The sequence below is a fragment of the Erithacus rubecula genome (genome assembly GCF_903797595.1).
Source record: "Erithacus rubecula genome assembly, chromosome: 21".
Taxonomy (NCBI): Eukaryota; Metazoa; Chordata; class Aves; order Passeriformes; family Muscicapidae; genus Erithacus; species Erithacus rubecula.
The window spans coordinates 2,379,601-2,521,552 of NC_136673.1; the positions used below are offsets into that span (position 1 = coordinate 2,379,601).

General features: G+C 45.5%; 4 protein-coding genes and 1 long non-coding RNA gene across 7 annotated transcripts in view; 1 reads left to right on the forward strand and 4 right to left on the reverse strand.

Annotated features, from left to right (window-relative positions):
- Positions 1-8,432: 8,432 nt before the first annotated feature.
- Positions 8,433-31,879, reverse strand: LOC306811049. The gene is made up of 4 exons (XR_013776593.1): positions 31,823-31,879; positions 9,833-9,963; positions 8,828-8,864; positions 8,433-8,527 (listed from the first exon to the last, which is right to left on the reverse strand). It is a non-coding gene; the product is annotated as an uncharacterized lncRNA (long non-coding RNA).
- A 3,801-nt stretch (positions 31,880-35,680) lies between these two features.
- Positions 35,681-42,564, reverse strand: LHX3 (LIM homeobox 3). The gene is made up of 6 exons (XM_079323879.1): positions 42,280-42,564; positions 39,632-39,803; positions 39,251-39,453; positions 38,950-39,101; positions 38,697-38,868; positions 35,681-37,172 (listed from the first exon to the last, which is right to left on the reverse strand). Exons 1-6 carry the CDS (start codon positions 42,347-42,349, stop codon positions 36,754-36,756), a joined length of 1,188 nt encoding a protein of 395 aa, XP_079180005.1. The 5' UTR covers positions 42,350-42,564; the 3' UTR covers positions 35,681-36,753.
- Positions 42,565-44,128: 1,564 nt separating this feature from the next.
- On the reverse strand, positions 44,129-68,582 carry QSOX2 (quiescin sulfhydryl oxidase 2). 2 transcript variants are annotated; one of them, XM_079323937.1, is made up of 12 exons: positions 68,231-68,582; positions 63,234-63,334; positions 62,036-62,084; positions 60,833-60,938; positions 60,541-60,631; positions 59,004-59,149; positions 58,337-58,480; positions 56,516-56,645; positions 54,541-54,663; positions 53,402-53,552; positions 49,736-49,924; positions 44,129-47,658 (listed from the first exon to the last, which is right to left on the reverse strand). In XM_079323937.1, exons 1-12 carry the CDS (start codon positions 68,565-68,567, stop codon positions 47,108-47,110), a joined length of 2,118 nt encoding a protein of 705 aa, XP_079180063.1. In that variant the 5' UTR covers positions 68,568-68,582; the 3' UTR covers positions 44,129-47,107. The 2 variants fall into 2 exon arrangements, with proteins under 2 accessions (XP_079180063.1, XP_079180062.1); XM_079323936.1 differs by having other exon boundaries at positions 60,833-60,941.
- A 2,671-nt stretch (positions 68,583-71,253) lies between these two features.
- CCDC187 (coiled-coil domain containing 187) lies at positions 71,254-104,481 on the reverse strand. Its single transcript, XM_079324570.1, has 27 exons — positions 104,225-104,481; positions 103,002-103,045; positions 102,147-102,240; positions 101,460-101,529; positions 100,423-101,012; positions 98,560-98,658; positions 96,439-96,567; positions 95,433-96,100; positions 94,977-95,068; positions 94,211-94,893; positions 93,683-93,782; positions 89,032-89,207; positions 83,458-83,555; positions 82,973-83,083; positions 82,587-82,690; positions 81,953-82,086; positions 81,362-81,486; positions 80,925-81,238; positions 80,110-80,197; positions 79,140-79,354; positions 77,814-77,997; positions 77,465-77,627; positions 74,411-76,749; positions 73,439-73,780; positions 72,971-73,114; positions 72,435-72,560; positions 71,254-72,161 (listed from the first exon to the last, which is right to left on the reverse strand). The coding sequence occupies exons 1-27, from the start codon at positions 104,241-104,243 to the stop codon at positions 72,006-72,008; spliced, it is 7,407 nt and encodes a 2,468-aa protein (XP_079180696.1). The 5' UTR covers positions 104,244-104,481; the 3' UTR covers positions 71,254-72,005.
- A 13,651-nt stretch (positions 104,482-118,132) lies between these two features.
- The window catches only part of GPSM1 (G protein signaling modulator 1), a 61,304-nt gene continuing 37,484 nt past the window's right edge, over positions 118,133-141,952 (forward strand). For both annotated transcript variants that reach the window (XM_079324536.1, XM_079324537.1), the window contains exons 1-7: positions 118,133-118,289; positions 138,324-138,545; positions 138,982-139,117; positions 139,454-139,596; positions 140,689-140,812; positions 141,482-141,597; positions 141,749-141,904. In XM_079324536.1, coding sequence (XP_079180662.1) covers positions 118,231-118,289; positions 138,324-138,545; positions 138,982-139,117; positions 139,454-139,596; positions 140,689-140,812; positions 141,482-141,597; positions 141,749-141,904 — 956 coding nt within the window. In that variant the 5' untranslated portion in view covers positions 118,133-118,230. The remainder of the gene's footprint in view (positions 118,290-138,323; positions 138,546-138,981; positions 139,118-139,453; positions 139,597-140,688; positions 140,813-141,481; positions 141,598-141,748; positions 141,905-141,952) is intronic.

Here is a 141,952-nt window from a genome sequence, read left to right on the forward strand (position 1 = left end):
CTGGTAAGTGGCCCCAGAATGTTCTGTCTCTATTTTAGTCTTGTTTTGCACACAATATGCCCAAAACATGCTTTATTTCTTAAGGAGATAAGGATCTTTATGTAACCCATTTTTCCTTAACGCTAAGTCCTTTGTCAGGATTAAAGAATCCTAAAACATCTGTACAGGCTTGGGTGGCAGATGTATAGAACAAACAGCCTAAAATAACATGGAATATTAACCTACTAAATGAAGTATTAAAAAAAATAAAATAAAAGGACCCTCATGCATTCTTAGTTACAGCCAATTGCTGAGCCTGGCTACAGTGCAGGTGGATACCAAGTGGGAAATGGGAATTTTCATCTGAGGAAGAGAGGGGGGATCTTTGCTCACTGTGTATCTGCACAGGGAAAAAGGCAAACCTGACTCCAGGGGCTGCCCCTGCACTGCTGTGCTGCTGGGGACCAGGATCCTGGTGCTGTTCCTGGACAGATGTGCACAGCTGGACTCAGAGCCTGGCTGAGGGGCTGCCAGGGAGCCCCTCTGCAGTGCTGCTGGTCCTTGATTGCCAGGGCAGTGTCTGAGAAAGGCTGGGAGCTGTGCAGAGCACAGGAACTGCCCCCTGCCAGCTCCAGGGGTGCTCCTTAGCTTTGGCAGCTCAGCAGGGATGGATGGATGGCTCAGAGCACTCAGTGACTGCTCTGTCAATACCCAAGATCAAACCTGATGCAGTTCAAAGTCTCCAGAGCAGGTCAGAAATCCCCTGCAGTGCCTTGGCCAGTTAGAGCCCAGCTTTAGCAGCCTCTGCCAGCCTCATCTCCAACGATCCATACAGGTCCCATCAGTCCTGGCCACAGCCAGCTCCCTCCCAGGCAGCCAGCTAAGGCCATTAGTGTGATTACTGGAGGTCATGAAGTTCAAACCAAAATGTCAATTTTCATTTGGAAGAATGGTCCCATTTTAGGAGCAAGGGGAATTTTTTTCCTCTCTCAAAGAGACCCCGACTGTGGAATCATTGCTCCCCAAAGACTTGCAAATTTCTGGCCAGCCAAAGGTGCCAATAGTTGCTGGAGCCAGTGAAAAGATTAACAAGGGTCACCAGTGCTTTCCTCTTTGCCTGCACTCAAAGGCTCTGGGGCCTATTTGGAAGATATTAACCATTGCCTTTACCTTCTGCACGTTCATCACTGGGTTTGGGGTCTTTATGGATTTATTGACAAGACAGTGCCCATTAATCTTCCCTGCAGAATGCCAGCCTGGGAGTCACTCAGGTTACATCACCCTGCAGACAGCAGCCTTTAGCCAGAGTTTTAAAAGGAAGATGGAAATGAGGTGAAGTAGGTGGTGGGTGAAGCCAAGTGCTGCTCTGAGAGGCCCTGAGGCAGGGGGAGCACCCACCCAGCAGCCTCTGCCAGTGTGTGGAGGCAAAGCCTGACCTTGGGGAGGCTGCTGGGCTCTGCTCATTGATTCAGCAGGGTCAGGACGACCCCTCTGTGGTCTGGGGTTAATGATCCACATTTGGGATGATTCAGGAGAGCTGAGAGATGGCAAGAAGATGGGTGCTGACCTCACTCAGAGTGCCCCGGGCAGGCTGGTGATGACATTGGAAGTTTTAGATGTTCTGGAGAAACTCCAAACAGCTCTAAAAGGCCTTTCTCACAGCAGGCTGCTGCTGGGAGCACTGGCTGGGCCACTGGCACTGCAGGGTGGCACGTGGCAGAGCAAGGTGGCACACAGCAGGGCAGGGTGGGCTCCTGCCCACCTAGGAGATGTCACGCTGTTAAAGTGGGTTTTTTATTCTGTGTCATTGTGCTAAATAATTAAGTCTGTTCCATCTTTACCTACTGACAATGTGGCACTTAATTAAGTAGTTTAATTAGAAGCTGGCAGCTTTAATTAAGTTTAGGACTGTAGAGGTGATTGGGAGCCTCCAGCCGAGTCGCAGAGCCTTTCCCTGGGGAGGAAACGTGGTGGGGGAGAAACCTTTGCTCCCTTGTCCATTGTCCTTGGACACACCAGAGAGGGAACCAGCACCTTGCTGCAGCCCCCCAGCATCTCTCAGATGCTGAGGGAGGGTTTGAGGACCATTTGGGAGAGCTGAGGTCACCATGAAGCAGGAGGGGCTGGCCAGGAGGATGGGTAGGACAGCAGGAGGGTGTCCAGAGCCACAGGCTCTGCCCAAACTTCCTCACCCTGGTTAAACCTGAACACCTGGGAAAGGTGACTCTGAGCAGTATCACAGGGTGAAGCCTGTGGTGGGTTCAGAACAGCATCTGCAATTCTACACCATGCCCAGGGCTGTCTAAAAGATGTATTGCTTTTTAATAATGTAAATATGTAAATATTACCGAGGTGCCATTAATCCTCATTGCCTCAACATGATACCACTCTTAAGAACAAATGTAATAAGAGATTATTAATATGCAAAGGAATAGTGCATTAACCTGACTAACACCAATAAATTCCCAGCTTAGCACAAAGCCAGAGGTTGCTCATGGAGCAGCCTGAGCCCTGCTGGTGGCCTTGGGCCACCTCCAGCATCATCCCAGAGGAATCCCAGTTATCCCAGTAGGATCCCTTGCCTGGGAATCTCAAACAACTGGGAAGGAGGAAGGAGGCCCTGAGGGAGGAGGTGAGTAGGAGCAGGGTGGGCTAGGCAGACCCTGCTCCTTTTTTTGGAGTCCAAACTGCTGAGGGTCCTTTCCAAAGCCTCACATTTCCCCAAGGGATTTCTTGACCCCTTCTCACAGCAGATTCCTTTTAAATTCTGAACATCTATTAGCAAGGAGAGTCTTGTTGGTCCCAGAACCACAAAGTTAACCCCAAATTCCTGGACTTGCTAAGATGTGACCAAAGCTTCCATCTCCTTGGTGGCTGGAATTTTCTCCCAAGAAGCTGCACCTCTATTCACAGCCCTAAACTCCAGCTCTGGTAAAGGTTTCCACCTCCAAGCTGGGTTGAATTCAACTCCTTTCTCACTGTCTACCTTTGCTGGTGTGATTCCTCTTGGAATACAAGCACATCCAGGGATTACACATTGGAGCAAGTGTCCCAATTTGCAGGTTGCTGTCACCTCTCCTTGGCCCTGGCAGGGCAGCCTCTGCCTTGAGCTGTGTGAACGACAAGTGGGATCAGAGGGAGGGCACAGAGCAGACCAAAAGGAGCAGGGGAAGCCATAAAGTCTGAATTTAGGGCTTGAAAAGGAAATTATTCTGTGCAAATGGCTGCTTCGGTTCAAATCAGCCCTGCCTTGTAAATCCTGCTCATGGCTCTCAGGAGGGACAGCAGTGAAACTGCCAATATTTCAGGAGCACACACTCCCAGAGACCTTCACCTCTCAGTGTCCCCGAGCCCCACAGCCAGGCACGGGCCTGGAGAGCAATTCAGGCACGAACACAGTCATGGTTTATGCAGAAATTAACCTGTTGCCCTTACTTGGGTCAAAGTAATTCTGTTTAATTTGGTAATCTGGACCCTTTATCATTAATGAGTCCTTGGGGGGTGGGGGTCAGAGCATCTCTTTTTTGGCTGAAGAGAGCAGCAGAGATTACTGTTAATATTCAGGCTGTTCAATAGAGCAGAAAGACCTTTTGCTATTGACAGTGCTGCTGGTTTTCACCTCATCGGTGAAAGGAAATTGCCAAATTAATCTCTCACTGGATCTGAAATTAATCCTCTATTTGGTGGTTAATGAACCTCAGAACCACAGATTTACCTGGGTAGAGTATATTGAGAAATTGTACACAGTAGTTGTCTGCAAATAATCAAGGTAATATACAAGAAAAAGAACAAAACATAGTTTCCTTTCTGTGGAAGACTTAAGTGGAACACAGTAAAATCATCAGGCTGATTATTTTTTCCCCCAGAGCATTACAGGACGATGAAACTTACTGCTGGAGGATCTGAATAAGTTTTCCCTATCAAGGACCTAAAAAAGACTATGCAAATTCATGCATTATATGAGCATCTACTGCTTTTAACCCTGGAGCCTCTCATCAGCGTGTTGCTGCAGGCTGCTATATCAATTAAACCACTCCAAGCTCACATAAATAAAGGTTTAGGCTGACCAGAAGAGCTCCAGTTTATCTGCCTGAGCTGTTTTTGTCTCTGTTCCTCACCAGTGCCCTCCTTGCTTGCTCAGCCAGAGCCCCTGGTGCTCCTTTCTCCCCTTCCTCAGCTCACATTGAGTTGACTGTGCTCAACTTCATTTCCCTTTCCACAACGTGAACCTTCCTCTTCCTTCCAGGGTTTCTTTCATGCATCATCATTTTAAGCAGCCCCTTTTGTACTGGAAATCTGTTTGCCACATGTTAGCTGGAGCTCATCTGCTAAGATCCTCAGTTAAATATTCATGGGGAGGGAGCAGTTGAACTCAGGTTACACAGCAGAGATGAGAAGGGTGTTCTGGCAGAGGAGACTGACTCCATATCAAGTTAAAAACCCTGTGGAAATGGTTTACCCCACATAAGGCCTGGGCATGGAGAGGTAGGAAAACATCCCAGTCACACTGTGCTGCTGAAGTGTCACCCATGAAGTGGCACCCTGGAGCCCTAAAGCACAGCTCTGGTGGCAGTGAAACACTGAGTGAGCTTGTGGCTGTTAGAGGAGCCAGAAGGAACTTCCAAAAAGGTTGAGTTTTTAATGGCAGAAGAAAAACGAAGTGTCCTTGTGTTGCACGTGCCCATGCCCAACCACACGGGGAAAGGAGATGGGTTGGACAGGGAGTAGCATCAAAGCTGCTGAGGAGTGACTCACAAAGGTGATGCTTTAGCAGGGCAAGGTGGAGAGAGCACAGGACCCTGTGCCTTTGGACAAGACTGGGGGCAGGCCAGTGGCCTCAGCCTCTGGAGGAATGGCCAGGACAGTGCCCTGTGCCTGAGGAGGAGGAGGAGGATGGGGACAGACCACCCTGCCAGCTCCTCTCCACTGGCTCTTAACTCCCACAGCCTGGGGACAGGAACAAAAAGGGCAAAAGGACAAGAGAGCAGAAGTCAGTCTGGGGTGTCGGGTAACCGGTTACCTGAGCTCTGCCTAAAGGTAACTTCCTCATGAATAGCTGTCCCGGCAGCGACATGCGAGGCTGGTGAATTATGCAGGGCGGGGCGCTGAGCAGATGGCACCGCTGCTGCAACCTGAGCGGCGCACGGCACGGCACGCAAAGCCCAGCAATTAACCTTTTCCCAGCTTTCCTCTTGTCTCGGGGATTAAACCTCCTTCAACCCCCCTGCGCTCCACTCCTGCCCGAGAGAAATGAGTAATCCCCCAAATAAATAAGGGAAATAGATTTCGATAGCTCCGGCGGCGCTGGGAGATTGTCACAATGAATTGTCCAATGAATAGCGGCGGGACTGGGAGGGTCCGTGCTGCCTGTGGCACTTGCAGCTCGGGAAGCGTCCCACCTAAAGACAGCAAAAAAAGTGAATTCCATTCCCTGTCGCTCCACCTTGGCACACGGTGACCACACAGCGTGGCAAGGAAGAGAAACAGGAACGTGGGCAATGATTTACTAGTTAGATGAAAAAAATATTTGCCAAATGCGGGGCGTTCACCTTGGTGCATGACAAAAGCTATTATTTTAACTATGATACTTGATCCTCTTTGTAATTAAACTGATTAATTCACAACAATAGAGTCTATATCGCCTAATACTTTTAATTAACAAAGTGTTGTACATATACTGGCAGAGCATTACTGGCATGCTTCCTAGGCAATACACTTAATTCTGTAATAAATTATTAGGACAAAGTGACTAAGATGCATTGCACCCTGGAAGAGACTGTCAAGAGAGAAGGACTTCAGACTCTTGGGCACTGGTTGGACCATCATGGAGCAAAGAGAGCCTGGGGAAGGTAAATTTGTGCAAGTGCAACCCTGACAGCTACAGCACCTCCAGAGTGAGCTGACTGCAGAGCCAGCCCTGGTGAGTCAAGAATGGGGTCACCAGCCAATGTAGGGACACCCTAGGAAGGAAAAGAGTGGAGTTACCAGGGCAAGAAAGCACCAGAATGGAACTAACCAGCAAGACTTGTCCCTTGGCACATGCTGGACTTCAGATCTTAGAGGTGACCAAAGTTTTAATGAACAGTTGTTCAGGTATGAGAAGGAAACTATGTCTTGTAAGGTAAGAATTTGGAGGTTAGGGAAAGGGTTCTATGTTTTTCCAGGTTTATTATGAATCAGTTAAGAGACAAATACCCTGCCACATGCAAAGCAAAATTCATTCCTGCAACTTTTATTGCATCACAGTTGAAGAACCTCATGGTCATAGGTCATCTGTGTTACTTTAAGACACAATCCCTGGGGTCAAACTAATTAGCTCCAGGGATCACATCACAGACTTTTCCCTTTCCTCTTTCTGAGTCCTCTCTGACCTCTGGTCAGAGCCTCCCAGTCACCACTTGCCCTCCAGTTTTCTGGCTGACAAACCTGTGGCTTGGCTCATCCAAGTTTCTTCCTCTTTCAGTTCAGTTTGGAACCAGACAAGAGACTACCCATGGCAAGCACAACTTTATCCCTTTCTCCAAATTATGGGAGGTGTTTGCTGGAGAGACCTACCCATAACTGATTCTGGTTGTGAGAGCCCCACAGCAATCCCAGCTGAAGGGTTTTCAGCAGCATCCAGCTGGTGCTGAGCACATCCCTCACTGTCCCTTCTCCTCTGACTGGCAGATCCCAGCCCGTTGTGCTTGGTCAGCACATCACAAAGATGAGTTTCATGCAAAAGCTGAGCCTAGCCCCAGTCTCATAAATTTGTTATGCATTACATCCAATTAATGTAAATTATTACAGTGACTAAATAATGGCTCTGCATCAGATAAGGGAATAATTGTAAGTGAGCCTGAAAAGTCCCAAGGTCCAACTGTGTTAACCCTTTCCCCTGACTCCACTGGACATGGTGTGAGGATTGGGAACGAGCCAAATTCCTTTGCCTTTGAAAAAGGGGGCATGGACAGGCAGTCCTGTCTCTGAGGCAGATTTAGTGTGGACTTTGGGGGGTCTGTGGTCAGAGTGCCCCAGGCTGGGAGCTCATGTTCATCAGAAATGCCTCCAAGTGTCTGTGCTGCTGAGACCTAGAGGGACCCTGGTGTGTTTTTCAAGGCAGAAGTGGTCACCAGTGTTTGCAATAATTCCTGGGCTCAGATTAAATGGGATAAAGGCATGAGTTCTGAGCAATAAATAAATAGTTCTCTCCCTGCCTCAACGTGCTTCTCATGGATTCATTTGCACGCTTTCCTGCCTCTTCCTCCTTGCCTTGCTTGTGCCCAGCTCCTCATGGTACCTGTTTTACCTTGGCAGAGCAGCCCACAAATCATAGTGACACACCAATCAAGAGATCTGGAAATTTTTACACCACTCTGCCTCTTGAAAGATGAGTCACCTCCTGCACCACATTCCTGGGCATCCAGATAAATCTGTCACAAACTTCTCCTTCCCTCAAGGTGCAAAATTCTTTCTCTCTTTCAGTAGAGCTGTATTTCCTCCTTTTAAGCTCCTCTTTCTTGCCCCAACACACATTCTCACCCCTCAGCCATCTCAGTATATTTCTCCCTTTGTTCCTGTTTCACTGACAACTTCATCCTAATAGTCTCCTCAAAGGAATGATGAATGCATAAGCTGCATATTGATCACTGCAGTGATTGATTACTGGATCTCTTTGACAGATGAGCCTACTAAGGTAGTTGCCAATATGGAGGTATGGATGGCAGGGCCCCCTTGTACAACAGTCTAATGGTATCTGACCTGATAGGGCAGAAAGGCAACTCCCTCATTTCAGCAGGAAAAAAGGCCTCTTTATACTCTTTATAAAATAATTCATAGGAAACTTAAAACACTCAGACACAGAGAGATTGCAAATGGGGAAATATGATGGATTATGGGTTGAAAGGAGCCGACTTCTGGAAGCTAAATTGATCCCCAGGAAAATGTTTTTGTCTGCTGTGAAAAATGGGCAATATCTCAGCAGCTCTGGAGGGCTATAATCTGGAAAATAATTTGCTTTTGATTTCCTTTAGTTTCATGCAGTTTTTGGGTTTTTTTTTTTAAGTTGGTTCCTTGCAGGCTTTGTTGCTCAGCTGGGAGAATCAGTGATGAAACAGGCGAGGGATTAGCCATGGACAAATACAAGCTGATCCTTACTTATGCTTATAAAGCCCTCAACCCACCCAGTGTCACTTATTCCACAGGAGATGCTACACCCCCTGCAAACTCTGCCTACCAAAAAAAGCAAAGCCAAGCACAGAGTTGGGCATGAGTGTATCTGAAATAAATTAGAAAATCTGTGTCCATGATCCTGCAACCAAATGTGATGAGCACACTCCTTTTCTGAATGTCTCCAGCTTGCTGTGTACCTCACTAACAAGGAGGAGTAGATTGCACAAGGCTTGCTCAGTCTCCTTACTCAGTGAGAAAGCCTCTGCCTGTGATCCTGTGAAATGGGAGGCACAGTTTTGGGAGTACTACAGCACCAGGCAGGCAGATAGAAAATTCTTATTTACCTATTTACTGCTTCTGCCCCTCACCAGAGTGTCCTGGCTCCCTAATTTAGGAGCTGGAAAGAGAGAGAACATAGGGGTGGTCAGTAAAGCACATTTAGAAACTCTTCAGCAGAGGAGTTTCTTTTGCTTCCATTTTTTATTCAGCTTCCCGCTTCTACTGCTAATAACGAGAAATGTTTTGGCAACAACTAGAAGAGTTTTGTCCGAGTTCAAAGTGCTAAGAATAAAATTTATAGGAATAGTTACAGCCCCTCAGTGCCTGGAAATTCCTTGGCAGTAGGCTTTTGCTCCAGAGAAATATTGAATCAATGGTGTGCTAACAGCTCAGGAGCCCATTACAATAACACGCATACCTTGAGTCCAGACAATCAATAACTCAGCGGGATGCAGCTACCAGAAAACAACAACAAATTAGTTAGATTTCCATAGACTATACATTTGGTGAGTAATAATCTGTAAGTGGAAATGAACCCAGCCTGGAGAGACCAGTGAGCCAAATGGAGATCTTTTATTCATGGCTTCAACTATTTACTGAGCAGGATGTTTGGGGAGGGCTTCAACCTTCTAAATATACATGTGCATGTTTGGCTTTACACACATTCCTACTGAGCCCAGCCTCTTTATTGCTGCACTGGAGATCTGTTTGCACAGGTTTTCAGGATAAACCAGGATAAAGGTCCAGCAGTGAAAGACTGGCAGGCTTAAATTTAATGTATCTTATTATTTGCATGTTCCCACTTTGAGGTATGGCCAAAAATCCCTAAATACAGTCCAGAGGTCAAATCTTGCTCAGGTTACATATTATAGCTGCTGACTTATAGTCTTCTAAGTCAGCCAGGATTGACCTCTGGCTGTATAAAGCACTTGAAGCATAAGAGCTCTCAGAACATCAAAACCACAAATCACCAGGTCTAAGTACCACAAACAGTTTCGAGGCCATTTCCATGGTTCCTCTACAGGCAAACTCCTGTTTCCTCTGAGATATCCAAGTTCATTTTTCTCCCTCTGGAATAATGAACATTTGAATTAATTTTTAATCATAGGTGCCTATCAAAAGTTGATTAGTCCTTTATTGCTAGAGCTTCTGTTAAATAAAGCTAAATGATAAAAGTGTAAAAAGCACAATGATATCCACACCTCCCCTACTGATTTATTCAGCCCATGGCTGTGCCTGTCCTGTCCCTCACAGATCTGGATCCCAGCTTTTGCCCAACACCTGTACAGAAGAGAAGGGGCCACAAAAAATTATTTCAATTACTTGCCTAAATTCAAAGCAGCTCAACTTGCTCATCTGAGTGGAAAATTAGATCAGAAAGTAGCCATGGAGCATCAAAACATGAAATGTTTCTCACGCTCACCTGGTGGGCACTTTCTGAGGAGGCAGATTTCACAGCCTGGGAGCTGATTTTATCTGCTCAGGCATTAAATTCTCCTGTTCTTGATAGATGTTAAGGAGCTCTTTTCTGAATGCCAGGTTTTATTTTGCCAGCTGAAACACAAATACCAAAGAGGATGTGTTACAGAGATATATTTACTTATTGCTTTTAGTAAAGTCTAAATGTCTCTCTGGGGAATGCACATCTGCATTAGAAGTGGCCTTTCCAACAGGACAGACCCTTCATAGCTGCTGTTATTAATCATAAAAGCTTTTAATTACATAGTTCTGACTGAATTTAGTAGTGGCTACATCTGCAGATAACACCAACCACTTGTCTCTGTATTTCTTTTTATTTTACGATCATTACGTAGGTATTGTTTGTTTACAAGAAACACAAATTTTCAAAGGGAATAAGAATCCTTATAATAATTCTGAACTTCTGGATATTTCCAAGCCTGCACCACACTCAGATCCAAGCTGAGAACAGACAGGATAGAATCTCTTAAATGAAGATATAAAGATAAGGCTGTGCCTATCACAAGAACATACATTAAATGCTCCAGGAACATATGTACCTGTGGGGGTGTCAGAGAGGGCCCAAAATTGTGAATTCCATTTTCAGGGAGACATTTTCATATGGATGTGGGGAAGCATTCAGCAGTGTCATGGAGTGATCTATGGCTATTGCCAGCACAGGCCAGGCACAAGCACTGCAGTGAACTTCCACACTCGTGCACGTGCAACTATTTTTCATGGATCTGATGAATTCTGCAGCGACGTTCATCGCAGCAGGACACATTATTGCTGCAATATATGACTATCAGTAACACCTACAAGCCTTTAATATTCTGCAGCTGAACTGTGGAAACAGAAGAAAGTCACTTGTAAATGCCTAATTCACAGTGTAAGTGGGTTGTCTGTCAAAATAATGCTCCCATGTGAAACTTCAAGTAGGAAGCCTAAAAAATCAGAAAAATGCAAGGAACCTCTTGATGAATGTTAAAAGCAGTTTAGAGAAGGAGAAAACGACCAGAATGCTTTTCTGCTTTCGTCCTCATCACAGAGTTGTAATTAGTTCTGTCTGTACAGGTGTCTAATCAGAGGAACTTCTGCAGTCTTAGCAAACATCATCTAAAGAGTAAAAAGAGTTGTTTCAAGTGACGGGGCTTTGTGGGCAAAATATGGAAAAACAAGAGGGAAAGTGAAGGGCAAAATGGATTCTGCCCTTCATTTTCCCACTACATGAAATGTCTCCTGCTTATTTCTAACTCACAGTTCATTTGTTTCAGTAGAAATGCTGGTGAAGTGTGCTGTGCTCCAGGATTTGCAGCTGCACTCCCTGTTCCTCCACAGATGGAGCTGGTCACCATCAGAGCACCCAGTCACTCATGGGTACAGATCCTCAAATCTACCCCTCCAAGGACATGAGAGTTAGGAGGTGGCAGGAGAATTCAGACTCAGAGGAAATATGAATTAAACACAAAAAACCACTATAAAATGGGCATTTTGTGTTACATGATGGGATTGTCCACTCCTGCCTCACTCCAGTGCCAAACCTGCTGCCTGTGAGTCCATCAGACTTTACCTGTTTGTGCTGCACCTATATAACCATGGTGGTGTTTTGTACCATTTAATTGGGGGTTTGTCTGGAGTCTCTTCTGTCTTCACTCAGAGCCAGGATTAAAAAACACATGAAGGAAACTGATTTTCTCATGTTCGGGTTTGGTTGTTTAATAAATCTTCTCAAAAGTACAGAAAGTTCAGCAACACTTCTAGCCAGAAGAGAGCAAAATGGAGATGAATTCAGTTAGCTACAAGGTCTCTTAAAGCTAAATAGTCCAATAGAGAAATAACACCTATATTATTTATACTTTTAACCCAATAATCAAATTCTCATGACCTTCAGTGTGGTACTAAGTGTCCAACCAGAAACTACTGCTTGAAACATCAAGAAGGAAGAGGAGCACCTAAAGAGACACCACCCAAAATCCTCCATCTTGTCCCATACCCAAACCTCCAATTTAAAATCCTTCACCGTGTGAAGGCACACACTTCTATTTAACTACACACCTGTGATTTTATCTCTATTACTCAAATTTGGAAGCTTCTCCAAGGCCTCAGGTCAAAAGCAGCGTTCTCCAGGGGGTCAATGCCTGAAAGCACAGAAAGCTGAAAAAACCCCAAATTTCTGGGATCCAGCACAACCCCACGGTGCTGGCACAGGACAAACAAGGAGCAGCAGCTGTGGGAGCTGCAGCACAAAGTGAGGGGAGCTGCCCTGTTGTGATCCAGCAGGACACATCCTCGTTGGCATTCCTGTCATTGGAACCTCCCGACAGCTCTTTGCACGAAACCTCGGCCAAGGCTTTGGCAGGAAGTTGTGCTTAACCACACACTCTCATAGGAGGCACTTGATTATATTAGACAGATAATTATTGATCCAGCTATAGTTTATCCTTGCTGCCTAATTTCAATAAACAACAGCTTGGGGGAATTAGCAAGGGATTCTGTTCCCCCTCCCCCTGCTGCTTCAGGATTTGTCAGAAACAAGATGATTTATGTGTATTCCAGTAAGATTCTCGTTTGTTGGCAGGCTGTAGGGATTGTTTGGGGTTGGAAGTACTAAGCTTTTATATTTAAATGCTTCCATGAGAGTATTCATGGGTCTCACTGCCTTGCATTGTAATATCTGAATAATAACTGTGACTTATGCAAACCAGTTTTCAGCTGTTCATCGGGATCAATTTTTCATTTTAAGCAACTCCCTGCCATCCCAGGGAAAAAAAAAATAATAATCTGATAGGCATGAAGAGTGAGACCCAAGGAAGGCAGAAATACTCTTCCCTTTTTAAATAATGCACAACTCATTTCTGGAGCACTTTCAAATGTGTTGCTTTCTATTAAGCACAGATAATATTCTGAGGATGTTCCTCCCTTCCTTTCAGGTGAGGCTTTTAGAATAGCAAAGGTCCACAAAGCACAGGCAGGATGGCCAAATAACTTCCATTCCTTCAAGGAACACCTCAGTGTCATTTCTCTTTTTAAATAAAAATCTCTCATTTGGACAGTGAAAGGAAATTCTTACTGCTAATAATTAGATGTCTGCCGGTAAATAAGTTTTTAAAAACCACCCTGGTTTTATTTCTGCTTCCTGGCTCATTTGGGAGTCCCAGTTGTTAGAAGACTGCTCAGGATTTAGTTGTCTCCTACTGGCACGATTTGGAAGCTTGCTGTATAATAAACACTTCATTAAGCACCAGACTGATGAGTTCCAACATGATTTACAGATGAGCACTTGGGAATGATCTGCTCACTTCCAGGCTTCCCAACGGGAACCAGATCCCAGCTGGTGGTTTTCTCAAGGCCAGTTAGATTGATGCTCTGGTATTTCAGCTCTGTGCAAGAGTCAGGCTGGTCAAAATTCTTTCATTAGCTACCAGACACAAAGGTCACATAGGAAATGGCTGGAGTGGGTATCCGTGAAAAATCCCTGATTTGGCAATATCTGTGTGCTCACAGTCTGTGCTCTTAGGAGTTTTTGCAGGCATCAGCAAGGAATCTTTTTGTCCAGGAAAACAGAAAGTAAACAGATTCTATATAGGGCACACAGTATTTCATACTGTCACTTGATTACTTACTTTACTTTTAAGAAAGGTTTCAGGATAACCTTTTAAAACTGAAAACTAAGAATAAAAGCCTAAAAGAAACTAAAAAACCCCAACGCTCTTCCCATCTTAGTTCCAAGACCTTCATACTCCTGAGTCACAGTCCTTACTATAAATTGTAAATTTTGCTCAGAAAAAGGCAAGATAAGGACCTGTTGTAGCTGGGAATCCCAAAATAAACTGTAAATCCGAGATGGCACAGCTTCCCCATTTCTTTTGGCCTCCCATGAAAGGAATAAAACCCTTTTCCAGAAGGTCTTGCAGTAGTGGGGCAAGAGAACAACTTTCCAACAGACACCTGGCCTGGTTTGGGGAACATCCCCACAGCCCATGGGAAAAGATCCCAGCAGGGAATCACTGAGCTGAAAAAAACTGAAGATTCAGTCAAGAATTATTGGAGTGAGACAGCTTTCACAAAATATTCTTTCAGAAGAGACCCTGTGCTATTTTTCACTCTTTTGCAGCGCAAGCATCCAGGATCTCCTTTGCTGCATATTTAGTGAACAGCATCTGCAGCATCTTAATTACAGTAGCTGTTCTCATCTTAATCTCTTGCTTCAGAATAAGGTTAAGTGTAATCTGTCCTAGATTCTTATACAGATGGTTCGTTTCTTAAATACTTGAGAAGAGTTTAGTCGATCTTTAATTCCTTAATCTGGGAACCAAGACCAACCAACCTGATTCTGACTGATATTTTAGCAGATTTTACAAGAAAAATGTAGCACACGCACTCTCTAACATGAGTTGATTAATTTTCAAATTTTTTTTTGTTCTAATGAAAGTTGCTGGGAGTGAGAAGATTCACATGACTCTGCCTTCCTCCCATTTAACCCAAATAATTGCACAGCATTATGGATAAAGAGCACCTGAATGTCAGAAAAAGCCAGCAAATATAAATTTCTTTAGCTGAAATATAGGAATTTCTAAACAGTTCAATAATATAATCAGTAGATTTTTTTTTTTTAAATCTATAACTAGATTTCTGCCATTGCCAAAAAACACAAATCCTGACAGGACATAGATTTCCTTTCTGCAAAGAAACCTGTGCCTACCCAATTATGATCCTGGCAAGGAACAAACCGAAACACACAATGACAGTTTTCAGTTAGGTTAATATTGAAACACAGCAGCGAAAATTGATGTAAAATTTTAAACCAGAATTTTGGTTTTTAGTTATTTATCTGAGTCTTAAACCAAACTTCTTGACCTTCACACAACCATGAAGAAAAGAAAAGGGGAGATTTTTCACTCTGACTAAAGGAATGAAAACCTCAGGGGTTCACTACACTTTTTCTTGTCTGCTTCAATTTCCCTTTCCGAGCTGAGTTCCTCTTTTATTCCCAGTATTGCAGCAAGGGAACCCAGCTGATGAGAGCACAGTTTCATCTCTCCACACGCCCAGTGAGAAGCAATGACAGCTCCCAAAAGCAGCCAGAGGAAGCTTTTTTAGCTTCAGTAATTAAATAAGCAATCATCACCCCAAAATCCTGTGCCAGTGTCAGCCCAGGATGAGTTACAGGCTGCTGTCCAGCACAGCCCATCTTTTCCAGAGGAAATAACTCTTCACCTCTTTAAGCTAATAATCACTTCCCCATTTTAATTCCCCAGCTCTTGGCTTGTGCTTATGATTTCAAGCTTTGTATTCAGTAAGACCCTAAAGAAAGATCAAGAAATGAGCTCCCCAATAGTCACTTCTCTTGGTGGGCTCTTCCAGAACAGGCTTTGCCCACGCTGATCTTTGGCAAAACTCCAGGGAAAGCTTTTTGACACCATTTCCAGCAATCCTGGCAGCTCCACATAAGAATAATTGAGATGCTTTATTTCCCCTCAAATACGGAGTGAGGAATTTTAAAAAAATAGCCGTGATGGGTATAGAATTGTGGAATTACTAAGGTTGGAAAAGACCTCTGATATCATCGAGTCCAAATGTACATGAAGAAAGACCACAAGGAAGATGAAGAGGGACTTTTTATAAGAGTATGTAGTGATGGGAGAAGAGGGAATGGCTTCAAACTGAAAGGGAATGGGTTTAGATGAAATTTTAGGAATAAATTCTTCCTTGTGAGGGTGCTGATGCCCTGGCACAGGGTGCCCAGAGAAGCTGTGCCAGCCTGGTGACACTCCCAGGAATGGTGACTCCACTGCTTCCCTGTGCTTGGCAATCCTTTCTGAGGAGAACTTTATCCAAATATCCAACCTCAACCTCCCCTGGCACAACCTGAGGCTTTTTCCTCTGCTCCTTTCACTTGTTACTTTGAGATTCGCAGGACTGGAGGCAAAAGTAGGATTTCTGCAGGGTGAACGAGCCATTTCCCCCCAAGCCTCAACCCTGCACGTATTAAGGCATTGATCCGAGTGAACAATAATCTTTATTTATGTCCTTGATAAATCAGCGGTTCCTCAGGCCCAGGACCCCTCCAGAGCCAGGTCTCCCTACACAATCTCTTTGTCACAGCCCTTTCCCCCCTGCCCACACTCAACTTCCCCAAGTTCCTAATGTGCCTCTTGGCAAGACGCAATTTTTCTCCGGGATTATAAATTTCCGCGGTGGCTCAGCTCCGGCAGCTGCCGGGCTGCCAGCGCGTCGCGATTGCTCCCCGATGACACGAGCAGATCGATTTCTCGCCTCGCAGCGCGCGGGCGGATTAACACAGTGATAAATGGCCGGGGATTGATTTGCACTTAATTGACAATTTGGTGAACCTGCTCTAAAAACGCCGAGGTTTGGCCCCGGGTGATGGAGCGGGATCGATCCGTGAGGGGAGCGCGGCGCGGGCCGATAGGGGGCGCCAGAGGCTGCGGGACTGTGGGCGCGAAGCCCTGAGGGGAGCTGGGGGGGAAGCGGCGCCTTCCCGCCACTGCCGCCTGTGGAAACACATCCCTGAGGGGTTAAAAATACATGGATACGGCACCTGGGGACACGGGGTAGCGGTGATCGTGTGGTGGGGCTGGGTGATCGTACAGGCGAGGAATGGTTTGGGTTGGAAGGACTTTACAGCTCATCCTCTGCCCTTGGCCTGGTCTGTGGGAAACCCGTGCCAGGGCCTCACCACACTCACAGAAAATCTTTTCTTTGTAGATCCAATCTCAGCCTACTCTCACTTTGAAGCTATTCCTCCTTGTCCCATCACTCCAGATAAAAATAAAACAATCTCTCTCCATCTTTCTTGCAGGCTCCTTTCACATATTGTAAAGACACAATTAGCTCACTCCAAGCCTTCTCTTCTCCAGGCTGAACTATCCCAATTCTCTCAATCTTCTCTTACCCAACTGCTCCGGGAGTGGTTCCAAACTCATTACCTCTGGTTTTACCTGGGGCATTATGTTTATCTTAAATGTAACATAAACTCCCCCCAGGATCAGTCACCTGTGACTACGGGGCTTTATGGACAAAGCAGGAATGGGTTTGTGGCAAGAGTGAAAGTAAAGGCCAGGAAGGAAGTTAATTAACAAAAACTGTAAGCTTCATTTGCCTTTTCTGTCATCTTTTGTTCTTTCCTTCTGTTGTGCCAAATCCCACAGCTTTTACCCAATAGTCCCACAACACAGCCTGCATTATATGATAAAAGCTCTGTGCAATTCACGACAGCACAGCAACATTATCCTCCAGTATTTATCTATTATTTATCCCAAAGAACTTTAGAGTTGACAAGAGAAGCGCTATGGAGTCAACCTGTTGAACTGCTCTTTTCAGCCCCACCTTGTGTTGGAGGTTTCTGGAGGGCTGTGTGAGCACCACTCAGGCATGCCCTGAACATAAAGGATGTCTGAATTGGGAGTTTTTCCAGTAACTTTTTAAATTCCAACTAACCTGAGCTTCAATTCCAACAACAGCATCCACAACCACCTCTGCATTTCAGCCTCTAGGTTAAAATTGCTGCATCTGGTAAAATCATTTGCAAACGAAGCTGAATCATTCATATTGAAGAATTACTTTAGGTTTTACATGTTCTCTTCCTGCTCACCCCCATGCCTTCTCCTCCTGGGATGTTGGCACAAACTGATAATGAGTTTCAGCTTGTGAAACAAATGCAGGATTCCAGAAAGGATGAGTCAATAGTTTGACAGAGCAAATCCTGATTCCCACAGCCATGTGTGCACACATGTAGAACCCTTCTCCCTGAATTGCAGAGCTCCTCCAAGTAGTGGAAGCTCTGAAAACAATCCCAAGAACTGCAGCACACACTGTTCAGAGTTTTCCCCAACTCCAGGACTTGTCTCCAGCTCTGTTTCAAGCAAGGATGAACAATACCACCAAAAAACTCAATCCACCTTGCCTACAAGGCAGCCTTCTAGAATATTTTGTTACACTGGTTATATAATGGAAAGGAGATAGAGAAGCAAATTAATCACATGGGATAAAGAAAAGATCTTTTGAACGTCACCTGTAGCTCTGTGGCATCTTTGCACTGATTACAGCAAAGGGAAAATAGATGAGAAGCCAAGTCAGAATGCACTGTCAATACATTGCATTGGAAATGAAAGGACAGGTTTACTCATTAATTAAGAACCATATCAAAAGGCAGCTAAAATTACATGGAAAGAAAAACTTGAAATTTCTCTGGCCCCAGAATGACCTCCTTTCCTGCCTGCAGCTCTCTTTGTATGTGGTTTAGCCAAACCTCTGTGTGCTCCTTACCTGGAGAAACTGGAACAGAGCTGAGGGTGCCAGGGAGCAAAATAACAGTGGTTGGCATAATAAATGAATGCAGAGTTATAACTCCTGGCATGGGGAGAGTTTAAATAATTGTATGTTCAATTATTTTATATCCTTGTGCAAGAATCGGGAGGCAAAATAAAACCTGATACTGCTAGAATGAAATAGCACCTGACAACTCCAGTGTGGTAAAAACTGGTGACTGCTGAGCATTCGTGTTTTAATTATTGGACACACATAAATCATTTATTACACATTGATTTGTTTTTTAAGAATGTTTTGGTAGTGTGAAAATAGCTGGTAATTAACTTGTGATCAGATAGATTTAGCCCTTTAGCAACACAGGGAGAACATCTGAAGCCTTATGTTTATCAACCAACTCCAAACCTCACAGATTCATGCTAAAGACATGGAAATTATCTTGTGAAAAGACATTAAAAAATCATCAGAATCCTCCCTGTCTGGAAGAACCAAAGGTAAAGATTTCAGATTCATAAGAATTTGGATTGTGCCCGTGATTTTTATTCAATTCCTGAGCTGTATCCAGAGGAACAGCTAATTGGATACTAGGAGTTAATGAGTTGTTCAGAGAAGCTTTGGTAGAAATAGCTGAGTCCTTGCTGCAGCAGAAGTCTGGTCCTTGTCTCAGTGTCCCTCTGGCTCCCGTGGGTCAGGGTTTCACCCAAACAATTGAAAGCTTTTCAACAGAGAAATTGTTATACTTACTGCACTTCTACAATGAAACTCTTAATAAAGTGACTTTCCTCTGAAAACAAGCAAGGAGGAACGGAAATGAGTTACTTTGTAATCAGCCAAGTCAAAGCAGCAAATGAACCCGGCTGGTTTGGGTTTCTCATTCGGGTGCTATTCAATGCCACTGTTATTTCTGAGCAGGATGGTGCAGCCAAGTCTGGAAATGGAGGGATTTGGAAAACAACAGGAAGAAATTCCATATCCCCTACCTGTCCTGTGAAATGCTACAGGAGACCCGTGGATAATTATTGCCCATGGCAATCTGCATCAGGGGACAGAGGGTTAAGCCCAAGTTATTTTGAACAATAGATTTCACTTTATTTTCCTGTTTCCTACTTTGCAGACTTACATTCTGAGGCTTTACTACTTAATCCCCACTGTAGTAATAAAAATTTTTAATCCTGTGTTTAAAATATGAGATTTACATGTCAAAATCTGGATATACAGCATGGAATTATAATCGCTGTGCAGCAAAAGCAATTCCCCTCAAGTTCAGGCTGCTGTTTGGGAGAGCCTGTCAGGTGCTTTGTGTCAGCACTGGAGGAATGTGCAGACTGCAGAGGTCACAACAGCTTTCTCTGCATGCTGGGGACATAAATTCATATGTATTTCATAGCTACCAACTCAGATTTCCCATTTTTCTCTGATTTTGTGTTTTAATCCCCTTATTCTTGCTGGGGTGTTATTAACAAGTTTGGGTCCCTCAGCCAACACCTGCCAGGCAATTAATGGGTAAAGCATTCATCCAGCACAGAAATGAAGAGCAGGTTTGTCACAGACAATGTCACAACCACAGCTGGGCACTGCTCAGCTTTGCACAGACTCGAGTCAGGGAATTTTTGGCACCAGGAAATAATAAAGTGATCCCTCAGCAGGGATCACTCCCCTGCACTGGGCACCCTTAGCAGGCCCAGGACTCCCAGACCATCCAGGCACTGCCCAAAGGGTCAAGGTTAAACTGAATTAAAGTTGAGATGATGATAAGGAGCAGATGTGGGATCTAACCCAGATTAACATCCAATTGCCAGCACTGCCTCTCTGGGAGAGGGAATTCCAGGCTGACCTCACCACTTTATTATTAAACTTGAAATATATTCCTCACTGGAACAACATTTTTTTTCCTCACCCAATAGTTATTCAGAGCAGATTTGGAATGTGCCACACTTTCCCATCTTGTTTTGCAATAATATAAAAAAATAATTAAACTCATTAGGTTTTAGTGGGGTAAAATTAATGCAAATATACCTGAGCTTTTTACTGGATTCTTAAACACCTCTAAGCTCTCACACTGATATACAGGCATCAGAAAAATTCTGTTTCCAACAGAATTATCTCCATGAAAATGTTAGATGCCAATTTATCAAGGATTTTCTTCTGTTTGGTTAGTTTTGAGACAATAAGCTGGGAATGTTGTATTTATCCCAGTGCCACCTCCCTCAGTGTTAATCTTGTCCCAGCTGGAGAAAAAAAGAAGTTACTTCTTGCATTTTTTTTCCTTTAAATTGCACCATTTCCTTATTAATAAAAAAGAAATAAATAAAATTCAGCCCTAGGAAAGGAACATACAAGGAGACAACTTGTGGCAAGGAAGGGTCATTACTCTGGGGTGTTTTCAGGGTACCTGGTTATTTCAGAATTGCTTTGACATTGTTTCTAACCAACAGCTCTTTATCTTTTTCTATGGCAAGAACACTTTCCTTCCTGGCTAAAAGAAGGTTTAAATCTCAGTGAGGAAAAGGAAACCCAGGAATAGTGATTATTTTTTCTTAATGGAAAATTATAACTATCAACTAAATCATCCTTCATGCTAGACACGACAGACTTAAGCACTTTGAAGTGATTGATTTTTAAATGATATTATGATTTCATGGTTGAAGTAGTAATACTCTTTGCTTTTGCAGACACTGTGTATCATCCTATTCCTTACCCAGTGGAGACACCATTAAGTAGCAATTTGGAGCATTTATTACTAGAGATGGAGATAAAATTACATTGTTTTACTTGGACAATGCCCACGTGTCTCTGCCATGCCAGGTCAGTGCACTACCCAGAGCTGGTTTCACCCAGGATTTGGGGCTGCCCTGCTCTTTGCTGTTTTCCTCACAACTGCCCCAGTGTTGTTCTGGCCAGGAGATGAGGATTCAGCTGCTGGGTGGACCAGCAAATCTCACCTGCACCAGCCCTGCCTTTCACCCTCTTGGTTAAACTACTTTGCTCAGGGAAAGCAAATATTCAGGGAACACATCAAAAGCATTTAAAATGCAATCAGCCCTCAGCCAAATATCTCACTTTGGTATCCTGACTCGAAAACCTGCTGCAGAATCAGAGCTGGGTTCCAGCTGCAGCTCTGAATAAAATAAAGATATTCTCTCTGCCTCATTGGACCCAGCACAGACTCCCTTCCCAGCACATCTTTGTCCAAACACTGTGACCTAAACTGGAGCCAACCTTTCCATCAGGAGAGCCTTAATTTATGGTGAGCAAAGAACAACAAATCACAGCCCCTCAGATTTATGGCCCCCAGGATCTGAATTGACCATACAGCACAACAACCTTTCCAGCACTCTAGTCATTTCTTTAATAAAGTTGAAAATATCAAATCTGCATGCATGCAGAGCCACCCCATCAGAATTTTATGTAAAGTGCACAATAAGTTTATGGATGGTAGTAACGTATTACTCCTTGTAATTTCATTATGTAAAAAGACACAGTTGGGATCTCTTAGGCCCCTATTTCAACATTTATGAATTAAATAACAGAATGTATGCAAGGCTGGAATTGGAGAACAACGTTTTCCAACAGGCAGAATTGATGAGGAAGGGTTCTCAGTATTTTATGGCTGTAACAAACTCTTTGCTGCCTAATTAGAGAGAATCTGACAGAGAATGAGGGAGAAAGAATCAACAAAGGAAAGCAGAAATCTGTCAAGATGGGGACAAAACAAGATTAGGTGCAAATTTAGAACCTTGAAACAAACCTACCCTGAACTGCAGATAATTCTAGTATCAGACCTGGGTGTAAATTTTAAGGCTTGTGTCTGTCAGCAGCAGAACTGGAAATCCATTGGGTCAATCCAGAAGCCCTGATGGTTCCTCCAGCAGCTGCATGGATAAAACTTTGCTGTATCTTGTCAAACTGCAAAATGTGTTTATGTCCTGGGTCTGTTCCTCCTCTCACCCCCATTCCAGAAACCTCAAGTTGAATTTCATTAAAAGTTCAATAGTTTGGTCACTGTGGCTGTACAACGAAGGAAGGAAAAGCCTGCAGTAGATTCAGGGTTTATGATGTTATGTGTGGGACATCTCATGGCCTGAGTTAAGTAAACTCTAACCTGTTTGGGCACTACCTTTTGGTCCATAGAAATGCCATTATTTAGGCTATCACAATCAATAAATTGGATTTTGCTTTTGCAAGTGAAAGGGCTGTTATTTTTCATACAGTTTGTCAATAGGCTCCAGGTTGGGAGATATATGAAAGATATTCTACACAGGCTAGAGAGTTATGAGCTCTCAGGCATGAATTATTTAAGTTCTTTTCACTTCTATAAAAAAAATAAATACAGAGATGGCCAAAACAGATGCCATAAATTGTGGGTTTGATGTAGGATTTCCATCTTTCCTTGTCTGCTCTAAAAGCGAGGTTTCTTTGTGCTGAAAATCCTTTTACCATTTGCATCTGTGCAGTGAAAGCCATTATTACCCACTGAAATAGTGTCCTGTGAACTGGACTTACAGGTGAAGACTTACTGCACTCACAGCTGTTGGGTCACCCTGGGAACTGAAGCAGCCAAGGGCATTTCATCCCCTCCTGCCCATTCCCTCCCTGGTCTAGACCCCAGGAAAAGTCAAGAGGCTGCTGCACCTTCTGTTTGTTCTGACATCCCTGTAATTCCTGCCTTTCTGCCAGTCTAGCAATTACCTGCCCCCATGAGCTACTGTGAAGAAATCTCAAAGGAAAAAAATTAATTTAAAAAAAAATATTTGAAAATACAACAAACTCTGTGTGATCTGGACAGAGAGTTCCCATGTTCCAGTAGTTTCAAATCTGTCTTCCAAGCTGCCCCTTCTCTTTGCCCTCTCACCCCAACTCAGCAGAATTTCTGCCCTACCATGATCCATTATTTCATCCTGATGTGCTCTATGTACACCTCATCAGCATGTTCAATACATATATTTTCATTTACAAGTGTGCTCTCAAGAGCCAGGACAGAGAACAGGGCTGCCAGATGCTGCAGGGATGTTTAAGCAGAAGGGGAATTCTTACATCCAATCTCATGTATTAGGATATTGGTTCCTTTTCCCCAGCAGCACATGCTTGGAGCACTCTGAGCCAGCCAGCTCTGCCCTTGCTGTTTCCTTTCCCAATCCACTCTAGTTAAATACCTTTTTCATAAGGAGTTTTAAATTATAAGTCTAAATGAGGCCTATAATAAATTATACTTCATAAAATCCTGTGCACATCATTTCCTCACAGAAGAGGCTCCAAAGAAATATTTTCCATGCCACCACCTATGTTCCCATCCCTTTGCAATATAACATTTATTCTAATATTAAAATGGCAGCTGCTCTATAAATTGTGAATCATTAGCACTCTTCATTGATTTTTCCCTTGCAGCCTGCAACCCTGGGCAGTGACTGTGTGTGAATATCAGTCTATTGGATTGAGATTCATATCCTATTTGAGGGTCAAAGACCGAGACCTCGTGAGCTTGAACTTCTATCAGCCTAAAGCTGATCAATACCTGGAGATGTATTTGATCCTGGCTGCTAGCACAGATTAAGTGGCCATAAATACAATCAAAAAATGTGAGGCTGCTGGGGGAGCAGGAGCCCAGCCAAGGAGATGCCAGCTCCAGTGGGATTTCTGGGAGCAGGGGAAAAATCTGCAGAGCTGGGTCCTGTAATTTTGGAGAGGCTCAGCCCAGCATGCAGCTGGTGGAGGGAGAAAGGAGGATTTTCAGCTTTGTTTTCCATGATATTCCTGCTGGACATGGGACCACTTCAAATTCCCACAGCCCAGATATCCCAGCTCCTGACATGGATTAGAGCCAGCTGCACAACCACTGCTCAGCTGGGCATGGAAACCACGGCTGGAAACACCAGGAGGATTAATTGAAAAACATTAAACAGATCAAATAAGTCCCTTTTCTTCCTGTGAACCCTCTTCCTCCCTATCTCCAAGTGAAACTTTAAATATATGATTAAAATGACCTATTAAAGAGAAGAGACTCATTCCATTTGAGTATATTAATGCTGATTCTCTGCTGGCTGAGGAAGAAAAAAAATCCATAATCATAAGCTTATTAAAGAACAATATCCTTCGAGGGCTTATTGTTTTCCCCTTTAGAGAGTGTGATGCCTTGAAAAATAGGCATGGAAACAGAGAAATAAAGACACTGTTGCACTGCTCCAGACACCAGGGCACTCAGGGAAATTGCCTCCCTATTTTTAGGCATGTTTACAACAGGCCTATTTACACTATTACCTTTGATCCTAAACTCTAATTTAAATTATTCTTTTAAATGCTTGGGAGATCCAGAGGGGAAATAATTAGAAGTGGCAGGAGGTCTGAAAAAGCAAGAGGAACTATGCTGTGAGATGGAGTGGAGGATGCAACTCTGGACAAGCAGCAAAGGACTCAAAGCATCCTCTGCTCTGTGGAGGGACCAGTGGCACCACCAGGGCAGGATGCAGCTCCCTCAGTGCTGATTTTAGCAGAGAAGTCTCTGCCTGGCTATAATCAAATACAAGCTGGTGTTTTTATTTACATGCTTTCATGTCCTTGCAGTGTCCTTGGGGGGAAGAGACTTCATTATCATAAAGAATATGTTTTTATTCCGCTACATAAGTACTACTTATTATAGTCTCATATATTTTCTGACACTACCAAGGGGTCTTTATTGTTGTACATCAAGGTCACTGACAAGTAATATATTCAATCTATTAAGTTATTAGGGAGATAAATAATTTGGATGCAAGCTGAACTCTGAACTTTTACCTTTTCCCCTGACAGCCGGGTAGTTTCTTGGCATTCATACTAATCTCAGCTCTGCTTGAATAGTAATTCCATTAGGGTTATGGCTGCAGCTATACATATGCAATGACCTCAAACACAATTTCTTTATGGACATGGGCAATAGGAATATTAAAATTTTAAGCCAAAGAGGATGTAATGTAACTTTACATTATTTATTGTAGACACAAATCCTTTATAATATTAAAGGATAAAGAATTAATAAAAGAAAGATCCCATAAACAATCCATAAAGTCAAATGTAGTTCTTGATTTAATGCAATTGCTTTTTAGTGTCTTCTGGTTACAGACTTGCACTTCATTAAAAAAAATCTAGTCAAGAGTCAGGAGCATCCTGGTAGCTCAGTGGTCCCTGGGTGGTTTGGAAAGCAGCTTTAACCCTCTGGTTCTGCTTGTGACAATCTACCCAGAGATGGTCACAGGCCAAGGAGTGGGGAAGCTTAATCCAGAGTTATTACAGTTATTTGAGTCCCTGAAACCAGGACTAACTGGTTATTTCAGTCCCTGAATCTGGGATCAGTTTGCTAAGCAAACTTTCACTCTCTGTGAGACCACACAAGCTCTTCCTGCTGTCAGGACACTTTGGGATTGGCTTTAGCCTGGCAATGCCCTGGGGAAAGTCTCTAGAATTGGGAGCTGCTGTTTCTCCCCTCCCAAAATATTCCACCAAGGAGCTGATAAACCCAGCTGCAGGGAGTGTGTGCCTCTGAAGCTGCAGTTTGGGAATGTCATGTGCCAGATTCTGGGAAAGGAAATGTTTGGGAGCATCATCCCTAAATGCTGGAGGAAGGGCACTGCTTCCTCCAGGCTGTTCTGTGGCCCTGGTACACAGAACTGTAGCTGTGCCAAAATCACATCATATCTGACAGGTGTTGACAACCAGTGTGTTAAAACTCCTTTCATGTAAATTCTCTCTAATTTAGATTTCTGATGTCAGGAGAATGCAAAGCTTGCTGAAAACACCAGTAATCTAAATAATTAGCTAAACTTTGGAGGGAGCTTTTCTCTAAAGAGAACAGAATGAAAGTGGAGAAAACAAACCAATGAGACTTTCCTATTAAATTTTATATTGCAAATGCAGAACAGCTATGATTATTACTTTTTTCCCTGTGTTTTTTGGGTTTGGAGCTTGGGATACATATGAGAGAATATTCTAATTACCTCCTGGGCATTCTAGAACTACCACTGTTAACTAACCTGGGTTGTTTTTCCAGAGAGAGGAATAACTGTGTGATCCTGTCCAGGGAGATGTTTTATTCCTGCTGCTGAAGACAGAAGTCAAACCCATCTGGGCTGTAACACTACCACAGTCAGAGTTCAAGCACTTCTTTTCACATTCTCCATTCTTGCTTCTTTTTTTTCCCCTCCTCCCTCATTCATCATCCCCTGCCCACACCCTTTCACCACTCCTCAGTGGCTTCTTCCCACTGGGAAATCTCTCAGGGGCTCAGAGCAAGTTGTTGCCCAGGCACCTGCAGCCTCCAGCCCACTGTCCCTGGGGATCTGGGCACAAAACAGCCCCCCCAGCCCCCAGCCCACACAGAGCTGCCCAAATCCCTCTCTCAGCCCAAAGGGAATATTTGTGTATGATGTTTTCACACTATAATGTGCCAATAAATGAGCTTGATCCAGATTTGAGGGTTTTCTCAATTTTCTCTTTTATTTTTTTTTTTTTGTTTTGGTTGTACTTGTTGGCCATTTGGGCTGCTCCAGCTCTGCCCCAAGTTTTGTATCGCAATAAGCAAAATTCACTTTACATCACCACTTTTAAACCAAATCTCTCACATGTGCTATTATTAATTCAGATTCAATAAAACAATAATTACCTATTGATTGTAATAGTGAATTGGGGGTTCCTGAACTTGAGAAAAGAGCCTTTAAAGCACTTAGATTGCAATAGTGAAGCTGTTCTGCCCAGCAGGGCTGGTGACCTCTTCTTGAGTGGGCACAAAGCCAAGCAGAGTGAGGAGCTTTGGGACTCACCCCCCAGCAGCTGGTCCCTTCCCCAAATCTGCTGTTCAATAAATCAGTGATGGATGGTGTGTGTCAGGTGGGCACAGCGCTAAAAACACCCCTGAATTCTGTGGGATGGCTCTTGGGATGCTCCCAGGGATAGAGTTTGGCCCTTCCACTGCAGCCTGAGGAGGGGTCCCTGCAGCCAGGCTGGGGAGCACAGCCCCCCTGTCCAGGGAGGGGCACACCAGGGTTTAGCTCTGCTGCTGCAAATCAAACGAATGACATGGATTTGTGGCCTATCATCTTGACAGCCTCCTTTAAACTGCTTATTTTAAAACAGGATAAACAGAGGATTAATAACCTTGCAGAACACAGAGAGCCTGGTTCCTCCCAGGGAAGCCTCTGTAACATCCCTCCCCAGCAGCTGGGTGAGGATCTCACCCCCCTCCTGCTCTGCACCCTGGAAATTGTGTCCCCAGGAATGAGCTCTGTCCCTTTCAGCCTGCAAAAATAAACCAGGATACTCCCCTGATTCAGTTATAGGAATAAGGTGATCCTGAAAGGTGATTTTCCTCTGCACTGCTTGATTTAGGAGGGAAGAGGTCTGGGTAGTAAATCTGAATATTTTCTTAATCATCAAAATAAAATCATTTCAAGGCCAACTCATGTTCCCACACTGAGGAACAGTCTGCTCCCCCCACCCCTCATTCCAGTTGGACAGAAATGCTCTTCCAAAACATACTTGCAAGTTAAAGCTGTGGAGAAATTCACAGTTTCCTTCCAATAAACACAAACACACTTGTGTTTACAAGTGAGTAACTCCACTGAGCAGCACAGGGGGGATTTTACCCAAGCCCTCCTTTCACTCAGTCATTTCAGGGCAGATTTTCCATCCTTTGCTGCTGGGCAGCCCCACAGAGCCCCTGGGTGAGCAGGGAACACCAGCAAGGTCCCTTTCACACTTCTGCCAGACCTTGCTGACTTGAAAATGCCACATTTGCAGCAAAGCAGCAGCACATCTAATAAATCACATCTGTACACTGCTTTATTCACAGGCACTGACAGTTTAGGATTGACGACACCCAGGGCAACCTAATGTCAAGCACTCCTAATGAAAACTATCCCATTTTGCTCCAGTAGCAGCAGCTGCCAACAGACATAATCTACTGGCATATGGAGAAGGCCATGCTAATCCCTGCAAGGTCATTAACAAGAGGGTGAAAATTACATGCAAAGCACCAGCTGTGGCATCCCCTCTGCCTCACACTTGCTGTAGCAGGGGCAACAGAGGTGAAAAATGTGGTTGTGTCTCAGCAGGCCAAGAGCAGTGATAGAGCAGAGTTATTTCCACCCCTTCCTTCCCCAAAGCAGGGGTCAGTGCTGCTGAAATTCTTCCTGGGAGATTTTCAAGTGTCCTGATTTCACAGGAGAGATGAGCTCCAGGATGGCTGGAGAACAAGGGGGGGTCTTGGTTCATCTTGTGACATGGACAGGAGCTGTGTCCCACCTTCCCAACAGCCTGAACAGATGCAAAGAGCATCTTCCCACCCCTCTTCCCAAGCAAATCCATGGAGATGTGGTGCTGGGAGTGGTTTAGTGGTGGACTTTGGGTTTGTTGGTCTTAAAGGGCATTTTTCCCCCACATGGCACAGAATTCCAAATGTCTTCCCAGCAGTGAGGAGCAGCATTACACGTGGACAAAGTCTCCAATCTGTCTTTTCTCCAACCCCTAATACAAAAATAAGGCCCCTGTCACTGCAGACTCACCTCAGCTTTGTAAATCTTAACATTTACATGAATATGAGCTCTGCTTCCATAATCCCAAACTCACTCCCAAAGAATATTTTACTCCCATATCCACATGGGAATTCAGCATCTCAGTTTGTCTTTACCTTAAATCCCACAAACATTTTTATAAACCATAAATCAAAAAGTCTGTTAAAACCCCTCAGCAATGACGACCCAAAACAAATCTTTTCCAGTTTAAATCCCAGCCTGCATAACGATCAATCCCATTAACCCCCTAATTGTCAACATTACTTTGGGTAATGTTTAAAAACATTAATTTCAAAAAATGTAACAGGAAAAAAGCTCTTTAAATCGGCATAAAGATAAATGGTCTCCAGCAGCATGACCTTTCCCCATACCACAGTGACACTGAATTATTTTAAAGTTATTTCCATTCTCATTCTTCCCTGGAAAAATGTTGACAAGGCTTTCACCGACCATAATGGATACACAGTAACATCTGTAACTGCATCAAGAGCCTTTCCTCGATTCCTCATCACCAACCTGCTTTAATTAATAGTGGAGAGGTGATTCCAGAGGAGTTCAACCTCCCAAAACCTGAGAGGGATTTAACCACCAGTGTCTCCCAGCCTCGAGCCCATGTGCCTTCAACTCTGCTTTTCCAGGATGAATTTGGCTCATAATCCCCATCAGGCTGCAGGTTGGGCTGTGACAGCACAAAACCTCCTGGGATTAATCTTGGCTTTTCTTGGGTGCAGTGGGACATCCCCCTGGGCAGAGGCTGTGCCATGGGGTGCACACATTGTCCCCAACACACAAAACACAAAAAGTGCTGCTGCACAGATCTGTGACCTTACCAAGCCTCTCCCCCGGCTGAAGTTTGGCACCACCCCTGCACTAATTCCCAGCAGGAGCAGGGATGGGCTTCAGAAAAATGAAGAGAACTCTGGTTTTCCCTTCCTCCATCCTCTGCTGAGCATTTGGGGCTTTAAAAAGCAAAACATCTGCCCTGGTGGAAGCAGGAGGTGACTCCTGAGTGACTCCTATCCCCACAGACACACCAAGCCAGGGTGGTGGGGCCAGCCCTGACCCATGAGCCTCCAACAGCTTTCCTGGATATTCCAGCAGCCTTCCCTGATATTCCTTCTCTGCCTGTTCCAGCCCTCTGGGCACGGCTGCACCAAGGCTCCCCACTCAGCAACTCGAGCCCTTCTTCTAATATTAATGACAAGTAATGTGTCAACCCCCAGAGCCACCAAGGGATCACATTGCAGCAGTGCTGTGCCCACAGGGGTGACACAGGCTCACCTGAGCTCCAGGGTCATGCAAGGGACCAGGACAGGTGCCAGGGCACAGGGACACGTCCTGTGGCTGCACATCATGGACAGACTGCAAATGTCTGAGCTGCTCCTTCAGGGTTGTTTTGGTGGCAGCTCCTGCAAACACTGACACTGAGTGGTGGCTCTGGGCTCTCTGCATCCCTGTGCTTGGTCCAAACACTTCAACTCACAACCCTCATGTTGAAGTGGGACAGAAATATCCCACCTGATCAAAGCATGTCAATTAGTGCTCATCTAAGTTAATGAGATGCTTCAACTAACACAAGGGAATTTATTTCAGAACATAACGATTTTTCTGTTGGCAAATCTAGTGATAAAAACCTGCACAAATCTGTATTTCCATGGAGCTGGCTCCAGACTGGCTCAGGGTGATTGTGCTGCTCTGGTGCTGTGGCACAGCAAATGTCAGCATCCCACAATTAGCAGGCAGCTTATTAATCCTTGCAAATAAATGAGCCTGGTCCTCCAGTCCAGAAAAACACTTTGGGGACCAATTCTTTATTTCTGAGTGTATGATTAGTACAAATTAAAACCAGAATAAGTTTTAATTTTGCCACATCAAGCAGGTTCATCAAAACACCCTTAACCCCCAGAGTCAGATCCTGATAAAGGCATAACAAGGGGATGTTTCAATTAGAATGATTAGGATAGTCCAGGAAAATTAATTTTGAAGTTCATGACAGCCTCCTGTCAGAAACAGGCTACAGTGAGGAGGGAAGGCTCAGAAAATGAAAATGAAAAGGCTGTGCTAAGTACTGCTGGTGGCAAGGAACAGGAGCTGGCTCTGCTCCTCCTCAAACAGTCTCATAAAAGAATCACGTCCTGTGAAGCCAATTCAGTGTGATACAACTGGAGCCCAACTCCCAAACACAGAGCTCTGCTGCCCAAATCCTCCCTCGGTTGCTGAAGGCTCCCATGGCTCTGGTTTGGGCTGCTCAGAGCCATCACAGCAGGTGCTGCTGGAGAGGAGCCTGAGGGGCTGACTGACACAAACAGGACAGCATGGGATGTTCAACTTCACTTTCCAAAAAGCACAGTTCAAACCAATTTCCCTTTAGCACTGCTGCTTTCTGCCAGCCTGGCTCTGCCCAGCACACTCAGCCTTGCTTTGCTCTATCAAACCCACAAGGCACCACCTGGGCTGTGGGATCTTCCTCCCACTGCACCCAGGGGTGGTTCTGGTGCAGGGATCCACCGTGCTCAGCCCTTCCTCAGCCCCAAGGAAAGCTCCAGTTCTGCTCTGCACACTCAGACACAGCCTGGCTTGTCCCTCTGTGTGCCAGGGCTCTCCTGTCCCCAGAGATGAGGCAGCAGCAGACCCAGAGCAGGGTCTCCTCCAGAAACAGGAAAGCAGCAATTTCAGCATCCACTCTCCAGACAATGTTATAGCTCCTTTAAAATGATAATTCACATTTGAGAAAACAAAGCAGAGCCCAACAAATCCTAGTGTAGCTTGTACATGCAGAAGGAGAAGCAGCCACTGTTCATGCATAGCCTCAGAAAAAGGAACCAGCAAAAAAGTTCAGCTTCTCAAACCAGGCTGTGTTAAAGGCTCATTATACAGCAAACCAAGATCATCTAAGCTTTGGGAGGTTGGGTTTTTGGTTTCTTTTTGTTGGATTTTTTTGATTCTTGTTTTTCCATTTGAGAAAATAATCACATGTTGGGAACAAACCTCTTTATCTGTTTCATTTATGGTCCACATAAATGCCAGGACAAATCCTGGGGAAATACCAAGCACCATGTCCTGAGATGAAATCAACCCCACACCTCATGATTTTATATCCATCTCTCCCAAACACCACCAGCACAACTGACCTTCAATCCAGAGGAAAGGCTCAATCCCAAATCCTAGATGATCAACAGAGAGTGACCCCATGATGGTTGAGGGAAATTAGGAGCCAGCAAGGACACAATGCTGGATAAGGGGAGCCAGGAGCACTGAATGACTCCCCCATGGCCTCACCTGTGGAGCCTGGCTGGATCTTGGTGAGGCTCATCCCTTTTTCCAGGCAGATTTGAAGAAATCACCTGTTTCAAGTAGAATTCAGCCTTCCACCCCAAACCCTGCCAGCCTGTGTGGGTGTCTGTGGGAGGGAGGCTCTGCCCCTGCACTTCCCTCCTGTGCTTTGTGCTTCTGTTCCTGCCCTGATTTCCTCAGCACGGCCGGGGGAGCCTGACCCTGCACCCCATCCCTGCTGGAAATGACTATTGCAATGGGCTGCTTCCACGGATTGAGAACAGCATCCTCCCTCGGCAAAACACAAGTGATTCCTGCATTAATTTAGATTTCCCGCTGCCTTGTTAGAGCAGCTGGGTATGGCACGCTTCATCTTCCCTGCAAACAGTGCCTTCCTCCCTGGGGGACACTCAGCACTTTATAAACCTGTCAAGCCCTTAAAGCCGGTGACCGTGAGGCTTCACAACAAAACCTGGGGAGGTTTATGGCCACACACACACAGCAGCCAGCCCCGGAGAGGATCCTGCACGGGTGGGTTGGGAGCTGAGGGGATGCTGTTTTGTGCTGTGCTTTCATTTAAAAGCGAGCCAAAAAAAAAAGCAGTGCGTGATTTATTTTAAAGCATCCAAGCTGCTGCAGCCTGCGGTGCTTAGAGAGCGTGTGTATGTACAGGGAAATGGGAGATTGTCTCTGAAGTCATTTGCATTCATCCCCCTCTCCCCCTCCTCCAAGCAGGGAGTGTTTTTATCCTGCAAACGGCTGAATATCTGCAACTTGTGCAGAAATCTGAGTTTGGGGTGCAGAGCACCTGATCGAGCTGGGTTTTATTTAGGAAACACATTGTTCTGCCAATCCCCCCCTCCAGTGCTGATTTAGTTCTCTGTTCTTCTTAGACAAGCTTCACAACATTTATTTTTTTACACAAACAACATTTTTCAACATCTCTGTGAACCTGCTCAGGCCAAGCATTGGGAAGAGCTGAACGGGAAATGCCCGGTGATCCCCGGGGATGCTCCCGGTGATCCCGGGGATGCTCCTGGTGATTTCTGGGGATGCTCCCGGTGATGCTGCCGGTGATCCCGGGGATGCACACGGTGATGCTGCCGGTGATCCCGGGGATGCTCCCGGTGATGCTGCATGTGATCCCCGGGGATGCTCCCGCTGCCCAGAGCTGTGCCCATCCCCGGAGCACAGGGGATTTTTTCCAGGCTGGGCTCGCTCCTTGGAGCCGAGCTCAGCTGCCGGACGCTGGCTGTGTCCCAGCTGGAGGAGCTGCCCGCTCCCGGCTCTGCGCTGTCCCTCGCTGTCCCTCGCTGTCCCTCGCTGTCCCTCGCTGTCCCCACCCGGCCGTTTGCTCAGCCTGACAAGTCAGCATCTGATGGAGCCGCTGCCGTTTGTGTCCCTCGGGGATTATGAGATGACTGCAGCAGGTCCCAGCTATTCTCTGCAGCCCAGCATGTTGTTGCTTCATTAAATGCCAAATTGTTACATTAATTCTAACTGCCCTGTAGAGATGTAGCTGTCAGGAATGATTTACTCGCCTCCAGCTGACTCGGAGCCTTTTTCCAGGCTCTGCAGAAGCGCTGAAAGAGGCCAGGGGCTGGGTGGGAGTGGGATGCAGGATTTGTGTCCAGCCAGACTCTGCTCTGCCCTCCGTGGAGGGACAGGGACACTTCAGACCTCAGTGGAAGAAGAACCAGGGAGCAAAAAAAACCGCGTGGAATTTGATTTTGCTGACCCGTGGGTGGCTGGTGAGACAGGCAACATCTTTGCTGGGATATTTACTGAAACCAGTAAATATTCTGGGACACCCCCTTCATGTTACCCAGCAGCTCTGCCTGTGCTGCTGGAAGAGAATCCAGAGGTTTTCCTGCCTTGTTCCCAAGGACTGTGATTTGGGCAGGGGGAGGTGAGGTGGGACATGAGGGCAGAGCTGACTTTTGTTCAGATGCTCTGATACATCTGGGGGCAGCCACCAGAGGGGACCTGAGGATGAACTGGCTGTGCCCACCCTCCCTGCTCCATGTGGATGAAGGATTTCACCCAGCTCACACCCCCACAAGGGGCACTGAGATCCCCAAACTCTGTGCCCAAGCTCCTGGTCCCTCTTTGTCACCTCCTCTCCTGGATCAGACTGGATAGGAGAGGAGTGTTTGTCCCCTGGGATGGGGATTTGGTTTCATTGGCCTCACACAGGAAATCCAAATAAGAAAAAAATAACTGCCTCTACTGTTTGACATAAAATCTAAACAGTTCTGTAGGGAACACAGTTTAGGCACAAAGGTGAATATGCTGTTTGGGGAGAAAAAAATGAAAATATTAATATATTTTCCTCATTGAGAAGACAAAAAATTTCCTGCCTCCCATGTCATGCACTGATGGAAATCAGTGGAGGTTGTAAAGCCACCTGCAAACTGAGCAGTGCAAACCTCCTCTCCCTGACTCTGCCTGGGTTTTACAAGCTGTCAGTCACTTGGACAGTGTTAGTTTTATTTGCCTCTTCCAAATTGCTTTTCTTTTTAACAGGAAGAAAGCATTTATATTAATGGAATCCTTGAGGCACGGCCCTGAAAGGAGAGGCTGAAATGCAATCCCTGAATTTGAGCTCAGGACTCCTCTCCCTGCTCAGAGCTGCACAAGCACCAACAACTTCCAGCCCTGTTCTGCCTCTGAGAGCAAATCACAAAGGCAGCAGGGAGATTTGCATTTCCTCCTTTCTTAAATTCACCCATCCCCTGGGAATGGGCAGAGGAAAAACAGTGGGAGGGAAACGATGAGAAAAATATCTACAAAACACAGGTTCAATTATTACAGTTATTAGACTGGGTTCATAACAACAAAACCAACAGCATTTCTGTCTTTCTGTTGTTATTTCTTAATTTTTAGGGAATAAGAGTATTTCAAAGTATTTTTTTTCAGTCTATTACATGAAAATATTATGTATACTTGAACTGCCAAAGTATTTTGACACAAAGCACCTGCCCAGATTAGGTGAGGACATTTCTAGACACAAAATTCTTGAAAATACAAACTCTTCTCTTTCAGTGAAGTTCTGCAATCTGCTCATTTTAATTCCACAGTTTTCTATTTACTCCATAAATTTCCATCAGAAATGTCCCTGTGGTGTAACTACAGGCTGGCAGCAACAGTTGTCTCTTTATTATTCACTTCTGGGGAAGGAAGGAGAAGCTGCCGAGCCCAGCTCTGGACTCAGTTCAGAACAGAACGAGGCAGATTTTTTCCTGGGGTTTCTCCTGTCTCTGCCATGTGTTTATCTGGATGTGTATTTGTGTGTAAATATATAGATATATATATATGCAATATGTTTGGTCAAACTATTTTAGGAATTTTTTCCCTTTCTTTCCCATTTCTCTTTGAAATATTTCCATATCTGTGTTTCACATTCACAACTTTCTGCAGACAGATATCAGACTATTTCCTGTTGTTTCCAGCCACCACCTTTGCCACAAATGCTGAAAAATAACAATGTCCTATCAAAAAAATGAGCAAACCACAGCAATCCTGTTCAGATCTCCCAAGGATTGCCAGCCCCCCATATCCTCATTATTTTTTGTTCCAAATCATTTCCACATCAGTGAGTTTGCTCCTCTATTGAAAATGAATATTTGTTCAATCATGGCATCAAGTTTTAAGAGCTTTTAATTTCAGGTTTTTTATTTACTGATATTGACGTGAATTTAGCAAAAGACTATTCAAAAGTTTAGCTGACAAATTTATTTGTAATCTTGAAGTATTTGATCATCAGAGAGAAAGCGAGAATATAAATAAAAGACACTGGACATCCACATAATCTACAGATAATTCCATAATTTTTTACAGATAACAATATACATATTGTCTTGCCTTTCCTCACAATCAGCTTGCACGATATCCTTGGAAAAACACAAATGCCTGGAACAGAGATGTGTCCCCAGGGAAGGGGGTGCTCATTCCAGCAGTGCCTGGGGAAGGGCTCATCTTAAACCAGCCCAACTCCCTAAGAAGATTTTTGGCAACAAGATATCAGGGTGATTTTTGAGACACTTTGCAGTAAAACTGATGCAAAGAAATTTGAAGGAAAAGCTTAAGATCCATCCCCAGTGTCCCTGGGTTAAGAAAATTCACCTCTTGAGCTCGTGATAAACGTGGAATTACTTGGTAATAAATACATCTATTCACGGTTTAATGCTTATATGGAAGAGTCAACCTAGCAATCTACAAATTAAAGAGGGGAGAAGCAGAATTAAAGTATGATTTTCATTTTACAAAGGAAAAGGGCTGTTGATAAATGATTGGCATATTAAAGAGCGTTGCATTTTAGAAAAGTTAATGTAAATTCAAAGTAAAACAAAACATACCGCATTGGTGCATTTTTAAAAAATCTGTTGGAAGAACAGAGAAGTTTCCTACCATGGATTTCTGAAGTGATTCACTATGAACATTTCTCCTATAGAAATATAGACATTGTCACACCTTTCACCGTGGATGAGGATTTTATTTTCCCTTAGAAATGTTTTCGGTGTGGATGGGTGATGGAGCAAGTCCTTGCTTTGGAGAATGCACTGACAACAAAATGCAAAATACCTCCTGTCAAATCTGTAAAGCACAAGTCTTGGTGTTTGGTAAGGACACGAGAATCAGTTTGGTTTGGATGCTCCAACAGTTGCAGCGCCAGGGCCTTTGTCCACCATCCTCTGCCAGGATCTCCACAATCCCCTCTGCTCGTCCCTCTGTCCTTCCCGAGGTGACACTGAGCAGCACCGAGTCCTTTCCCTTCCCACTGCCCTGATCAAAACTGAGCGTGGTCAACCTCATCCAGCCAGGAGGCGGGGCTGGCCGGGAAATCCGGGTACCCCCCGCTGCTGCCCGTGGAGAGGTCGGAGCTGGGTCCGTTCCCTGCCAGGACCCTCATGGGCTGGGGCACCCCTGGTCCGCTCTGTGCCATGATGGCCAAGCCGTTGTCTGGGTAAACCAAGCTGGAGATCAAGGGCTGGTGGCCTGGCAGCGCCTGCAGGGCCGCTGGGGACGGGGGGATGCCGTAGGGGCTGCTGGAGCGCAGCTCGTGGAACTGCTCCGGGGCCGGGATCCCGCTGTGATCCAGGGCGAAGCTGCCGTTGGTGCCCGCCTGCCGCCCCAGGGCGGGGGATGCTTCGCTGAGACTGCTGTAAATCCCGTTGGAATGGCTCATGTCGGACATGGAGGGCTCATCTGGAAGGGAAAAGGGCTGGTTTACTGGTGGAGCGGTGCTGGAGCGGACTGGTTTTACTGGAAGAGCACCAGTCACCCTGGAACTCCTGCAGGCTCTGGGGATAAACAGATTAGGAGGATGGGAGCTGAGCAGCCACGCTCTTCCACTTGTAATTCCTTATTATTCCCATCCTTGCTGAGAGATCTTCATAGGCAGCCACGGGATTATTATTTTTTCTGAGTACAAATGTCTAATACATCTTGGATTTTAAAAATATGCATGGACAGTACATATTAAAATATTAGACTGTGATTTAAAAATAATTCTTTAAAGGGGAAGTGAATCAAATGTACTTCCACCTTTTTTTTTATTTGGTTTTGAGGTTTATCTTGAATTTTTGATATCACTTTTATTTTGGACGTCACATTATCACCAATGAAAGATAAATTCCCCATTGCTCAGAAAAGAGATATTAAATTAAGATATTTGTCTGCTCAGGAACAGGTTAAGGAAATCACAGGAACACGGAATGTATTTTTATGGCTTTAAAACACTCCTGAAAAATGAGCAATATTTTTAAAGTTCCCAACAAAAATTGTTTGTATTCATTAGGGGCTTTATGGACAGTGAGAGCTGCTCTGTTGCCTGGGATACAAACCTGTTTGTGGCACCGAGATCTCAATAATTGTTCGACAGTTTTTAGTTATTATTTATAGACTATTCATATTTAATGAGCTGATACACAGTGTGTATAAACAGACTCGAAAATCAAACAGTTTTTAGGAGCACGAGAGAGGAGCTGAGATGAAAAATTGTGTGTTTATAAACACACAGTCTGTGTAAATATGTACAGAGCTCTGCATTTCAGTTTCTTTCCAATTCCTAAAAATGATACAAAAATTTGGGATGGAGCTCTGGGCTGGATTTGGGGTTGTGCAGAACATGTCCCTGCAAATGTCACCCGGCCCAGGTCCTGTCCCTGTGGGTCTGGAGAGTTCAGGGCGAGGTTGCACAGAACCAGAGCTGCTGTTGGTCTGTCCTGGTTTTGTCACCAGGAATCTCGTCTCCAAAAAGGGGACACTGCTGCAGAAGCCGCCTAACATGCAACAATTTATTTTTTGCAGCACAGCAACAGCTCCCACAGGACTGAGGAGTCCTAACGAGCAACTGCACAGATGAAACCATCCCTAAATAAGACCAAAATTTTTAAAAACTAAATCAAGCTAGTTTTCTCGTTTTCCTATAGAAACATTCAATAGTTCTGGGCTTCCCGGCTTTTGTATTTCCGAGAGTTCCGTGTCGGAGCAGCGGCTCTGACCCTGCAGCGCCTGCCCGGGGAGTTCTCCCTGCTCTTCCCGCAGATTTTGGGTCGGGCCGGGGGCAGAGTGGAGCTTCCCCCGCGGTGAATCCCGCGCCTCTGCCCCTGTCCCACCTCTGCCCCTTGGTTTCAGCCGTGGTTCCACTGCTGACAATTCCGACCCAGCACCGAGGGTGTGAAACAGCCGGGCCACGGCCCGAGCTCGGCTGCGGCTGCGGGGACCGACCTGTGAATGAAACCTCGGCGTCGCTGTCGGGCCCCTCCTCCTGGATGCTGTCCTTGTCGGACTTGGATGTCCCCCGGGATCGCTTCATATTCCTGAAGTACTGCCCCCACCGCTGCCTCCCCGCGTCCTTCTTCAGCCTTTTCTCCTTGGCCCTGCGGTTCTGGAACCAGACCTGCGAGCAGGGCAGGCGGGGGAGCTCGGAGCCTGCGGGGCCGCTCCCCGCCCGCCCGGCCCGCCCGTTCCCCGCTCTCACCTGCACCACCCGCATGTCCAGCCCCGTCTCCGACGAAAGCTGCTCCCGGACGTGCCGCGCCGGCTTGGGCGAGTTGTTGTAAGCGTTTTTGAGGGTCTCCAGCTGCTTGGCCGTGATGGTGGTGCGGGGTCTCTTGGCCGTAGACTCAGCCTCTGCGACACGGGGCGAGTGAGGGGTGAAGTCATCCCCAACTTCACCCGACCCTCCCCGGGCTCTCCCGGCGCCCTCCCGCCCGCTGTGTGAGTCTGTCCCGGGGCCTCCCTGCTGCCCTCGGGGGTGGAAGGGACGGGGCAAGGGGTACCTCTCTGCTTGGCCGTCTCGTAGTCCGCCTTGCAGACCAGCCTGCTGTCCTCCATGAGGTAGAACTCGTCGCCGGTGGCCAGCTGCCGCTTGCAGACGATGCAGGCGAAGCAGTGCAGGTGGTACACGAAGTCCTGGGCCCGGCGCACCACCTGGGTCGGGGGGATGCCCTGCTGGCAGGCGGCACACTTCGTCCCGAAGCGCCTGAGCAGGGGGGACAAGCGGCGGCCGCTGAGCCGGGGGAGGCCGGGCTCGGTCCCGCCGGACCCGCCGCTGTCCGCGGTGCTGCCCCGGTGCCGCTGTCCCGGTGCTGAACCCCAAACGCGCCCGTGCTGCTCGCGCTGAGACACCCCCCGGCCCTTCCCGTGCCCTCCCCACGCACTTGAAGAAATCTTCCTTGCAATAGACGCCGTCCCCGCGGCTGAAGCACTTCTCGGCCAGCTGCGTCTGGCAGTCGGAGCATTTCAGGCACTTGCTGTGCCAGTGCCGGTCCAGGACTTTGAGGATGAACCTGTCCACGATGTGCTGGTTGCAGCCGGCGCACAGCGGGATCTCTGCGGGGAAGCAGCTCCGGTCAGCCCCGGTCAGCCCCGGTGGCCCCTCCGCCTCCCCGACCAGCCCGGCCCGACTCGCCCCGCCGCCGACTGACGGCGGACCCGGGGGCTGCCCGAGGAACAGCATGAAAAAAATCATTATTCGTTCAAATTCGTTGTGTCGCCGCGTCGCAGAGAGCAGCGAGCTCCCGTACCGAGCACACACAGGGAGAAGTGCCCGGGAGAACCGAGATAAACAAGAAGGGAAGTGATGGAAACGGAATTAACCCCCCGAGCGAGCCGCCGGCAAAGCTGTAATTATCCCAGGCTCTTTTTATTTTTCCTAAAAAAAAATAAACTTTCCTAAACTTCCAAAATTCACCTGCGAGCAACGGCGGGGTAGCCCGAACGAAAGAAACTACTAAAATTTAGGAGAATTGCACTGAGAATAAAAACACGGCAGTCTTGTCCCGTCCCCCTCAAGATACCGACAGAGATCATACAGAAAGAGATAAGGGTACAGTTATGGAGAAATACAGATATAAAAATAAACAGACACCGCAGTTAGAGAACGAAATGTACAGATATATAGACATAAATATATAGATTTCAATATATAGATATGGATAGAAATAAGTAGGTGAAAATACGGATATGAGGTACATAAATACAGATATATCAATATAAAGAGAGGCGGAGAGATGTATGACAGAGCTGTACAGAAACGGAGAGTATTTCTATGTAAAGATAATTATATGTAGAGATAGGGATCTGCATCGCCGTGCACAGGGCTAAGAGGTGGAGGTGATAATCGTTATCCCTAACAATTCACCGCGTCCAAACAAACACCCCCAAGAGCGGCAGCGCTTAAGGCCGGGAGGGAGCCCCGGGCCCGGTAACAAATCCCGCAGCGTCCCGGTGCGGCCCGGCCCGCGGCTCTTACGCTGCATGGCGATCCGCGGCAGCTCCGCTGGCTCAGCCGGGCCGCGGGCTCTGGCGCATCTTCCGCGGGTGCGGCACCGCCGCTCTCCCCCCGCCGGACCCCCCCAAATCACGGCGGCTGCTGTCCCCCGCTCCCACCGCTGCCACCCCCGCGCCGCCGGGGATTTAATTCGCTAAAGCGGGTTATTTTTAGACGCCGGCCCTCGCCGCCGGTACCGGTCTGAAGCGCCGGGCAGGGCACGGCGGCGCGCTGTATTTAATCCCCCCCGCCCCCGGCACATCCCCTCCCGCCGCCCCTTCCCGGCTGCGCTCGGCGGGAGGGACGCGGCTCCGGGGCGCTCGGAAACGAGCCCCGACGGGGCTGGCGGCGGGCGGGGGTCGCGCCGGGGGAGGCTGCCCCGAGCTCGTTGTGAGCGGCGAATCCCGGGATTTGCCCACGGCCCGGGTAAAGCACCCCACGGTTGGGTCCCCCCGGCGGAGCGAACCCCCCCGGACCGGGCCTCGGGCACGGTAAGCGCCGCCGAGCCATCCCCGCTGCCTCCCCGGGCCCCGACGGAGCCCAGGACGGCGGGGCCGTGAGCGAGCATCGTGTCCTGCGGGAAAACCGTGTTTGCGCGTCCTTCGGGTACCGGGGGCTCCATTTCGGCGGTGTCGCCTCTGTCCCTGGAGAGCACAAGCAGCTCCCGTTGCCGGGACAAATGCGATGTGCGCACGGCGGAGAGCGCACGGGGACAGCCACGGGAAGCGAACCGGGGTAGAACCGGGGGCACCGGCCCGTTCACGGCGGCTGCGGGGCCGCGCGGTCGGTCCCGCTCACGGTGACGCCTCCGATTCCGCACACCGGCGGGGCCCTCGCCCCGGTTCGTCGTTGATTTTTTTTTTTTTTTTTTTTTAAGCCCCATTGACCGTTTTCGATGTTGGTGAGAACCGGGAAGACGCCGTTCCGGGACCGGACCCGCTGTTCCGAACCTGGTTCGGCCTCCCCCGTTGAGCCCCGGAGCCCCGGCCAAGCCGGAGGGCGCAGCCCGGTTCTCCCCGTCCCGACAGGGCTGACCCCGTTCGTTCAACGGGACGGAAGAACGTCTAAGAGAAGAATTAACGGAGTTTTCCTAAAGTGGGGAAAAAGCCGCTTGGGAGCTGGGCAGGGGGGCGCGGGTGGTCCCCGCAGTCGGAAGGAACCGTCGGGCACTGGGAAATCCCGATTCCGTCCCTGTTCTCGTTGAGCGGGGAGCGGTGGGACCGTGGCGCAGGAGCCGCCGCCTTTCCCGGGATCGGGGGAGCCGCAGCCCAGACCCGACGGGACCCAAACGGGCACCTGGAGCAGCCACGGGACCGGCAGCGTGCGGGGGCAGCGAGGGGGCTCTGGTACCGGGGAACAGACAGGAGAGAACGAGAGAGAGCGCGGGGCGGGCGGGACGGACCGGGACGGATCCCCCGATGCTGCAGCCAGATCCGACGGTGCCCCGGGAACGCGGAACCGGCCGGGCCGGGGCTCCCAGAGCAGCCGCCGGTGTCTCCGCGGGGGGACGCGGAGATGTGCGCGCCTGCCCCTCACCTGGGCTCCGCGGGAAGGGGCAGAGCTCCGCTGCCTTCTCCGAACCGGCTCGGACCCGCTCCAGCAGCATCGCGGCCTCCGTGGGCGCCGTCCGAAGTGCGCGGGTGGCTGCGCGGGAGTGGCGGAGCGGCGCGGAGGGGCGCGCAGGGAGCGGCGCGGGGCTGGGCGGAGCGGGGGGGCGCGGGGGGCGGGCCGGGGGCGGCACCGGGCCGCAGCTGGGCCGCGGTTCATCCCCGGCCTCTTTAGCATCACAAAAGCGGCGGGGGGAGCGCCGGCCCCGCCGTCCCACGCGTGGGCTCGGGCTGCAGCCGCCGCCCTCGGGCTCAAAGCGGCCCCGGGGTCCCCGCGAGCCCCGCACGGAGCGGCTCGGGGGAGCTGCTGTCGGGGGGAGCCTCCGCCCGGGCCCCGCTGCCTCCCGGCTGCCCCCCAGCCCAAATTTCGTTTGTCCCCGCGGGGCGCGGCTCCCCCGACGCCGCCCGTGGGCAGCAGGGGGGAAGGAGTTATTTCCCTCTTTCTTTTATCGCTAATTAATTAACGGAGAGGGAGCGGATGTCTGCCCCGCGGCGTGCGGCGGCTGCGGGAGGTTAATTGCGCTAATTGAAGACGGGGCGGACACGGACGGAGTGTGTGTAACACGAGGGGCTGTGCGGGGCTGTGGGGCCGGGCTGGCTGTGCTCACAGGTGTGGGGTGCATGCGCCCCACAGCCTCAGGTGTGTTCTGCTCCTTGGCTCCGCGCGTTTCCGCGTGTGCGGAGCTGTCGCTGCGGCTCAGGGCCGTGTTTGTCCGGGAAGAGCCCCGTGCGTGTGCAGCGCTTGCCGCAGGCAGCCGGAGCTGATAATTGTGGTTGTTACTGTGAGCCCGTTAATCCCCCGAATCCCTTTACCTCCTGCTCGCAGGGGATTACAAATTAATAAAAGCAGCTTAGGGGCGGGAGCCTCCAAACTCACATATGCTCCTGCCGACGGCAGCTCCGGGACTTTCGCCCGCTCCTGGGGGCGGCTGTGGAGCCCCCAGCGAGCCCCGACCCCGACACCCACCCAGGGGTGCCAGACCATCCTCCCTCCTCCGGGTTCGGGTGTCCCTGGGATGGCTCATCTGCCCGGGACTGCTCAGTTCTGTGTGCCCGGGAAATGCAGGGAGACGCTTTGGGGACCAGGACTGGGGTCCCCAAATAAAGTACCCAGGTGGGATTTGGGGTCCAGGTCCTGCCTGAGTGTGACCTGCAGTGACACCGGGTGCCACCAGCGTGGGCACCTGGCCCTCCCCAGGGCCATGAACATCATGGGGCAGCTGATGACCCACACGGTCCCTTTTAAGCTCGGTTTTAAAGTGGATTTTTAGTCTGAGCCTCTAAGGAAGCCCTTTAAGCAGACCCGTGTGTGGTGGTGCCGGTTCCCCGGGCATGGGAGGGAGGGCAGGGGCTCTGTCCCACTCGGGACAAGGGCAGGGGCTGTGTCCCACTCGGGACCATCAGTGGCACCTGCAGCCCCGTGGTCTCTCCCACTGTGGCATCCAGGACCCCAAAAAATCACTTCCCTGACCTCTCCCTGCCACCCTCCCCTGCCCTCCTGCTCAGGGTGCAGCAGGCACCAGACCTGCCCTATCCTGCCACTGATAAAAACCAACCATTAATAAAAAACAACCCACTCAAACATTTATTTCTTCCTGGTTTATTTTCTCTTCCCTCCTTCAGATTCCTTAGCAGTTCCTGAGAAGTCTGGGCTTAAAAATACACCTCCCCAAGATGATGGATCTGGTTTATCATGGACATGTTCATGAGCTGTCCTGGCAGTAGAGTTCAGCTCAAAACCATTTGCAAACACAGGTAAAGAGCCCAAACACATCCACTTTGCCCAAACGTTTGCAGTTTATTTCAAACAAGCACATTAATTTACAATTTAGTACAAAACAGTCACTTTTCCTTCCAAGAGAGGAATGAGACAGTAAAATTCCAACCCAACCAGAACAGACTTGGAAATGTCAAATTATTGACTTCAAATAAATAGAACATTTAAATTACTGAACTGGTATTGTCACTATTTTCAACACCTTGTGCAACACCACACCTGGGACCTTTGCTTCCATCCAGCTCTGTGCAGGAACAGCAGGATGGATGCACTGTTGGAAATAGAAAATTAGGAGTTCTCACAAATAACATCATCAGGTTTCTTTAGTACTTGAAGCTTTTGTCTCTCCTGGCATATTCTCCTAATTTTATTTTAATAATTCCTATTTGAAAACATCCTGAGAGCAAAGAAAGCTCCATGAATTACACAGGGCCAAATGGCTGCCCCCAGCACAGCCCCATTCCCACAGGGAAGTGGCATTGCAGGAACCTCTGTGGACAGCACACCACACAAATAAACCCCCCAAGATCGAGGAGCTTGGGCTTGGAGGCAATTTTTAAACTAGGAACACTTTCCTGGCAGCATCACCCATCCCCCAGCACAGACTGTATCATTACAGGGACATAAAATGGTGTAATTTGTCATTACAACGACAGAAAATAAACCCAAGCAAACCAAGATTTACTCAAGTGAATTCAAAGTCAAGAAAACCTTCCCAGATGAGGACATTGAAGTGAAAGCTTTGGCTGGTTCAGTGGAAAGAGCTGGAGCACCAACATGGATAAGCAACATCCTAATTTCATTAACTTCATACTTTTATACTCTGAGGAGACAAGAAAAGCCACTGAAGTTTGAGTATTGATTCATTTTGTTGTGTTTGCAGCAGGGTCACAGCAATGTGGAAGTTAAATATGTGTAGCAAAACCTCCAAATTTTATTCCAAACCCACATTTGCTGTATTTTTCTAATGGAAAAAAATATCCATACAAACCTCCAATGCCTTTTGCAGATGAAAATGAGCAGAATGAGACAAAGCTTATGAAACCAGGTCTATGTATTTGTTAGAATTCTAAACAACAGCAATAATTTCAACTTGAGAATGTGCACTACTGACAGCAGGAATTAACTGGCCCAATTTTCCACATCCAGCATTGCAGTGATGGGTTAGGTTTTCCTGGTGTTTGATTTTCTTGTAAAGCTTAGATTTTTGTCCTTGCTGGTGGACTGAGAACACCTGCCCAGATCAGGCCAGCTCAAAGTTACCTGATTTCCAAAACTCAAAGTGGAATCTCCAAGTTTCTCTCTGAATGAGCCCTGCCCTGGGATCTCTCACTGGATTCCAGCCCAAGCCAAGGGCCCTGATGAGCCTGGACCCCCTTTCCCCACGGGCTCACCATCACTCTCATGCTCACAGGGGGTTTTAATTTCCAAGCCCAGCCCCAGAAAGTTGTTCCTCTATGTGGGTTTTATTCTGATAAAATTAAGCTGCAAGGGACAGTGAAACTTTGAAGCTCAATTCTGTCATTCCTATTGGATGCTGCACAGACAGGTCTGAAATACTCAATTTTGTGAACAGCCAATACTTGATTATGAAAAAAATAACCCTGTGGAGTTTTTGTGCTTTTTTGTCACCAGGCTTCAAACTTTCTGTGCTGAGGCTTCTGAGGGAAATCAGAGGAGGACACACCAATGGTACAAATCCAGGGAATTGGCTGGGGACTCCTTATTCCTTCTCGTGTAACAGAGGAGCCAGCAAACATTCAATTAAATTGAAAGATGCAAATGTAGAATTGAAAGGAAAAGCCTTTTTATATAACATAATTAATCTGGAGAACTCACTGCCACGAGAAAACATTGAGGCCAAAACCTATTAGGATTAACTAAAGATTAGGTAATGGATAACTAGAACATGCTCAATTACATTGGATAGGATTATAAACTTCACTATCCAGGACGTGAATTATCCCCCCCAGCCAGGAGCACAGCAACTCCTACTCCCAAGGATGATTTTGTGATGTTTTCATGGTTTCTTCTCCCTGCTGCTCCAAGGACCCCACAATGAGGTGTAGAGGGAACTGCCATGTCCCAAAACAGGGCAGCTCTGACCTCACCCATCAGGGAGCTGGAAATACCAAGGGAAGTGTTAATTGCTCTCTTGTGATGGAGAAATTCAACAGAAGAAACTCAGTATTTGCAGATTTTCCAATCTGTTCTGCTGTGGTAACACAAATCTTGCTGCCCTTCATTAAAAACACTGTTTTCCTTTCCTAGAGTTCACCAGGATTGGTTTCCACCTGGATAACACCATAACTACTCAGCAATTAGGACCAGGCTGCTAATTGTGCCCCAAAACTCTCATCCTAGTGATGACACAGACACATCCTTGGCTGGAATGCACCAGAGAATGGATGAATGATTTGAACATGGAATGCTTCCTACTTTAAATATGCAAATAACATTTCAGAGAGTCACAGAGGTTTAGAATTGATTTAATCAGAAGAGAACTCTTGTTTCCTGAAAAAATGCATCAGAATTCCTGCTTCTCCCAGTGAAGCAGCCAAGGTACCATTCAGAGGAAGCGTTCAGCACTCGGGGAGGTGAAATCAGCTCTGGATGAATTAAAAAAAAAAAAACAACAAACACCTGACTTGAAAACACACAAAACAATATCCAATTTCCTTTTCCAGCAGGCACAGTGGATTGCATAATGCAATGTTTACTCTGGAAATGAGTAAAGGATGTTGGTGGGAAGTCATGGAAAAATCTAAACTGCCAAATGCAACGCTCCCCTGTGAGGACATTGACGTGGCCTTGGGCAAAGCCTGGGGATCTCAAGGCCAGCTCCACCTGTTCAGCTGAACACCTGGGCAATGCCTTGGGAAGAAAGGGCTGTGACACAAAGAATACTGCATATAAAAATCCCTGATCATAAATATTAAAGCTGTGTCTGGGACTGAACAGCCACGTACAGCGAGAACTCCTACACCGAGGAACGGTGATGCTTCACTTTCCAACGCTTGGATCTCACCCGGAAAAAAAAGTACATGATCATCAAAAACAAGGATGATGCCACGTAGAGGATGACACACAGACTCATGTCCAGGTTGGAAAATCCAATCCCCAGGAAGGACACAGCCTGCCTGGTGTTTTTGAGGCTGACGGATGCAGCCGCGCCTTTGCCGCTACCTTGGACAGCTCCAGGGTTTCCCACTGGTTTCTGCAGCACCTTGGAGCCTGGATCTGCTGGGTTTTCCTTATCCTGGAGCTGCTTTTCTCCCTTTCCCCCCGAGTTTTTCTGCAGGTTTTGGTCCTTCACCTCCCCTGTGTCTCCCTGCTCGGTGTCACCGGGCTCGCTCTGGCTCTCGGTGTATTTGTAGAGAATATTTTCACTGCTGTAGTGGGACTTGAGGAATTGTAGCACCTGATCCTCATTCCAGCTGTGCAGCCCTTTGATCTCCTCATGACACGCAGGACAAATGTCTGGAGTTGGCCACTGAACTTTAGGGAATTTTGGATCTTCAGTCAAATCACCTGATTGGGAGGAGAAATAATATAAATAGAAAAAAGTCAGGAGGAACGAGCTGGAAAAGCCCAGGGAGCATTTTCCACTTTCAGTGAGCTTGGCATAAAAAGCCATGGCACAATAACTGAATTAAACAATCACAAATTTGGAAGTTTTCTCATCAATTCTGACCTGAAACATTTCAAAACACAAACACTAAATCACAATTATTTCCCTTTCCTCACAGTAAAATCTGCAGCATTTCAATCCCAACCCCAAATCCTGCAATTGCTGCTTTTAGAAGGCAGGAACACACAACTGGCTGGGCCCTGCAGGGTTAACCTGAATTATGGTGCAAAACAAACTGCTCTTTTCACTCCTTAATCCCTGTTTTCTGCCTGGTTTGCAAGAGCAGCTCCAAGGGCAGACACTCAGATATTTTCATGTTTCTGTGTTCTGATCCATTCCATCTCAAACTTGCTTTTCCACAGCTCTGCATCATCACCAGAACAAACTGTTTGCACTATTTTAAAAACCATGCTCGTGTTTAAGATGTATTTTTCAGCTAAAAAACAAGTTTTTAAATATGTAGCACTGTCTTGAATTGGATCTGATTTGAGCATTTCAGATGCTCATAGCTTTGGCCACGTTTCTGAGCTGAACATTCAGCTGGTTTCACACTTTGCTCTTAAAATCAATATTTTAAAATGTGAATGGAGATAATTTTTAGAAAAAAAATCTCCACCTGGTAAAACCCCTCATTAATTTACCTAATTATTACACTAGCACTTAATATATTTTAGAAATAATAATTTTGCATTTTATTCTCATTTTATTATTTTGATTCTTTTTAAAAGCAGGAAACTTCCCCAAGATTTTGGGTAAAATAAGGATTCAAAAGACATTTAAAAATATTTGTCTCCTTGATATTTACCAGCAAGAGAGCAAAGTTGCTTTTTTATCCTAAAAGATCACTCAGCAATCAATTTGTTTCAGTAGGAAACACAGAAACAAAATGTGTTACAGCAAGGTTACAAACAAAAAACTCCCTGTACTTTGTGTTTTCCTGCCAAGGAGGGAAATGCTGTAAATCCTGTGCATTCCAAGGGAACAGGGAATAATTCAATAGGGCAGAGCCATATCCAGCCACCTCCTGACCCCCACCCCAAGGTGTTTTCATTGACCAAACATCATTTCTCACTCAGCACCACAAAAACAGATGCAGCTTTTAAGGGTGAAAATACATCACTGTCCCACAGAGAAATTTTAGCAAACTGAAAAAGCATAATTTAACATTATTATTTATCCCAGTGTGTTTATACTTCTTACTAAAAGGGTATTTTAGCTGGCTGCTGCATCACCTAAATCAATACCCATGTGAGTTTTCCAATACCTTAATGTTCTAAATAAGTGCATTACTCCACACTTGGCAACTCCAAATCCACAGGAGTTGCCTGTTATAGGAACCAAAATTAGGGGATGCTTTTATTTAATCTCTTATTATTTCCTTTTTTTTCTCCTCAGAGAAAGGAGGCAAACTGTTTGTACTCACAACAGTATTTAATTCTTCATAAATCTTGGGAATGCAGCAGGAGCATAATATGAACACAATGTAGCATATTGAAATTGTAACTAATGCTGCATTACCCAGATCCATAACAGCAGACAGGGATTTAGTGCAAAGAGAAACCAATTTTCTTTAGTGCTTTAGTTACTTGATACCTCCAGAACAGAATGGATTAAACACAACCAGTATTTTAACTGCACTTTCAGTCTAACTGAAAACACAGGGATCTGGAGGGGGGCACAGATTTCCTTTACACAGTAATTTTATTTTATTCAGCTGCTGATCTGCCAAGAGTTGTGGCTCTTTTATCCTGAGGAAGCCTCTTGCTCAATTGCCATCATTTTCCAAAACAAAACAAAGGCAGGTTTTAACCCTAAACTGGTACAGAAAGAAATGTAATTATTTTTTATCCACTGCTAAGCAGCTGAATTGTTCCCTTGATTTGTGTTCCAGCAAGAGCCTCACCAAGCCAACAGGTGAAACCTCAGAAGAAAAAAAGCTCTGAGGATGATGGTTTTTATTTATTTTTTATTTTATACCTGCCAGCCTGTTGTTCACCACGTTGTGCTTCTCCCAGAGCCACAGGACAGCCTGGTCCAAACTCTTCACAGAATCCATGGATTCTCTGGCCATCTCCTCAAAGTGCTGAGCACAAGCCTTGCACCCAAAAAAGTGCTGGATGTATTTCCTCATGACCTGCAGCACAATCTGGGGGTTGTCCTCAAGACCTACCAGACAAGGGACAGACACAGCTCCAACAGCAGGAAAGTGAAGTGGGGGAGAAGGAAAGGAAAAAATTGTTCTATAGAATTGACACCTTGATCTGAAATGAATCACTTTTGCTATTTAAAGTAGCTGTTTATATATAAATACACACATTTATATATATATATATATATACACACACATTTATATATATATACACACACACATTTATATATATATACACACACACATTTATATATATATAATACAACACATTCAGTCTGTACAATTGTGCTCACAGTGCTCTGAACACCAAAATCAAATAAAAATCAAGTGGTGTCTACAGTGAAATTTCTCCTTTCAGAGCATCTTAAAATTTGAGGGGTAAGCCAAACTTGGTTAATAAGAACCAGACATTATTTTTATCAGAGAACATTGTGAAATTGTGAAAATATGCAAAATCCACACTTTCTGTATGTCATAACTCCTGTGGAATTAGAGACTTTCTCCAAGTTCCTGCCCAATAACTAAATGAATGTTTATATTATGCATTCACCTCTATAATCATGCCCAGGCACTGAAGTTATTGTGACTTTGCTGCTGAAAAATCAAGAGTCAAACCCCTGTGGTGAGTCCTGCACAAGGTGCCTGTGTGGGCTGTTTGTTACTTCACAATTCTGAGGAATTAAACAGCACCACAATCTCATTAGAGTTAATAATTCCATGGCTTTTTTGGCAGGCTCTGAATGCACAGAGCAGCTGCTGAGCAACACTTTGGAGAATAAATCAGCAATTCCTCCTAAAATAAACACAAACATGTGATTCTTTCTATAACATTCATATTTTTACACTAAAGATAAAGCAAAAGAATAATTAATTCAGGAGGAAGATAAGGCTTGCACAGGTTGAGAACTTTCTTGTATCAGCAAGTAGCTCCTTAGATCTCTAAGTGACTTGAAAACCTGATATAATTTGTTGAAATCTTAATGGTTTCATCTCTGTCTCACAGAATTCCTGATTCATGCTTAATTGACCCAGTAAATTATGTCAAAATGTATTTAAAAATGTCCTGTGTGTTACCAAGAGCACACACTTGTCAAATTAAACACATTTTATGGTGCAGATTGATCAAATTACAGACTCCTGCTGCTGAACACCATGAGTAATTTACTATTGTTTTGTTTTCTTAGGGAAAAAAAAAAATCAACAAAACAAAGGCTGCTCAAACTATCAGGGCACTCATCTGTTATAGATATGGGAAATATATAAAGACTGTCATCAACAGCTTTATTTAGAATAACAACTGGATATTCTTAAGCACAGCAGCAAAAAGAACCAAAAGAAATCCTAAAAAACAAATGATTTCTCCTCAGCCATTCAATATCTGTGATTGAACAGACATGTATAAATAAAAGCTATGAGATTAAAGAAGATTAAATTACTGCATTAAAAGAAAGGCTGGGAAATGATTTTGGAAGTTGAAACTAATTTCAGGCAAAACAGTTTTACCATTTATACTGAAATATGCATTTAGGAAAGAAAACAGCAATAAACACAACCAGTAAATTATCTCTTTGTGGAGAAACAAGAGATTCATACACAAATTTAATTTCATCTCCTCTCCTGTGCAATGATACACCTTAAAATCCATTTTGTGGGGAAATCTGTCAAATTCAGCAGTAGATTTAAAAATGCCAGGTAACTGATTATAAAATCCACAAGTCTGTCTTATTCACACCAACACATCCTGTTACCTAAAACCACATTTCTTGCAATTAAGTGTGCTCAGGAAATGATTTCTACAATGGTTTGACACATCCTTGGGTGTGAGCAGCTCTGCCCTGAGTTCCTTTGGATCCTGCTTCCACTTTCCTCATTCAGCATGAAAATGTTTCAGATATAACCCAATAAAATCATTTTATCAAGAAAGCCACAGGGAGTTCACCCAGAGTGCCAGGCCCTGGAGCAGAGGGGACAATCAAGAAAAATCCATCTGCTTCAGCAAGAAAACAATTGCAAAATGGCTCATTTTGTTTGTTTTTCTTTTATCAGCCCCTGAGATGAATCTTCTATTAACATCTGCCATGTATCATTGTGTAATCCTCCTTTTCTCTTCCCTCCCAAACTACTGCAATTCAGGGTAACCCTAATCTTTAAAGTGGACAAGAACCATAAAACCCTACCTGTGGTGGGAAGGATTAGGGAGTACATCATGCTTTTTACTAGATGGGATTTAAACAAGCAATAAGGAGAGGAAAACCTCCCAAGACATAATCCCACAGTCTCAGACTGACCCAATTCTTTCACCATAAGAAGTGATCATCACATATCTGGCCCGATTTACAGCCAGGGTTAACTGTGCCAAAGAGTTCTCAGGTTCTAATATGGATTTTTAACTTCAGGCTTATGTTTGAAATACATAATTTGAGGTGCAGTTTTGTGGAGTTAAATATTAGGATTTTTTTTTAGATTTAAGCAGAAGACTTTTGGAGTAAAAGGGGAAATTTAAGTTATGCAGGATTCAGCTGAATAGCTCAAAACCATCCCTTCAAACTCACTGGGCAGTGAATGCACTAAATGGAAGAAATTCAATCTACTGCCCCATGAACAATAAATAAAACAAAGAGAGAAACAAAAAATCAACAACAGAATGATTTACTACCAAAAAATGCCTGTTCTGCAGGAGAATTATTCAGATCTGAAGGATTTTCACACTGACTGCAAAAAATGCTGGACAAATGTATGGACCTATAATATGAAATAATAAAATCCTTTTTAAAATACAATCAACAACCAGTAAATTGAAATTTTCTCAGTTTTATGATGTCCATGTAGAATTCTCATATTCCTTGAAAGAAGATATTTAGAAGACTTGAAATGAAAACTAAATAGAACTGTAACCAAACAAAGCAGTGTCCTGGCAAGAATAAAAACCAAAATTTTAGCATTAGTGATTCTATTTTCATTGGGTGAGGAAAACAGATTTCATAATCAGCATGTTTCTTAAACAGGAATCATCACCAGAATATTAACAGTCAGCTTCACAAGATGCTGCAAGTCTAAAAATGAGCAATTTTACAGAGTGCTGGCAAAGTAGTAAATCACTGCAGGGATTAATGACAGGTACATTCAGCTGAAAAAAACCCACAGTCATAACATCCAGTATTTAAGAAATAACATTACAGAAGGATCAGCTAATGGCTGCACATCTTTTGGAGCTACTGAACTGAGTGGTTAAACCTAATTTTCCTCAAATTTAATTCCCAGGTAATCTGAATAATTTTCATCCCTTTTCGGGAGCTCAAAATTTCTTTGTTTTAAATTCTCTCTTTTTTTCCTTTTCCTTTTTTATTACTCCCAGCTTTAGGGCCACACACTTTATTTAGCTCATTTCCAAACCTTCCTGCTGCAGCCAAGCTCTGACCCCTGCTGGTGTAGCCCTGCAGCCACTCTCCTCCACAAATGGAGGATTTACACACCAAAAAATATTTGCTGCTCACCTGTGTTTATCAAAGCTTTTGGTTTCAGTGCAGCCTGAACAGTGAGGGTATGGAAAAACTTCCAGAGGGAGCAGCTGTAGCCCCTCAGTTCTGGTCTGCTGCCCTGGCAGCCAACCCACTGGATTTTCCTGGGGAGAAATATCCCAGAAATCTGGAAAAAAAAAAAATAAAATGTATTTTAAGGTATGTGCTGCTTGAGTGTGGCAGCACAGTTCATCCCACATGGAATTGAGGTGATCCAGGGTAAAGAACAATAAAAAGCATCATCATAAAACTCACCCCTTTTGGACAAGATCAAAATTGTTCAGTTATTGCCATCAAACCTACTAAAATCAGTCTGACAGAGCACACAAAGCAGTTTCACCTGTGAAGATTGTTTTTTTAAGAATACAACACACAAAAATATTCCTGCACACAGATAAAGCTCCAGCTTCCCTGGGCACATTCCAAATTCCCTGTTACTCCTCAAAGTGTGCAGGATTTACAGTGTAAAGCCTCAACTGGCTGTAAAATTCAGTATTATTTCTTCTTAGAACAAATTCCCTCCTTATTCATTGCACTTTAAATACAGTGCAAGATTTTTGTTTCTGAGACTTCTCCCTCCTCTTCCTAAAATACACAGGTTTCTAAATTTTAGACAGAAATAGGGATAAAATTGTTAAGTTCTGTGCAAAAACCTTATCACAAGGCTTTGCCAAAGTGGGGTGGGATTCCAGCAGGGAAATCAGAGAGTATTTGGGGAAACTCTTCAGGAATAATGCACATTTCAGTGGGAAAATTTCCCATCACTTAAACTCTGATCTTCAAGAGAATCCTGCTGATAGCAAGCACAACAAAGTCAGAAATATCCCCTGAGAATCTTGCATTTTTAGAGATGACATTAGGGAACAAGTATTGCTTGCTCATTCTAAAACCCAGGCAGGATTGTTTCAATTCTCTCATTTCCATTTCTTTGTGTGGATGTGGGTTGTTTTTCTGGTTTGTTTTTTTTTTTTCCTGCTAATGATTTCACTTGATTTTCATTTTAACCTTCTTATAAGTGCATTATGCCAGGGGGAGCAGCAGTAAGTGATGTGTTTGATACAGAATCTCATCCTTTCCTAATGCCCTGTTTGATGCTGGAACTGGGAACAGCTTACCCGCATTTTGTTATTCACCAGATCCAGGATAGCATCATAAGGGATTTTGTCTAATGGAAGGCTCACCAGCCACTCCTGCAAAGTCTCCAACAACTTCACCACAGACTGACGGCCAGGGAAAAGCTGAAAAAAATAGAAATAAGAAACAAAAAAACATTTTCAAGCAGAAATCTCATTAGCACCGAGCGTTAGACCTTAGACCGAAACATTTTATCCAAATGTTTTTGCTGTCTGTAAAATGTTTCATTTTGTTTTCTGATGGGTGAATTAATTATGTGATCTGCTTTCAGTAAAATGTCACCTCACATCAGGTTTTGCTTATAAAATCCAACAAGTTTTTGTGTGCAAAATGTTAAAAATGAAGCAGGCAGAATGTTACAGAACAACTCGACATTTTCGAGGATTTCACATGAAGATAATTCAGTTCACAATGTTGCTCAAAACAGCACAAACACCTCATTGAAACAGAGAGGTGAAATCCTTCTCATTTTTAGAAGATCAATCACAAAAATTAGCTCTTTTTAATCAGATTTCTGTAAGTTTATTTGTTTTCCAGAAGAACATTTTCCTTTTTATGTGTAACTGATTTCAAAAGTGAACTGGAATCTGGGACTTCCTTAACTCAGAACTTACAGGAGCCAAAGCCTGGCAGATGAGTGTGAGGAACTGTAAATCAGTAGTAAAACCATTATTTTACAGCAGAAATTATATTTTGCTTTAATGAGGGTTGAAATTATTACAGAATTAAGTCAAGTATCTGCCATTCTTTAGAACCCTCCAGAGGGAGCAAGATTTCAGTCAGGAAAATTCCCCAAGCAGGGAATCAGAGATCTCTGTGCCTTTGGATTGACCATCACTGTAAAAAGGAGAAGAATATAAAAAATTTCCTAACAGAAACATCTGAAAATATGAATGAGAGCAGGGAGGAAAGTGTTACACGACAAAAAAAAAAAAAAAAAAAAAAAAAGAAAGTAAATAAAGGGCAGCAACCCCTGGTGGGACAGGGCAGGTGGAGATCCCCTAAAAGAGAATATTTCCCATTTATCACCAATAGCCAGAGAATCAAATGACATCAGGGAAGAACAGAGGATGTTTTAGGGATAATGTGATGGAAAGATTAACACCACACTTTCTTAAAGAAATGAGGCCAGCTGGAGATTTCTGACCTCTGATGGCTGCAGGGGGGAGCTGGCTGGGTAAGGAACTGTCTGTCTGATTTTCAGATAAATCCAGATATTTGGAAATGGTTCATATAGGCCTTATTATTCCCTTAAGAGTTGTTAATTCATTTTTTAAAAATAAAACAGTGTTAACTACACAGTGAGTAAAAATAAAGATATATAGGTCATTTCAGGAAACTGGTATTATAAAGCAAAATTATTATAATTTTTTCAAGTCATATCACATTACATTATATATTTTCTTTTCATGCAAATATAGCACATAAGCATTTGTAATTTTTAAATAATTATATTCAGTAGCTCAGTTATTTTTGAATACCTACTTAATTAAAAACAGAGCCTCAATTATATTAAAAATTCAGACAGAAGCTACTAACATCTCTAAATAGAACAGCATTTGCCAAGTATGCATTAATGAAATCCAAAAGTCAAGAAGGAAAAACAAAGGTTGATTTAATCCCACTGAGTTACAATAGCTACTTATCCTGAAAATCTGATAAATGGACTATATTTACAGTGTTTGTTCAATATGCTGCAGACTACTTAAGCTTTATTTAATTTTGAGCCCCCCCAAGGTGAAATTAAATTGCATTTTAACCCTGTAAGTATGTCAGAACAGCAAATAATACCTCAAAAACAGCCTTTAAATAACCCCACCAAACTGTTTTTTAAGCTACTGAGGACGCACACACTTAAATACCACGCAAGACACTTGGAGAGACTTATATCCCACGATAAATTTTCTGCTGGAGTCACTTTATCTTCACAAATCACCACAGGCCAGAAGTGCCTACCTTGGCAGAGATGGTGACAAAGTCCTTGAAGGTTTTCAGCTGGGCTCCCTCCAGTGCCCTGTGCGTGGCCAGCTCCACCCGCAGCAGGAAATGCAATCCTGACTCAAGGTCAGCCATGTAGAGCCTGGACCTGCAACACATCAATCCTGCTGCCACTGCTCTCCCCTCCACTCACAAATTGATGAGAGGAGGGGGTTTAAATCCCCCCCCCCCCCACCTCACAAGCACTGAGTCATCTCACAGTGGTTGTAGAGTTCTGAGTGGCACAATCGCACATCGGAACGTTTTTTTGTTTTTGATTGAAGTTTTGCTTCCCAGCCAGTTTGAGCTTGTAATGAAATTACAGCTCTGGGGGAAGGAAATTACAGCTTCTCTGCTGGGCTGGCCACAAACAGAAATAGGACATGCTCTGAACAACAGGGCAGGGGTGCAAACAAGACTGGAAATGTCAGTGCTGGAAAGGACTGAATTAGAAATGCTTTCCCAAAAGCAGCAGTTTTACTGCAGGTCCTTGAGATCTGAGTTAAAACACAGCAGCCCTGAAGACAAGAGTTCTGACAGTACAAGTGAATCATACAAACCAAATAAAATATTTTCAAAGTTCCTTCTCACAACCAAATGTCCTCATAAGTAAACCCACTTTACAAAGTACAAATGCATCAGCTTTTATAATACAATGTTTTTTTTATAATACAATGCTTTTTTATAATACAATGCTTTTTTATAATACAATGCTTTTCAGGCAGTGTGAGACAGAAACAGAAATTCACAGTTAACACTTTTTGTAAGAGTTCAGCAGTACTATTGTTGCTAAAAAACAAATTAAAAAAAAAATCATTGAATAAACTGGCTGCTCCCACCTCCTAAATAACATGCAGGAAAGAACATACTAAAAACCAGAATCATCTAGAATCATATATATTATATCTAAAATTTAATTTAAGCCACAGATTCACTATGAATTTATCTCCTTAATTAATAAAGTACTCACTTAAATTATAAAAACCAGCAAAATTCTGCTTCAAGTTTCTTAAATAAAGAGCCATCCACATGAATGCAGGAGATTCTCCAAAAGGATCCTATTTAGAAGATTCTTGATGTGGAGATTCATGTCAACAAGATTTTGCCTTGCTGGAAAGCAGCTCAATTTAACCAAGTTGTTTTGCTAACAGAGTGTTCCACATAAAGTATTTTATAATAGTCACTGAAAGAAGATGACACTAATAGTGTCTGTGAAAGGAAAATAAGTATTACATTAAAGCACTCAGTCCCACATCTTTTCCATCTAAAGATGCTGAGGGATTATCTCTCTGCAAAGGCTTTGCATCCTTCTCTCAAAGAGGGAAAGAGGGTGAACATAAACCTCAGAGGATTTGGGGTGATAAACATCTTTTACAGTGACTTTAGTATTTTCTGTTATACTTGACCAGCCCTTTTCAGTGGGCACACACAGAGAATTTCCTACAGAAATGTTACAGCTTGGCATTTTACCATTTATTTTTTTTCAGGGACACTGATAATTTCTTTCAGGTAGTGGGTGATAAGTCCTTGGTATTTTCAAGGCAATTGAATATTTGACAACACTTCTGGTAAAAACATTCCTTCCAGAGCAGTGCAGACATTTGCTGCTAAAACCAAAATACCTCAGTCATTTCACCTGTGAATTGTTTGAAAAGCTGCTCACAACTGAACAACAATAAATAAAATATGGAACTGCACTAGGATTTTATAATCAATCACAGCACAGCTTCTCATATGGCAGGCAAAAGCTGCAGGCAATTTTTAATAACCAAATCTAGAAAAATCAAGGGTGTCACTTACTTATCAAACTCTTTCCACACCTTGATTTCTGTGCTCTCCTCTTTGTTTTCTGGAGCAGGCAGCTGCAGTGGCAAAAGGAGTTTTTTCCTTACACCTGGCAGTGACTTCAAATATGAAGAAAAGAAAGATCGTAGAGGCTTCAAACTGCAAATGGACAAAGAGATCACTTTTAATCTCAGACTAAGTGAATGTGCAAAGCAAATAACTGTATTTATAAAATAAAATATTCATTTTTGGTTTATGTTTTACAGTCCTAGTGCAGCATGGCCTATTTTGATACAAAGTGAAAAGAAGTAATTTTCAATTTATGAATAACAAATCACTTGGATTAGGGGTGTGAAAGTCCATTCAAAACAAGAACAAATAATGTTTATTCAAATGTCAGTTACACAAGAAATGTTTTTTTTTTTAAGAACTCTGATGCTTCATCTACTTTTTTCACTTTTATTCCAAAGATTTTTTTTTCTTTTCAGAAGTATCACAGTAACAAATTAAAGCTATAAATAGGCAACAGTGGTAAGTAAAAGCAAAATTAGGTATTTTATTGATAATATAGGGAACACACAACTTCAGTCAGTACAATATGCTTGATGTCAGGACATCAAATCCTGACATTTTTATAAGTTAAGTGAACTTTCCCATAACTCTCTGACAGATAATGACTTACTTGTTAATTAAGCCATGGCTGCCATTGGGCTGTAGCAGGTAGCATGAGGGCACTGAGGTGATCCCCAGTTTCTCCAGCAAAGGTTTATCAAAATTCAATGCTCTCCTCACCACGATGTTTTCATACTGGATCAAGTCTAAGATAACCTGGGCAATGAGAAGATGCCATCAATTATACATTGTCCAAGGAATGTCCAATCTTGCAGGATAAGACACAGAAACAGATGAAGTGCATCATCCTTTAAGGGCACCATTAAGCTGTTTGCAGGAAATGCAGTTATGGCTGCTCTCTGCACACAAATAATTTCCTTTAAAGAAGATTTCTCTAGAAATTATTACTCCTATCTTCCTTTTTTATTTTATTTTTTCTTGGTCTGTTCTAGTCTTTTCCTCCTTCCTTCCATCAGTGATGACACATGGCCTCCTTTTCTTCAGCAGGGTGGGACATTTTGTCCATTTTATCTTGTGTTGTTTCTATTTTCTGTTTCACTAACCTATTTCATAAAGCTCAAATACATAACACTAGCAAACATTTTTTTTTTATTCTGAAAGCAGACTCCTCTTAGTGTTAATCAAATTACTCTGTCTTCCCCTCTAACTATAGATAATAAAACCAGAGTGTGATAAAAAGCTGAAGAACTTTATAACCTTCACATTTCTTCAGTAATATCCACTCACATCACCACAGCAGAGAACAAATGCCTGGAAGGAGCCTGATCCCAAAGTGATTCCCACTTTTGGCAGCACAATCTCCTCCACTCATCACACTGGCTCATCTCAGCATCAAATCTAATTAGAAACATTTTGCAGACACTGGATGTTTCCACACAGATTATGCTTGGATAATTATGTAATTTTTTTTTTTTCTTCACTTATCCTAGATCTTGGCAGGAAAAGTAACAGTTGTCTGAGCTAACAGCACACTCATTAGGTGGGGAAATGATGCCCAGTCAAATATTTTATTGGGAAGCAAAACCTAAAGACTTCCTCTGTGTTTCTGAACTGTGTAAATAATTTCCCCCAAATTTCTATGTGAAGAAAAGGAACTGGAGAATTTAGATTATTACACAGTTGGCCAGAAGAATGAGTACTAAAAATGGTTCTCTAGTAGTAACAAAGGAACAATGTAATCTGGAAATATTTTTGGTGTGATCTTTCCAATTCTTGAAAGAAAATTGTGCTGAGAATGAAATAGATAAATTAACCTTCTAAAATAAGAAGTTAACATGACATCACATTCCTTTGTAAGCAAGTTCCTCTGTATGAGGAACTGGTTTATTGATGGAAGCCTGGTCACTGAGAATTTTAGACAGGCATTGACCCTTAGGAAAACACTAGATTTGTCCTAAAGCTGTAGGAAAAACTTCCAAAATTAAATAATAAAACTAAAATTACAAGTGTGTAATTTAAATAAAAATACGTAGCATCACATAGTAAAAAAAGCTTTAAAGTTTTAAAATACAGTAATATATATATATATAAAGCAAAATGGAAGTTTTAGAGCAGTTTATGGTTTATTCACATCACTCTGTCCCCACCTCTCGGCCCACATAGGAGCTGTTGCTCTCAAACACAATGGCTGTGTAGTGGTGGCTGTTCTTGTCAAAAAGAGATGTGAGATCACTGGACCTTTGAAGAAAAGAAAAGAAATTTAGCACTGAATGCAATATACCCACTGCTACTCATGGAATTTCCTTTCACAATCTCATAGCAGAACTGGTAGTAAAAAAAAAAATAAACCAACAAAATCTCACTTAATTTATAATCTTCTACAGTTTATTTAATTAACTGAGTAAACAGAGCAGCTACATTTGAAAAGAAGGAACTTACAACAGTGGATCCAGGGGTGGGCAAGCTGGAGGTCTCAGCTCCTGGGAATGGTTCTGGAGGAAATCAATCATCATCTGGCGAAGGGTTTGCAGCTCTCGATCTGCTCCTGCTGGCAACAGGTTCCAAAAAACCACAAACCTTCAGAAAACTGGGGGGAAATGACTCACAGGAAGGTTTGCTGTGGGCTTTCTCATGCTTTTTTGGGTCAGGTTTTTGCTGTAAATTCAGATTTAAAACCCAGCATGCCATTTGGCTAAAGAAAAGGAACTAAGGATTTATTTGTGTGATTTCTTTTTAATGTTGTTGTGAGGTTATATTTAAAAGATGTCATCCCACCCCAAAATTAATAAAACCTCAAGACTTTTCCAAATGTATCCATCTGCCTGCCTTGCTGATTTTCTCTTCAAATGATTCTCAATGTGAACATTTTCACAGTGGGCAACTTCAGCAGGATATTAACCACAAATTAAAATCTGCCAAAGTATCTCATCCCTACCAAAAGGAGAGGCCACAAAGCCATGGAACAAGAGGAGGAAATAATTGAAGTGTGAGAATATTTTATTTGCTTTAAAAGAACCACATTAAAAAGCAGAAAATACTTCAAATGCCCAAGAGGTAAAAGTAAGGTTCTCTTGTGCAGGAAGGGTTAATGATGCAGGTGGTCTTTCCTGTGACCTCTGACCTTTTAAATGTTCATCCATAGAAAGAGACAACATTACTTTTGTCCCAGACAAACCACCCCAAGCTGTGATGCTGTCAAACCCTGGGATAAGCCTATTTTCAGGGAGTCACCATCTGAATAGGGGCTCTCCCAGTGCAACTCAGGGTGCCTGGAAAGTGGCTGAGGGATCAAAAGGCACCCAAGTCAGGACTGAGCAAATTGGATCTTGTGCTGATGAGGAGTGTGGTGGGGAGAAAAAAAAAGGATTAAAAAAATAACAAGCTATTTGTGAAAATTAAGAGCTACATTTAAAAAAAAGAAAAAAAGGAATGCGATGCCTAAGTTTTTTTAAGAAATGTTTTGCCTGCCTAAAATTCTGATTAATACTTCATTGTGTACTTGAAATATTCTGTCTTAAAAAGCTATTTAGTGTCCAGCTCATCCCTGTCCAAATTGACAGGCAAAGGGATTTTACTGGTGTGACACAGCCCTGGCTGACAGGAAAAGTGCTCTGGGAATTTCTTACAGCAAAATGTTCTTACCTTGGTAATTTTCTCCAGTTGTGAACTGCTTTGTAAATGCTTTGAAGTACTGCATGGGAGAAAAGAAAAGTCATTTTATCAGACAAAAAAGTCTAGTTTAGGAACAAAAATGGCTTTCAAGAGTTTTTACTTTTACAGCTCTATCTACAAAACATTTTTATTTATCTGGTCAGGAGACAGTTTTCCCTCTAAGCCTATGAGCTCCAAAAAGCTGCTTCTCACCTACCTGAGTAAAAATTCTTAATGTATAATTCAATGGTGTGTATTGATCCTGTACTGCAAACATGAGCCCAACACAAATGAACTGATCACCAAATCAGTGCTACCAACTGTGTGTCTATAGGAACTATTCACATTTTCCAAACTCCCTCCAGTGGTTAAAAAGGAGATCTAAGGGAGCTTGGCTGTCTTCTGGTACAAAAAATAAAATGGAAAAGATTCTGTGCTTAATAAAGAGGATATCACAATTTACACCTAAAATTTTGAAGAGTAAAAGAAAATAAAAATATTGGTTTTACTATCAGGGTAAAAGATGACAAATCCTACATTGAAATGTCTCCTGTTCCCTCTCCTGTCATCACAAACAGTTTATTTAACCCTCTCCATCCACCACATTCTGCTCATTTTTAATAATGTGATTCCTACAGACTGACTGAGAAGGTAAAAATTGCATTTAGATTTAAAAGAGAACAATGACAGATACATTTGGCTAATGTGGAATCCTCTTTAAAAGGCAGTTTAAGCATTTTGTTATGAAAAATAGTGTGAAATTAATCACAAAAATAGTTAAGGAATTGGTCATGCAATCAGCTGTTTTCATGAGGCAATTTCAATGTGCTCCCTTTACTTTCCCACACCAAAACTAAAACCATTATTAATAATCCTGTGACATCTGAATTTGAAAAGTATTTATTCAAATGGTTATTATCTAATAAATCTGCTGAAATTAGGGGTTATATGTATGTGATAACATGATACTTTACAGAATGATCAACAAGAATTTTTCAGATTCAGAACTGACTTAGTGCTCAAAATCAGCTCTTGCATTCAGCAAAACCCCCTCAAATTAATATTTCATCAACTCTGCAGTTTTTACAGCACAGCAAAGCAAAACTCCAGCTACAGAACAATGAGTTACACAGTTTAATTATTATAAAACATCCATCATTTGCCTAAGGCAGGATCTTCTTCCACTTACCCTAATAGTTGGGTAATAGTGAATCCCATATTCCTTGCACGTCTCGTAGTTCCCTTCTTCCCCACAGTCCAGCACTCCAACTCTAATTGCAGATTCCCAGTCTGCAAACAAAGATACCTTTCAATTTTCAGCAGGAGTGACCACAGATCCCAGCTGATGAATGACTTTGCTTCCCATGGAAACCAGCAACAGGACTCAGAGAGATTCCAGTGGCATAAAAATCCAGCCCTGGGTCGATTCTCATTTGCCATTCATTTCCACCCCCCAGTGTAACACAACCTACTGATTTTTTAAAATAACCAAAACCTCCCTGTTTATCTTGGCTGCATCAGTGTTTTCCATGCACCTAAACCAGAGGAATCCCAGCACACAATGCAGCTGTTCCAGGGGTGAATCCAGGAAGATGAAATCAAGGCCAACACAACACTTGCAAGGAACTGGATTGAATTCCTCAGCTTTTCCCATTAGAAATAAATATAAAGTGCCCATAAAATAGAGCATGCAGAATGTATATAACTGACAGAATTCATCCAGCAGTTACTCACCCACATGGCTGTCAATTACAAACCCACAAATTTGAATGCACCTTGTATTACAGCTTTTTTAACAAGCTGCTTTTTCTCCAACTTACAATTTTCTGAGGCCTCAGAGTTACACACAACCCCCAGCTCATGTAATGTCTGCTGACAGCTGTATTTATCTGGCAGTATTGTTCAGAAATACATTAGTTGTACCCCAAAAAATATCTGAGTTTTAACCAGTGTTTAATAGTTGAGTTTGAGCATCATTCTGGCTTTCCTCTATAACAATAACCACAAGAGTTCAGGATTTCCATAAATATGCTTATATAAGTTCAATAAAAGCTTTCAACTATCTTACAGCTTTTTCCTTCTCTTTTTGCTGGGAATTTATCTTTTTGAGCCTGGCTCTGCTGCAGCAAAATCACTTCAAGAACCACTCCAAGAGGATCCTTAAGACAGTTGCTTTTTAAAGCACAGTTAAATCAAACCAGCCGTGGGCAGAATTTGAACTTCACCCACAACTCCTAATAAAATTTAAAAAGCATTAAAATTAAACCTGCTTTTATAGCAAAGAGCATGAAAGTTTCATCAAGCTGTTGGACTAGTCTCTGAAATTTAGCTTGACCTTTACTCGTGTTTGAGGGGGGCCAGGGCAGCTGATGGAGAGGTTTGTGCTGAACGTGCCAAGAGCTGAGTGGGCACCAGGAGAGCCCTGAACCACGCTGGAGCAGATGGGCACCCATTCACAGCAGCACAAAGCACACAACAGCCCACTGCATCAAATAAAATGCAAAACACAAAAGGGAAGTTTGGCTTCTGCTTATCTCCCTCATTCAACTTTCACCACTCCTCCTCCTTTTTCCACCTGTCTGGATCCTCCTGCAGGCCATGAATAGGAGCTCTGTGAACACAATGCAAATAACCCCGCACAACAAAGCAGCCCCACCCCAGCAGAACGCTGGGGTTAAAGAGCACCAGCTGGGACCTGCTGCTTTGCATTCCTGCTGCTGCAAACGGAGCTCTTCCTTTCCAAGGGATGCCAGAGTTGCACAGCCACACTCTGGAGTTACTTGTTGTTTTTTTTTTTAATGCTGATTAATTTTAAATTAGCATGAGTGGCTAAATACTGACTCACAAGTGATGGGAAAGAGGCAGATGAGGGATGCATTAACCAACACAATCTCTGTTTATGCTAAACAAGCTCCAGTGAATGACAGGACTGTGTTGGACAAACTGGAATCCTGCAGGTGGGTCAAACCTCCCACGTGAGAAATGCCAGAGCATCGACCAGTGAACTACTAGAAATTCATTTCCTTTTTATAAAGGTGGGTGTTTTCCATCAGGAAGTTTCAGTCAGGGAGGTAAAAGGCTCATCACAGGCACCTCTCTCTCACAGCTACTTGAGAATTCCCTATTTTCACACTTGGCTGTTTCCTGAATGATGACAAATTGACTGCAGCTCCCCACCAAATGTGTTCAAAGAACAATTTCAAGCAGGAAATCATTACTGCTGGATTTGAAACAACACCTGCTAAATTTGGACAGTTACTCCAAATCCTGAGGAGTGAATTCATTTTGTGTATAATTCACAGGTTGTCCTATGTGGGATTTCCAAGGATTTGTTACTACACATAATTCCAGTCTATGAATATTTTGCTGGATAGACTTAATCATCTTTTAGACAGAAAAAGAACAGTTAACTCTAATTGTCTCTAACTTTGGCCACTGCTATAACAAAATGAAATGTGTGATTAGGAAAGCAGCAGCATTGACATGAGACTGTTCTGAGAGAGAGTATCAAAATAAAAACATGAAATTTCACAAAAGCAAACACTGATCCTGTTTTTCAGGAGGATTATGTTCTGCTGTGAAGTCTGCCATGGATAGTATTGCCAAAATTTAACAAATGAGAAATGAAATTAAAAATGAGGCTATTTTCCAGGCCTTTTTTGGAATAAATAGTTGCATCAATTTAACAGGATTTTGTTTGGACACCAAATCAGCAAACATAACCCCAGTGATCTAGGAGTTCCCTAATGTAAAATCTGCATCCTCAAGGATATCCTTTAATATCCTAGCAGATGAGTAAATATTTTTGAAAAAGAAATGTTGAGACAGATTAAGTGGGCAAAATGTTTTGGGTTTGGTTTCTTTGATGAAGCTACCAATGAAAAGTGTGACTGTTCCCAGTCTCCTAAAATCCATTCATCCAACTTGAAAATGGAAACATTTGGCTGACAAATAACACCAGAAGCCAATAGCATTTGCTGGTTGTGCCAATGTCCACAAACATTCAGAATCCACTTTCTAAATGAAAGTTTTCATAAAAACTCAATGGATTAAAGGAGGGGCCTTCAACTGATAGCAGTGATACAAGTGGATAACAGCATCTGCAGTTACCATGTCTGCAGGTGAGAAAGAAAATATGTATTAGAAGAAGTCTTTACAAGTTACAAAGTTATCCCACTGCTGTAATCCTACCTAAATCTCTGTTTTATGTTGACCAAAGCTCTGGCCAGTTTGGGCTCTTCATGCTCACCACTGCTGTGCTCAAAGACCTCCTTGTTACTTCAAAGAAGGAGAAGATCTAATATTATTTTTGCCACAAGCAGATTAAAGCAGCAGTAAAAATGTTACATAAACTTATGCAAATTAAACAGAAAAAAAGTTCCTGGTTTATAAACAAACCCTTCATGCAAGTAAGGAGCATTTGAAGTGCTCTGAAAATTGTGACTGCTCTGTTTTTTCTGCTTTGGAGTTTTTGCTCATAATCACAATTCCTTAGCATGTGATGGGTTCATCAGGATCTATTTTAGTGTGGGTTTCCATTTCCATACATCTAAATGTACTCCTAGTACTGCACCTACATTTCATGTGAGCTGTTAGAGTGTCACAGAACAGCCAGAGCTCTTCAGTCCCTCTCAAAGTGAAACCATGAGTGCATTAAAATTCCTGTATTCATCCTGGAAATGTCTCCTGGGTGAAATGTGAAATTCAGAGCAGTTTAAAAGCCTTGCATACTTCTATATTAAGCATAACATTTCCTACAAATCAGGTTTCCTCCCCAGTAGAAGTACTGAACCCAAATTGATACCTCAGGGCCTGTTTGTTTCTTTACATCTCCTTACATCTACAAATAGAACTGAGCAGGCTAAGAGAACAGCAAGACAGGTCCCTCAGAATAAAGGGTGGAGGCCACCATTACTTTTAAAGTCTCTAACTGATAAATCTGAAAACCTGGTTCTCACTTTGTTTGATTTTTGTACTATTTTATGGTGGTCCTTTTCCCCCTTTGAGCCCATCCACACTACATTGAATCTGCAGGACATAAATCAAGTGTGTGCACGGCCTCCCCAGTACCACAGTAATTTTTGTTTATCCTCTGAAACAAGCTGCTCTCTTTATAAAACATTTAGAAGATAAACATTGTGCCTCCAAGAATTCAGTCTAAACAAACCTCAGGTACACAGAGACACATACAAACTCACAGCTGGACTGCTGTGTGCATGCAAAGTGATGTTTTACCCCTGGAATCCTTCACAACCTTTAAATTGGAGATGTGCTTCCACCAGCCACCCCTTGCTCTGTCCCAGGTGCTATTTTGGCTGTGTGGCACCACCTGAGCAGGGGATGAGGGTGATGCTCACACACCAACACACAACCTGAGCAGGGTATAAAGGTGATGCTCACACGCCAAAGCACAACCTGAGCAAGGGATGAAGATGATGGTCACAGAGCAAGCAGGGGATGAAGGTGATGCTCACACCCAGCAGAGGATGAGAGTGATGTTCACACACCCAGCAGAGGATGAAGGTGATGCTCACACACCCAGCAGAGGATGAGGTTGATGCTCACACACCCAGCAGAGGATGAAGGTGATGCTCACACCCAGCAGAGGATGAAGGTGATGCTCACACCCAGCAGAGGATGAAGGTGATGTTCACACACCCAGCAGAGGATGAAGGTGATGCTCACACACCCAGCAGAGGATGAAGGTGATGCTCACACCCAGCAGAGGATGAAGATGATGCTCACACCCAGCAGAGGATGAAGGTGATGCTCACACACCCAGCAGGGGATGAAGGTGATGCTCACACACCCAGCAGAGGATGAAGGTGATGTTCACACACCCAGCAGAGGATGAAGGTGATGCTCACACACCCAGCAGAGGATGAAGGTGATGTTCACACACCCAGCAGAGGATGAAGGTGATGTTCACACACCCAGCAGAGGATGAAGGTGATGCTCACACCCAGCAGAGGATGAGGTTGATGCTCACACACCGAGGCACCGCGTTTCACACAACCACACGTGTCACGCCGCACAGGTGACACCGTGACCGAGGCCCCGCGGTCCCCCAGCCCCTCAGGGCTCGCCGGGCCCGGCACCGGCTGGGGCACGGCGGGAGGCCGCGAAGGGCCGCGGGACAGGCCCGGGCCGGCGGGGCCGTGCGCGGTGACCCGCTCCGAGCCTCACCTTTGACGTCCCCCGCCAGCGCTCGCCAGGTGGGCGCGAAGGCGATGCAGTGGCCGCAGGACGAGCTGTAGAACTGCACCACCCAGGCGGCCGAGGAGTTGAGCAGCGCCGGCCGCACGGATCCGGCCGTCAGCACGGTCAGCGGGTCGTGCCCGGGCCGGTACAGCCGCGCCGTGGAGGCGGCCGCCAGCAGCAGCAGCAGGAGCAGCGCCGGGAGCAGCACCGGGAGCAGCACCGGGAGCGGGAGCAGCGCCCGCCGGCCCCCGCCCGCCGCCGCCATGTTGGGACGCGCCGAGAGGGGCGGGGCGGGGCCGCGCCAGAGCAGCGCGCCGGCCATGGCGGCCCGGCCTGAGGGCAGCGGCGGGAGCCGCGGCGAGCGGGGTGTGCGCCGCGGCCCTGAGGGGAGCGGAGACCGTCCCGTGCTCCTGGGAGGAGCTGGGATTGTCCTGTTCCTGACGGACCGTCCCGTGTCCCCTGAGGGGAGCGGGGAGTGTCCGTGTCCCTGGCGGGACTGTCCGTGTCCCTCAGGGAAGCAGGGACCATCCGGTGTCCCTGAGGGGAGTGAGGACTCTCCGTGCCCCCTGAGCATTATAGAATATGTAATTTTTTAATTTAAAAATAATGTTCTTTGATGTTTGATTCAGTGCGTGAAACAGCAACCAACAAGCTCCAAGTGTTAGAAAAACTGGTGACTCAGGAGGCCGCGCACAGGAGCAGGTAGCCCAGAGAAGCTGTGGGATCTCCCTGACTGGAGGTGAAAAGTGTGGCAGTGCTCAGTCTCCTAAAGCCATCTCAGCCTCCTCAGAGCCAGCGGGACACGATCCTGTGCCCGTGCTCCATGATAACCCTGCAGGACCAGCAGCTGTCTCCTAAAGCCATCTCAGCCTCCTCAGAGCCAGCAGGACACGATCCTGTGCCCGTGCTCCATGATAACCCTGCTGGACCAGCAGCTGTCTCCTAAAGCCATCTCAGCCTCCTCAGAGCCAGCAGGACACGATCCTGTGCCCGTGCTCCATGATAACCCTGCAGGACCAGCCACTGTCTCCTAAAGCCATCTCAGCCTCCTCAGAGCCAGCGGGACACGATCCTGTGCCCGTGCTCCATGATAACCCTGCAGGACCAGCAGCTGCACTCCCCAACCCACTGTGGGCCTTTCCCATCTTCACTCCAGCCTTACCTGAGACCACTCGGTGGCCAAATTTATGTGACAATCGGTATAGAAAGAGAAGTATTAACTTCACCAATTCTCTCCCTGAGCAGAGATGAAAGCAGGGCAGCCTTTGGGTCTGGAGCTCTTTCATCCCAAAGTACCTCTCTCGGCAGGGAAGAGCCATCTCTCCTCCAACAGAAGCTCTGATAAAAGGCTCTGTGTAGGTGGTTTGATAGAAGCTCTGTCCTTTCCATAAATTCAGGATGAGCACTAATAATGGATTTTAGCACCTTTTATAGCTCTGGCCCAGTATGGAAATCTCCTTTCATTTCTAAATACAAGCTCAAGAATCTTCATTACGTTAATGAGAAGCAGAAATCCAACAACGTCCCCAGAGAAGGATTTCAGAGTTTAAAACTCAGATAATGAAAGGCCCAGATCTCTGAAAAGATAATTCTTGCTTCTGCTACTCACAAACTCTTCTTTTAATCCTTGAAGAACAAGTGGGAAACAAAGGGGTTTAAATTCTTCCTTCAGGCCCATCGGGGGAGTTCAGGATTAGAACTTAATTTATGATTGTTTGTTGCCAGCAACCCTCAAACAGTACAAGAATAAAATTCTGCTACTTTTGCCTTTTCCTGACCCTTTCTTTTATTTGACCATTAAATCTAAAGTGGTTCAGACACATATCTTTTGATCCATATCCTCAGCTACAACCTAAATGGTTTCTCATATCACATCCCAGCTTTGGGGTTTTTTGTTTCTATTTTTCCTGGGTATAGCAAGCAACAAAATAAATGGTTACAATAGCAGAGCCCAACAGCTTCCAAGAATTGAAAAAACCTTGTAGCAGCTGCTAATTAGGATTTTAAAAATCTGCAGTGCCTAAGATATTTTAGAGCACATTTTATTCAGAAGAATTGTTAAATGTATGAAGATGAAAGAGATGGATTACAGGAGAATTAAATGTAGGGTTTAAGTGAGAAATAATCATTTTCTATGAAAGATAATGACTCCTCTCGAGGCTAGTATCAAGATTTATTGACCCAGGAGGTTAATATTGATCAAACCCAAGGCAAACAAAATATTAGACCTTGAAGGAGAGTAATCTTGATATTGAAGCCTTGCCACAGAGTGAACAGGTCAATATATCTGGGTGCCAGAATCTCAGGTTTTGAACAGGGAATGGTGGGGGATATTAAACATGTCTGACATGTTCTGTGGACACACTTTTTATTTCATCAGCAGGAGGTGTTTTATAGCTGTGTCCTTCCCTGCAGAGCACCTTGTGAGGGTTTCAGGCTTCACTCCCAACCCTCATTGCAAATCTGATGGGTCTCTGCCTCAGGTGCAACATAAGGCTAAAAATCAAACAAGTCCTTCAGCTATTTATTCATATCTAAGTGATATTTTTAATAGATTTCATTCCAAACACAAGGATCCTGCTACTGCAAAACCAGAGTGAGAATAAACTGAAAAACCAGAGTGCTGCAATTTATAGATTTGTTATTGAATCCAACACTCTAAATCCAGGAGGAAAAAAAAAAAAAAAAGAGTTAAATTCTGCTATAAACTGACAACAAGAAAACAAGTAACTTATGTGGATTAACTAATCAATGAGGATAAAGTCAGAGACAAGGAAATGTAGCACTAGAGACATGAAAATAGTTTATAGGATAAGATCACCAGTTAAGATGCTGGGGGCAGAAGTTGCCTTTTTATTTCTGTTCATATGGCAACAAGCAGGGGAGGGTTTAATATGCCCAGAAAAACAAAACAAAAGTGTGCACCCATTCACTGCTGAGAAGAGCAGTGTGTACAAGATAATCTGTAATTTTAACTGATTTCAGTGAGAATAAATAAACAAAATAAGCCATGTGTATCATATTTTATTCAGAAAACAAGTACAAAAACAATTAAGCTAAAAGCATTTAAAAATACAAACATAAAATGTCTTTGTATTCCACCCAACCAGATTTTAAGCATTGTATTTTTAAATCTTAAGTTTATATATAATTTATCTTTATTGATCCCGATTTTAGTTTTATTTGAAAAACACTCTGAAAGAATAGAATTGGAAAAAAATCTGATCTCTTTATAATCAATTGTTCAATAATCAAGGGTTTCTGAATTCCAGTAAGAAATATTTGCACAGTATTTATTTTAAAAAGAACTAACAAAAATTTGTTTTTCTCAAAACAAAATAGGTGGGACCACAGCAATTAACATAGTGAGAAAATGCTTCTGTTTCCTTGTCAAAATCTTGCTTTTTCCAGTTTTGCCAATAGCAAAGGAGAATTGATTTCCTCTCTTTTGTTTATTAAAGTACATTCTCTGCACCCCACATTGGGATGTTGTAAAAATTCAATGGGTCCTGTGAATTGCATGATAAATAACCCAACTACGGGAACATTTCTAATTGTTAGGAATTGAAGGTGCTGGTAGAAAAAAAAAGTCTCCAATTTAAAGTGCATCACATCAGTATTTGCTTTATTTGTATAAAATAATAGACATTTAACCTGAATGTCTGGCTCCAGGTCCTGCCATTCCCTGTGCCACCTCTCCAGGCTCCTTTCAATCACTTCCACAGTTTATTAAAAGAATAAAAATGGTGCACAGTCACCTTTACAGCAAGCTTTTTTTCAGATAAATCTTATTAAGAACTCTGATTGTATCAAGGATCAAGCTATCAAATATGGCTTCAGTCATCCTCATCTTCACTGTTAATTCATCATCACCATAAGAAGTCCACTGAGATTCTTCTTTGTGGAGCTCTTGGATCTAAATATAACATGGAAAGGATTTATTACATCAAAAATAAGAGCTTCACAAAAGTACTGAGACACTGCACCTAATCCAACAACTTTACATCTCCATCATTAATTTAATTTAAATCACTCACAAGAACTGGAGATACTGGATTATTAATTCCATTTTAAAAAGGTAGTGATTTGAAGTTCTGAAGTTAAGTAAATGTGATTCTTACAAGTGGATGAGAATTTCCAGTTTAAATCTAGAGGAAATAAACAAATCCCCATTGGAAAGTCTGCTTACCAGAATAAGGTCCACTCTGTCTCTCTTACAGTTTCCATACTTGGTCATATTTAGGAATTTTCTTTTCATTTCTAAGTCATTCTTTTCCAGGTTCATAATTTTAATTATTTCACCCTGAACAAACGTCTACAAAATAAAGAAGGCTGAAAAGAGCTCTCCTCATAAGAATTCTGGTGGTGTGAAGGTTCCAGATCAGTGCCAGGTGCCAGTGGGGAGATCCAGAAACATCCCACAGTTTAGGGGACTGATCTAGAGGTAACTGATCAATACTGGCCAACATTTTAATCATAATGTCACTTTAGAGGTTACACACAAAATAGTCATAATTAGGAGAGTTTAAGGCCCATTCCCATTAACTGCATACATATGGAATATTTTGACTAATCAGCTTGGTCTGTATTTATTCAGACATTTCAGAGTAATTCTTCTCCCATCACCTCAGTTACAAAATCCTCACAAATTTCCCATTTCTTTTTGCTATTGCAATCTCTGCTCTTTTCACTCTTGTTCCTGTACTTTCCATTGCCAGAACATACCTTGGCATCACTGACATCTGTCCTTCTGCAGAGATACCTGGAACAGTCAGATCCCACATTTTTTTTCACCCATGGGAACACATTTGGCTTGGCAGTCACTTGATATTCTGCACACAGCACCTCATGGCTCAAATCAAATATAACCTGTAACAAAGTCAGGAGAACTGGATTCCTGTCCTCAGTTTTCCAGGAAACTTGGCTTTCCCTCAACAGACCCAAACCAGACACTGGCTCAAGTATCCAAGGTCTTATGGTGGAACTCTGGCAAAACTCTGGATTCTCTGCAAGGACCTTTATTCTGCTGGAATTATTCTGTAGCAAATTGCACAATACTCCTGGTAGTACCTTTCAGTGTCTCTTTAGTTATATTTAGTGTTAGAAACTGGAATAACATTAAATATTAGCTAATATGTTTTGGCCTCCAGAACAAAAGACAACAAAAATTAATTAGCAGTGCATAAAAAATACCTGATTATACATTCTCTTGCTTTCTGCTTCCAAATCATTCCCTGGGAGATCATTATATTCCAAGTACTTTGGCACATCAATGTTCCTGAAATTTGAATTTATGTTCTCTGGGGTCCATAATTCTTCCACAGCATATGCAGACAAATTTTTAACATAAGAACTGTTATGTGGTATCACCAGAGGAGTTTCCACAGTTTTCTTCCAAGGAGCTGAGTGCCACTGGTCTAATTTGTACAAGTATTGCTTTTGTGTCTGTCTCACCAGCATGGTTTGGTCAGAATTAGGCTGATCAAAATCTTCAGAGCTTCCAAAAACACCAGCATCAAGGATTTTTAAAAGGAGCTTCAAGAGAGAAAAAGAAAAGACAGATGATATATTCCATATTTTTAGAGGTATTGAGATTATTAGCAACAGATCAGGGTTATACCTAAAGCCATCTTATTCATGGTCTCAAAGAAAGGCTTACTGATGTATTATTTAAAAAAAACCAAAACTTATTTTAACTGTATTTGGCAGAATTCAGAATTAAAACTACAGTTCTGGAGTTCCATGAAAATTTTTGACATTTAGCAACAACGTTGTTCTAAACAACTGCTCTCCCCACCATCACCACCCTCAAAGAGATTTTCTCACAGCCCAGAGCTGGAAATGAGTCAGGCAGATGAGCTGACAAGTATCCAGGTTTGCTTTGAAGTTATTAACAATTGACATTTATACAGATTTATCTGTTTTGACAACTAACAAATTCCAATAAAGAAATCACATTTTCTTTGTTTGGAACATACACGTGCTAAGCAATGGAAACAGGATAATTCCTAAAATAAGGAATGGGTCACATGAGATGAGCAGTCTGGTTCCTAACACTGATATAATTTTTATGGATGATGAAATACTGGGCCACACAAATTCTTGCCCCTATAGACCCAACTTCAGGGCCAGCACTTGAAATAAAAACTTTTTCATTGTACTTACAGGCAAAGTGGTTAGAGAAGTCTCTGGAGATAAAGGAAATACCTTGTCTGCTTTTGATCTGTGTTTTCTTTTAATCTTCTTATATTCTTTAACTGCATCATCTATAAATTTAGTTACAATTCTGTCTGTTACTGTGTGACAACCATGAATGCAGAGCATATCAAAATCACTCAGTAAAACATCAGAAACGGTTGCAGATGGTTCAGATAAGGCAGCAACTGAATTTTCTTTGAGGAGAAATGGTTTCTGATTGTCTTCTTGCCTCAGGCCTTTGCCATAATTCATCATGTCTTTTTCAAAGGCACTTTTATATTTGTGTTGATCTGTTTCAGAAAATGCAATTAAAATGTCAAACAGAAGTTTTTTACTGACTTCACTTGCAATATCATCAGCAAGTTTAATTCTTTTCTGATCCTCTACCAAGCAACAAATATTTTTGCTTGTGTTTACCTCATCTGTCTTGCTTTTCTTTAGAAGAGCATCTGCAAATATAGTTTGTTTTATTTGTGCCAGTTCTGTTTTTTCTTTATCTGATCCCAAGCACATTAAGTTCTTTTGACAGAGGAATTCATTACAGTTACACTGGCTGGAATGGGGAAACTTTTGCCCTTTTCCAGACTGCAAGGCACTGTGTAACCCAGACTGGTTTTCTTTCACTTCTGAACCTCCTGCACTGTTTGTGTCCTCTGCAAACCTCACTCTCTGCTCACCATCCTCAGAATATTTGCAGTCTCCTTTGAGGGAGTTATCATCATCATCGTGGAAGGAGTCAGAGTCTTCATCCCCCATGTAACTGGAACTATTTTTGTTAACCCCCAACAAGTGTGAAATCTCATCAGGTCTGACAAAGACCCCACAGTGCTGAGCACATTCAAAGTACTTCACCCCTTCATAAGTTCCAGCATTGTCACCTTCAGCTTTGTCCAGTGCAACACCAGCCCAATGGCCAGTGCCAAAATGAGTCTGGCCTTTGAACATCAGAGTTCCAGGCTGGCTCTGCCTTACCAACACTCTGTCCCCAATTTCAAATGGTGATAATGGGTCATCACTCTCCTCTTCAGTGCTGGGCAGCTTTTCATCCACTTTGTATTGTTTCATTGGGAATTCAGGACTTTGACTTCCACCAGAAGAATCTGTATTTGACACAGGCAGAAATTCCAAATGCTGCAAAGGCATCTCCTGTTCTCCATGCTGGTTTTCTGATAAACAGCTTGAAAGAGCTCTAAATATACATTGTTCTGAGAGACAACCAAGCTGAGTTGAAAAAGCACCACTTGTCTCTGTACTGAGCAGGGGAAATCCTTCAGGCATGGTGTTATCAGGTAATGGGGGTAATGCATCCATTTCCAGTGATATATCTTCATCCATGCCCTGACCAGACTCTGGGCCTGTCATTTGTTCTGGTGGAGATGGGAAATCATCCGTGCTGGAGGCAGGATCACCATTTTTCATTGCATCTGCACCTAAAGGGGGAGGAGGAAGATCTTCACTTGGAAATGATAAATCCTTTTTGTTAGAGGATGGCAAGTCAGCACTTCCAGAGGACAATCCTTCATCCACAGGACACAGAATTTCTGACAAGGTATCCTCATCAGTTGGAGGGAGACCCTTATCACTACTGGAGGCAGCATCACTGCATGAAGGGCTGGCAGCTGCATCATTCCCCAGCATTGGAATCTCCTGAGAACAGGGTTTGTTTCTGCTGCAGCTCTGTGAGGCACCCAGGTGTGGCTCATCTGCTCCCTCAGAAGGGTTTTCAGACTGACAGGGATGTGCTGACTCCATTCTGGTGGCATTTGCTTTGTCTGGTGGAAGGAAAGAAAGCAGGTGATCAGTGCAGTCAGGATCCAAGGCATCTCTGGGGTGTTCCTGGGAGAGGGATGAAGTCTCAGCTCTGTCATCTTCAGGCAGCTCACGTTCATTGTGTCTGTCACTAGGTGATGTTTCCTTTCCATTGTTTATTGTTATTGGCATTTCTTTTGAGAGATTAGTAAACACATCACCACTGTCACAGCCAAACTCCTCTGGGACACTGACATCTGTGTCCTCTCCATGTTTCAGCTCTAATTCTGGGTCTGAAAGGGAACTTTTTGAGATGTTGATCCAAACTGCAGACACTTTCTGGAATTCTGAGTGAGAAGAGTCTGATTTGGAACTTTCACATTTCAAAAGGAAGTTATTAGACTTGGATGATGATTCTGTGGAAGTTAATCCTTCAGAAAACACTTTTAAATGTAGTTCATCAGAAGCTTCAAGAGAAATATGGTCCAAAGGCTTCAAACATGGACTGGCATCCACCTGATGGATCTCAGAAGGGACAGGCACTTCCACTTCTTTAACTGGAACATTTAAAATATTTTTTTTTAAATCAGCCTTTTAAAAAAGTAATTTATAGAAAGCTTGCTGATACATCACTTAGGGTACACAAATCTACCATGCTCCTCACTATGATATCTAGGTGTAAGTTAGGAGTTGGACTTTATGATCCTTGTGGGTCCCTTCTAAATCAGAATATTCTGATTCTATGAAATGCAGAATGATGGTTCATTAGAGAAATGGCAGTAATAGAAAATATAGCCACAATATGTAAATATTTATATTACAGCTATTTTGCATACCCAGAACTATGTAAATTATATCACTTACTCATATATAAACAGACAGTTTTATTTTTTACCTGTCCTACTGAGAGTAAGAAATATGAACTGAGGATAAAATCTGGAAACAAAAATAACTCCAGCATGTCCTGTCCAAGTCTATCTTCAGCTGATCTATGTTCTTTTAAAAAGAACAGCCTTAAATTCTTGAAAAACTGTCTCAAAAGAGAGCAAATTGTTAATGACACAATCAGAGTAAGTTATGATTTTGTTCTGGGGAAGCAGTATAATCACATCTCTTAATAAACCATCTTGCCCAGCAGTGATTTATACAATGGCTATAGTGAGCAAGACACTGTGGTAATAAATGAGAAGATTGTCTCTCTTTCTGTCTGGATTAAAATTTGATTCAAGTAGTTGAAACAGATTGGACATAATAGCATTAAATATGATTGACCTGTTCCTTCAATAGTATTTTCTGCCTGAATTAGGCATAAGTTACACCAAGTAGGAAGCATCCCCATACCTTTCACTGGGTACTTTCTGCCAAGTGGATTAATATCTTCATTATCTTCAGGATCATAGTCTGAAGGAAGTGCCTTTTCCTCCAGCACAGATTCCTAGAATGCAAATATTTAGGAGATAGAGTTAATGTCATAATGAAAAAGTGCACATAACCAACACACTTATTTTGACTTCATGTTCCTAACTGCCATATGAATCTTGTGCTGGTTCTATTTTAAGGCAAATATAATCTGGGCCAGCTTTTCTTTAGGCATTAATGGAATTGCAGAGGTGGTCCTTACCAGAAGTACACACTTTTGGCCTTTTGTTGTAATGAGTGTGGCTACAGGTTCCATTCCAGCTGAATTTGTAGGTTCCAGAGGTAAGAAAACATTATCATGAGCATTAAGGGACTGCTCCAAAACTGGGAACTGCTCCACCTGTTTCTGGTGCTGTACCAGTGATTCCTTGTTCTCAGTAGAAAAGCTGTAAAGAGTTAGACATGGAATGCTTCACTCCTGATCAGTATAAAATATGAACATACCCATGCAGGTGGATAAATAGCATAATCACCACTCTGCACTCCTGCACAGGACAGAGATCTATGGACAATCAGCCAGAATTTGGGTGCATTTGAGTTCCACCAGCCCCTGGCTGCTCCAGACTGACACCAATATTCACTGTTCTCCTACGAGCAGCCTTGTCAGTAATAAGAAGTGAAAGCACAGCCAAGAAACCTTTTAAAGATTTCTCTGACTTGTAATCAATAACACCATGAATTATAGATCAGTTCCATGCAGGAATTTATTTGAAAGCCTTCCCCTGTGGGGACTTGAGTAAATGCACAAACCTGACTCACCACCCTGCTAAAGCTCTGGGTAACACTGAATGAAAGGGGGGTTTAATTCATATAGATAAATATATGTCTTTAACTGCTTTTTCTCTTCCTGAAGCAAAGGAGATTTTTATTTTGAGAAGTGTGGATGCTGTGGGGGTCTCATTCACACTGCTCAGCTCCTCCAGCCCAGCAGGAAGCAGACAGGGATACAGTGGATACAGCTCCTGGGGAACAGCAGGATGGGGATTTCTCAGTCTGACTAAACTCCTGAATTATGTCTCCCTGTAGGATTTTACATGACACATTTGTGCTTCAGTTTAAGCCTAAACTTTAGCCACATGTTTTATAAAATCCTCCTGTGGTTTAATCCTCAGTGAAGCACAGACCAGCTCAGAGGGGCTGAGTGATACAGAGGGTGACAAAGGAGTGAATTTCACCAATTAAATCAATACATTTCTACTCATTCCATATGGTTATTGTGAAGCCTAATTAATATATAGTTGCAAAGTAGTTTGGGTTTGTAGTTAAAGCCACCATGAAAACCTGAACTAGCTTTAGCAGTTGTGTGGCATCATTAAAGGTGCCCTGAGGAGCTCACCATTTGGGACAGAATGATAAGCAGTGATATCTGGATGTATCCACTGCTTGAACACAGGAATTCTAAAAAATTATCATCATAAACTCCCTCTCTGGAGTATCTAAAGCTCACACAATTATCTAGGACATACCTGTCTCCATCTCCACTGGATTTGGTCTTACCTTCAGCAATACTGAGAAAAGTTTTACTTACCCCTCATATTTATTGCTCTTTTTATGCTTTAGCTGGACACAACTGTCTTTACTCCCTGACTTAATAATCTCCTGCTTCCCAGCCAAACTGTGCAGCTTTTCCTGGAGTTGTGCTGTTGAATGCTGCATCATTAAGATTTCTCTCTGCTGCTTTAATAAAAGCTTCCTTTCTTGATGAGCTGCCCTGTGGATGTTTTGCAGGTTCTGGATTTCTGCCTACACAAAGCAGAGAAAGAAAGGAGCATAACAGAGTGAGGATAACAAAGAGCTATACTTAAAAATATGTATAATATTTCTTAACATAAGGCACTTTTAATCCCAAAATACCCTGGAAATTTGATGTGTAGGTGGTTTTCATTTTTTATAAAAAAAATTCAGTTTTATTTTTCAACAGGGGTTTCACCTGTGAAAATTAATGACAGGTAAAGGGATGTTTTGATGGGGAGTCAAGTGGTGAGACCTTTAAAAATGAATTGTCTTCAGATAATTCAAAACTACAGGGTGTTTGTGGTTTGCACTAGGAATTCCTTCACTTAAAAGAAAAGCTTGCACTATGTTAGGAGCAGGACAGACATTTTCTGACTACCAAGTGTAATTATGAATCCTGCATAGTGGAATAACTGAGACTATAAAATTAGCTGTCAGATTAATTTAATATATTTCAACATCACAAGCATAAATCAATGGAAACCTACATTATATTACCTGTTTGTTATGGCATAAATAGAAAAATCCACAATAACAGCGAGGTAGCAGAAGAGAGAAAAAAAAAGATGTTTTCTTTTATCCAAGATTTACAGACTGCTGACTTTGGCACAAAACCCACCTCACTGTGGGTATATATGAAACATGCAGAATAATGGATGCAAAGTGATTTTTTTTTTTAAACACAAACCCCACTTGGTCCAACAACTCCAGACACCTCCCTGTGGATATGAGATGAAACCCAGCTCCTCTCACTGCAGCATTACCTGCTCCTGTTTCAGCTCCATCAGGATTTTGTGCTGCTTTGCTGCCATGGCAGAGGCTCCAGTGCTATCCTGAACGTTTTCCAGAACGCTGGAGGTTACAAGGATGAGAATCAGAGTCAGATCATTAAATGCCTTGAATTTATGGATGGGAGCAAAGCTCCTCTCAAGGGAGTTATGGAAGTTGGTATGGAAGACTCTGCAGGCTGGTCAGTGCTGAGGGACACCCCTCACTGTCCATCCCTGAGGGCTCCTCCTGGTCACTGCTGAGGGACACCCCTCACTGTCCATCCCTGAGGGTTCTTCAGCCTCATGGTCAGTGCTGAGGGACACCCCTCACTGTCCATCCCTGAGGGTTCCTCATCCTGGTCAGTGCTGAGGGACACCCCTCACTGTCCATCCCTGAGGGTTCCTCCTGGTCAGTGCTGAGGGACACCCCTCACTGTCCATCCCTGAGGGTTCCTCATCCTGGTCAGTGCTGAGGGACACCCCTCACTGTCCATCCCTGAGGGTTCCTCATCCTGGTCAGTGCTGAGGGACACCCCTCACTGTCCATCCCTGAGGGCTCCTCCTGGTCAGTGCTGAGGGACACCCCTCACTGTCCCTGAGGGCTTCTCAGCCCGGTCAGCGCCTCACACCACCACAGAGAAGGTAAAGCTCAACTCTACTCTGGAGACACTAAAACCACACAGGCTCCTTTCCTCTCCTCATCTTTACTTGCTACGTGCTTTCTAAGAAGATTTTACATTTATTGTGTTCTGCTGGAAGGAGGAAATCCGCTCCCGGCCTGCAGCGCTGCTCCCCCATTGCCCCCTCACCGTCTCTGGTGGCCCAGCCAGGCCAGCTGGGCCCTGGCCCTCTCCCTCAGAGCCTTCCTCCGGAGCTGCAGCAGCACCGCCTGCTGCCGAGCCCGCAGCTCCTCTCCCCTCAGCCACTGCTCCACCACGGCCAGGCTGGGGCCGTGAACGGTGCTGGGGCCATGAACGGTGCTGGGGCCATGAACGGTGCTGGGGCCGTGAGCGGTGCTGGGGCCGTGAGCGGTGCTGGGGCCGTGAGCGGTGCTGGGGCCGTGAGCGGTGCTGGGGCCGTGAGCGGTGCTGGGGCCTCCCAAGGACGGAATGGCTGCGCCACACTGGGGACAGAGAAGAGCATCGGCGTCATTGGGTGAACAGTTTGATAGAGGGACTAAAACTAAAAAAATCAACCAACCCAGAGAAAGAAGCACCTCTCAGTCTGTTTGGAGAGCTGGTGTTACCTGGCTGTCAGAGCTGGCTTGGTCACTGCTCTCTCCAGAGTTGTCCCAGGTCTCCCCGTGAGGCGGATTTGCCCAAGGTGACAGCAGATTCAAGGTGTGATGGCTGTGCAGTGACTGCCTGTGATCTGCAAAGAGTTAATGTCATCAAAAATAAAATATCCGAAAAGAAAAAAATGAGACCTCAAAAACGTCTCCCCCAGTACAAGTTAACATCATTCCTGAACTCAAGGTGCCTTTGGCAAAGGCTTGCCATCCGAGCCCATGCACTGCCCTCAGCAGGAGCTGGACTCATCCCTCAGCTGGTCACTTCAGGAGCAAGGTATGGACACCAACCTCCCTTACCAGTGAAATCAGGGTAAACAGGTAAAAATTTAAAAAGGAGCCCATCAATAGGGTGAATAACTCTCAGATCCCAACATGATTGTCTTAGAAGGGCCAGCAGTACAAAGGAAGACAGCCACAGTTTAAATATGCACAATGAACATAAATATTCAGGTCAAATTTTTCAAAATTAATTAGAGAATTGTGTTCCAGGCCAGGTTGAACGAGACATTTTCCCAATATCACTAAATCCTTTAACTTCATGTTCACCTTCTTGAAGCATTGAGCAATATGCACCTCCTCCTCCTAGAGGTTTTCTTTCTGCCAGTATTTTGGGACCCACTGGACTGGGATCTCTTTCTATCTTCATTGCAGAGTGTCTCAGTGATCCCATCTCTTGAATACTGAAGGTAAGAAAAAGGAAATTTTTTCTTATTGCAGTCAGAGATATTATTTCAGTTCCTTGCTTTCACATCCAAGTCCTCCATGGAGATTGAATCTTTTCAAACCAGAATGTTGCTCATTTTTATGTGATACTGAAAGTTTTACCTGTGCAAAGGTGCCTTTCTGATAATTGCATCCATAAGACCCTGGAAGCAATTCTCAGGTCTTTATGCCACTTTAAGTGAACATAAAAAATGCACATACAATATTCTAATTTACATCAAGGGTATGATAGTAAAGCAAAATGAAAAAAAAATATATACTTTTCACACAAGTTCCAGAGGGATTTCTACTTTTCTAAAAGTGCAAGATCTCATTAGGAAGGTGTCAATAACATAACTTGGGCATAAATCAGAGTAAAAAATACTGTATAGAAATTACTTTAGTGGCTCAAAATATTAATATTGTCAAACCACAGGCCAAATCCTTAGAGTGCCTCATTGTATCTTGCCTCCTGTACCTGCCAGCAGCAAAGTCACCTTCCAACCAGTGTCCTCTCTGTGTCTGCTCTGTGTGGTACAGTCTTGTCACAGGAGGATCACTGCCTCTGGAATTCCTGCTGTCCTGCACACACAGAAATGGTCACACACCTCAATGACAAATTTGAAAAGCAGAAGATTTAAACCTTTTTTCCTCATCCTCTTTGGAAAGCCCCTGGTTGTAGATGATGCCTTTCCTATGCCAACAATTCCTAAAGAGTTGGTTAATTTATGGGCTGGGGGAAAACTCTGTGGGGATATGAGGGTAGGGTGGTAGAGCAGCTCACAAATTGCTGTGTGTTTAGAACTTCTCTCATGAGAGTTGGGGCCTGGAGGTGTTAACCCAGGATCTGAAATCATAACTTACCTCTGCACCAAGCTGCAGCAGGTCCCTCAAAAACCTGTGGCTTTCCTCAACCTCTTGCTTTACTCTCTCCCTCAGCACCACAAGCTGCTGTTTCTGCTGTTCCTGCTGGAGCTGTGGTAGGAAATGACAGATTATAAATGGTATCTTTTGACCAGGTGACAGAACAGCTGAGAGCTGGGGGCAAAGGGCAGGACAGGAGCTGCACAGCCACATCCTGCTGCCCTGGGCAAGCAGAACAAATGCTGCCTTGGCTGCAGCACAGCAACATCTTCTCACCCACCAGGGCTGTACTAAAGTCTCCAAACAGCAAATTATGTCTGGCATCTCATTTTTATAGTCCATAGGATTTATAAACCTGATTCAGATCAGCTGGTGCCAACTGATAATAGCCTAAGCACACCTGAATCAGGGGATAGGGAGCACCTTTTCCCCTGGGACAGCAGAACTGGAATTCCCTTTTCTCCTTACACAGGTTTCCCACTGACCTTCAGTCTGTGAGCCAGTAGTAGGGAGGTTTGCCTCAAAATATCCATGTGGATCCTGTGTTTGTCTTCCAGCTCTGTGCTGCCAAAATCTCCTTCACCTGCAGAAGTTGAGGGGATCATCACAAGGGGAATGTGTGAATGTGTACATTGTTCCAACTGCATTTTCCTTTTGAATCCTCCCTGGGCCTATTTTTGGAAGCCTCCCAAATCTGACATCTGCCTTTACTCCTGAAATAACTTCTCTGCATACATTCACTTCTTCTACCATAACTGTAGAAGGAAAATGTCAGTACCTACATCCTGCCAAGAAATGTGTGAGCATAAAATCCTCAAGAATTGGGAACTGGCAGGGCTTGAGGGTCTATGCCAGGAGAGAGGAATAAGAAACAAGTTCCTGTTCTAAGCATGAATTTCAGTGTGAGTTATTTTCATTCTTGTTCCCACTGCTCCTTTGCTGCACCAACAGGATCAGAGCCACTGGGTACAAAAGAAACACTTCCCAACCTTGTGACAAGGTTTCCCAAGTGACAAAATGTCACTTCTTTGGGAACTCAAGCAGAATCCTGCATGTCCCCTCCATCTGTATTGGGATGCAAGCTGGTTCCTCTCTCTTTTATCACAGGGGGACACAAACTCCTGGGGGAAAAAGCTTTAATTTTAAGGTGGGGAAGTTTTCCCTCTTGCTCAAGTTGCACTGTTTTCACTGCTACTTCCTTATTGCACCTCCCCTGCCTGTGTGGGACAGTGCAGCTGATATGTTTACCAGCAAAATGTTCTTGGCTGCTTCAGCTTCTCAGATGAATTGCTCAGCTTATGCAAACAGGTCGTGTGTTTATTCTGTGCTGTGCCACTGTCACAGCAACCAGAGCCATAAAAGAATTGAAGTGTGGGTCATAAATAGAAATAGGTTTGATTTGGAAACCTGAGATAAAATCTCTGTCTCTATCCAGGACACCTGAATCAAAATTACTCCATGGTGCAGGATAAGCCCATGACATGCAGAGTTTGTTTTGCTTTACAGATTGAACAGAAGGAGCAGAGATGTGGGCTTGTTTGCATGCCAGGATGAGTTTTGTGTTGTGAGTGAAATAAAATATTAAATCTTTGAGCTTGATGCAGATTTTCTATTAGAATGCTGCTCTGTTTTTAAAAACAGCTTGATTGCAGATTTCACTTTCCTCCTACAGTGATACTATACAAGACTTCTCTTAACCCCCTCCTTTTCAGAGTCAACAGACTGGATGGAAATCCCATCCTTTATTTTGGTAATGGGGCTTTCCTGGTTTTGGAAGGTGGTTTGAAAAGGCAAAATCATACTAAATTATCTAGACATGCCAAATTCAGGATTCATCTTTTTAGAAAGAATTTTTCACTTTAGCCAGTCTTTCTAATTTTGAGGACTGAGTCAGACTCTTTAATGCTGATAGTTAACTAGAGATGATTTTGTGCAATGACCTATTTAGGAAAATGGAGTGGATGAAAAAGCTGGGTTTTGTACAGAGAAGTTTTATTAGTGGTTTTAAGCAATGCAAGTGAAAAAAAGACAAGTGAACAATTCTTCAGCGGGTCAACAGACAGCACTTTCAAAAGCTCCTTCAATAACAAATAACAAATAAGGTAATTCTATTTAAAAAGTTACAAGCTGTATTTATTGATGGCAAATTGTCTGAGTAGCTTTTAATACTAATATCTAGGCCAGTCAGAAATATGATCATCTATTAGGATATAATTTAAAACCTGACAAATATTTTCAATTTTTGCCTCAAATTGAACAATGCTGTTATTGTTCTGACCAAAGCCCCACCAGTGATATTGACCTCAAAGTGATTAAAAAGTTTGCTCTGATCTCTTTTTCCTCCTTTTGAATGTCATTTTCCTATTTGTGGCTATTTCCAGATGCATTTCTTGTGTTGTAACATCCTGCATTAAAGAAAATACCATCTGGCTAAACTTCACGTCCTTTTAGGTGATGATGAATGGCATTTACTGCCTACCCAGATAGCTTCAATGTGCATACACTCAGCCTTGTGAAAAAAAAAAAAAGCTATTTATTAAATCACTTTCCGCTGCACCTGCAGAATCCCAGCAAAGCCCTGTAGAATCTCCCTGACATATAATTAAAAAAGCCAGGCTAAAAGTCTCATTTTTCTAATCACTTGAAGCAAGCAGAAGCATTTACTGCTGCTTTACTCAAGGACAGCTTTTTCTCTTTCTGCCCATGTCAGCAATCAGACCAGCCCAGTTATAATAAAAAGACATACTTGCAACTTTAGCTGTAAGCACGACTTTGTCTGCATTATTACTTGGAGGTGTAGGAATATGGGGTGTAAATGTCCTAAAATGCTGCTGTGGAGTGGAGCAGCAGATCCAGAAGGAATTGCCCCATTTGGGCAATTCTTCTCTCCAAAATGACCATCTTAGCTTGATTGCTTTATTATTTCAGGATGCTCTCCAGGTAAGGTGAAATACCACCCAGATTTCAGCACTCTCTGAGGGAAAGGAGCTGCAGTGATGACAGGTGAAAGGGGAGGAAGAAAAGAGGTTTGGTAACTGCTGGTCACAGCTGAGAAATGCAGCTCAGGCAGTTTGGCCCTTCAACAAAGACCTGTGAGCCATGAGCAATCCCCAAGCAAGAGACTCTAAACATGAAGGCTCTGCCTGTTCCCTCAGGAAATCCATGGGCTGAGCTGCCCTCTGAAGTGCTTTGGAGAATCTGTATTTCCACAGCTGCTAAATCAGGTCCTTCTCTCCTCTCCAAACACAGCTGGTATCCTGCTTGTCACTGCAGAGTGGCTGCTTACCAAACAAGGGGATTAACATGGCCTGTGCTGCTCCTGTGCTCTGCATGTTTTGTGTTTATAGCTAAATCCTCTGGTGTGGAGGGCTGGCCTGGGTTCAGCTCCCAGCCAGATGTTGCAGCACATGGCAGTGCCTCACCCTGCTGCTGCCCCTTCTCACATGGAGCTGCAGGGCAGCTCTTGGCTCAGGATAGCAACAGAGCTGGGCCTAAACCTGGGCTTAACCAGAGTCCTGAGTTTCCATGGAATGGTCCTTCTGCTCCTCATCAGTTATTCCAAACTCCCTCAGCCAGTGACAACATCACTGCAGACACCTCCAGAGGTGCTGAAGGCAGGGCTGGAGCTCACTGGAGGTGTGGGAAATACAAAACAGGATTTGGGAGGGAAGACAAAGAACTGCCCTAGCTCAACACAATCCATCAGAGCACCATTAGCTGAAGCCATGCTGATACATTTCTGTGCTTATTCCACTAATTTAATAATTTCTCCCTCTTCTAGAAGCAAGAAGGCAGCTCCCTCTAGTGATACAAGAAAATATGTCCATCAGCAGTCGACATAAACACCCTTTCCTTGTAGTTCAGGTTAAAATCCTGCATTTTAAAAACAATGGAAAACATTCATTTGCTTTCCTAATGCAAATTATTTTAAAGCAGTAGCCATGATTAAGCTTCAACATTTAGAAAATGCTTTTTAAACAATTAGTTTCAGCTTAAATGTTGTTATCTCTCAAATACAAAAAAAAAAAAAAAGGAAACAAAAAGTCTGGTCTAATGAAGTGAGATTTCTGGCTCATTCAGTCTAGTCTGGCTCAAAGGTCATTCCTTAGACTATAGGAAAGGGCACGTGCAAAATATTGGGGTTTTTAAAAATCATACACTTCTCTTATTTAATAGAAATACAGAAATTTAGATACTGTGGGTTGTATTCAGAGGGCATGGTGGAGTAGAAAGAAGAGTACAGCTCATCTCCTCAGCTCCCTGTGGTTTGGCAGGAATGACAGAAAGGTTTTACACAGCAGTGTAATATGCAAAGCCCTTCCTTATCAGCTCATTGCTTATACCAAAATTTGTGCCTAAACTGATGAGAAATTAATGTGCAATGTGAAATTTTTCCCAATGCCACCTGTGGAGACAATTTTTGTTCACCACGATTATATATTTGTTCACCACGATATAGCATGAGATTATAAGATTTGCAGTTCTGGGTTTTATACTGACTGTGTTTAAAAAGAAAATTCAACAATCCAGGACAAGTTCACTGTCTAACCCCACGTAGTAAAGAAATATTTTGTGAATACCTTCTCTCTGCTTTAAGATGTTTGAAATGAAATTTGTTATTTTGCCAAGTGTATTAACTACAGAAAATCTTTCTTTGGCACAGCAGTGGGTGGTCAGGTGACGTGTGTCCCTCTGAAAGGTAAATATGTGCATTTGGCAGCAGTTGTGGAGTTACACCTCATTATGTTGCATGTGCACGGTGACTTCTGTGTCCTGTGAAAGGACAGAGCCAACTGCTGGGCGATGCCTCTGAGCAGACAATGCAGCTCTGAATGCCCCATCCCTGCTCAGGGTGGGGACACAGCCACTTGTGACCCATATTTCAAACCCACATTGTGCTGAGCACGGCAGTTCTGTGCCTCCTGTGCAGCAGCCTGGCCGTGCTGGGAGTGCTGCTTCCCAGTCCAGCCTTGGGCTGGCAGCTCCTGCAAATGCCCAGGGAAAGGTTTCTCCTGGCAGACACATGAGGCAGCAGCTCTTATTGTTCCTGTGGTGAATAGTGGATGGCTGGGCCTTGCAGAATTGGGGCCCTCAGTTATTAATAGTAAATAAATAGGTTGTCTTTCCTTTAGGGTAAAACACTTCAGACAAAGGCCTTGCTGCCCAATCGTCCAAGATGCCCTCCTGGTCCCTGGGGGGAGGGAGAAGCACAGTAAACAATGCTGGCTTCTCCACCATCCCAAAATCCAATATGATGTATAAAATGTTGTGAGGAAAACAATGAAGAATCCTTAATAAGAGCAAAGGCTTTTTGTAAGTACCCTCTTTGAGGAAAGGTTATCTGATCTTGTTCTTTTGTCTCGGGAAAGCCCTTAAAACAATGCACCATCTGCTCCTGTTTGGTGGGAGCAGGCAGAGATCTCTTCAGACAGAGCAGTCTGCACGCTACTTGTCAGCTTTTAACCCTTTCAGCCACAAACTTTCCCAGTTCTGTGCCAACCTTTGCTCTGGGCAGAAGTGGCCATGCCCTGCACCCCCGGCCAGCCCCCAGCACCCTGCAGCACATCCTCCTTTCCCCCTGCACCCTGCCCATGTCCTGTGCCTTGGTGTCTCTTGCTGTCCAAGCAGGACAATATTCCACACTGCTCAGGTGGGGGCATTATCAAGAGTTAATTGTCAGGATCCCAGAGACCTTCAGGTGAAGCTTTGAGGTGCTGGAAATGTCTCTGAGCTAAATGGGGTTTGTTCCACCTGTAGCACTGTGAGCTAAATTCACACCTGTGACTGCACCACGGAAAAGACAAAGAGCTTCTATTGCATTTTATGCAATTTTAATAATAATTCTGGATCATCTCTCTGTCCATGAATGTTGAGAGGACAATTTTTCATGCACTCCTTTTTCACCTTTTAAATCTGGAAGAAAACCATCTATTTGAGATTCCTCCTCACCCCAGAAGATTTTTCAACCCTAGCCAGAAGAACCAAGAATTCTGTAGCAATGAAGAACTGTTCATTCAATTGCCACAGCACAAGAAACACTTTGGGAGATGCCACCTTACCCAAGTCCTGCTCAAAGCTGTCAGTTTTCAGAGTGGCAGAGGGCTGGAAGCTCAGGCTGTCCCAGATCCTCAGGCTCTCTCCAGGAGATGGGTTGGCCATTTCCTCTTGGTTCTGACTTTTCAAAACAGTCTCACATCCACACTGATCCCTCCGTGCTGTGAGTTCTGCCTGTGGGCTGTGTCAAGGTAATAACAACAATTACTAAGTTTTTGAGATGTATAAAGCAATCTTTTGAACTAAAAAAAAAAAGAAAAGACAAAGTTATTTCATTTCATGTCAAATGGAAACAAAAGGCTCCCTGAGAAGTCATACCTGGCAACGAACAAAATCTCTTGTCTTGTACCTTGATGTTGTCAGGAAAGCTAACAACACTCATTTTTACCTACTCTAATTACTGCTCTGAAAGAGCTGGGTATTTTTCAACTTGGTGGCAAATACAAACAACAACCTTGCAGTTTGTAAGCTTAATTTATGAGGATTGCATTGTACAATCCGTGCCATTGTTGGGACTTGGTTGCACAATCCAGCTCTGAATCTTGGCAAAGAAATCTGTTCAGAAACACAAAGTCCTGAGCTCTGTTCCAGTGGTTTTGGGACTTCTGCTGAGCATGGCTCTGGCCCAACTAAGATCTAGGAGTGATACATATACTTCAATATTTCAGAACAATGTCAGCCCCAAGTCCCACAGATGAAGGTCTCAGCTAACTCATTTTACTTTATTTTGGTCTGTAACTATCTGAGCTTAACTAAAAAGATTAAGAAAGAAGGTGTGAAAATGGGCATTTATTGATCAAGCCTCAGCTGAACCACACACAGGGACACTGAAACACTGAAATGGTGACAGATGTTTTCTTTTTTATACAGAAAAATGAATGTGGAAATTTTTTTTTTAATCGGCAATCAGCTTAGGGAAATCTTATTTCATTTTTCTCGTTAATAAGCTTTTCTTTGTTTTTCATGACCCAGAAACTGCTAAAACGATTAGTACAGCTCCCACCAACGCGTCTTGGATGTATTCTTCAGAAAGTGGGAGCAAAGGTGGATGAGAGAGAAAGAACAGAGGAAACAGGGATTTTTTACAAAGTACTTCTAACACTCATTGCTTAAATGTGCTGAGTTTTGTCTCTGCAACTGTGTTGTGATGGTTTCTGTTTTCTTTGGCTCTTGGGAAATGCCTGCTCTGCTTGGGGAGAGCGATGCCAAGGTGTCCTTGGAAATCAATGCAGGTTCTACAGAAAATCTTGGGGTTCCACAGGAGTGGCCAGCAACACAGCCAGCCCTGCATAAACCACCACAACTCCCAGATGAGGCTCTCTGGGCTTGCACTAAAGAGAAAACATTTCTGAGTGCACAGGAGGAGGCAGAGCTGTGATCCAACAGGTGACTCTCCAGCCACCACTCTCTGTCCCAGCCCCTGATGTCACCCAGAGCACTTTCAAATCTGAACTTACAGCAAAAGTGGGATGATTTTTTTGATTCTCGAGAATGCAGAGGCAACTGAAACAAAAGAAGATGGAATTGCCCACACGTTTTCTGGCAGTTTGGAGAATTCCCATCAGTGAGTCATTTGCATCAGCAACAAATCTCCACCAGCCGCCCCTGCAGCCGGGGGAGCAGCCGGGCATGAAATGGGAACATTTCTTATGGAAACAGGCACCTGCAGGATTTCATGCATGAACACGAGCTGCTGCTTTCAGAGCTATAATTAAACATGTAAACAGCAAACTGTGCTGTTGAAACTGGCTGTGGAGAAGGTCATGCTCAAGAGTGCTGGGTTTGGAGTGCAGGATGTTTTGTGTTTGTGTATGAGGCCGGCACACAGTCAGTTTTAACAGGTGGCTTTGTTCAGATGAGCTGTCAGAGAGAGAGAACTTGGTCTGTGGAAGTCAGAGCACTGACCCAACTCAGCTGCTTTTACCATCACATTTTCTAACCCAGCTTTAGCTACATCAAAGAGAGCCTGTTCTATAGAAACAGGTTTACAAGACTGAGAACACAGCACTGACCCCTCCTGTTAGCACAGCCTGTAAGTTTTGTGTGCAAGTTAAGAGACAGGCTCCCTTCACTGCCTGCTGACACTCCCCACAGAGAGTTCATGCACTCAAAATGGGAATGTTCCTGGAGCAGGAGAAATTACAGCCCTGCAAAGTTCCTCAGCCACCTCCTTAGAGCACACTGCTCCTTTATCTGGTGGCTTTCTGTCTGATTTGATCTGTAGTGAATCAGTTGATATCAGATCAAAATACCTGTGTGCCAAAGGAATCAGCCACTTTTGTGTCCTGTGAGTGTGCAGACTTCAGGAGAGGTGCAAAACCAGACTCTATATTATATACAAATAAAAGCTGAGGACAAAAGACAGGATTTTACTCTAAGCCTATGTATTGATTATGTACTTTACCAGTAGCTAAGGAAGGATGAGGCAGGGTTGCCTTTCCTTTATATTGTCCCCTCACTGTCACTGCTGCTGCATCACAGGGAGCCCTCAGCTCACCAGGAGATGAGTCTGGAGTCATTCACAATACAGCCACACTTTCCACTTCTAATCTCTAAACACAACAATATTTTATCTGCAAGTAGCTCTCCTCATCTTTTGAAGCTGCACTTGCAAGAGGGCTGTGATTTATTGTTTGAGAGGTTTTATTGGTGTTTTTTCCAGCGATGCTCTGAGGACTTTTTGACTCTGGCTGCTTTGCTTTCTCAGTAATTGCATTGTTCAGCAGATCAGTGCAATCTGTCTTATTTCTCCTTGGTTTGATGCTTGTCCCTTACAGCTGGGGGGCTGTTCCTGTTGGCCCAGGGGGTCCTGCACCTATGACCACTCCTGTGAATTTGGGTGGTGTCAGGACAAGGGTGAAGGAGCCCACAGCTGCTGGGCTGTGCTCCCCAAGGTGCAGTGCAGACACAGCTCCGACTCTCTCCACTGCACACAGAGTGCCTGCTGCTCATGTTTTATACATTTGCCATCTTCTGTGCCAGAACAGCTCCATAATCCTTGCAATTGATCTCTTGGAGCAGAAATCAGCCCAACCTTTGTGAATGTGGCGGTTGTGCACAAAGAACAGGGTTTTAACTCTTGGTAATTACTCCTCATAACTTTGATAAGCTCATCTGTCTGTACTTATCTCTCCAATTTTCATTTTCCTCCTGTTAACTTTGCACTGTAAAGCTGTAAACAATCTTCTTGAAAATAATGCTGGGCCTCTTTTTCCCACTAGAGAAGTTTAACTGCAGGTAGTTTGGTCCAACCAGCTCGTTCCCAGGCACCATCAGAGTGCCCATGGAACAGATCCAGGCCATTCCTGGATCCCACAGCACCAACTCCTTGTCCTTGTCTCTGAACAGGACACTGGGGATACGGTGGCCAGTTTGTTGCACATGTGTCCTGTCTTTGCTAATGCCTGTCCGGGTCATATTTAATTTTGCAGGGCTCAGGGGATCTCTTCTCTTTTTTCTCTTTTCTCTCTCTTCTTCTCCGTCCCGCTGCTGCGGCGCCCTCCGGTGGCGAGAGAGCGTCACGGCAGCGCGGCCGGGACCCACCGGAGCCGGGATCCTCCAACACCGGGATCCACCGACACCGGGATCCACCGGAGCCGGGATCCCCCAACCGGAGCCGGGATCCCCCAACACAGGGATTCACCGGAGCCGGGATCCCCCAACCGGAGCCGGGATCCCCCAACACAGGGATCCACCGACACCGGGATCCACCGGAGCCGGGATCCTCCAACACCGGGATCCACCGACACCGGGATCCACCGGAGCCGGGATCCTCCAACACCGGGATCCACCGACACCGGGATCCACCGGAGCCGGGATCCTCCAACACCGGGATCCACCGACACCGGGATCCACCGGAGCCGGGATCCTCCAACCGGAGCCGGGATCCCCCAACACAGGGATCCACCGGAGCCGGGATCCCCCAACCGGAGCCGGGATCCCCCAACACAGGGATCCACCGACACCGGGATCCACCGGAGCCGGGATCCTCCAACACAGGGATCCACCGGAGCCGGGATCCACCAACCGGAGCCGGGATTCTCCAACCGGAGCCAGGATCCCCCAACCAACACCGGGACCCACCGGAGCCGGGATTCTCCAACCGGAGCCAGGATCCCCCAACCAACACCGGGACCCACCGGAGCCAGGATCCACCAACCGGAGCCGGGATCCACCGACACCGGGATCCACCGACACCGGGATCCACCGGAGCCGGGATCCCCCAACCGGAGCCGGGATCCCCCAACACAGGGATCCACCGGCACCGGGATCCACCGCTCCCAGTGAAACCAGTGCTCCCAGGAACCCACTGCCCCGGGGAACTCACCATCCCCGCTAATTAAGTCTGTGTGGCACATTCAGCAGAGGATAATATACCAGCTTTGTTATCCCCAGATTACCAACTACGTGGGGTCGTGTTTGTATTTCCTTTCTTGCTTCTGGGAAAGCCTAGGCAGCAGGAGGGGAAGTGATGTGTCCAAAATCAGTGGCGAAGCCACAGATAAAATTATAAAATGTCATTTCACAGATGCAAGGAGAGGAAAGTGAAGCCTAGAAAATCCACTGCCCTGAGTCTGGCTCTATGCTGAATTGGGGTTCCTTATTTTAAATATATGCAAGGCACATTTAGCAGAGAAAATATCCAGCTTTTTTTACCTTCTAGTGAGGAATCTGTCAGCTGGAGAGGCTGGGCTGGTTATTGGCTTTTCATGCCATAGACTTATGTCCACCTTGGAGTCCTTATTCACAGGGATACCTTTTAAAAAGACAAATGGAGACATTTAATAAATATGTTCTACATAGAAATGAAATGGCTGAAGCTTTGGCATCTATTCACTGCCTACTTATATGTGAGCACTTAATAGAGCTCTTCCTATCCACAGGTTTCTAACTACATGGGCTTAGGTTTATAATTCTTTTACTTCTGGGAAAGCCTAAGCACCAGAAGTGACAAGCTCAAAATTAGTGGCAAAGCCACAGATAAAATTATGAGATGTAGTTTCACATGTACAAGGAGACAGGAGGAAAGTAAAACCTAGGAGAGCTACTGCTCAGGGATTTTCCAAGGCACAAAATTTCTAATAAATAGCCAAGGGGAGATGAAGTTTAACCCCTGCTTGTAGCTTTGAAACACCTGGGCAGTGGCACCTGAGCATCCCTGTTGTGCCATGTCAGAGGATTTACCTTGCAAAGTGTTGCTCAGGCCTCCTGCAGAGCTGAGGTGACTCTGTCCTGCACTGTGAGTGATCCAGGGCAATCCTTCCCTCTCAGCATTCCCACCAGGCAAAGGAGTTGGCATTTCCTTCTGTCTGTCCAGGGCTGCTGCTCCCTCAGTGCTGCCCCCCAGGCCAGTCCTGCCCAGTCCATGGCATTCCCTATGGGATGTCACACGAAGCACATCAGAACCTGTGCTGCCCAGAAGCATTTGAGCAGCCACTGTCCTCTCTTGCCCATCCCTGGAAGTCTCAGGTTCTGGGACAGAAGAAGGATCACTGTAAAGGTCCAGAGTTGTCTCTGTTGATTGTTTGTCAGCAGAGGCTTTAACCCAGCTGGCTGCACTCAGCCTCTTCCTTGCCACATCAATCTTCTCTTCAAGTTCCCTGGACAGACTGTGAATGGTTCTCACTCGATCCTGTTTGCTTCTGTGTGGAGAAAGCCCAAAAGATGAGTCCTTGGGGGAAGGTTTTGCATCTTTCTGAGGAACAGAAAAGCTCAGAGGAGGTGAGTGAAGAGCTGGGGGAGAGCAGTCCCTCAAGTCTTCACATTTCAGGGGACTGAAATTGGATTTGCATTTGGGTTCCAGTGGTGCTGGAGGACCTGATGCCTCTCCCTTTTTAGGTGGTTGAGCTGTTTCTAGGAGTTGATTCCTGTTAAAAAAAAGGAAAGAGAGTGATGTCTGCAGTGTGAGCCGAGAAAGAAGCTTTCTAGGATGCCTTTTATGTCTGAGTACCTGCTTGTGTGATCTTCAGGTGATAGAGGAGAGGATGCTTCATCCACCCAGGCCGTGAAACTCCTTTCCAACACTCCCCCACTGGTTTGTTCCTGAAAGAGAAGAGCCCAGCAGTGAAAGCACTCAACAGCTGGCAACAGAAGGATCATGTTTGGCTTTTATTCCACCTAATAATTTGCTCATGTAACTGGAAAACTGCCCACACCACACAGCAAACCTGTTCTTTTAGCTCAGGCACTGGAGATTTCCAGGTTTTTGGGCTGAAGTTGAGGGTTCCAGCCCTACTAATGAGCCCTGCAGTTTATGCCATAATTATAAGCTAACTGCTCTGTTTTCCTAGATAAAACTTTTTCTCCCTGGCACTTCAAAGCATTTGTATGAATTGTTTCATGTCATACATGGTGCTGCACTGATCAAGATTGGAGAGGTTTCAATCTGCCACTCCTTAGGACTTACTTGCTCAAATTCACCCTGAGGATTTCCTTGGGCAGAACCCATTTTCCCAATGGGATTGTGCATCTCATCAGGACATGTTTTTTTCCCAACAGCTTCTTTTTGTTTCCTGTACACTTCTTGCAACCTTTCCTTCCTCAACTCCACAGCCTGTGCCAAAGACTTTTTCTCTTCGAGGAGTTTTTTCTTTCTTTCTGCCTTTTTTCGATACATGAATTCCCGAACACTTTCAGGGCTATAGGAGTGAGGTTTTTTAAGTTTTACCCTCCTCTTTGAAGGTTGTTTAAAGTTTTCTTTCTCAGATCTTTTCTGTCCCTGAGCAGATGTACTTTTTCCTCTGCTGCAGCTTCCTGAAGTGCTGGGCTTGGCTCCATCTTTAGTTACTGAAATTCCAAGTGAAGGAGAATGGATCCCTTGGGGTTGGTATTTCACAGCATCTCTGGGGAGCCTGATATGTCTGTGTTCCTCACAGGGCTGGCTTTGCAGGAGAAGATTCCTGACTGCTTGATTTGTATCCTCTGTGGGTGCATTGCTGCCTCTTTCAGCCTTGCTGGGAGCAACCACAGCTTTTTGTGCTCCAGGGCTCTTCCCCACAGATTCATTTCCCTTCACTCTGGAGCTGTTTTCCATCACTGGCATTGCCCCAAATCCTCGACTTCCTTCCAAAGGCTCTGTGGAAAAGATTTGGAAACAGCAGTGATGTAATTATTTCAGAGAGTAACAACTCCTGTATCCATAGTGTGCATCTCCTACCACAGCCCTGAGGACCATTGGTATGTCTGTTGTAAAATCTGTGATATTCAAGGGATAAGGTAAATCTATAAAGTTGAAGTTGCAGTGGCCAATTGTTATTGCAAGAGCCATTAAAGAAAGATGCTCAGAAGGGCCTGGAAACTTTTTGTTTGAATTAGGTTTAATAAATCCTTTTTTTTTTTTTTTTTTTTTTTTTGGGGGGGGGGGGGGGGGGGGCTGTGCCAAAACAACCAGTGCTGTAGAGGGACAGCTGTACCAAAGCTTTTTGCTGTGCTCTGCTCTCCAGTTCTGCTCCTCAAATGTGGAAGTGGAAGGGGTGGACCCAGCAGCCTTCTGGCCAACTTCTGACCTTCTCTCCATGCAGAAACACCAGGTGGATTCACACCTGAAACAGAGTTTGTATTTAATTATTAAAGCCCCACATATTCTTTGAAAGACTATTGTAACTCTCTCATTCAAGTTTGTTTAATGGGGATTTCCAGGAATCACACTCAAAGTATGGGGAGATTTAAAAGTTGCAGTCAGAGCAGGTTTAAAATAAGAAGAAAGTTGGTGCTACTTTGATGATAAAAAGTTTTTAAAGCACTCAAACTTTGGAGACTAGCAGAGACATAAATCAAATGAGTTCATGAGTATAAAATGTGAAAGTTCAGTGCTTTCCTAAGGCTTTACCAGCAATTATGTTGTTTAACTGGTAGTGTGTTCACAAAGTTCTTACAAATTTCACTCAGAAACCACTGACTCCCAGAGGCCTCAAGAATGCTGAGAAAAGGTCAGGACTTCCTGGGTACCAGCACATTTAAGAACTGAAGGGAAGGAGATAACAAAATTATTCTTTTCCTTGTGATTTTTCAAACTCACCAGAGGAAACTAATTCATTTTTAAACTGGTGAGAATCAGCAGGATGTGGTGTGGAAGAATCAATGGAGGACACAGGACGAGGGACAATGTCTAATGCAGAAATAAACAGTGCAGAATGCAGCACAAACAAATTACTCTTGCCTAATAGGTGGTGTCACATAATAGACAACATTTATCACTGTTTTACTTCATAATTTCAGATTGCATTCACAGCATGCCAATACTTGCACAATTATGTATTTATTGCAAACACTTCTCCAGCACAAGGTGGCTGAACAGGTACTTAGTTGGGTTTTGCATGGAAATTCTACCTCCTCAAAATCTTCCCCAATTAAAATACTCAAGTTTTTTTTTAATAGGAAAGATTTTACTCTGAAACCAGCACCAGCCTCAGCTCATGTGGTTCTGTCAATGGATTGAGTCAGGCTTTTCGTGCTGCTGCTAAAACCACATTTCTTTTGTACCCTGTTTTAGCTCCTCTGAATGCACCAGACAAATTAATAGTAGATCTAACAATCTTGGCCTCACCATGTTGTTTATTTCAATTAAATCTTCTTTTTATCTGCATTGTGTTCATTAACTACAGCAACTATGATGCCAAAGTTCAAGAGCAGCTGCATTCCTGATGAGAGCAGTTGATAGAAGAAACTCTTTTGATTTAAATATTCTCCTGGGTTTTTTCCCTACCTACGAACAGATGAATATTTTATAGCCGTGGTGACTTAATTTTTTGTTAACTACAGCAAATTTATAATTCATCAAATTCCTGAGTACTCTGGCTCTGACCCCTGCCCCTCATTCATCTCTTTGTAGCCCTGCCTTGGCTCTTTCAGTGACAGAAACTAATAGCCAATAAAGACACCATGACACTGGCAGTTACAATGATGAATGCTTCACGTGGCATGGTCTTATTATGACCCACTCTCAGAGGAAGAGCAAGCCATTTTTCAAACAATCCATTAAAACAAAACAAAAACAAAAAACAAACAAAAAAAAAATAGAAAGGAGGGAGAAGGAAATTATTGAATATTTCATGCATTTTAAATCATACTTAGGGACTACAGTATGCTATGCTGATAATTCCATCTGGATTAAAGAGCTTGGATTTTTTTATTTCTGCTTCACACAAGATACATGGGAACTTGGCTGGTGTAAAGTAAAATCCACAGTACTTCCACTTCTTCCCCACAACATCTGAATTCAACCATTTCTATGCCAAGCTATAGCATTAAATGGGTAAAATAACACCAGGAATTCAAACCTGCCCTTAGAAATACCTAAGGGCAAATAAAACTGAGAATCAGAAATTGAGATTTGGATAATTAATCTGACTTTTCACTGCCTGGATTCAGTCCCTGCTTGGCAGGCCAGGAAATCCCTGCCTTTGGTGGCACCCTTAATTCATTAGGGAAACAGAACTGAATAGGTGGCAGACAGGAATTATTTTTTATTTCTGATGATTTTTAATCCTGGCAGGTCTGTCCATCAGACAGTTTCTCATGGTTTTCAGCCTTACCTTTCTCTGTCACTGCTCTCTCCAGAACACGGGACTTGGATGAAAGCTGCCTCTGGTGTTGTGTTTGAATTCTCCATGCTGTGCTCCTTTTTTTTTGGTCTTTAATCAGGAGGTGAAAAAAAAGAAAACACAGAAAAGAATCAGCGTAGCTAAAATGAAACTTGCTGAACCCAACAATCCAATCCCAGCCCCATTCCCTTGGAATGCAAAAGAAGGAGTCTTTTTATTGAAACTGATCACCAAACATGCAGGACTCCTCCTTTATTTTATTTTTGTTGTATAGATGTCCCAGCTAAGGAAGCCACGGCCTGGATCCCTCCCTGAGGCTCTGCTCATGACCCTGTCTGTCCATACAACACAACAAACAGCCCTGCCCTAAATGCTGCATGCCATGGGTGCAATGGGGCACCTCCCCTTGCTGCCTCTGGAGACCTTTCCATCCAGAGCAAACACTGATAACTTGGGGAAGTTCCCAATTTTGATTCCTCATTGCTACCCTGGGATCTTTGGGGCTTTTTTAATAATCCCTTCCTTGTCCAGGGATGCTAAATCCTTCTCTGCCTGGTACTCTACATCAGCCAAGGAGAGAACAGAGTTGGGTTCAGAAAAAAACTAAAAAACTAAAACCCAGAAAAGCAAATGTTTGAGAGCCATTAGGCAACAAGGAGCTGTGCAGATGCTGTTACTCAACCAGCTGAGCTCCTGCATGTGTGGAAAGCAGGAGCTTTTTTCACTGGGTTCCCAAAGCTGCAGGTGTCTGACAGAGAGAATACTTGGCAAAGCAGCTGTGCCACACTTGTTTCAGCAGCAGAGTACAGCAAAGTGAACAAGATGCAGTGAACTGAGTGTCTGGAGCTGTTAATCCCCAGCCTCAGAGGCTGTGTCTGTCCCACAAGTGGAGCAGTTTGTCTGGCAGTTCCCTCACTCAGTTACGTAAAATGGTCTGTGGTAAAAACAAACTAAACAAGCCTTCCCTTGGGAATGTCCCCAGGAGGCTCAGCCTGGATTGTGGTCTGGCTTTTGGAGGGGTAACATCAGGCACTGGTGACACAAAGTGCAGCTGGAAAGGGACACGTGGCTGCCAAGGACCTGAGGGCAGCACCACAACATCCCTGCAAAAGGTGGCAGGGAGCAAATCCAAGGGAAACGCCCCTGGAAGCTGGCAGGGTGTGCCAGGGATGGCAGTGCCCAGTGAATTAACACTAATGCTATTACAGCAATGAGATTTATTACGTGCAGCTTTTCAGCTTGGCTCATCTAGTCCTGTATTCCCTCAGTAATCCTCGATTCCATTCCTTGCTCCCAGCAACCCAAGGTCTTGAACCACACTAAACTAAAGTGACAGCTGTAGATGGATGGCTCTTCAGCCCCAAATTTAGCAGCAAAGCAGGATAAGAAGGTCTAATAATATTTGCTTTCAGATCCACACCACTGAATGAACTGTTAAATCCCCTGTAATGCCTCTGAACTACACAATTCCTGCTTTAAATACCTGTGGTGCCTTTCCTTCCTACTGTACTGCTGGCTCCTATTCCGTGTTTTATATGTGGCAAAAGGAAGGAAAGGGGAGGAAAATAGATTTGCAGCAAGTTCTTTACAATTTTGAGGAAATGTATGAATTTGTGTGTGCTGGGGAATAGATCTAGTGGGGAATTGAACTCAGTGAGCAGGGTGGGATGTAGAGCACAGGGGGGGTTGAACTTTTTGGACTTATTAAATGGATTTCTCACAAGAACACAGGTGATGCCCCCCAGATACCAGAAGGAGGGGTGGAATCTGTGGTGAGTTATTCAGCTGTGCCAAAGTACTGCTAGGGAATACCCAGCTCCAGCCTTTCTCCATAGATTCCAGACCACCACTGACCTCTGAGAGCTGCAGCAGGAGGAGCAGAGGCCACTCTGCAAACCTTTCTTTTCAGGGCTCTCTTTGGCAGGGGATCTTTAGCAAAAATCAGGCACTCCTGCTCCCTGGCTGCTGCTTGCTGCTTCCTCTTCTGCTCCTGGATCCTCTTCTTGAGTTGCTCTAACTTATTTTGGGGTGATTTGCTCCACAGCTCTTCCAGCTTCTGATCTCTGGCCCTGCTGGCTGCTGGAAGGGGGGGTGTGGGAAGCAGGAGAGCTGTGGGCATGGGAATGTTGCTGCCACACAGGACAGAGAAGGAGCTGCTCCTTGCAGGGGAGAGAGGTGGGTGATGCAGGGAGCAGGGGGATTTTTCCTTCTCTGCTAGGAATCCTCTTGAATATCCCAGCTCCCTGAAGTTGTCCCTTCTTAGACTGTCCAGGCTCTTTGCAGGTGCCCATGTCCCAGCTGAGCCTTTTCCATCCACAGCCCAATTCCTGGCAGGGCTGCAGAGTCCTGAGGCTGCCCTGGGGGACAGAGGGGACATTCTGGATGGGCTCTCAGGCAAACAGGTCTGTGAGTGAGCAGGGGAGAGAACAGCAGAGCTTCCCTCTCTTCAGAAAAAGAGAAACAAGGGTCAGTATGTAGGATTAAAAATTATTAAATTGGTCTAAATTAAACACAGTGAGATGAGTGACTGCTGAGTTTGTGCATGCTCTGATGGTGACCTCAGCATCCCCACAGAATCAGCATTTTGCCAGTCACCAGCAGTCTGGCAAATGAAGATAATATTAGGGAAGTGCAGTGCAAACTGTGATCTGATATGAGAAATTATAAGCATGGGCAGAGAACTGATATCAGGCACTGCCTTCCTGCACTGCCTTGCTGGTCACAGCTGAGGGAGAAATTGTTTGGTGACTCTTTTGTTCCTTTTTTTCCCCCTAATAAACAGTAATGTGCTAAACTTTTTCTGAAGTCCTGCATCCCAAAATTTTAAATCCCTTTATGTGTGCCTTCACCAGCTCACCCCCCAAGTGCTGTACACTCAGGTTATTATTTACCTGTGGGCTGGAGCAATCTCATTGCTCTTTTTCTCACTCAAAGCTGTTTCATCTTTGCTCCTCTCGCCATCTACAGCACATCAAAACTATGTCAATGTCAAAATGTCAAAAATATTCCTTAACCAATAAAATCAAAGAGCTGTGTTGACTGGGGACTATCCCCCAAAAAACCTGGCCCATAAATATTAAATAAACATGAAAGGCTGGCAGCTGAAAATGTTCTCAGCCAATAAACCACCTCAGAAATAAATATTTAACTGATGTAAAAATAACAAGGAAAGTCTGTTCTTGTCATTTGTTTTCAAGAACATTCTTGAATTGGGTTAAATTTTCTTCTCCCACTTCATCTTTTAGAAAGTATTTTGAACACATTCTGTATTTCCTGCCAAAGTTAGCAAACAAAATGCTGCATTTACATCATTTCAGGTTATCTCTGGGGAAGAAACTCTCAGAGGAAAAGCACAGGGAGCTTTTACTGTGCTGTAGCTGGTGGGTGTTGATGCTGCAGCTTTTGCCTGAGCTCTCCCCAGCAAGGTGTGACTTCCTGTGCATTGTGATATCAGAAAACTGATGAAAATACACACTTGTCTTAATCAAAAGGGTTTTTCACTATCTCCTGTCACCTTCCCTTCCCTCCAGCACCACAGCAGTCCCATCTCAGCAGTTTCCCAGTAACTCAGAACTCACCAAAGCTCTTTTCGTGCCAAAGCTTTCTTCTGGCTGCCTGTGATTTGGCACAGCTCCACGTTTGATGATAAAATTTGTTTTCAATCCTTTGTAGCTGTGAAAAAGCAGATTTTTCTTTTGAAGGGAGACATATGTTTTGGGTTTTTTCTGGAGTAGCTTTTTGCTGGCATCCACTGCTTCTCTGATTAGTTTTGCAGCTCCTAGTTACTGTGTAAATACTGGCCTGTCTGAGCATGTTCCATGTGGCATTTCCTACAGTTGGAAAGAATGCAATTGACTGGGAAGACAAGAGGTGAAATCAACTCTCTCCTTTATTTACACTTTGCATGTGTGCCTCAGATTTTTACTGATGTTTTTAAAAACAGCTTAAGCTGGAGGTGACCCCAGCCAAGAGCAACTTCAGCAGTGGGATGCTGCTGTCAGGCCTTTGCTGGGCAAGCACCACCCCGTGGATTTGGATAATATTCTGCATTTATCCAAGGAATGTCAGTTGTGATGGCAGCTGCTGTGCTCACAGCTCCATCATGTTCCCTGCTAAGAGGATGATGGAATGCAGGGGATGTCTCAGCTGTTGTTCTGCTCAGGCCTTCAAACACAAGCAAGGCAAAGTTTTGTCTGTTCTTGTCATGAACTTTGTGAGTATTGTGAAATTGGGTAAAATTCCTTGCTTTTCACCTTATCCTCTCATTGTTATTTAGCAAATAAAGAGATGGTGTGTTCACTGGGAAAAGACAAACCAAGTGGAAAGTTCACATTGTTTTCAATGGCAGTATTTCCATGGAATTTAGCTGCACAGACAGCTGAGAGAAAGAGATAAAGGTGTGTGACAGCAAGTGCTCCCTGAACTGCACATACCACTGCTTTGGCTTCCTGGAGACTCTTCCAAGCCAAGGCCACAGCTGTGAAATCAAGAGATGAAAGATATTTTAGCATCTCTTCACTACTGACAGTTTGCCCTCATGCCCAAGCCAGAACAGGTCACTGAGCTGGTGGCTGAAACACAGAACTGCTCCTGAAAAATTGTGTCTGGGCTGCTTTTGTATCTCAGTGTGTGCTGAGTTCCATCAGCTCTCTGTGCTTATTTAGCAAAATCCTTGCTGATATTAGCACACATTTTAAGAAGACTGAGCTGAATATCCCAATTCAATCCTGTTTGTAGTAGTTGCTTAAAAAAAAAAAACAACATATACAGGATTAATGGTGAAAGAATGGCTCATGTCTTTTTATGGGAAAAAAATAAGTGACATATCAGATAGAGAGAAGCTCCTGCTGTGAACTCATTGAATACACTCGACAGGAACTGAGCTGTGATGCTTTCAGGCTGAGGAGGTTCACAGAGCAGGTTTCTTCAGAAAGCAGCATGGAATGGGGGTTGGTGTTGCTGTAAGGGCTATGAACAGTTACAAAACTGCCCAGCACTCTCCAAACTTCAAAATATTTGCTCCATTGTGCCTGAAGTCACAGAATCCAGATTAAACTAAGCACTAAAGTCTTTCCACAAGCAATAAATTCTTGGGTTTAAAATAAAGTTACACAAGTGTCTGCTATGAGTGTGCAGAGGAAAGTGGAAGCTCATTACCCACATACCAGCCAGAGGATCCAGTTCTCCAGAGGCAAAGCTGTTCTCCATCCTTCAGCTCTGCTACAGCTCTGCTTACTTGGTCTGTATCTAAAACAACCACACAAAAGGACAGGTCACTGCTGCCCTCTGAGAACAACCCAGGGCATTTATATGCTGATAGAAATACAAATTTTCTCATCTCTTATTGCTGACTGCCCATAAAGAGCCTCAGCATTTACATTTTTGTGGTGCTTGCAAATGTTACCTGCTATTATTAATTTTCTCAGCGTTGTGAAGGAATCTTAGGAGAGACAGGGATATGGCAGAGCTGGTAAATGTCCTGCTGTGGGTCAGTGCACTTGCAGAGCTGCCTGGGAGCTCAGGAATGGTCAGAGAGTTGAGAAAATCAGCTCCATCCATCCATCCATCCATCCATCCATCCATCCATCCATCCATCCATCCATCCATCCATCCATCCATCCATCCATCCCCTTGGTCCTGCCACTTCAACACTTACCTTTTGAAGCCTCAGCCATGCATGGAATGAAATCCCCACTTGGAGCTGTACAAAAGCCCTTTGGAGATGGTCTGCAGCCTTCCAAGAGTGGCTGATCCCAAAAGAAAGGTGTGAGAGGGATCCCAGCACTGAACTTCCCACGTGCTGCTCCTTCCCTGGCTGAGCCATCCACAGGCTCCAGCTGCTGCTACCAGCTGGGAACACAGGAGAGACACATCCCAGGTCAGTTCCTGAGTCCCGGGAGGAGGGGGAGGACAGGAGGAGCCCCTCCAGCCCCTCCAGGGCTCAGCCATGGCCACACCTTTGTTTGTGCCTCTCCTCGCAGGGCGACAGCGCCACAGCACAGGGAGGGGCTGTTGGGAGCAAAGGAGAAAACAAACAGCAACAAGAGGAGCCTGGATGATGATCTCAGCTTGCAAACTCGTGGCAGGGTGCCAGCAGATTTCCTGACAAGCCCTTGTGTCCTTTCCAGGGCGTTTGGCATCCTGGCAGTGACCACTGGCAGGGCTGGGTGGCTGCAGAGGACAGGGCAGGGTGACCAGCCTGGGGCACAGGTGGCAACAGCTCTGCTCTTCTGGGATGCCAGAGCAGGGACAGGGACCAGGTGTCCCTGAATCCCCATCCCAGGGCATCTTTCCTCATGGCAGAGCAGCACTCCCCATTCCAGGGCATCTCTCCTCACACCATCCCCTGTGGGCTCACCCAGAGTTTGATCCTGCTCTCAGTCACACCTGAATCCTTGCTTTTAAGACAGCAGGGGGATGAATTTTTGGCTTCTGTTAGGGAAAAATTTTTTAAAAGTTTCTGATCTTTATGATTATAAGCAAAAGCTTGATAATATAAAAGAAATGTAGACTAAAGTCTCAGGTGAAGCTTTCCCCCCTTTGTGGGTATGACTTATTTTAAGTGTAAGTATTTGAAATCTGGGCTGTAGCCATTCAGGTTCTCCAGGTTTTGGGTTATCTGGAGGGAACAGTCTGACAAACCAACAGCAGAGGGCAAACACAGCCTGCACACTGGAGCTGCAGCACTCCTGATTGGAGCCTCCCAGCCTCAATTTCTGCCAGGACAACCAAGGGAGGGGCAGGTGCCAGCTTGGGCAAAGACAGCCTGGACTGGGAAGCAGCAGCAAAACTCTCACAACAGCAACAATTCACTTTCCTTTTCATTTTCACTCTTTAAATGAAGCATCTGATGGACTTCAGTGGGCTGTGATGTCCTGGACTGAGGCCTGACAATGCATTTCTTAAAAGCCCTCCAAATTACCTCTGCAAAGCCATAAAACACAATTTTTCATACCCCCCTTACTGCTGTTGTAAGGCTCTGTATCCTCTTCTCCCATCCCACTGCAGAGCAGAGCCAACTGCATGCTGTTTTATCAGCATTTTGGTTTATATTGAATCTGGCTCCTTTTTCTTATATCTTCAATGATTCGTTAATTCTTTATAACACTACAGATTTGCTTCTAGCAGCAATGTCAGATTGTGAGTGTTAATTATTACTGGAAAGCACTCAGAGGGTGGGGTGAGCACTGGCACCACATCCTCCCATGCCCACTCATCCCTGTGGTCTCTGAGAAGTCCTCTTGAAAAAACAGACTCAGCCTAATCTAATCAATGTCCCTGCTCAGAGCCCGTGCTCAGATACCCCCAGAATTTCAGCTTTTCAAGCCTAACCAAACAAGGAATTCCTGAGCTGCAGGCTGGAGTCACAAAGTTCCCGTTTCAAGCTGTTCCAAGCCAATGTTCTGGCCTGATTAGAGGTTTCAGTGCTGGGAATGCAGAGCCTGTCCAAGAGAGGAGCCACAGCTATTCCAAGTGCATGAGTGATAAGAGCCCTGACTGCAGGCTCAGGGTCAGGGCTGGAACCTCAAAGAGGGCAGAGAACACAATGTGCAACCTCAGCAGTGGGAGGGCAACGCTTAGGGAAGATTTTTGGGAGGATGGGAAGCTGTGACAGCTGCCAGGAAAGCCCAGGGCTGGTGGGAGAGCCAAGTGGAGCAGGAATGTCTGTGCTGTGACAGGCAGAGCTCAGGCACTGATGCTTCTGCAGTCCCTCAGCTCGGACTGGATTCTATTTTGGCTCCATATTTTCTCAGCAAGCTGTTGGAGCTGACAAGAGCCAGGAGAGTGACAGATTGCCACTGTGTTATGCTGCACATCTTGGAGTGTTAGACCACAAATCTGCTGAGAGATGAAGTGAAAGCTATCACTGGGCCAAATCCCATTTGTGCAGTGTGTGAAACTCCCAAGACAGGGAGCCGAGTGTGAGCTGAGGTAAAGAGGAGCAAACCCATTTGGATTTGTTTTAGATCTGCATGAGCAAAATGAGCCAGTCATGTACAGATCTGTCCTGCTGACTCCACAGCTCCTGTCTCAGAGAACCAAGGCTGGAAGAGGCCCCAGGTTTTCACTCCCATGGCATTTTTGAGGCACCAGCCCCCAAAACACTGAATTTCCACTACTGAGTTACTCCAACTGCCACCTACTCATTTTACCAAATCAGACAACAGGCTATGGCCTATTCAGAGCAGGTTTTACCAAGGAACTTTAGGCTTTTTCTGGCAAGGACATTGCAGTTTCTGACCCCCTACATGGGGTTATCCCACCAAGAGCATATTTTCTGGTTGAGTCTTCTTTTTCCCAACCAGCACACACAATGCTGAACGGGGCAAGAAGGGCCCAGCTCTGCCTCACTGTGGCACTCTGAGCTCCAGTGGGGATTCCTGGTGTTTTTGCAAGGCAAAAGCAAGTGAGTTTGGTGTTTACTCAACACTCTATGGGGCTGTTTGGAATCTGAATATTTGATACAGACTCAGAGGCTTCAGTTTCTGCTGCTGTGCACTGTCATTATTTAGGAAATAATTCACCCAGTAACCCACAAGTTCTAGCACAATTCAGGAAGTGCAGATGTATGTGAACCAAACCAGAAATTCCTCCTAAGTCTGGGTGTTTTGAAATTTTTGCACCCTCCAGACATGCTCCAAGATTCTTACAAGCAGCCCACAGCTCTGGCAGACACGCTCTTTTATTCTTTTGCTGGTTTGCTCCCCCTGGCTGGCTTTGTGGGAGTGTTGTGAGCTCCCTCACTTCTGGGAAACTTGTCCAGCTAAAAGGAAAGAAAATAGTATTTCTTTGTTGACTTTTTTCCAGTGCCTGACTAAGCAATTTTCATGGAAAACCATCTTCACAGCAATTCTCAGTTAGCAAACAATCAAACCCCAAATCTAGACTTCGATTGCTGGATGTGACATGAATTTTGTAGTGAGCACATGGAGGGAAGAAGCAGCTTCAGTGCATTGCTCTGAAGTCTGACAGCCAAGGCTCAATCCTGCACAAAACACTCCCTGAACTCCCTGAAGTTATAAGGGACAAAGATAAAGACATTTAATAAATTTGGATTAGATTTGAACCCACAAGGAGCTTAGGGGACCATTATGCTTTGAAGTCATTCTTAGCTGTACTTATCATCTCTCAAATCAACTGTATAAGACTGAGACAAATGGGCTGCCCCATTAATGGTGCCATGTCACAGTTCCTGAGATAAAACACAAATTTCTTCCTCCACAGGTAATGTTGTAAAATATCAGTGTTCATGTAAAACACCCAGAGACAGAGGAGGGGTCTGATTTTTGCTGTACCACCGATAACATTTCCTCTGTTTTGTTTTCAGTCCTAGCAGATGTAATTCCTAATTCCTTCCCACGTTGCTGGGAAGCAGCAGATCCTTTTCCAGGGGCTGTGCCATCCTCAGTGCCTGAGCTGCACTGAGCTGCAGGTGGGAGGCTGCCCCAGCTCAGGGAAGGATTTGCTGCAACACAGACACGCTGCTTCTGCTTGGCTGGCAGCCAGAAACACAAGGGAATATCAAGCTTGTATTTTCCTACTGATGTCCTAAAATAACAGGAGTAATGTGTGTCAGGATAGAACTAGACCTTCAGAATATCTGGATTTTATGCTGGCTGCCAAGTGGTGTCTGGCAAAGGGCAAGTGTTCTCTTGATGTGCTAAAATACAAATCCATCATCCAGTTATTGGGGGAAAGTGTGTTAAGATAGGAAATAGCTATCCATGGCCCATTTGGTTTTTTTTTCCTATCAATAAGGCAATGTGTGAATGGAATCTGAAGTGAGAAAGGGGGGGCTGCCTGCACAGTGCAGTGGAATGTGGGAGAGCACAGGATTGCCATGGAAACCCACTGCAATAAACGGGGCTCTCCAGCTGCAGGAGGGGATTTATAGTGCCAGGGCAATTTCAATCACCAATCTACAGGTAAAATGGCACATTTCCTTCCACCTTGTCTCCCTGCACTGCCAAGTGAGAAAAGAAGGGTACGTGGGTGGTGAGAATTACAGTACAGAGTGATGAGATGTTAAAGCCTGACCTAAAACACTCAGCAGCTGATGCAAAGATTCTTTGGATCTTTGTGGGGGCAGCAGCAGCCCCGTGTTCCCTGTGTCCCAAAGCAGAGCAGCAGGCACAATACCTGTGTCAAACAACCTCAGAGGGATGAGAAGCAGAGTCCATTCCCTGCTCACATAACCCACAGACTGGAGACCCCACAGCTCAGGGATGCTCCCAGTTTGCTCTTTTGGTTTGGAGCTGGGGAAGAGTCCATCTGGTAAAGCTCCCAAACTAGACTGTTACACCTAAAACTGAGACAAAACTTGCTGTGAGCCCCAAGCCCTGCTCTGTAACAAAGATCAGATAAATGGGGAATGATTTACTGTGTTCTGATGCCCCCATTTATTGACACTCAAGCGCAGTGATCTGTGGAGTGCTGTGAGACAGCAACAACATTATTTTTGCAGTGCTGCCTTCATCACCATTTATTACCAGATCCTGAGTGCCTGAGTCTATAATTTCCTGGATCAGACACCACACATCTGTGTGATCCCACTCCCAGCTAAGGGCAGTGGTTAAATCTGACTTATCTGGAACCACCATGGGGCCAGGGGGGGCTTTAGCTTCTCTAAGTTTAACCAATTTGCCTTTTCATCCTACCCTGCAAACCTCAAAATCTCCTGATTTACCATGGCTTAGCGTGACTGGAATGAAATATGCAGGTTGCTGCACACCTGGGTATATTTGTGTCACTAAATATAAGAAGGAAAATTCCTTTTGAGCTGGAAAATGCAGATTCCTTGGAGGCAAAGTCTCAAAGCTCTGTGCACTCTGTGAGGGTGTTTTAATGTGCTCCACAGCTCTTCCTTCACGTGTTACTTTGTTCTGCTTCAACCTTTCAACAAGGCATCAAACAGCTACCAAGAGTGGCAAGATTTAGCCTGTTCCTTCAACAAGAATGATATGTTCAAAATCCAAACAGTCCAATTAAAATCTGGGAATTGGGTCCTCCTGTCCTACCTCTGCCACTGCCTGTTTTGAGTCCTGCCCACACAGCAGATGCTGCCAGCCAGAGTTCCACATCCCTGCTGCATTTATTCCTCTCTGGACTGCTCTCCTTGTGCCTTCAGCCTTCGAAATCCCTCCCTCCACCTTTCAGCTCTTTTATATCTACTCAGCAATTTGCAGGCCATTAATCTCAGCCCTGGCATCAGAGCTGCTCTGCCCAGTCCCAGCTGGGACATCAGCACGACTAGCAGAGGTTATGAGAGCAGAGGAGCTTTATAAATCCCACTTGCTAAGAGCAGTCCCTGAGGTTGCTGACCCTCTGCTCATAAATTCACCTGATTCCCCTTGATTATATTTGTTTCACCAGTAAATGCCAGTCCAGAACAGTGTCAGTGGACAAGCAGCAGGCTAAGCCAACACAACAGGCCTTCTCCTGCCTTGTTATGCTCTGTCAATTCAGGTTGCCCTCAGATTTGCTGGAGTTTCATTCCTGCTGTCCCCTGGGATGCCAGGCAGCACAGTCATTTAACCCAACATCATTTATGACTGACTGGAATTTGTTTGTCTGCCCTTATTATTTTTTTTTTCCACTCTGTTTCTTCAGATAATCATGCAAACCAACAAAAATATTGCCTTAGTATTGACAAAATGAATCTATATGGAGCTAAGTGCAAAGGAAAATAGATACCAGTGGCTGCCCATCTCCAATGGAAAATAAACCCTGCATATGTTGAAGGCTCGATTCCCTGCTGATGTAAAGTGGTGCAGCAACCAGAGCTCTCCCAGTTTATGAAGCTGACCCCAAGGAGTTTGTGTTTGCTTGCAGCAAAGAGAAGCAGCAGATCCTGGGCACCTGGAAATTATGGCTATTCAGGGGGCAAGGAGTGCCAGCACTATGCAAGAATTTAGTAGGAAAATGTGGGCTCCAGTAATTTTTTCTGGTAGGAAGGCGTTGAGTTTGTAGAGACCAAGGTCCAAGCGAGGGAAATGTGCTGTCCTGTCACAGCCCAGACTGGAAGGGTTCCCAGGTTTTTGGGTTTCTATGACAACATCCCTTTGCTCTGGAGTGAAAGTCAAAAGCAGCAGCCAGGAGGGAGGGACACTGCTCCCAGGAGCCGCTGCCCTCGCTGCCTTTTGCTTTTCCAAGGGAAAGAGAGGGGATGGAGATTGCAGGCACTGCTGTGCCAGTCCCAAACCTCTCCCTATAAACCAATTCTTTCCCCCGGGGGCTGCAAACAGCAGAGGACACAAATGTTTGATCCCACTTGGAGCAAACGTTCCCGTTCATTCCCCCCTGGGGCTGTGAATCACCCACGGGATCGATGCACCACAAACACAGCACAGAGCCAGGGAAAATATCAAATATCTGTAGATAACCTGATCAATGGGCAAAACGAGAGGAGTGTTTTCACAGCTCACAGGGCAGATTGCCTAATTAAAGATCTGGTGCAACACAAACACTGGGTGAATGCTGCATCAGCCCCAGAATTTGTGCATTTTTAGCACTGTTCTTCCAGACACCACCCAATGCAGGCTGCTCTCTGAAAACTTAATTGTGCCACTGTTTAATTACCTACATTTAAAAATCACTTCTTAGTTCCAGACTGACTTTGCCTCACTGCATGTTCTGGATGTGCTGCTTTCTCCTGGACTAAAACACTTGAAAATTTCTTGTCTATAAAGTTATTTCTCACCTAAGATTAAGTCAGAATTTAAACATCACTTAAGCAAACAGAACCTGCAGATTTTGCATCACTCCTGTAGGCAATATTTACAGTCTTGGCTGCAATGGTGCTCTGATAAAATATTGGATTGATGAAAGTGTTGGATGACACTGTACCAAGAGTAAATCCTTTTGGACACACTAGAAATTCCTTCATCAGATAATTACTTTTTGATGCATGTTACTAATTTTTCCATCCATTTAAATTAAGCTACATTGATTTTTTTTTTTTTTTTTTGGGAGGGTACTATTTTTAGCAGAATGTCATGCAAGATTAAGTCAATTGCTTTGCAGAAGTCTAAATGTATTATGTCAGCAGAATAATCTTTATTAACTGAAATTATATGAAAGATTTCTTCTTTGATGAACAGCTTTCTGGAGCAAGGGATTGACATTCCTCAGCCCTTTTGACTGCATCCCATATCAGCATTGCACCAGTACTGGATTAATGAGGTACTTGGGTAATCCTACTTACTTTTATTCTAAGATATTTAATAAAAATCACAGAATCACAGATGGGTTTGGGTTTGAAGGGACCTAAAAGTTCATCCAGGGACACCTGTCCAGCCTGGCCTTGGACACTTCCAGGGATCCAGGGGCAGCCACAGCTTCTCTGGGCATTCTGTGCCAGGGCCTCCCCACCCTCACAAAGAAAAAGGATTTCTTTGGGCCTTTGAAACTTTCCTTGTGTTCTGTTATTTGCTCAAAAATCAGCATTAATGGTGTCTGTCAGTTACCAGTCCTAAAATGAGAATTATTACTTTTATAAAATGCTGCTAAATGCTGCTAAAATATTGTCCTAATATTCAACAAGAATGCTAAGAACAGCCTTATCTTCAAGTGCAAGAAATGTAGGAAAATGTGGATAAACTGGGCAGAGCTGGGCTGTAATTGGTGGTAATTTTTCACTGCCTTTCATTGCTGATGGAACTCGATGGGTTCAGACTGTGGTTTGATGCAGTTTTGGTGATAACCAGAATGTGTCCCCTGTCACCACGTGCTGGTTTGGGGGCTGGAGGGGCTCTGCTGCCCCTGTGACCTCGTGGTTGGTGACAGAGACTTCAGCAGCAACTTCTGCTCTGCCTGCCTCTGAATTAGTGGGAGTTACACAGAAACAAGTTCCACCCCGAGTGTTTGGAAAGCACTTGCAGGAGCTTGACTGAATAATGCAATTACACTGCAAATATTGACGGTCTGTTTAAAAACAAACCCAAACATGCTTGTAATTAATGTCAGTACCAACAGTTACAGCTTCAAAAGGAAATAAAGCCCCCTTCAAAGGTGGAATTGTCTATTTCCCCCTCTGGGATTTCAGTTCTTAACACAAGATTACTCTTTATTTCAGTCAATGCCAACAGGAAGTTTTCCCAGACTTCCAGCAGAAGAAATTGGGGTTTTGTCTGTTGACTCTTGGAAATTGAAGTTGGTTAAACAAATGCACTGCCAACATTGTAAATAGAAACTGATCATGGCTGAGCTCTGGGATATTTGTCTGAGCAGTAGAACTTTGATAAGGTACCTCCAAGAAAAGCTCCCTGGTGCTGCCATCAAAGCTTCCAAGGCCAGAAAAATCCAGCATATTTCTGGTGAGCCCCAAGAGAGCCTCTCACCATCCCCTGGGGTCTTGGTTGAAGCTCTCTAGGAACAGGCACCACCAGGCTGTTGAGTTCTGCTGCAGGAACAGAAGAGCAGCTCCCAGGCAGTGAGAAGGGATGGGAATTCACCAGGAGATGGGAAAGAAGCAGAAGTGCTCCTCCAGCATGTCCAGCTTGCTGCAGACATCACTGGGTGCCAGGATGAGCTGCTCCTTAGGAAACTGCACCCAGAGAGGAGATGCTGGGGCACAGAGGAGGCAGAACTCTGCCACAGCATCAGCTCCTGTGCTTGGAACTTGCTGAGTTCAGAAGCCTCCCCAGGCACTCTGCAGAGCCATTCTGCTCCGAGGTAAAAAGCAGATTGCAGTAGAAGAGGAGCTGCTGGGCTGAGGGCACGAGGGATACACGACATCAGCACAAAGGCAAAAGGACAGTCCCCTCTGGCCTTGCCTAAAAAATCCCCATCTCCCCAGCAGGCACAGGGCTCCATTTCATCAAACTCTCTACAAGGTTGGGAGCAAGGGCATTTAAGGGTCCCTTGCTATTTATTTAACAAAGCATTTTCTGAAGGAAGGCTGAAGGAAGCGGATGAGCTCTGTTGCTTTGTTTGCCTCCTCTGAGGCCCAGAGGAGCATTAATGAAAAGGAAATTCAGGGACATCAGAGACACAGGATGTATAAATATGCACAAAGCAAAGGCCAGATCCTCAGGTGCACCCAAACACGAGGGGATGGAACTTGTGAGAATCATTGAGGTCTTGATGTGTGTTTTCAGTGTGGTACCAGCAGAGAGGGGTGGGCAGAAGGGTGGGGAAAGAAAGGTAAGAGCCCACTGTCCCTGCCCAGGTCCTGAGTGGGGTTTGCATCCAGCTCTTCTGGAATCACACCCACCCCAAACTGGGCAGCCAAACTCTCCTGAGCCCCTCCATGCTCAGCAGTTGTGGCTGGTTCAGGAGTGCCTGCACACAGCTGAATTATTCAGAGGAGCTCATTACTCAGAGCTTTTCTTGAATGTCTGTGCTCCAAGAGGTTTTTAAAAGAGAAAATCACAGACAGCAAAACAACTCTTCACTCTCAGATGATCCTCTTTATTTCAGGTATGAATAATATTGCTGGCTGTGAGTCTCTATTACAGGTTATCTGCAGATTGTAATAACCTTTTGTGCTTCACTTTGGAGATAAAATAATGGTTCCTCACTGAGTCCTTCCCTCTGATCAGAGGAGTTTTGTTGCCTTAGGACCAGACTCAGTGCAAGGAAGGATTGTAAAAGCCCTTGAAACTGTAATTTCTTTCCAGATCCCGAAAAAACCAGCTGTGTGGCACAGCAGTTTTATTTAGACCTGTTCAATCTTTCAGCAGCATGGAGGATTCTGTTCTCCAAACACAGACATTGAACCTTGTCCTTAATTTGTTGTTTTAACTAAAGGAATAGCTAAGCACTCCTGCTGAAACCCATCTCTGCTCCCTCCCCACTCTGCTGCGTGGCTCTGGGCTGTTCTGAGGAGGATGTTGTTGCAACTCATGTAATTATGCTTTATGAAAACCCCAAAGCAAGGCAAATGGTCCTGGTTCAGACAGGCCATGATTTGCACACCAGCCCTCAGACCCTCCAGGGGCATTTTTATTATCCCCTTTTTCTTTCCCCAAGCCAACTCCTCTGTTACCCATCTTCACACTGCTGTCAGGCTCATTCAAACTCCTGTGCTCACAGCTCAGTGACACATTAGAGATCTCCAGCCATGGTTCCTTCCCCAGGAGGGATGGGCAAAGGTCATTTTGTTATCTCCACTTTACAAACTGGCATGAGGCAGCACCAACAGTGATGCTCCACAGGAAAGCAGCCCTGGCCAAGGCTGCACATCATCCCTCCCTTCCAGCTCTGTGTGCCTGGGGAAGAGCTGGATCCAGCTGAAAAATATCCACTGTGAGCTCTCATCTCTGGCACACAAAGGAAGCTGCATCCACTGGGGTATTCTGTTTTTAAAAAGGTGCAAATTTCCTCCAAGATAAAATCATTTCCATGTAAATTCATGACTGTGAAACTGATCTAAGTCAAGACAAAGTTTCTTCAGTTTTGCTGTGTGGTTCTTTTTTAGGCTGGTTTAAACCTAGAACTTCCTTGCAGGCTATGTTCAGAGGGATTTACAAAATGGGATGCAGGACAATAGCAAGGTGCTTTTGCAACCTGCCAGCTTGGAAAAAATAAAAAGACAGTGCAAATTCTGGTGATTAATCATGGCTGTCAGCAGAAAGAGAAGACAATTACAGTGCCAATTGTGCAGTGATTTCAGCTGGGGTCTGTCAGCCTCAGAGCCTGAACTGCAGAGCTCTTTTTGCACACAAACCCCAGCAGAGGCCCCCAGCAATCCATTCCATGAGCTGCAGGAAAGCTGCTGTGCTAATTAAGATGAATCTTTGTGTTTTGGAGGGAGTGCCTGGCTCTGGAGTGTCTGGGTGATGAAGACATGGAGGCAGCAGAGGGATGTTCCTATGTCCTGGCAATTCTTCACTCATTGGCAAAATTTATTGTTGACTTCTGCCTTGCTGTCTTCCTTTGAGCTTTCTGTGCCTTCCTGCTCTCAAGGCTGTCTCATCCAAGTGGAAGGAAATATGGCAATACTTGGAGCTCTTTCATCTTGTTGTGATAGCTTTGGGTATCAATTTATAGAAGAAATGTTAAAAATTGCCCAAGAAGTCTTAAGGATCCTGCAATCCCATTGCTTAGAGCAGTGATTCAGCCTGTTTGTAAGGGAAGGTGTAGACACACTGAGGAACTGGGAGGAACAAGATTTTGAGCTTTAAGATTGCAGAAACAAAAATGTTGGAGGTGCAGGGGTGAGTAAGGTCAAAGGAAAATGAACCCTGCATTGTTTTTGATGGATTCTGGCCTGGCTGTGTTGTACCCTGCCCTGTTCTTTGGGATCCACTCCTCCTTTTTTCCATTCTGCAGCAGCCCTTTTAATATCTAAAGATTGCAGCTCCACTTCTTGATCTTATCTGCACTGAACAAATCAATTCTCATACCTTCCTCTCGTAGGTCACACTTGTCACATTCATCTGGAGCCTCTTTAATTGCTTCAGGTCCTTCCCAACACACGACACAATGTGCACACAGGTCACCAGAGGAATTAGTGGCATTTCTGAAGTGCTGGGGCTTCTTTCTCTCTCTACTCTTATAATTTTCATGTTTTATTGCAGCTGAGCAATGGATCTGAGTTGTGGCTGAGGTCCAAGTCTTTGCAGGGAGCTTCTTGGCATGAACATGTAGGGTTAACCAAACCCAACCCACAGCAGAGTAATTGAATTATTTCATCTAACGAATTCGAATCTATTGTGACCTATTTGCCACTTGTACAAGAAGAAAGAGAAGCTGAGTTTGTCAGATGATAAATTATCCATTGCAAATTCATGAGTTTGAAGGCCAGAGGGGACCATTATGCTCATCTCAGCCTGACCTCCTGCACAAGCCAGGCCCTGGGATTTGACCGAGCGATTCCTGAGTCATTAACGTGGGGGTGACCCACAGAGCTCTGTGGAACACCAGAGATCTGGATGGAGCCCAAACTGGAAGCTGGCCTCCTCCCTCCTTTCCCCTGCTCTCCTTTCCAGCATTGTTTCTCTGAACGGCAATTCCTCTGTCTTCCCACACTCGTTGAATGCCAGCCCAGAGCTGGGGCCCAGCTCAGCTTGGCATCCCCAGTGCCTGGGGCTGAGGAAGGGCTGCAGCAGCAGCACAGCCTGGATTTCACCTTTTGCACTCATGTCCTTGTCTGGAAGAGGGAAAAGCCATGGACAAACACCCCCTCTGAAGTGCTAGAATCTCTTAGGGCTGAGCAGTCCCACGTTTCCATGGCCTGTGAAAAGATGCTTTGCACCAGGATGTTTGCTGCTATCAGTGAAACCACAAACCTGGATAAAAACTGGCTGTTGTGGGGCACAGTGCCCCAGCCTGCTCCTTCCAGTGGGGGTTCTGTGGCTGGTTACTCAGGGGTGCAAGGGGGTTCCTTTTTTTTGGGATAATAAGGCAGCCAGGACAGCACCACACCTCTGTGGGTGAGGGGACAACTCTCAGCAGGATGGTTTCAGCTTTCTCTGCTGTGGTTTATCTACAGAATTGAGACTATTCCTAAGCTGAGGCACAGACACAAGTTTGTTTATGGGGTTTTGTTTTGAATTTAAATGCTCAATCAATTAGCTCTTGGGAAAGAGACTTCTGTGGTTTGCTAGTGGGGTGTTATTGATGATGTTCTTTCCTGAGTAGGATCTGGGTTCACTCCTGAGAGGGGATTTGAGCAGATTCCCAGGGTGAAGCAGGCAGTAAGTAGGCTCTGGATTCCCACCAACCACAGGGTTCTGTGTGTGCAGAATAAGATGCTGGAACCCAGGGAAAGGCAGAGTTTATAGCTGTGTTTATTTGGGGGTGGGTCTGGGATGACAATGATGTTTAATTTGCTGTTGCTGGGTAAGTGGCCCTAACTTTCAGCCAGGTTTCTTCTGAGTGACCAACTCCCTAACTTTTCTAGGAGCATCTCAAGCCTTGGAGAGCAGGGGGAGCTGGATGCACTGTTTGAAGATGACTTGTATCCTTCTCTAGGTGTCTGTGTGGAAATAAATATTTAAATATATAAGGCCCCAAGTTTCAACAGGACATAGTTAATTGAAAGAAACTGCTGTGGGCTGGAGAGAAAATCCCTTTTCCTGGGGGATTCCTCACTACCAAAGAGAGCAACCAGACTTTGCTGGGTGGCTATGGCACAGCCCTGCTGAGCCAGCACAAAAACCACAGCCCTGCCAGATCCTGCCTGGTCCCAGCTGCTCGTCCTGGCTGCCTCCAGCTGAAAACACTTTGGAAGACAAAAGCGCTTCGGCCAAGCCAAAACCGAGACTCATCATGATTTTCATCAGCTCCACCTGGGCAGAAATCAGCGATAACTGCAGGTGTGGTGGCCGCACCTCACTGCATGCCTGGGGCTGCTCTCGGGTCCCATCGGGGATGTCACCGGGGATGCCGTGCCCGGGGCCGCTCTCGGGTCCCATCGGGGATGTCACCGGGGATGCCGTGCCCGGGGCCGCTCTCGGGTCCCATCGGGGATGTCACCGGGGATGCCCGGGGCCGCTCTCGGGTCCCATCGGGGATGTCACCAGGGGATGCCACCGGGGATGTCACCCGGGATGCCGTGCCCGGGGCTGCGCTCCCCGTCCCGCGGCGGGAGGGAGGGAGGCAGGCCGGGTGACATCAGCCGGAGGAGGGGCCTGCCCGCGAGTTTCTTTGCTCGGTGCATCACTTCCCGGCGCTGCCATACTCCGCTGCCCGCTCCCCGGCGCGGGGCCGGCGCCCATGGCGAGCCCGCCGGGCGGGGACAGCCCCGGCTCCGCCGCACGGCGCTTCTACTGCAGGTGAGCGGCACCGGGGGAGCCCCGCCCGGCAGCGAGCCCGCGGAGCTCCGGGGACAGCCCCCGGTCCTGGGGGACTGCCCTGATTCTTGGGGACAGCCCCGGTCCCTGGGGACAGCGCTGGGGACAGCCCGGCCCCGCAGCTCCGCCCGTGCCCGAGCGGCGGGAGCGCAGCGGAGGCTCGGGAGGAGGCAGCGCTGCTTGCCGGGGATCCAGGAGCTGTTGCATGGGTGGGGATCCAGCGAGAGCAGCGGGAAGGACGCGGAGCTCCCTCCGCGGGGCAGCTGCGGGTGCTGGCACCGGCGATGCTCCGCTGCATCCCTGGCGCTGCCTGGAGCCAGCGGCTGCTCCGCGGCACGAGGGTGATGCTCGGAGCTGGGCATTCGCATGGGAGGCTCCTGATCGCACTGCGGAGACTTCCAGTCTCGGCTTTAAAACTGGGCGCTACAGGAATTCACCAGGGCTGGGAGAAAAAAATAAAAAAGAGCTCCAGGCTGTATGGTGTTCTAGGCAATGCGTGTTCTCTTCGTTTAGATCAAAACTGGAAAAGAGTAAACCCAAAGAGGACTAAAGGAGTGACTTTGAGGCCTTACAGCGTTGTTCATGCTGCTCACCATCGTGTTTTAGCTCTCCTCTAGCAGCCTGAAGTGGAGGTGATGCAGTAACTGGACTAGAGGGCCAAAAAACCACTTCAAGCATTCTTGGGCATGGGATACAGTAGCTTTCATCAATTCTCTTTGCATGCTCTGCAGTAATTAGCACAGTAGCTAGTGGGTTGTCTGCTTTAATGAGTGTTGGTTCATTAGGGAGGGCAGCAGGTGTTTCTTGGTTTTGTTGTGTTGTAGAGCAACTCCAGGGAAGAAGGAGGCAGCAGAGTTAATGTCAGTGCTCTGCCTGCTCTGGGGGAGCCAGAGCTGGGGAGAAACCTGCTGGATTTCTACCAGTCTTGGGCTGCTTCTTTCTTTCTCTTTGTTTTTCTTGGTAACTTTTTGGTGACTTTTGCAAAGGAAATTTTAGTGGGAGGCTGCTTATCACAGAAGTGTGCCTGCACATGAACACTGCTCCCAGCTGCTGGGGAAGGGAAATGTGACTTATCTGGGTGGCTCTGGCAGGACATGTGGTTTTTAAAAAAGTCTCTGCTGTGCCTTTTAGGCCTTGAAAGCAGATGCTGGTGGAGTCTCTGTCCCTACTGCTCTGCAAGACCAGTGGTAACTTAGTTTCTTCCTTAATTTCACTTTTGTGGCAGTGCAGAAACTTGAGGGTGGATTCAGCGTCTCTGGCTGGTATGACTGTGAAACCTCAGGTGGCTGGGACTAAAAATCCAGTGCGTGGGTTTAGTATATGGAGTTTTCTTTTTGCCTGGGGGTGTTAATTGAGGTGTAAGAGCTGCAGAAGGTACCTGTGCAGGCAGGGAGTGCCAGACCCCTTATCTGGGGTGCTGGGGGAAGTATTTTCCTTCTAGGAAATGTGGGTGGATGGGGAGAAACATGTCAAAAATGAAAGTGTTCATTCATTTTAGTTTGTCCTTTAGTGGTTCCCTAAATTCAGCCCCTCCTAGACAAAGGCATGTGCTCTGTTGTGCTGGCAGCAAATAATCCATGTGCTGACTGGGCCAAACATCTCCATTTACAGAGACTGGAGTCAAAACTTTTGCTACAGCAGTTATACACCACAAAGCAGGGTGTTTGTGCCCCTGTGCAGCTCTGTGTGTCTGCATTTGCTCACCTTTCTGATGCCATTTGTTGCACAGAACTGTGAAGTTTCAGGGAGCACCTGTTGGAAGTTGTGACTCTGCAGGGATGGTGTATCTGTGTTGGGGCTTGTTGGAATTGTTCAGTTCTGTGGTTGTGCTCTCAAATTTGAGCTGGCCAAGTTCTGTGTGAGCCTGGATCACTGCTTTACCTTCCGTGGGGTTTTGGGCTGGTAATAATTAGAGTGCATTAATTCAGCTATGTGTCACTTCTGAGGACTTTTTGGGCACAATAGGGAAAATTTTGGGCAGAATTGTGAAATACCTGCTGGCAGCAGGTGTCCTGCTCTTCTCCACTGCTGCAGGTGCTCTAACTTGCCTTTTTGTGGTGGTTGGCTGATTTTGAAGGTGTAGGAAGCACCAAATCTATCCAATGGTTCCCTTGGACTGTGCAGAATGACAAGTTCACCAGGGTCCAGAGAGCTCTCCTGGGTTTGGCCCCTTGCTTTTAAAAGGCCACTCTGGAGATTTCTGGGTCTGGGAGGGAAACATGGACATGTCCTGGGGAAACCCTCACGGAACTGCTCTGACATCATGGAGATGTTATTGATCCCACACAGAAAGAACTTTAGATAATGCTGCAGTCAGTCCAGAAATGCATTAATCTGGTCTGAGAACTCGGATAAAAGCACACCTTGTTTATCCCTTTCCCTTCCCTTGCTCTGTGTTCTCCTGCAGTTTCTGTTTTCCAAAGCACTCCTGGCTTTTGTGATGTTTACAAACTTCCCTTGATTGTGTCACAAACAGTCCCCATCTCGCTCATTAGTGTCACCAGGGCGAGGACCTGACCTGAATGTGCATCGGGCAATTAGAGAGTGCTCTGAGAGAGGAGGCTCCTTCCTCCCGTTCTGATGGCAGAACTGGGGTGGAGAAACTGCTGCCATGGAAGGCAGCAGGAGAGGGCACAACTCAGCGTGGTGATTGAGGCAGAATGAACTGGGGTTTGCAAAGCAAATTGGGGAGAAAATCCAGTATTGGGGGTGAACCTCTGTCCTGGTTGTGTGTGCACACAAGAGATAACAGTACATGGAATACTTCTGTGTTTTACCTAGTTCTTGTAAAGTAAACTGGCACAACTTTTGAATCTGGACTTTATACAAGGCTAACAGCTATTTTCTTTCCAAGAGGTGGTATTTAATTGTCTCTGCCTGAGGTGAAAATTAGCACCAGCAGCAGTGTTGGGTTTGGAAAAGTGCAATCAGCTTCTTCTGAGGGATTGGAAAGGGCTCAGGTGCACTACCAGAAATCTGGGACTGACCATTTGGTCTCTGTTTACTCTACAGATTAAACTTGAAATTGCTTATTACATTTCTGAATTCTGGTTCAGAGGTTTATGAAATATTCAGATTTTTCTTCTCTTGGCAGTCTCCATCAGGCAGAAGGACGTGTAAAACAGGACAAACAATTTCTAAAATAACTGTGCTGCATAATAGCTGGCCTGAGCAAAAATTATATGATATTTTAGCAGGCAGTGTTGGCTTTGTTGACATCTGTTTTGGGATGTTTTGAACTTCTCACTTGTACTTTCAGCTCTGGTGAGTCATGTGGTCATCCCAAAGTGGAGTCAAGCAGGACACTGAGTGTCCACCTCAGCAGGGAGAGGGATCCTTCTGGGCAGACCTGGGATTTGGTGCTTTGCAGGTTTCCCCAGAATTCTGGGTGTGCTTTTTGATTTTTCTGTGTTTCAGCTCATGGGATGTGGGGAGAGAAGCTCTGTCCCTGCTCCCTCTGGTCTCCCATGGGACAGGGCTGTGATCCTGCTTTGCCTCTGCCCTGTAGGTGCTGCTGCAATACAAACACTTCTCCTCAGGGCGTTAATTGGACTCTGTGCACAGGTAAATGGAGCTGGGGTGATGCTCTGCCTCCTCCCTGTGCTGACTTGCACTTCACTGGTTCAGGTTCTGCTGGTTGTGCCTCTCCTGGGGTGAGAACAATCCCTCTGGATGCTTTATCCCCAAATCCTGTGCCTTGTATGGGATGTTTGTGCCAAGCAGACAAGAAAGAGAACGTTGAGCCTTGGCCACGTGTTTGTGGTTATTTGAAGTTTGCCACTGAGTCAACTGAAGTCAAATCAGTTTGTGACTCAGCTGTGGCCTGAGGGGACCCCTCAATGCCAATTTCCTGCCAGATAAATGTTAATAACCACACCAGAGCTGGGTCTGGAGGCAGCTGTGACCCTTCCCACCTGGAATGGTGGCTGTGAGGAGGGAGCTGTGCTGCCCAGAGCTGCTGAGGTGCTTTTGCTGCCTGCTGCACTGGATGCTCCTCTCCTGGAAAGGGTCTCCAGGAGCTCATGGCCAGCAGGAGAGCAGGGACACTGAAAGGGTTCCTGTAAGCAGGAGATTGGTGTTTGGATCATGGTGCAGTGATTTTGTTCACTCTGAGTGGTGAGTCCTGTCACAGCTTTGGTTGGTGTCTGCAGCAGGAGCTGCAGGAAAATCCTGTTTGTGATTAATTTCTGTTTTCCTGGAGGATGTGGCCAATTAGGGATCCGCTGTCTCTTATTTTCAAAGTTAGGGGAAGCAGTGCCTGTTACACCAAAGGATGAAAACGTGTGATGAAAGCTGAGAAACTGATTTGTTATAGAAGAGTGATTTTTAAAATCCTTTTTGGATCTTCCTCTCTTGAGCCAAGTGCAGCTGGACCATGACTACTCTGGTGATTGGGGACAGGAACAGGCTGCACATTTCCCTTGGCATTCCCCTCCTCCAGCTCAGTGATGAGTGTCCCAGACTTTGGATATTTTCCTGATACATTACATAAACCACAGGGGAAAGCCTTGCCTTGGTGGTGCCTTGAGGATGAGCAAATTCATAGCCAGAAGCAGAAAGGCTTAAAATTGGAAATGCTGATAAAAGTCTGGGGAATCAAATTCTCACTGATCCAGGCCTCAGGCTTTGAGGGAGAGTCTGTGGGAGGCAGATAGGGATTTTCTTCATGGGCTGGCAGTGATGGAATGGCTTAGTTTGTAAAAGGAAGTTCATGAGGATGGAAGATCCTGCTTGGATTCAAAGCTGTGGGGTGTGTGTGTCCCCATAAAAGCAGGGGATGCCCTGAGGGGTGACATTCCCACCTCTGCTTCTCTGTGCTTGGAGCTGGAGTGAGGGCAGGGTGGGACAAGGGGTCCCTGCAGGACCACCCTGCTCCACCTGCCCTGAGCCTGGCCTGTGACCTGGATCTGGGGCTTTTCCCTCCATCTGTGCTGTTTTAACACTTCCCCAGGACACAACTTTTTCTCTCCAGTTGGAGCTCTCCACAAGGCAAATGTCTCATCTCCCAGCTCTCCTGTTGCTGTTTTCCCCTCTGTGCTCTCTTGCCTCCTCCCCAGCAGACCAGACTTTGTTACTGGGGAATATAAACTGCATTTTTGTTGTGGTATGTTGATTTCTTGCTGCCTCATGTTTTTGCACTCGAGGCAGTGTCCAAATCTGCTTGAAGAACAGGTTTGAGCTCTGTCAGGTCTCACACTGCAAGAAGCCACAAGCAGCAAGTTTCTCAAAGTGGAGAGATGGATTTTACTTAACTCTTGATGCTGTTCTGCTTGAAGAGCAATTTTATTTCCAAATTGCTCTCAGGTATATCCCAGTCCTGCTCTCTGTGCCCCTTGGATCAGCCAGCCCAGCTTCCAGAATTCCACTTCCCTGTTATAAAATCCTTTGCCAACCAAACCCAAATTCCTCCTGGTCTGGGCACACAGGCTGAGTATCCAAACCACAAAGTGAGGCTGCTGAATTCTGGGCCTGGGCTATTTATATTGTCAGTGGGAAAGCTTTTCATTGACCGAGCTGCTCCCTCACTAAAGATACTTTTAATTAAATGTTATTTGACAGATCTGACTTTCTAATTGGCTTAGATTTAACTGGTATAAATGGAATTTTTTTTTCCACTGAAAACTGAAGAAAGTAGGAGTGATTTTGTTGGAAGGCTATTTGCATTCAGAGTCGTGTCCATCTGTTGTTTAATGTAATAAGCTGATGGAGTGAAAAAAAGGAAAAAAAGCCAAAAACCTCCCCACAACCAGAAAGTCACCATCCCTGCCAGTGCTTGATGAGGAGAAGGCAAAAGGGACACGGCTGCCTCAGCTCTGGAGCTCTCTAAACAATGCCCAGCAATGTTATGCAACTGCCTAGGGAAGGAAGTGAAAAATTATCATTACAGTGCAGTTTCAAGGGCAATATTAAATGAGCAATTTGCAGCACGGCTCTGCACTTAAGTGACTTAACTCACTTCTCCTGAGATAAAATTAACAGGGCTGGTTAAGGACAATAGCCATGACCTCTGTTCCCTTCAGGAGGGGGGCAGAGACAGGCTGTGTTCAGAACTGAGCCTTCAGAGTGGGCAGCAAACCCCAGCCAGTGTCATGGCCTGATCCTGGGGGTGCCTGGGGATCCCTGTCCCACTGAAACCTGGAAAAGAGGGATGAGCATCTGCTAAAGCACCTCACTGATATCTCTTCCTTATTGCAGTGGAAGGGACAAGAAAACCTTTTACAAGGGCCTGGATGCTGGAGCAGCAGCCAAGCCCTGAATGAAAGGTTTGGAAAGCAGTGCTGCTGTCTGTTCAGTACCTTCAGGGTGGGTAGGAGCCAATAGCTTAAAAATTTATTCCCAGTTTACTTCCAGCAAGAGGATTTTGCCTGAGGGTGCTGGGCACTGGAACCACAAGTGTTTCTTTTCTGACTCTGAGATTAGACAGGATCTGTCTGAAGAAACTTCACCTTCTGTTGTGAATCAGTAGCTCTGTGCAGCTGCTACCCCTGGAGGGATTTTTGGAAGAGGAATATTGGACTGTCTTGGCTCCCCTCAAGCTTTTCTGTTACTCTTTGCTCACACACCCTCAGGAGCAGCCAGAGGGGCTCCTCACTGGGAATTAGGGGCTGATGCAACAGAAAGACCAAGAAAAAGGACTTGAAAACACTAATAACATAGCTCAGTGTAAGAGCTATTTCATGTTCCACCTGGGAGCAGATGTTTTCTCTTGGAAGCTGCTTGTAAAAATGCATGGGCAGGACTGGAGCTGTCAGTTCAGTCTGCAGCTGGCTCTGAGCTGCACAAGGTGACTACTGGGGGCAGCTCTGGGCACACAGGGGTCACAGGGCTCCATTCCTGCCCTGGGACCCTGCTCTGCTCCCCTCACACCTCCTGGCTGCCAGGGAACAGGGCTGGCTCCTGAGAAAGGGAGCCCTTTGCTGGGTGCTGGGGATGCAGGTCCAGCATGGATCTGGGATGGGATCTGGGACAGATTCCTTGATTTGCAGCCTCTCCCTGGGAGGATTGCAGCAGACTCAGCACAAGGAGATCAACTTTGCCACAGGGCAACACAAATAATTTATAAATATATATATAATATAATTTATAAATGTATAATTTATAATGGTGCTGAGTTCCCCAGGGGAAGCCCACACAGGACTGTGCTCCCTGTGTGTGGTGGGGTTCCTGCATGCCCTGATTAACAGAGCTGCACAAATGTGGATCTGCAGGTAGAACAAAGCGCTCTGCTGTGCCCAGTGCCTTTCCCAGTTCTTTTTCCAGGACTTTCCTGACACTGCTGTGACTTTGCAGGGCTGTGTTTGCTCTGGGGGTGTCACAGCAGGTGCCATCTGAGTGTTCACCTGTACCTGGTGGTGCCTCCTTGGGCACTTTGGTGGGAATTGCTGCATTTTCCTGTGCTCTGGAGCAGCTTCAGCCCAAATGAATTAGTTGTGGGACAAGTTTCTTGTGTGTTCCACGCTGCTGCAGGTTTTGCACTCCATCTGTGGAATATCTGTTCATGCCTGAGGAGAGCTGGGAAGTGCTGATTAATATTCATCTCTCTGGGGCTATCTGTTAATTACTGTTATTCATGGTTTGTGTGATGGTGCTGAGTGGATCCTGGCAGGGTTGCATCCGTTCCAGGGTTTCAGAGTGCATGGTAAACACCAGTATTTTATTGCAGCTTTTCTGGGAAATACTGTTCCTGTTTTCAAGGGTGGGAAATTGTATAGCCTTCAGGGTGAAAGAGAATAGAGGTGGTAAAACTGGGAGCTGAATGTCCTGACTCCCACTCCTTTCCTTCAGCACTTCCTTGCCCACGTCAGAGTGAGGGTAATTGTGCTAATTGTGAATTGGGGACCTTGGCTTTGTCCTTCACTGAGCCCTGCTGGGCAGTGCAGCACTGGTGTCACACGAAATTACAGCAGCTCTGCTGTTCTAAAAGGGAGCAGAAAGTTGTTCAGGAGGGAGTTACCAGCTGGGGAAGTGAATTCCAGGCTCTGCCCGTTTTTACAAGGTGTGCCTTGCAAAGGGAACACTGCAAACCACAGGAGGAGCAGCCTGGGTGGCCCTGGGCTCTGGTCCCTGTGAGGAGCCCAGGGGCTGGCTTGAGGAGAGCAGAACAGCTCTGAGTGCTCCAGTGACTCCACAAGTTCTGTCTTTCAGGCTTTGAGAAGAGAGCAGTTAATTTAAAAAGGAGAGAGGGACACAGAGCAATTTTCCCTGTCAGAAAATCCTGCCAGTTAAATTGTGAGTGAGTGGAGCTGCCCTGCCTTAGAGGTGGCTGTCTTTTGGGTATGGTGGAAGATGGAGAGAGAAAAGCACAAATGTGTGGTTACAGTGAGGCAGAGAGGGTTTGGGATGGGCAGGAGCTGCCAGGGCTTTGAGGAGGGTCCTGTCCTCACTGTCCTTGTGCACTCACCATATCCCAGCTGGTGCTGCAGCAGCAGCAGCCCCTTTTTTTAGCAGCTGTCTGCAGAGATTTGTATGGAGGAAATGCTCTGGGGATTGGATCTTGCTGCAAAACACAGAGGCCATCAGATTCAGCTTGTTTATCAGCCAAGCCTCCTGCAGCATGAAGGCAGGAATACAAACCACCAGCGACTCACAAATGAAAATACTGAGCTGCTTAAGCCATGGCTGCTTCTCTTTTTCCCCTGACAAACAAGCCCTTGTGATTTGCAGCTTGGGAAGCCCAGGGGCCAACATCTCATGGTGCTTGAGTGGAGACTTGCACCCATAAAAGCAGCTGAATGTCCTGGAATTGTGATACTCCACGTGTACCTCCAGGCATTTCCTGCCCTCTGAGTTCAGCTGAGTGTCTGAGCTCCTGCATGGGTCTAAATAATAAAACATATGAGTTCACTGAGATGTGCCCAGAATTTTAAGGCCACAGCCCTTGGCCAGCTCTTGTATGAATTGCTTCCATCAGGGCAGCAATCCAGGAAACTGCAAGCACGAGCTGCTTGGTTGATGGAATTCTGTGGTTTGGTGCCTTCCTGGGTAAAGGCAGGGAGAAAGGAAAGCTGCTGTTTTCTGTGGGTTCATCCCTTTTGTGTGCCCTGGTTCACAGGGAGCTTCTGCAGTGTGCTCAGGTGAGTGAGGAGTTAATAATGAAATGACTGAAAATACCCACATTTTCCTCTGCTCTTCTGAAGAAAAGAAAAACTCTCTCTGCAAGATATTCTCTTCAATGAAACCATCCTTTGGCACCAGTGTTTTTGGCAGAGAGTTGTCATCAGCTGTGCCAGTGAGTGACCACTTGGCAGAGGGGACCTATCATGTAAGGATGAGGTGTGAGCAGAGAAAAATGTGTTCCTTGCACTGAGCAAGGTGATTCTCCTGTGGTGGAAATCCCTTCCTGAATGGTGCTGGGTAAGGTTCCCCTGGTGTGAGTTAGGAATTCCCCTCAGGTTTTTCTGGGGGGAAAAAGCTCTGCTTTGTGGAGCTCCATATGAGGAGGGCAGAGCTCACCTGCCCAGGGCAGCTGTGTGAGCATCAGCAAGGAAAGGAAAGAGGAAAAAGGAAAGGAAAAGCTTTGCAGAGCTGGCTCCAGACAGAACTGAGTCACTTGTCGAGGCTGGCGCTTGCCTGAGGCTGGCATGGCTCAGGCAGGAGAGTGAGACTGCAGCCACCCAGATACACACAGAGCAGAGAAAAGTAACAGCTCCCAACATGTGACTGGAATGGAAGTGAAAAAACACCCATCCCCAATTAAAGCCATGTGTGTTGGTGGATGGAGCTGCTCCCAAAAGGTTCCTGCAGGCTGTTTGTGCAGCAGCAATGCAGCCACTCTGAAATTCCCTGGATTAGAGCAGGCAGGATCCTCCAGCACACGAAATCCCTGTGGGAACAGAGCTGTTCCTGCATGGCAGCAGCTCCCCCAGCCCACCACCCTTAGGGGCTAAGGTAAGAGCTGTCTTGTCAGCTGTCTCCTCCCTGTCCCTGCTCCTGAAGCACATTTCCATGCAGCCTGGTGCTGTGCCATGTGTTTTTTTCACTGCTGGATGATGATGATGTCTCTGTGCAGGAGCAGAGATTTTCTGCAGACATGCATAATTCAGTTGTCAGGATAAATGGGCTCCCTGGATTTGGGCATGTGTGAGCCTGATGCTGGATCCTCCCTTCTCTCACCAGTGTGAGGCAGGAGGGGAGCAGAGAATTCTCCCAGAGCTCCAGAGCAGCAGCCTGTGGTCTGTAAACTCATTACAATACCTGTGAGGTTGCATGAAGGATCTAAATTAAACCCAAAACAGGCCTGTGGGGAGGAGCATTCTCGCTATATTTGGGAAGACTTTTAAGCAACAGGATGTTCATACAAACTCCTCCTGTGGAAGAGCAAGAGCAGAGCCCACTTCACCCATAAAAGATGTGATCCATGTGACCAACTCTTCTCAAAATCTGTTTGCTGCTGTTTACCTGTGATTGAGCTGCACTAATGCCACAGTGTCAGAGCCAAACTGCTGTGGTGTGTGGGGAGCAGCAGGACTTGCCTCCCTGTGCTTGATTTTTCCAGGGTGGATGTTTTCCATGGATCCATTTTGGGCCAGAAGTGCTGAAAATGTGGGGAGATGCTGTGGAGGACTGAGTGCCACAGTGCTGTGGGAGCAGGGAAAGCAGCTTGCAGGATGCTGGAGGGTTCCCTGCAGAGGCAGCAGCACCCAGCACAGTGCCAGACAGCGAGGCTGCTCTCATGGAGGAGAGGAATTCTCACCTCACATGGAGCTGTGGGGCTTTCTGGGAATCCTGCCATGCTCGCGTTTGGGGGTTTGCACATTAATCTCATGGGATGCACAGATTTTTTCACAGTGCTGTGGAGTTCCCTGAAGTACTTTTGGTGCTGGTCTGCTGGGTTTGGGTTTGCACTGAGGAGCAGTTTTAGAGGTGCTGGTGAGGGTTGCAGTGGACACCTGTCTGATATTTGAGCTGCTGGGGAGCTCTTCCCTTGTTTTTCAGGCAGATGTGGAATTATCTGTACAAAATCCAGAGGGCTGCCCTGTGGCTGTGTAACAGGCAGGGAGAAGGGCAGTGTCCAGTGTGAACTCATTCTGTTGGCCATTTAAACCCATGAGTGTCTGATTTTTGGCACCCCTGGTATTTTCAGGGAGAGCACAACAATGCCTTAAACAGCTCTCTGGGCAGGAGACAGCTGCAGAAGAACAATGTGAAATTGGTGCAATCTGCTGTGCTGCAGCTTTGCCAGCAGCAATCTGTCCTGGTGGCTGTTGGTGCTTCAGCCCTGCCAGGAGCTCTGTGTGCCCTGTGTGACCCCAGAGAGCCACCTTTGTGACTCCCTCTGCATTGGGCACTCAGGGAGGGACTGTCACAGGCTCTCCTTGCCATGCTCTGGTTTGGTTTCACCCTCCTCTCAGGCTTTACCAGGTGGTCATTTGAAAAAGAAGTTGCTGCATGTCACTGGATTTATCTGGTTCCTGCTATTGGCTCTTCAGCAGGGGAGAGGGGCCAGGTTTGTGCTGGCTCTGTCACTCAGGTCCCATCCAAACCCCTTTCAGGTGCAGCTGCTGGTGCTGCAGAGCATCCTCAGTGCTCTCCTGGTGAGCTGGGATCACTCAGAGCCTGCCTGGCCCAGGCTCAGGGTGTGAGTTTTCTGGTGGATCCCCAAGGCCCCTCTCTCTTGGACTGCAGCCCCTGGCTCGGGCTGGAGGAAGCAGATGAGACAGGAAAGGAGCAGAACAGCCCCAGGCTGGCTGGAGGCTGCTGTGGAGTCTGTGGCAGAAGCTGTGGTGTGAACTTTGCTGTGGTTTCCTTTTCTGCTGCATCACAGTGACAATCCCATTGCCTGCCTGAGCAGGGGCTGTGGGTGGGAAGGAGGCAACACGAGGGGAGTGTGAGCAGCCTCCAGCTGCTGCAGGAGCTTTGGGATGAGCTGGGACACGGGCAAGAGCCTGGGACAGGCAGGGGTGGCTCCTTTGGCTTTGTTGTGATGCAGCCCCTGGTGTTTCTGGGGCTTGGCAGCACCTTTTCCACACACAGTTGTTTTCCTGCTGCAAGCCCATGCTCTGAGACAGGCTGGAAAAGGAAGGAGAAGTGGGGGCTGCAGCTGGAGGGGTTTCCAGGCAGCTTGAATGGAGAATAGACTGGGGCCTGTGGGAAAACAAGCCTTGCTTTCACTTGAGAAGAGTGTGCAGGAAAGGAAACCTCACCCAGCCTGTGCAGCTGCCCAGAACAACTGGCACGATTGTGCTGGGGGCACTTGAGGAGCTGAGCTTGACCCTGCCAGCAGCTGGGGGTGGCAGGACCCTGGGGCAGGAATTGGGGCTGGTTGGGATGGTTTCAGTCCAAGCTGTCCTGGTTCTGGTCCTGAGCTGCTCCCCTGCACTGGCACTGCTGTGTGGAGCTCCCCTGGGATCCACAAGGGCTCCTGGAATCCACGGGATCCACAAGGACCCAGCAGCTCCTTCTCCCTGCCAGGACAGCAGCCAGGCTGCTCCCATGGGGACTGGCTGAGCCCCACTGGGTGTTCTGGCACAGTTTTAGAGAGGAGATGTTGTACATCTCTCATTTATGGTTCTTCTGAATTTGGAAAGTACCCCCCAAACCAGGACTTGCCCATTTTCAGTATTAAGTTTGATGTAATGAGCTCCTCTGTGCTGGTGGGTAATAGAAGCTGGATGGCATAAATAAAATGATAGTTTTCATTGGGTGGCTGTTGTTGAGAGAATGTTTTTTTTTTTTTTCTAATATATGTAGTAATTGTGACCTGCTGGATTCTGCAGTAAGTTTGTTTAAATCACAGCATATATTTTAATGAGAGATTTGTTGACCCAATTGCCAAAGTAAGTTTGTAATGAAAAGTCTCTCAGCCTGCATGTCCTCTCCTGCTCTCTGGCTGCTGGAAGTGACTGAAGGAAATAGCACTTCAGTGCTGCTGAAATCATCCCCAGAGTGCTGTTTAATGGCAGTGTGATGGATTAACCTCATTAAAGGTGCTAGTGTTGTACAAGAAAGCAAAATACTCTTGGAAAACTCAGGAAGCTTCCTTCATTGTGCTGAGTTCATTGCAAACCTCCTCTGTGACAAAATAGAAATGTCTAAACCCCAGCAGGTGCTGGTTTGCCTGGTGCTCTGCAGGGCACATTTCAGAGGTCAAGTGCTGCAGGAATGAGACAAATGTTGGGTTTTGTGTTTCTGGGAAGGAAAGAGCATCCTCAGGCATCAGCATCATGACTCCACTTGTGTTTGGCAAGCTGGTTCTCCTGGCCTCTACATTTATTTCTCTTTTCCTCAGATGGCAGCTGGTTTATGCCGTGCTGATGAGCTGTGCAAAGAAATTCCATTCCAGGCTCATTTTGTTCTCGCTCTTCTTGAAAGTGAATTCTCCTGCACAGTTCTCCTTCAGAGAGTTTGATCAGTTCATACACTTGGCGGATTCATAGTCATTTTTTTTTTTCCATTTGGGAGTCAGAACATATTTTAATGAATTAATTTTCAAATTGATATCTCCTTAATCATCACTTCCTCAGACCCTGCAAAGTATTTGCATCTTATAATTTAAGTGCTTTGAAACTGGCTATCAAGTGAAACTGTTAACCAGGCTGAGATGAAATTCACATTTGCACCTTAATCTCGTCTGAGCATTTTCAAGTGCTGGAAGTTAATTACATCCATGGTAGTCCTTTGATACTTGAGTAATTTTGGAGCACAATGACTTAAATTTGTGCTCATTGAGTGTTAGAAATTTCACTCCTCAGCTGACTCAGAAAAATTTCCTTGTGCTCTCTGTTCTTCCTGTGGGTCCAGCTGGATTTGTGGGCAGCATTTGGGTCATGGATTCAAAGTGATTATTGCCATTTACTAGAGCCAAACCTTCCAGATGTGGATCAGGTTTCTGCAGGTCAAGGATATCTTCATCTCCTGGAGTTGGGGTTTCTTTTGGGGCATCTTTGGTGGTTGTTTGGCATCAAGCTGTGTGAGCATCCCTGGATGGATGGAGGGTGCTGCACCCCATTCCTGATGCAGCAGAGGGAGAGGCTGTGGGAGCCAGGGCTCCTGGGCTCCTCTCCCTTCTCTACAGCAGACTCACAGCAAGGCATAACTTGTTTACAGATCCTCAGCTGCCTGTTTGAAAAATGGGGAAATTGCTGCCCTCGCACCTCTGCAAAATAATTTGGAGTCCTTAGGTTGAAGTTTCTGCACCTACCAGCTCAGTATCAAAAGCTGCTTCATAAAATGCTCTGAACACAGCAAATAACTCCCATCTGTCCTCTGCTCTGCCATCCCCACGGATCAAAGCCACAGAGGTTGTGTAAGCAGGGGAATGCTGGATGACTTTTGCTTTCCAGCAGGCAGTGGGGAGTTGGAGTTTGGATTTCTGACAAGGACGCAGCTTGTTGGAGCCATTCCCCATTGAAATGGGGTCTTATTCAGCACTGCTAATAAGAGGGTAAAGGCAGCTAAATACAGCTGTCTTCCTCAGTGTCATTTGGGATTTATTAGCAAATATGCAGTGGAATTGAATCCCTTGTAAGTACTCTGCAGCTAATGGTAGATAGCAATTAGCTGAAATGACTACTGTGGAGCACTGATGCTGCATCAGTGAGGGGACAGGAAATCTGGAGCCAGCACACAGACCCAGCAGCTTCCAGAATTCCCTGGAGTTTTTTCCCCTCTGAATTTTCTGTTTCATGCCCTTAGCAAAAGACTGCAGTGAAAATTGCTTGGTCTGGGTAATCCCCAGAGCTCCAGCTTGAGCAAACACTTCCCCAGCAGCACTGAGTGTGTGTGGATGGTATTATTTTTAGTTATGGATATCATTATTTTCAGCTCAGGGGTCATGGAAAGGACTCACTGCAGTGTTCTACCAGTGGGAACCTCCTCCCCTGCAGATGTGAAGGGATCTGGCCCAGATGCTTGGAACCAGTTCAGGATTGGGGAGCACTGGGTGCAGCATTCATGGTTTCATCTCTGACCTTTTCATCTCCAAACTCAAAGAGGTTTTGTTTCCTTTCTCTCACTAATGAGGTGAGGTGTAGGTCAGGGTGTCCCAGGGGTTCTGCCCTTTGGCTGGAGGGGAACCAGCTCCTGTGTGCTGAGTTCCAGCTTCCAAAAATGGTTTGAATCAGGCTAATTTCATGTGTATCTTGATGTATTTGTCACCTTCCCTGGCAGCCTGTGTTTGAGACAGAAACCTGCTTGTCAGGAGGGGATTGCTGCTGGGGATTTGATATGGTGGGGAGTGAGGGGCTCTGCTGGCCACCTTCCACCAGCTCTGGATTTGGGAGTGAGATAATTGGGTATTTTCATTATTCTCCTGCCAGGTTGCTGCTGGGTGTGTTGATGATGATGATGAAGAGGAGCAGTGTGGATAAGAGGGGCTGAATGGTGGATTGGTGCAGTACCATGGCAAGGAGATGGTATTTAGGGGTAGGAATTTGAAATCACCTTTATTTAGGAGTGAGTAATGGGATTTTCTTAAAAATTGGAACTCATTTAGGAACAAGTGAGAGAGAGAGAGGCAGGTGTGAAGTGCTGGACCCTGCCTAGGGCAGAGAAAACAGGGAAAACTGCCCAAAACCCCTGGGAGAATGCCCCAGGCAGAGAGGAGCAGTGGCCTGAGGCTAAATGGGTATAAATTCACTGTGAATAAATGGGCTGTGCCTCAGGAGGGTCTGGAACAGCTTTCCTCAGGTAAGGAAGAAAAGGAAAATACTCAGACTGCTCCCCATCAGTGGAGGGGACACATCCCAGGGGTCTGAGGCCACCTGGAGCTGATGGTTCAAACCATCAGCTCAGGCACAGGAGCCCTGCAGGGCTGGGAAAGGAAATTGCTAAAGGGGAATAATTCCCAGCTTGATTGACTGGCAGCACACCCTTCAAGAAAGTAATTATTTAAATGCATATTTAGTTCGTTAAGCCAGTGAATATGCATTTACACTGAGCACCTGGTAAATCTGATCCTTTTTTGGTTCTGAAGAAATGTTTAATTGCCCATCACCAGCGCTCTGGAATTAGATTTATTTTTGTACAAAACCTAATCAGATTGCAGGTAAGATGCTAAAATCTGTTGCTTCACTACCTCATATCAGTAGAAATACTAAAGGCGACTTTTTTACTACTCTTGGTGGTTTTGATTCTTTTTTTCTGCCTTACCTTCTGTCTAAACACTTGGAGTTTTGAACTACACAAGGTCTAATTGGGAATGAGCTTTGCAATCGCCCCCACTAACATGAATCAAAATCTATAAATACCTTTCCTTTTCCCTTTTCTCCTTTTTTTAAAAGGCAGTTTCACCTCACAGGCAGGAAGAGTTTCTCTTGCCCTGTGATATCTGCAGCAGACAGCTGACCCCAGGCTCTGTCTGGTGGCACAATAATTATTTTCTGTGTACTCTGATGGAGTTGTTGTCAGCTGTGACAGGTTGCTGTGAGCAAGGCAGCCCTGAGCAGGGTGTTGGGAGGTCTGAGTGTGTGATGTTCCCACTCTGGGGATCTCATCATCACCCAATTATGATATCCTAATTAAAGTGTTTGACAGCAGTCCTGGTGATCTTTGATAATGGCACTGGTGGCACCTTGTGCTGTTCCCTTTATTTCTCACAGTGTCCTTGGCTTCCCCAGAACTCCTGGGACTGTCTCTGCCTTCTCCAAATTGCTGAAAACATTTGATATATGTAAGAATCTTTGTATTTTACCTTTTTCAGAGGCCCATTTTTGCTGTGGAGTTCTTTGAACAGGCTTGCAGCAGGCAAAAGGCAATCTGTGCTCCAGCTCCTCATTAGCTGCTGCCTGACAGTGATGGGTGACCCTGGGAATTCTCCTTCAAGGCTGCTCCTCCCCTTTTTCTCAGCTCTTTCTGCCTTCACATCAGTTATCCTTTAAAGAAAAACTTGAGGAGGAGGGAGGGAGGCCCTGCCCAGGCTGGATTGGGAAGAGGTTTCCTGTCCCTGCACAGTGGAGTGTGACCCTGTTCTGCTTTGGCACTGTGAGAAGCAGCATCCATTCCTGGCCTGGAGACTGGCAGGTGTCACATTGATGGGGACCAAGTCATCTGCCAGCATCGTGCCACCCACTCATTCCCCTGGCAGAGCTCTGGGCAGGCTGCTGAGTGCATTCTGTGGCCAAACACTGCATTTATTTGTGGCTCAGCCCCGCTGCTTCCCTCTGCTTTGGAGCTCTGGGTGTGCATTCAGAAAATGCACAGACAGCAGAAGAGGAGGTAGGGGTGGTTTGGATCTTGTTGTCATTGTGTATTTTCCCTTTGCTGGTCTGTCAGGGTGTTCAGGTTTGCCCTCTGTTTTGTTTCATGGTTGAGCTGTAGGCTTTGGAAGCTTTTTAAAGTGGAATTTTAGTGTGATTGAGTTTGTTCCTTGATCTTTAGTTGATTCCTTTGCCCTTGCCATTGTGTCTCTGGGTACTTTTGAGCCTGAAGTGACTGAACTGCATGCAGAGGTGCTTCCCAAAAGCAGCTCCGAGGGGCAGGTGAGCTTTAGGAGTGGGTTGTGTTTCTGTTAACAACTGCAATCCTCATTTATTGTCCAAGGCAGCGAAGGCTTGGCAGAGCAGGATGCAGGGAAAAACCTCCTGTCCCTTCCCCTTGTTTGCTCAGGTCCCAGTCCCAGCAGTGATGCTAATTAGATAAGGCAGATACTCTGCAGAGCAGCCTGTTCAAGGACAAACAGATTTTAATTAAGGGCTGTGTGCACTGGCAGGTCGTGTCACTGCCTTGTGCCTGGGCAGTCACTGTGGGAACACCAGGAGAGCACCCACAGAGTGGGCACAAAGTTCACTTTGGGGTATAACAGAAGTGGTCCCACCCTTGCAATGGGCACCTGGGTTTTGTTGATGTGGGAATAGGAACCTTCATTTCAAGCTCTTAAAATCCCCCAAGAAATTCCACACAAGCTGTACAGCAATGCCATGAATTTTGGAAATTGGTCTCCACCCCAGTTTTTTTGGACTGTTCACAGCTGGTGATCTCAATTTCTCAAAGACAACCTGGATATTGGAAAGAGTTTTGTTTGGGTTGAAATTCGAGCTCAAGTTAGTTTGCTTTTGTCTCTGCCACCTTCTAACTGGAATCCAGCATTAATTCCAGTGGCAGTGGCTCATTCCTGCATTTCAGGCCCTCTCAAGTTTCATCCCCACTAAGCTGCTGAAGTTAATCCTGCTGATTTGAGTACAAGATGTTTCTGGTCTTTCTTCAGTCCCAAAGCTCCTTTGGGATGTTATCAGCAGAGACTGGTCAATCCCTGATGATAATGCAGGATCTACAAACCATGGACCTCGGGACTGATGAAATTTTGGTGAGATCCCCAGGCAGAAACTCATTAATTTTCCTGTGGTCTAGCAAGAGGATCAGCAGAGAGAAGTTAAATGTTTTTAATCTTAATATTTTTATTCCTGCTGTCAAACAGAAGCTGAGGCAGGGACAAATGATACACTGGCACCACAAGCATCTTTCTTGTGTAAATAAAATAGCCACTCAAATGTGGGCTTTGCTTTGGAATGAAATGTTTGTGTGGGAGTTTGGGGTGGGAGCTGCTTCACATCCCCCTCCTCCCTCTTGTTACCTGGTGGCTTTGGGGACAAATGAACAGCAAGGCAGAAGAGGTCACAGGTGTGTCTGGAGGGAGAGTTTAAAACCAGGTCTTATGCTATTTTTATTTTGTTTGAGCAGCTCTCGTGGCTGCCCTGCTTTGGGGGATGCCAAGTGTTGGGTGTTGGGAGCCGACTCAGCAGGGAGCTTGCCAGGGAAATGGGCTCAGATTTCAGGCACAGAGGAGCTGCTGGTGGAGAGCTGGCTTTGTTTGCTGGCAGCTGAGACAGCACCCTGCTGCCTGTTTGTAGGGAAAACGTACCAGGGATGGTGTTTCCTTCCTGGAGCTGCTGTGGGAGCACAACTGGAGCTGGTGTGTGCAGGGCAGATTGTCCTTGGTCTGCAGGGCTGGGCTGGGATTGGGCTCCTGGTGCCTTTGGGGAAGCATCTTCCAGGGCTCAGCATGAAACTGCTCCAGGAGGAGTGAGCTGAGCAAGCTGTGCTCTTGGGCTGGTACCACAAACTTCCTCCAAGTGCTGAGAACTGACTGGAAACCACCTGCAGGCATTTATTATCTTCTGACACACCCTTGCTGTTCTGCCTCTGGACAAGGCAGCTCTGATCAGCAGATCCACCTTTGACCTAGGTAGTTTTGACTTCTAAAAATAAATTGAGCAGAAAAAAAGGCAAAGAGAAGCATCAGGAGAGAGGAGCAGGAACTTGGTGTGTCCATCCCCCTTGGGAAGGGGCTGGCTTTGCAGCAGGCAGGACATTCCCAATGAAAGCCTGGAAATAGAAGAGAAATAGAATTTAGGATGGGCACGGTCTAACAGGGACAGCTGTGACTTAGAGAGGATTTGGTGGAGCAGTCAGAGGGGAGTGTTTTCTTTCTCTTGAAGCAGTGTCACTGCTCACAGTGCTCTCTCTGACAGCATGGAGTGTGCCAGTGCCAAAGGTGTCAGAAAGTGCACGGGAGGAAAGCTGGCCTGGAGGCCAGAGTGCTGAGTGCCTGTGGAAAAAGTGACAGCAGGAGAGTTAATGAAAAGCAGACACTGAGCTCTAGGAGCTGCTCAGCCAAGAAAATCTGCACAGTCCGGGGTTTTCTCTGGTATCCAGGAAAAACCTGTTACAATTTGGCTTCTCTCTCTGTTATCCTAGAGAAAATGGTTCAGGTATCAATACCTGGATGTGTGGCCTCTGCAGCACCTGGAGGGAGAGCGAGTGTTCCTCCTGTGATGATTCCTGAGCTTCTTGTCCAGATTCCTACTGGGAGCCCAGGGGCTGCCTTTGGCTGCTTGCAGATGTGATCTGTAAATCAGAGGATCTTAGAGTGGTTTGTGTTGAAAGGACCTTAAAGACCATCTCCTTCCAAACCCCTGCATGGGCAGGGACACCTTCCCCTTGCAGGTGGAATCTGGATGCTCCTGTGTTTTGAGTGCAAGAGAAAATTTAAAGGTGTGCAATGAAGCAGACTCTGTAAGCATTGCAGAGCAGAGTGGGAGCACTGCAGCCAAACTCTAGAAATTCCCTTGTTTTTGGCAGAATGGAGGCATCCTGCCTGGAGCTGGCCCTGGAAGGAGAGCGCTTGTGCAAGGCTGGGGACTTCAAAGCTGGGGCAGCTTTCTTTGAAGCAGCAGTGCAGGTGGGGACAGAGGACCTGAAGACTCTCAGTGCCATCTACAGCCAGCTGGGCAATGCCTATTTCTACCTGAAGGAGTATTCCAAGGCCTTGCTGTACCACAAACACGACCTTACCCTGGCCAGGTGAGTGTGTCAGCACTGCTTCCTCCTCACCAGACACTGCCCTGAGTGAGGGCAGGATCTGTGGGGTCTGAACCCAGAAATACACATCCAGAACTGCCCTGAGGGTGATTGTCCTGTGGAGAATTTGGGACACACCAAGGATGGGTCAGCACCTTTCAGAGCAGGGAGGTGGAGAAGGGGATGTGGATGTAAGGAGGGTGCCTGGAGCAAGAGCAGGGAAGTGTCCACTTTTGTCCCTGGGTGCTGCCTGAAATGACCTGCAGTCATTAGAACAGCTCTGGAACAGCAAATAGGGACAAGGATCTGCCTTCAGAATTGTGGGAGCCTGTGGGAAGCTCTCCAGCCAGATGTCTGTGCTGGGAAGCTGCAGCTTAAATCTGCCTCCAGCAGCTGGTGAATAAAAATCTCTGAGCTCTTTAACACCTTCATCTTGTAGAACCATTGGGGACAGAATTGGAGAAGCCAAGGCAAGTGGCAACCTTGGGAATACCCTGAAAATACTGGGGCAGTTTGATGAAGCTGTGGTTTGCTGCCAGAGACACCTGGACATTTCTCAGGAGCAGGGAGACAAGGTAATGGTTCCAACAGGAAATATCTCCTGGCTTTAAAAATAACCTGTCTGCAAGTCAGCAAATGTGATCTGGTGAAGGTGGGCTTTGGGAGGAGCTGCTGGGTGAAGCTCTCCCTTCAGACTGCCATCACACATCTTGTGCTGCTGAGAGGGTGAAGATGGGAGAGGAAAATGTGGGCTTGTGGTTCTGAAAGGTGGGAAAGAAAATTTGTGTTTGTGGTTCTGAAAGGTGGGAAAGGAAAATGTGGGCTTGTGGTTCTGATCATTTCTGTCCAGCAGTGGAAAGGTCCATGCTGGGATGTGAAGTGTAATACCTTGCTGTTCTTCCTCCCTTTAGGTGGGTGAAGCCAGAGCTCTCTATAACATAGGGAATGTTTACCATGCAAAGGGGAAGCATTTATCCTGGAACACAGCCCAGGACCCGGGCTACCTGCCTCAGGAAGTCAAGGACACACTACAGAAAGCTTCAGAATATTATGAGTAAGTCCCCAAGCTTATCCAGCCCCTTCTGCAGGGAACAGAGCCACTGACTGAGAATTTGGAGGTTATAATAGATAAGGAATATTTCCCTGAAATGCCAAGCTGTGTTGGCAAATTAATCTCAAGGAAGGTGAGAAAAGATCTCTTCCAAAATCTGAGCTAAAATTCCTGCTGGCATTGGCTTTGTAGGACTCCCTGTGGTTGTGATCGTGCAGTGAAGTGCAGGTCTGTTGGGCAGAGCTGTGTTGGGAAGCTGAGCTCAGCTCCTGTGGCCCCTGCTGCTCTCTGCTGGCCTCGGCGAGGATGGATCCCTGCCTGTCTCCATCCCTGTCACCCAGGGGAACAGTCACTTTGAAGTCCTGGTTCTTCTCAAGGATCTGCACTTTATCTCACTTGTCACAACTTTCCTAAGTCATTTCAAAAACCACTGCCTTGTGCCACACGTTGGCACCAGAATTCTGGGCTCCTGTTTTTCTCCTTGTACCTCAGAGTTCTGCTTTTGTAATGCAGTTTTTAAAATAGGCTTTTAAGGGAAGAGAGTGATAAGATCTCATATCCCTCCCCTCACATCTGAGGATGTGATAATGCCTATAAATAGCTCACCACCCTTTTTCCAAGGAGAGGTGCATGTAGCATAGCCAGGGGTAAATTTGTGCCAATGGTGAGTGCTCCATCATTCTCTGTGGGTGTAAAGGGGGTGAAAACAAGACAGAGAAATGCCAGGAAGCTCCCAGAGCAGAGCATGGCACTGTGGGTCTTGCCTCTGTCCCTGGAGCAGGACAGAGAAACCTTCCTGTGGCCCTGGTGCTGCAGTGAGGTGACCAATTCTGATTGAATTAGTTATGGGGTGGATCAGAGCAGGTGTGTGAGCACAGGTGTGATTCCTGCACAGAGCCACCCACCTGAGGGGACAGAGCAGCAGGACCTGCTCCCCTGGCTTGGCACGAGCTCCCAGGGCTGTCCAGCTCAGGGCACCCTGTCACCTGTGCCCAGGTGCCTGGGAGGGAATTGCTCTCCTCCCTCTCTGTGCCAGTTCCCTCCCCATTCCCTGCAGGCCGTGCCTCATGGATGTTCTGCCCTGCTTTCTTTCAGGAGGAACCTGTCCCTGGTGAAGGAGCTGGGGGACAGAGCTGCACAGGGCCGTGCTTATGGCAACCTTGGCAACACCCAGTACTTGCTGGGCAACTTCAGTGAGGCCATTGCCTTCCACAAGGAGGTAGGAGACACCTCTGCTCCCCTCCTGGGGCTGGGAGCAGCTTTCCTCCTCAGCACAGCCCAGCAAGCACAGGGAGATGATTCCCCAGCTGTTTTCCTCCCTCCTGTGTGAAGCCCAGGCTCTGCCCTGTTGTACCAACTCACACTGAGCAAATCCTGCTCCATCCCCATCAGCACCTCCTGAGCAGCTCGAGGGAAGGGTGCTGTTGGCTTGGAAACCGAGGGAGGTATCCAAGGGCAAATTGCAGCTGGGTCTAGCAAGGTTTTTTTTTTCTGCTCTTAATTTGTCTCAGTCTAGATTTTAATAAATGCAAGCCATGAATTTAATTAAGCTGCTGAAAGAGCTGTTGATCAAGAATAAACTCTGCTTGTAGAACATAACTTTCTGCAAAGCTTTACAACAGAGGTGACAAAGTCCCTGCCCCAGTTCAAATGCAGAGTAGCTGCTGTTGCAGTGTGTGTATCAGTGGAAGGTGGGAACTCACTGCTCCTCTGGTTTTTTAAATTGCTGGGGGATGCAACACTGCCACTTTTCCGGGATGCTGAATTGCAGAAGAGGGAGAGGTTTCCTGCTGGTGGGCAGGCAGGTCCATCCCAGCCTCAGCAGCCCTAAAGGCTGTTGCCAGAGGGCAGGGAGGTGTCCGTGTGTGACTGAGCTGTGTCTCTGCAGCGCCTGGCCATCGCCAAGGAATTTGGGGACAAGGCAGCCGAGCGCAGAGCCTACAGCAACCTGGGCAACGCCCACATCTTCCTGGGCAGGTTCGACGTCTCTGCCGAGTACTACAAGTGAGTGCCAGGCTGGACCCTGCAGATCCTGAGCTGTCCCAGCCCATCCCTCAGCCCCAGGGCTGGGACAGGGACCTGGGCTGGTGGGCTAGGTGATGCAGGGTGTTATTCCCAGGGCCTGCCAGTGACCAGGGCTCTTGGTTCTCTGCAGGAAAACTCTCCAGCTCTCCAGGCAGCTCAAAGACCAAGCAGTAGAAGCCCAGGCTTGCTACAGCCTGGGGAACACATGCACGCTGCTTCAGGACTATGAAAAAGCCATTGAATACCACCTGAGGCACCTGGTGATAGCACAGGAGCTGGGAGACAGGTAAGGGAGTGCCTCAGGTGAGGGTGATGAGCCCTGACCCTTCTCTGA

What these genes read in the sequence shown, in the direction of transcription:
- QSOX2 (XM_079323936.1), bottom strand. Translation starts at nt 68,567, where the DNA reads ATGGCCGGCGCGCTGCTCTGGCGCGGCCCCGCCCCGCCCCTCTCGGCG. An exon ending in AAAAGCTTTGATAAACACAG is followed by an intron (nt 49,925 to 53,401) that starts GTGAGCAGCAAA and finishes CTTGTCTGGTAG; the next exon opens with GTCTTGAGGACAACCCCCAG. An exon ending in GGTGAACAACAGGCTGGCAG is followed by an intron (nt 47,659 to 49,735) that starts GTATAAAATAAA and finishes CCTCCCAATCAG; the next exon opens with GTGATTTGACTGAAGATCCA.
- CCDC187 (XM_079324570.1), bottom strand. An exon ending in TTGCTCAATGCTTCAAGAAG is followed by an intron (nt 81,487 to 81,952) that starts GTGAACATGAAG and finishes AACTCTTTGCAG; the next exon opens with ATCACAGGCAGTCACTGCAC. An exon ending in CTTCTCTAACCACTTTGCCT is followed by an intron (nt 73,781 to 74,410) that starts GTAAGTACAATG and finishes TCTCTCTTGAAG; the next exon opens with CTCCTTTTAAAAATCCTTGA.
- LHX3 (XM_079323879.1), bottom strand. Translation starts at nt 42,349, where the DNA reads ATGCTGCTGGAGCGGGTCCGAGCCGGTTCGGAGAAGGCAGCGGAGCTC. An exon ending in CCCCTTCCCGCGGAGCCCAG is followed by an intron (nt 39,804 to 42,279) that starts GTGAGGGGCAGG and finishes GCTTCCCCGCAG; the next exon opens with AGATCCCGCTGTGCGCCGGC. An exon ending in TGCAAGGAAGATTTCTTCAA is followed by an intron (nt 39,454 to 39,631) that starts GTGCGTGGGGAG and finishes CCCCCTGCTCAG; the next exon opens with GCGCTTCGGGACGAAGTGTG.